General features: G+C 49.7%; 1 protein-coding gene across 1 annotated transcript; it reads left to right on the forward strand.

Annotated features, from left to right (window-relative positions):
* Positions 1-4,725: 4,725 nt before the first annotated feature.
* Positions 4,726-88,834, forward strand: LOC147701056 (interferon-inducible GTPase 5-like). Its single transcript, XM_086929852.1, has 2 exons — positions 4,726-4,913; positions 85,973-88,834. Exon 2 carries the CDS (start codon positions 86,045-86,047, stop codon positions 87,269-87,271), a length of 1,227 nt encoding a protein of 408 aa, XP_086785978.1. The 5' UTR covers positions 4,726-4,913; positions 85,973-86,044; the 3' UTR covers positions 87,272-88,834.
* Positions 88,835-144,179: the final 55,345 nt, after the last annotated feature.

Raw genomic sequence — 144,179 nt, forward strand, 5'->3', positions numbered from 1 at the left:
GAAGGCCTGAGCGAAGAGGACGTCGTGCCAGGAAGGAAAGTGCAATTATTTTTTTTTACTTTTATTTTTGCCCTCCTCCAGGCCTCACCACCCTCCTTGCATGCCAGCTGCCACTGAATAGATACACTACCTTAGGCCTCTGACCACTAACAAGTAGAGAGGGAAAAGGAGCAATAATGTGGAGCAGCAGTGTGCAGGTATATGTGTGCGAGGGGGTAGATTTAGAGCTTAGTGCACTGTGAACCAGGGCAGGCAGTGACAGCCTGGAGACTGACCATCTTCTCCAGAGTGTCAACAGAGACCTTCCATGATCCTACCTAGGACATTTTGCTGTGACCACTAGGGGAAGAAGGGGGGGGACGGTGTGGCGAAATGGCCAGAGCTGTCGACTTTGATGCTGGAGAACCAGGTTTAAGTCTCGGCCTTGGCTCAACATCCTGTGATTCTGTGTAAATCACTTAATCTCCCTGTGCGTACCAAATATGAATGTGTCCTTGTGTAATGCAACTGGTGCTCGTGTAAAGTGCTCTAATACCGCTGGATCGAATTCGCACCACATAAAACTGCAAATAAATCAAAAGAAATAAAGAGGGACAGCTAGAGAGGATGGGACAGGTCACTCCCCATGCCGCTCGAGTCATCCGGGACCTGAGTTCCGCCGAGGGTTCGGCGCTGGTGTGCCCCGGGTTTGCTTTCCCCTTACCCATTGTAGTAGTGTTGTTGCTCTCCTGTTTTTTATTGTACCTTTGTCTTTTGTGAAGTCTTAGGCGCTCCTCGTGTGCCCCTGCCCTCTGTGCTACCCCTGCTCCCCGCCGCTGCTCCCCCGTGGCCCCGCCCCCTTTTCCTTTCTGTTCCCCTGCCCGCCCGCCCGCCCGCCCATTGGCCGCCCCGCTCCCGCCTCCCGGCTGCTCCTCCCTCCCACTTGGCCTCTTAAGGAGGTTGCGCGGCACAGGTGAGCGTGACCTGACCCCAGGTCACTCCGCACGCCGCTCGACTCCTCCGGAAACCGAATGCCGCCGAGGGTTCGCCGCTGGTGTGCCCCGGGTTTGCTTGCCTCTTCCTCACTGTAGTATTGTTGTTGCTCTACTGTTTTTTATTGTACCTTTATCTTTTCTGGAGTCTTAGGCACTCCTCGTGTGCCCCTGCCCTCTGTGCCCCCCGCTCCCCGCTTCCCACTGCTGCTCCCCCGCGGCCCCGCCCCCTTTTTCTTCCTGTTCCCATACCCGCCCATTGGCCACCCCGCTCCCGCCTCCCAACTGCCCCTCCCTCCCACTTCGCCTCTTATGAAGGTCACGCGGCGGCCGCGCAGCGGGTGCGCCAAAGGCAAGCCTGTCTGCGTACGTCCGTGCCTGGGCCGTGCCCAGCGCCATGACCCCTGGACCCCGCGCCCCCCGCAACGCCAGACTTCACTACACCTCCAGCACCCTCCACGCACTCAACACCGAACGAGACCACCCCTGCTACCGGGCCAACCCGAAGCGCACCCAAGGGCCCTTCACCTGCTGGAACTGCAGATTCACCAGCATCCAGCCCACCAGACCACCAACCAGAGAACCCAACTACCTCCGCTGCATCCTCCTCAACACTTGCTCCGCTCGCAAACACGCCATCAAACTAAGGGACCTCTTAGACTCTACCGCCCCCGACGTCGCCTTCCTGACAGAGACCTGCCTGACCGCCACCTCAGCACCGGACATCGCCATAGCCATCCCACAGGGCTACAAAATCTCCTGCAGAGACACACCAATGGGATAGGAGGGGGAATCGCCATCAACCACAAAGACACCATCAGAATCTCGACCAACATCGGCGACACCCTCACCTCCACCGAGCACATGCACTTCCAGATCCACACCAACCCCAACACCACCCTCAGAGGAACACTCGTCTACAGACCTCCCGGACCTCGACCACAGTTCAGCGACACCATCGCCAACCTCGTCAGCACCCACGCCCTCGCCTCCACGGACTACATCCTCCTCGGGGACCTGAACTTCCATCTCGAGAACAACAACGACGCCAACTCCACCGCCCTGATCGGCAACCTCGACAACCTCGGACCCAAACAGCTTGTGGCGGCACCCACTCACGCCGCAGGACACACGCTGGACCCCATCTTCTCCACCAGCCCCCACGTCTCCTTCAACCACACCACCGAACCTCACTGGACCGACCACAGATGCGTCCACTTCACCTTCAGGAAACCCGCCACACACCACCGCACCCAACAGCTGCCACGCCGCTGCTGGGGCAAGGTCATCAAGGACCAACTGACCACCACCCTCGTCCTGAGACCTCCCACCGACCCCACCGACCCAGACACCACCGCGACCAACCTCAAACAGTGGATCAACGACTGCGCCGACACCCTCGCCCCCCTCAAGACCTCCACAACCAACTACACCAACAAAAAAGCCGCCTGGTTCACCAAAGACCTCCGGATCTCCAAGCACACCTGTCGGAAGCTGGAGAAGAAATGGCTCCAAGACCGAACACCAGACAGCCACACAGCCCACAAGAGCGCCGCCCACAGACACCACCAACTCATCAGGACCGCCTTCAAGGACCGCCTTCAAGGACCGTTTAGACAACAACGCACACAACACCAAAGAGCTCTTCAGCATCGTGAAAGAACTCTCCAACCCCAGCTCCAACACCAACGACATCCCTGGCCGCCTTCTTCCACCGCAAGATCCTCGACATCCACGACAGCTTCAACACTGACACCCCCGCACCCACCATAGTGCCCCCCACCCCTGCGACCACCACCAGCCGCCTGACCGCCTGGTCCAACGCCAGCGACGAAGACAACATCAAAATCATGAACTCCATCCACTCCGGATCCCCATCTGACCCCTGCCCCCATCAAGTCTTCAACAAAGCCAGCACAACCATCGCCCCCCACCTCCATAAAACAATCAACAGTTCCTTTGAGACAGCAACTTTTCCCGGAAAGCTGGAAGCACGCCGAGATCAACGCCTTCCTGAAGAAGCCCAAGGCGGACCCCAACGACCTCAAGAACTTCCGGCACATCTCCCTGCTCCCATTCCCAGCAAAAATGATGGAGAAGATTGTCAACAAACAGCTAACCCGCTACCCCGAAGACAACAACATCCTGGACCCCTCCCAATCCGGTTTTCGCAGCAACCACAGCACCGAGACCGCCCTCATCGCCGCCACCGACGACATCAGGATCCTGATGGACAAAGGAGAAACAGCCGCCCTCATCCTCCTGGACCTAACAGCTTTTGACACAGTCTGCCACCGCACCCTATCGGCACGCCTCCATGACGCCGGAATTCAAGAGAAGGCCCTGGCCTGGACCACATCCTTCCTCTCCAGCAGAACTCAGAGCGTCCGTCTCCCACCCTTCCGCTCAAAATCCACTGAGATCATCTGCGGCGTCCCACAGGGATCCTCCCTCAGCCCAACGCTGTTCAATATCTACATGGCACCGCTCGCCCACATCGCACGACAACATAACCTCAACATTATCTCCTACACCAACGACACCCAGCTAATCATATCCCTCACCGAAGACCCCCACACCGCCAAAGCCAACCTCCACAGAGGAATGAAGGCCGTTGCCGACTGGATGAAGGACAGCAGGCTGAAGCTGAATTCAGACCAGACGGAGGTCCTCATTCTCGGACCCACCCCATCGGCCTGGGACGACTCTTGGTGGCCCACATCGCTAGGCACAGACCCGGAACCCACAGACCACGCACGCAACCTGGGGGTCATCCTCGACTCCACCCTCTCCATGACCAGGCAAGTCAACGCTGTCTCCGCGTCCTGCTTCAACACCCTCCGCAGGATCTTCAAATGGATCCCTCCCGACACGAGAAAACCGTCACCCAGGCCCTCGTCACCAGCAGACTCAATTACGGGAACGCCCTCTACTTAGGAACAACAACCAAGCTTCTGAGACGACTTCAACGAATCCAGAATGCCTCGGCGCAACTGATCCTCGACGTCCCCCGACACAGCCACATCACACCCCACCTGAGAGGCCTGCACTGGCTCCCCGTCAACAAGAGGATTACCTTCAAACTCCTCATCCACGCACACAAAGCCCTACACAACACCGGACCTACATACCTCAACAACCGACTCAGCTTCCACACCCACACCCGAAACCGCCGCTCAGCCAACCTCGCCCTCGCCACAGTTTCTCGTATCCGGAAAGCACCGCCGGCCGCAGATCCTTCTCCTACCTCGCCGCCAAGACCTGGAACGCTCTCCCCACCAGCCTACGACAGACCCAGGACCTGCTGACCTTCAGAAGACTCCTCAAGACCTGGCTCTTCGTTGAGTAGCAGTGTTACATTGCTGTCTCCAATGAGTAATTTTTAATGGGCTTTGAAGATAACCCTCCCCCCCCCCAATTCAAAATATTGCATATAATATATTCTTCTAGAGTAAAACGCGTCCACGTGTTAAAGAAGTGCGCGTTTTCATATGTGAGGGTTTCCTATCTCACATGTACATAACATTACGTTTTCTTTTTCTTTTCCATGCCAACGCTTTCGATGGCTCGAGTCGTGCCTCGTGCCTGGGCACTCGGCGCCAAGCAGACCCGTGGCTCGGCTCTCGCTGTTCATTTCCTGGCTCGCCGCCTCGAGGTGGAAGGGGGAATCCTCGCAGTGCACGGACCCGCCCTCCGGGGCAGGAAAGGCCGCACCCCAGGCGGAAGCCGCCCGCATTCGAAAAGTCACTCCGTTTACAGAAAGGCGCTGCTCGCGCTCGGAGGAAACGAAACTTAAAAAGTGAGATTTACGGTACTTGGTTTCGAGCGGGTTTTCCGTCCGTAACGTCAGCAGTCACACATTTAAGTGCCCTCCGAGTGTGTCTGCTCCCCAGAGTGCGCCTCCAGCTGCTGCCTACCTCCGGAGAGACACCCCCAGACCAGGTGAGTGAGGGGGATCTGGGGTGATGAGGCGAGCCAACAAGTGAACCGCGAGAGCCCTTGGCTCGGCTCGGAGCGCCCGTGCACGAGCCGAGCCTTGACAACGTGTTTGTGTAAATCATGCAGCGATCGCCGCGTAAAACTGGGATAAAGTCTCTTCAGCGTTTACGAAATGCATTTCTTTAACATGTGAGGGGTCATTTAACCCGAGGTCACCCGTTTCCATCGCCCTGTATCGAGGGCCATGTAATATAAGCGATAGACATTCAACATGAAATTAGAAACATTCATGCCCGTCCCCGCCCTGACAATGCCACTAGTGAACAAAAGTGCAAGAGAAGTAGGAGCCCCTCTTTTGCCACCAGTTACTATATATTTAAGAGAAATACTCCAGGATTACAGTCTGCGTCTACAGCGTCTCAGTATATGCCAACTCGCAGTACAGATGTAACGGAGTCATAGTGTATTAATCAATACTAGAGGGTTTTTGTTGAGCACGTGTCCCGAACTCACTTATTTGAAAGCGCTCTTTTTTGATTAAGAAAGCGGACTCAGTGATAACACATTTGCTTAGGATCACACAATTTGGTGAAGCCAGGACTGACTGGGGTTTTCTAGTTTCAGATTGTGTAATTCAAGCACTAGATGATGCCGACCACATCTTCCTATTATATATCGCATTCTAATAGCACAATAACTCTTTGTCTTCCTTTCTTGGCATCATACGTTACAGCAGGCGTGTGTCGTTTTGGGCGCAGGGGTTCATGAGGGCTCGCGATCAGCTAGAGCCAGGCATCTGCCTCGAGACACCAGTGGCTCGGCTCGAGATGAGCCGGAGCCAAGCATCTGCCTCGAGCCACCAGTGGCTCGGCTCGAGATGAGCCGGAGCCAAGCATCTGCCTCGAGCCACCAGTGAGTCGCCCACCTATACTTCGGGGTCTCACACCACGAGGCGGGCAGCGCTTGCTTCAACAGTACCCCAAGCATGGCGACCCATGTTACTGGGACACTACTTTCCCACTCCTGTTCTTATACAGATCAGTGCATTATGGGAGTTGTGGTATTGCATTATTGAACCAACACAGCTCATAACAATGATATGTGAAAGCAAAGTTCAGGAATGGAAAGGAGGCGTGTCATACACAAATGTACTTCCTTCCGTCATACCTGTTTTCGTAGTTGCGATGGTTTCTCATCTGCAGGTGAGGTCGGACGGAAAGACAACACCTCAGCGCCTCTGCTGGGTGGGAGGTGTTTACCTGAAATGTGTCTTAGGGTGACCCAGGAGGGCAGGCGCAAGCCTGCCCCGATCTACCCCAACACGCAGGTGTTCCGTCGTTTTGATCTCCTCTTCGGTATGATCTCCACCTCCGCATCTGCGCCTGCGGATGCACATTTGAAACAGTAGCCAAACAGTAACCCTTTTGCATGTATTTTTGATCTCCCCCCAGCACAGCCGCAAAATACCAAATCTATTTCTCTTCCTCTGTGCTACCCTCCCACCCCTCTCTAAAGTTTTCAATACAGCATTCACACCCTTAGAACACCGGCCACCCCATGCATCCTTAATCCCCACACTAGGTCGGGGTTGCACTTTGACCTTTGTTTACAACATCGTGTGTTACACCGAGCGTAACTCTGCTGTTAGACAATAAACCTGCTACATCTGTCTGTGTGACCTTGGGCACAGCGCTGCTGTTCAATCAACACCAGTGCTATGAGGCGGAGCCTGACCCGAGAGATAGCTGTGCTTTCCAAACCATGGCGTCACGTGCCTCGCGGCTCAGCTCTGCGGTTTCAACTCTACATTTACGACATCTATAGTTGGTTGTCTGGGGTGATTCGACGTCTGATTAGTCAGTATGCATGTCAATCACTTGATGCTTATTGTGTAGGGAGGGATGGTGCACTACAGACGGGCATAACCATCAGCGGCTCGAGCCAGTACAAACGCATCCAACTCATCGTCACTGTCCTATAAATGTACCAGTTTGTGAAATTCTATGCCACCCGAAGCCGGAAGAATGTCCTAGATAGACGCTTTAGAAATATTTTTCAAAAGTGCATTTCAGTGTTCAACTGCTGTAATCTGCACAAACATGGACAGACAGCGCCACCATGTGCCCTAAACGTGAGTTCTGGGGAGCCCAATCCGGCTCCAATTAAGCACTGGCTTTCGGGGCAGAACACCATGGGGCATATTATCAAGGTGTCACGATAAAATTATCGCCGATTTAGCGTCCGTTTGTGGGCGAAAAGCAGCGATAATTTTATTGCATTATCATCAAGGACACTCTAGCGCGTGATTCCATGCCTCAGCGCCCGTGTTCTAAACGCCCACCATCGCAACGCTAATGATATGCAAAGGAAGCATGCCTGACAAAAGTACACAGGAGAATATTGCTAAACGGGCTTCGCGATATTTACAACAATGCCCCGGCCGCCGTTGCGATACACAAAATCGCACTAACTGCCCATTAACGCTCGATTTTAACGTCTGCTAAATTTCAGGGGGCATATTATCATGGGGCGCGATAAAATCTTCGCTGCTTTTAGCATCTGTTTTCGGGTGAAAAGCGTGATAATTTTATTGCATTATCATCAAGGACATGGTAGCGTGTGATTCCATGCCCCAGCGCCCGTTTTCTAAAGGTCCAGCATCGCAACGCTAATGATATGCAAAGGAGCCGTACCTGACAAAACTACACGGGAGAAAATTGCTAACTGGGCTTTGCAATATTTACAACAATGCCCCGGCCGCCATAGCAATACACAAAATCGTGTTAACTGCCTATTAACGCTGGATTTTAACATCTGCTAAAATCCAGACTTGGGCATACTTTGCATGGGAGGTGGATTCTTGGGTTACGACCACATGGTCGAATCAGCAAGGTTTTTGCCGTTCTAAGGTGAACATCTCTGGATTTCCAGCGATGTTCGCCCTTTTTCCCGCCATCGCTGGAATTCTTATCGCCAAATCGCTGAGCGTTGTTAATACAGTGCTAGGTAAGCGATACGTTCCAGCTAACAGGCGGCTATAAAAATGAAAACGCGCTAAGCGCGGTCAGCGATAATTATTGCTGCCTCTTGCTAATATGCCCCCATGTTGGTTACTGGTCTGCCGAGCATTGTACTTTGAATCGAAATCATTTCGTTGAAATGAAGGTTTGGCATTAAGACATCAATGCAATTATAATGATCTGATGCATTTTTTCCCTCCTTACTTCATTTTATTTTTTGAGTTTTATATAGCGCAAACTTGACCCGAAAGCATCAGAGCGCTGTACAGGGACTCCAAATGGAGGCGGAAAAACAAAGTGTGAGGGAGAGAGTCCTATAATAAAGAGTTTTACAAGGGTTACGTATCATTTACATGAGGTATAGGCGAGGTGGGAAGGAAGGAGTCAAACATAGTTTACATTTGTTACATAAGTATAATGTACAAGAGGTATATGCATCATTTACATGAGGTATAGGAGCAGGGAAGGAAGGAGTCAAACATAGGTTACATGTGTTACATAAGTATCATTTAGAAGAGGTATATGCTATATTTACATGAGGTATAGGAGAAGGGAAGGAAGGAGCCAAACATAGTTTACATGTGTTACATAAGTATCATTTACAAGAGGTATATGCATCATTTACATGAGGTATAGGCGAAGGGAGGGAAGGAAGGGGTGAAATATAGTTTACATGTGTTACATAAGTATCATTTACAAGAGGTATATGCATCATTTACATGAGGTATAGGCGAAGGGAAGGAAGGAGTCATAGTTTACATGTGTTACATAAGTATCATTTACAAGAGGTATATGCATCATTTACATGAGGTATAGGCGAAGGGAGGGAAGGAAGGGGTGAAATATAGTTTACATGTGTTACATAAGTATCATTTACAAGAGGTATATGCATCATTTACATGAGGTATAGGAGAAGGGAAGGAAGGGGCCAAACATAAGTATAATTTACAAGAGATATATGCATCATTTACGTGAGGTATAGGAGAGGTGGGCGATTCTTTTCCCGCTTTATTGAAAATTCTACCTCTACCTGACATCCTCCCTGGTCCATTCCCGTACTCCTACTCCCCTTCCTTACTTCGCACCACCCGATCCTCCCCACACTTCTCCCTCACCCCCTCTTTTCTAACACAGCTGACAATCATGCCTCCCCTCATTTATACTCCCTTGATGCCAGAATCACCCATCTCTAGACATGGCCCTAATTCGTGGTCTATCATCTACCCCTCCCACCTTTCCAAAAAATGGTAAGAAAATTAAAAAAAACAACTTCTTATACTCCACCAAGAAACACTATTTGTAGACAACTACAGTAGCCTAACCACCACCATAAGAAACCAACTACATCTTCTTCATCAAACTCCCTTCTAAATGGAAAAGCATCTTTCTACGAAACCTCCCAATCACACATTCTCGCAAAATTCCCTATTGTCTGAAACTCTCCACCATTCCTTCACCTTCCTTTTCTGGTGAAATTGACATCTCTATATTCAAATCAGGAAATATACTTATTCAAGCGTCTGAAAAACACCTCAACACATTTGAACAGTACTTCAGATCACTTACCCAAAACCTTATACCTACACTGATCTCTAACCCCCCTGCCTTCCAACTGCAAAATTCCTTCACATCCCCACAATCCTCGACCCCCCCCCTGCATCCATTCCCTGACTCATTAACCTTAACTGATAGACCTGACTCCCATACCCTCTCACCCGACCTCACTTGATCTTAAATCTATAGTCATTAATGAAAGCCTCACTCCCCAAACCCATCTCCTGACTACCTGGCCAACATACCCACCTCTATAGATTCTCCCACAACTCCCTCAACCTCCCAAACCCACCCACCTCACCTACTCCTCCCTTCGATTTGCTATCTCCCCTCCCCCTGTACACTTACTAAAAAGCTCCCATCCACATAAAACCTACACCCTCCTCCTTGAACACCTCTACGTACTCCCCCCAATGGCTCCTCCCATCTCCCCCACTCCCCCTCCTACAATCCGCCCTCCCCAGTATCTAATCAATTCACCCAAATCCAACCCCCAGTATCTAACCAATTCTCCCAGACCATCCGTACTTTCCCAGACCCCCTCACAAAAATACAATGCTCCTTATGTCCAAGCATTCCTTTCCCCGGGGGCGCTAGAGGGCGCACTGCGGAATGGCCGCACTGTCGTGAGGCTCCCGCTGCCCGGAGCTATTATCCGCCTAGGGATCCTGATTACCATCGCTGCGCCCTGATCTGACCCCACGGATCTACTGGGGTATCGACTGCCTACCCACGATCCAAATCCTGGGCCATTCGGAGGTTGCTGACCGAAGTTACGAGGATCCCAAGTTTCCCCGACCTGCGCTCTGGAAGTCTGATGCCCCCTGGCCCGGCGTCATTGTTCATGCCAGTCCGGGGCTCTGCACGTGGGGTGTAGGCCTTGCTCCGCCCCTCTCCACCGGGCCCGCTCGCTGGCCGGGCAAGCCGTTTGGCTCTTCCTTGCTGTCGGACTTGTCTCTTGGCTCCTACATCTGCCTGCCCAGATACCATTGCTCACGGAGGCGCGACGGATCTTCTTCTTGATTTCTGGGGGCTTGCCCCCTTGAACTGTAAGCGGTGACGGCCATTTCTCGTCGTTGGGAGTGGCGGGGCGCGCTGGCCTGCTCGTGCCCCCACGATTCGAGTTTTTTTTTCTGGCCGTCCCTTTGTCCGACTGTATCCTTACTCCTCTTTGCTTTGGTCCCCCACTGCATCACTAGCGCACCATTATGGGGAAGCCGGACACTAAACAATCCAAATTGTCCTTTGACTCTGGAGGGGCTCGGCGGGGGACGCGTTTGCTCCAGGAGGCCGGGACTTCGCGGTCCCCCCCCCCCCCGAATGTCGCCGATAGTGCCCCGCAACCACCACCACCGGACTTTACCCAAATGATGCAGGAGATGAGGCAGGGGTTTGCCACTATAGTGGACAAAGTGGACAAGATATCGTCGCGCATGGACGCGGTCGTCCAAAAGCTGGACGTGCATGAGGAGCGATTGACGGCGGCGGAACAGCGCATTTTCGGACCATGATGACACGGCGGCCACCCATACCACCCAACTGGCGAGAATGGATAACATCTTGCGTGTCATTGCCGCTAAGAATGAGGAGTTGGAGGCGAGGAGTAGGCGCAACAACGTGCGCATTGTAGGTGTGCCGGAGTCCACAAATGTGGGCAAAATGGAGACTTATGTGGAGAGGCTACTGGTGGGCGCCATTGGGGCGGAAGTGTTCTCATCCCAGTTCATCGTTGAGAGAGCACATCGGACACTGGGACCTCGGCCGGCCTCTGGAGCTGCACCGCGCCCCATCATTGCGCGCCTTTTGAACTATCGTGACCGGGACGCCGCCCTCCAGGCTGCCCGCACTAATAGGGCCCTTTCCTTCGAAGGGGTGTCTTTCACCATGTACCCCGACTTCACGCCGATGGTGCAGGACCAGCGTCGTAAGTTCCTGGGGGTGAAGAGGAAGCTTCGGGATCTACAAGTGGACTACGCCTTGCTTTACCCTGCTAAACTTAGAGTGACGCACCAGGCTAAACAACATTTTTCCACCAACCCACAGCATGCTGAGGATTTTGCGAAGCGCCTCCAGCGCGAGCGAGCAGCTGCGGATCGGGGAGGCGATCGAGACCCTGAGGGTGACCATTCGGCGGCTGAGGAGGAGGTCGCCTGATTGTGGTGACTTTGGACTTTGTCTCTTTTTTTGCTGTTTTTGGAGTATTCTGGACGTGTATCTTTTATATTGAGTTCTACTGTCTTCCTTCTCCGCATTTGTGGCCTAACTATTGCCCGCTTTTATCTTTGCTGATGTGGGGGTCATGTCTTTATTGGGATGAGTGAGTGAGTTTTGTTTCTTGGGGTCGGTATGGCACCGCAGGATGGTGCTCTCTGATGTCGCGCTCTGGGCACCCACCCACCCGCGCTGCGCCTGGAGCCGTCTGACACTTGTTGGCGCGGACACTGGCGTGGCGTGAGGGAGTGGCATCGTGCACCTCTGGAAGGTTCCCCGGAGGGTATGCCCCATGTGTACCTTTGGTTTGGATTCTAGTCCTTTGTTGTTTGACTGGATGTGAGTTGGGGAACGGGGGGGGGAGGGGATGCGTATGGCCTGATAGTTGGGGTGGTATCAGGTGGGTGGATGGGGCGGGAATGAAGCTGTCCATGTCTGTTTGCCCAGGACTCCTGGATCGATATGAGAGGTGCTGCTGTTGTTTGTGTGCACGGGTGTGGTGTCGCGCCCGCTATCTCGGCTGGTCCACTTTTCTATCTGGCGGAACTGATCCTGGGGTCTTTGCTCCCGTCCATCTTGGGCCCGAGGGCACCGGCCGCCATTTTAGGCTGCCACGTGACGGGGAGCGCTATGCAAGAGAAACACGTGTGCGAGTTGTGGGTCGCGTAAGATGGATTGGCGGCGTGCGGCGTGCAGTATGTTCTGAGTGCTTGTTGCATGGATGGTTTGGTTGGGGGGGGAGTTGTTGTGGTTCTGGTTGACTGGTTCGGAGATGGCTGGGGAATGTGTGGAGTGTATGTGGGGTGTTGTCCGCGCCCTAGGGTGTGGACCTGTCGCTGGCTGTTGCTGGAAGTTGGATGCCCTGTATTTGCTTATTGGGTCCCATGGGGCCCTGAAACTGGGTAATGTCGACTGCTGTTATAGATCAGATATCGATTCTGTCCTGGAATGTACGGGGACTTAACGATGCCAGGAAATGTCGTAGTGTGATCCAGTACTTGGACAGGCATGCTATTCATGTTGCTCTCCTCCAGGAGACGCATCTGCGCCCCGCTCCTTCCCCCAACTGTGGCGGGAGGTGGGCTGCAGCCAGGGGGTTTGCTTCCTATTCTTCTTATGCTCGAGGGGTTGTCATCCTTGTTAAAAGATCGCTCGCATTTCAGGAACTGGGATTTGTGGGGGACCCTGAGGGGCACTATGTGCTACTGTGGGGGCGGCTTGGGCAGAACACTGTACTGTTTGTTAATTGCTATGCTCCTAATGTCGATACGCCAATCTTTTTCGTCACTTTGTGGGGTCATGTCCTTGCTGTGGATGCCACTTACATTGTGTGGGGGGGGTGATTTCAACTTTGCATTTCATGCCCAGTCGGACAGATCGGAGGGGAGCCCTCAGTACAATGTACAGGCTAGAGAAGGGTTGCGTGGGATTGTGGAGGAGGCTGGGTTGGTCGACAGCTGGAGGTACGCCCACCCTGCCACCAAGGAGGGCACTCATTACACCACACACGCTCGTTCATGGGTGAGACTGGATTACGTGTTTCTCTCTAGAGGGTTGGTAGCTGGTCTACGGGAGGCTACACATCTGGCTCGGACGTATTCTGATCACTGTCCGGTGAAGGTTGTTCTATCCGTCCCCGGGCTGCATAGGCCACGCCCACCTTGGCGTCTATTTCCGACTGCTTTGCTTGACCCGGTGTTCAAGGAGGAGCTTGGTGTGGAGGTGGAGGCGTTCTTCCCTAGAAACAAGGGTTCTGTGGACAGCGTCGAGGTCATCTGGGAGGCGTTCAAGGTTACGATCAGGGGTGTCACTATTTCTAAAAGTTGTGGAGTACTTCGACTGATTGTTCGGACCCTCGAGAGCTTGGAAGCTGACTTGCGAGACTTAGAACGCAGGATGCAAGTTGACTCTGATCCCGATCTTCTGGCGCAGTTCCGTACTAAACTCTCCGAGTACGAGGAGGAGGCTGCTAGAGAGGCTAAGCATAGGGGGAAATACTGGACGTCGAGGCGATACTGTGAAGGGGAGCGTCCCGGTAAGGTCCTCGCTGCCCTTACTAGACATCCAAGGCATGGGTCGGACGTGTTGGAATTGGTTTCACCGGATGGCACTCGCTGTCGGGACACTTCGGAGATTCAGCGTACTTTTATTGATCATTATGCACACCTTTACACGACACAGCAGACGGGTGAGACTCGATACGGCGGGTTTCTTGATGAGCTAGCACTTTGTTGGTTATCGGATGGTCATAGGGAGTACTTAGGCAGGCCCCTTGAGGTGGAGGAGGTCAGGAATGCCATCATGTCTCTTTCTAATGGGAAGGCCGCCGGTCTGGATGGCCTTCCTGCTGAATTTTATAAGTGTTATGTGGACACCATGGCCCCTGTTCTCCGTGAGGTGTTTGAGGAGTCCCTCGAGGAGGGACGTCTGCCGGGCTCCATGCGGGAGGTAGCCATTACGTCGCTGCTTAAGCCGGGTAAGGATCCGCTGGATGTGGGCTCCTATAGGCCCCTCTCATTGCTTAACTGCGATGTCAAAATTCTCGCGAAAGTCTTGGCAGTGAGACTGGCCGAGCTCATGCCCGTTATTGTATTGCCTGACCAGTCGGGATTTGTGCCCGGCCGTGCTACCTCCCACAATCTTCGCACCTTGTTTTCGCTTGTATCGACCATTGCTCCCACTGTCCCGGTTGCCGCTATCTTTCTTGATGCCACTAAGGCGTTTGACTCTGTTGAGTGGGGCTATCTTATTGATGTTCTTTGTCGGATGGGTTTCCCCAGGATCTTCATCTCATGGGTTAAGCTCTTATATACTGATCCGATGGCGAGGGTAGTGGTGAATGGGGTGCTATCCCCCTCGTTCCCTCTTACGAGAGGGACCCGACAGGGATGCCCCCTCTCGCCCCTCTTGTTTGCTATAGCCATTGAGCCGCTGGCTTGTAGGATTCGTCAGTTTCACCAGCAGAGCGCCTTTAATTGTCTTCAGCGGCAGGTCGGTATTTCTTTATATGCCGATGATGTTACACTCTACGTCAAGGACCCTGAGAACAACCTTAATTCACTCTTACGAGAGCTGGTCGCTTTTGGAGGTGTCTCCGGTGTCCATATCAACTGGCGGAAGTCTCAGTTTTTCTCCCTCACTGCTGCTGTAGCTAGATTTCCCCTTGACTACCCTCTGGAATGGTGTGATTCGGAGTTGCGATATCTCGGCATTGTCGTGTCCCTGGACAGAGAAGAATCGGTTCGGCTTAATTACGGTGTGGCTATTACTAAACTTGCAGACGATGTCACCAGGTGGATGTCCTTGCCTCTCTCCATGGCCGGTAGGGCGTCCCTTATCAAGATGGTAGTTTTGCCCCGCTTTCTTTATCTCTTTCAAAACCTTCCGTATCATCCTGGTGCCTATTTCTTTCGCAGACTTCGTTCCGAGCTCCTGCGGTTGTTCTGGGGGGGCAAGCAGCCACGGGTGGCTTGGGCTACCCTTACGTTGCCCTATGCTGATGGCGGCTTTGACGTCCCTGACTTTGAGCTGTATTATCTCAGCGCTCAGGCGCATTACGCTTATCACTGGATGCGCCCCACGCCGTTTATGCCCCAGCTTGCTGCTGAACATTGGGTCGCCCACCCGCTCCCGTTGGAGGGGATGGTTTTGGGCAGGGTGTCAGATGTGGAAACGCCTTGCACGACGGTGACGTGCACGGTGGATGCTTGGAAACGGGTGGCTCAATTGCTGGGCGTCTCCTTTCTTTATTCGCCGGCCTTGCCTCTGTCTTATCATCCTGCCTTGTCGCTGTTGTTGGAAACGGGGTTTCAACGAATGTGTAGGCGGCTGGGCATCCTTACGTGGGGCGACTTGTTTCATGAAGGTGCCTTCTGTATGCAGGCTCATTTCTACGGAGCGGCTGCTTGTTCCCCTCTGGAACTGTTCTACTTTATCCGTTTGCGGCAGGGCATGCGTGCCCTGCTACCAGATTTCCCTTCGGAGCCTGGGGTTACCCTCCCCCTCCACGTGCTGTTGGTTTCAGATGGGCGGCACCTGGTGTCGAAATTATACGGGGCTATTCGCAGACAGCGTTTGGTCCCGGCCAATCGGGTGCGCGAGCAGTGGGTTGCCGAGTTGGGTGCTCCTATTACCGACGAGCAATGGAAGTACTGCTGTGGGCTCACGGCCAATGTTTCCTCTAGTTGTCGCCTTAAAATTATCCACTACAAGTTTGTTCAGAGGTACTATTATACCCCGGCGAGGAAACTACGGTTTCATTTAGCGGAGGATGACAGGTGTGCTAGGTGTCGGGTGGAAGGCGCTGACTTCCTGCACTTGGCTTGGAGCTGTGCGGGGGTGTTAGGATATTGGACCCAGGTTCATGAAGCCCTGCAGATTATGGCAGAGGATGGGGTGGCGTTTGACCCCTTAGTGATGTTGCTGGGCTACTCTAAGGACGTGCCTGCCTCTCACTGTAGATTTGTTGATGTGGCCCTGCTGCTAGCTAAGCGTAGGGTTGCTTGCTGCTGGGGTCGTGGCAGGGTGCCGCGCTTTCAGGATTGGGTGACTGACCTCATCTACTGTCAGGATCAATACAACATCTATTCTGACCTGATGCCTGTCAGGTGCAGACCCAAGGACTTTTGGAGCCCGCTCCAGGTGTACCTCCTAGCCAGAGCTGTGCAGGACTCTGATTCTGAACCTGGGGACCGTGAAGGGATAGGTTGATGGCAACATGGTGGGCTGGGATTTTACATTACACCTGCTGATCTTCCAGTATCGGGGGTGAGGCTGAGCTGTCTCCTTTACCTGCGAGCTATTGGGGGCTGTGGTTCCCCTTACGACATGTGTATGGCTGGGAATTGAGATCGTTCCCTGTAAGACACCTTTATTTTATGTGTCCCTTTTATCTGAGTCTCCTTTGTTTTCTTTGCTGTACGCTAACGGAATCTGTCCATGCTGTATTGTCTTATTAGCTTGCCTGGACATGCTGGATCATTGCTCTCTAATTTGCACTGTACATTTCGCTGTTGTTCCTTGTATTGACTGGCATCCTACCTTGTGCTTGCTTGTATCTCCTTTTTTGGTTCTGACATACCATTGTAATGGCCATATGTGACTGTATGTATTGTGTATGCACTTCCCTTGACCCTGCTTTTCTCCAAATAAAGGTTTAAAAAAAAAAAAAAAAAAAAAAGCATTCCTTTCCCCCTCTTCGACTAAAACAACTGACGGTCATAGCTCACTCAGCACACCCCTCCGCCTGAGCCGTCTCCCCCCCCCCCCTTGACCTCTTTGAACATAATAAAGCTCTCCCCCCTCCTCACCTTAACTTCAAAATCCTCTCCTGCCCTCCGCCCATACTGATGGACACTAGTATTAACTCACACAGCCCTCCCCCATCACTAGCCACCTTCCCACCCACGACCTCAACGACCTTAACCAAATCTACCCTCTCCCCACCCCCACTGCGATCTCCCCTTTACCTCAGTCAGTTATCTAAGTGATCGTGGGAATTAGTAGGAAGCCTTCCTCCCCAGCCTCACTCCCTCAACAACTCACTTCCATCCAGACCAGCTCCTCCCCAAATTCCAATGACTCTAAACCCCTAAACTACATGCACCCTCTCTTCACCTCCTCTGCGATCTCCCCACTACCTCACTCAGCTATCCTAGTGATCGTGGGACTTAGTAGGAACCCTTTCTCCCCAGCATCACCCAGACTCCCTCAACAACTCACTTCTATCTTCACCTGCTCCTCCTCACAATCCAATGACTCTAAACCCCTCAACTGCATGCTGCTTAACTGCCGTTCAGCCTCTTTTCATGCTACGGAAAAAGCTGAAACCATCCTCAGCGAAAGCATTGACATCGCCTTTTTGACTGAAACCCGGCTCAACTTCCACTCCTCATCAATCCTTGACATGCTTTCCCCGCCGGGGTACTCCATCCTTAGAAAAGACAGAATTGATCAAATTGGAGGGGGCATCGCTGTAATTTATAAAGATGAACTCAAACTTTTTCCTATCCATCTCCAAGACGCATCCACTTTTGAATACCTTGGTGCTGAACTTACAACTCGGGGTTCCCCCCATCTGCCTGCATATTATCTACCATCCCCCTGGAAACCCTCTTTCCTTTACTGAAGAGTTGTCTGATCTCCTTATTCAATCAGCGCTCTCCAAATCCAGAAACCTCTTCCTAGGGGATTTTAATATCCACTGGAACAAGAATGACGAACCCGCCGTTAACCTCATCAAGGATTTTCTTGAGATCAGTGACTTGACACAACTCTGCAATTCTCCAACTCACTCCAAAGGGGCCACCCTAGATGCTATAATCACGAGTAAGGAACTGGCTTCTCTCTCCCACATTATCCCCATTGACTGGTCAGATCACCGCCTCATCCTCTTCACCATTAACAACTACATTCCACCCCCTCCCTCTCTCTCCAACAATCAAAAGACATTACTAGCTACTGTTGAGAGATGCGAAGAAATTGCTAACTTCTTCTCTGATAAAGTCACTAAGATTGATAAATCCTTCACACCAACCCCACCAACTCTTAGCCAACACCCCCCCATTAACACTCCCCCTGCGCCACCCTCCACTTCCTCCACCCCAGGATCCCTCTCAATCCCCGTCCCTACAACCCACCAAGAACTTTACCCTACCGACCCCCAGCTAAACAAGCATTGGAAATGCAATAGGGCTCGCATTAGGAAAGTTTGAGCTATTGGTCTTATAAATGAATTTTTTTTATTTGTTTTTTTTTTTAAATAGCTAAATTAATAGCTTTGTCATTTACAATGCCAATAGTTATAACTTTCACAAATGTGACACCTATAGCATTTGTAATGCAACATGTTTTGTATTTACGTGACTTAGATGTATTGATATTAAAAATAACAATGGCTTTTAATTTTTAAAAATAATTAATACTTAAATAATGTATTTAATTTGTAATGGCAATAGCTTAAACTTTTGTAAATAACTTTTGTGAAGATTATGTTCAGTGTTTTTTATTGTGACGAAAATCCAAGAACAGAAGTGAAATATTAACATCTTTTTGTGATTTGTAATAAAGCGTGAAAGCTTGAAAACAGCTTGAAACATTGAAAGAACATATTTGAACCAGTGATACTGTGGTTGCGCTGAGTGATACTGTGGTTGCGCTGAGTGATGCTGTGGTTGCGCTGAGTGATGCTGCGGTTGCGCTGAGTGATGCTGCGGTTGCGCTGAGTGATGCTGTGGTTGCGCTGAGTGATGCTGTGGTTGCGCTGAGTGATGCTGTGGTTGCGCTGAGTGATGCTGTGGTTGCGCTGAGTGATGCTGTGGTTGCGCTGAGTGATGCTGTGGTTGCGCTGAGTGATGCTGTGGTTGCGCTGAGTGATGCTGTGGTTGCGCTGAGTGATGCTGTGGTTACGCTGAGTGGTGTGTGCATCGGTGGTGCTGTTTGGTGGGTGCATCGGTGGAGCTTAGTTGGAGCATCGGTGGAGCTGTGTGGTGGGTGCATTTGGTGGAGCTGTGTGGTGGGTGCCTCGGCGGAGCTGTGTGGTGGGTGCATTTGGTGGAGCTGTGTGGTGGGTGCCTCGGCGGAGCTGTGTGGTGGGTGCATAGGTGGAGCTGTGTGGTGGGTGCATCGGTGGAGCTGTGTGGTTGGTGCATCGGTGGAGCTGTGTGGTGGGTGCCTCGGTGGAGCTATGTGGTGGGTGCCTCGGTGGAGCTGGGTGGTGGGTGCCTCGGTGGAGCTGGGTGGTGGGTGCCTCAGTGGAGCTGGGTGGTGGGTGCATCAGTGGAGCTGTGTGGTGGGTGCATCGGTGGAGCTGTGTGGTGGGTGCATCGGTGGAGCTGTGTGGTGGGTGCATCAGTGGAGCTTAGTGGGTGCATTGGTGGAGCTTAGTGGGTGCATTGGTGGAGCTTAGTGGGTGCATTGGTGGAGCTGTGTGGTGGGTGCCTCGGCGGAGCTGTGTGGTGGGTGCCTATGCGGAGCTGTGTGGTGGGTGCCTCGGCGGAGCTGTGTGGTTGGTGCCTCGGCGGAGCTGTGTGGTGGGTGCCTCGGCGGAGCTGTGTGGTGGGTGCCTCGGCGGAGCTGTGTAATGGGTGCTTCTGTGGAGCTGTGTGGTGGGTACATCTGTGGAGCTGTGTGGTGGGTGCATCTGTGGAGCTGTGTGGTGGGTGTATCTGTGGAGCTGTGTGGTGGGTGTATCTGTGGAGCTGTGTGGTGGGTGCCTCGTGGAGCTGTGTGGTGGGTGCTTTGGTGGAGCTGTGTGGTGGGTGCCTCGGTGGAGCTGTGTGGTGGGTGCCTCGGTGGAGCTGTGTGGTGGGTGCCTCGGTGGAGCTGTGTGGTGGGTGCCTCAGTGGAGCTGTGTGGTGGGTGCATCAGTGGAGCTGTGTGGTGGGTGCCTCGGTGGAGCTGTGTGGTGGGTGCATCGGTGGAGCTGTGTGGTGGGTGCATCGGTGGAGCTGTGTAGGTGGAGCTGTGTGGTGGGTGCATCGGTGGAGCTGTGTCCATGGAGCTGCGTCGGTGGAGCTGTGTGGTGGGTGCATCGGTGGAGCTGTGTGGTGGGTGCATCGGTGGAGCTGTGTGGTGGGTGCCTTGTGGAGCTGTGTGGTGGGTGCATTGTTGGAGCTGTGTGGTGGGTGCATCGGTGGAGCTGTGTAGGTGGAGCTGTGTGGTGGGTGCATCGGTGGAGCTGTGTCGATAGAGCTGTGTGGTGGGTGCATCGGTGGAGCTAGGTGGTGGGTGCATCGGTGGAGCTGTGTGGTGGGTGCATCGGTGGAGCTGTGTGGTGGGTGCTTCCATGGAGCTGTGTGGTGGGTGCATCGGTGGAGCTGTGTGGTGGGTGCTTCGGTGGAGCTGTGTGGTGGGTGCTTCGGTGGAGCTGTGTGGTGGGTGTATCGGTGGAGCTGTGTGGTGGGTGTATCGGTGGAGCTGTGTGGTGGGTGCATCAGTGGAGCTGTGTGGTGGGTGCATCGGTGGAGCTGTGTAGGTGGAGCTATGTGGTGGGTGCATCGGTGGAGCTGTGTGGTGGGTGCATTGGTGGAGCTGTGTGGTGGGTGCATTGGTGGAGCTGTGTGGTGGGTGCATTGGTGGAGCTGTGTGGTGGGTGCATTGGTGGAGCTGTGTGGTGGGTGCATCGATGGAGCTGTGTGGTGGGTGCATCGGTGGAGCTGTGTGGTGGGTGCATTGGTGGAGCTGTGTGGTGGGTGCATTGGTGGAGCTGTGTGGTGGGTGCATTGGTGGAGCTGTGTGGTGGGTGCATTGGTGGAGCTGTGTGGTGGGTGCATTGGTGGAGCTGTGTGGTGGGTGCATTGGTGGAGCTGTGTGGTGGGTGCATCGATGGAGCTGTGTGGTGGGTGAATCGATGGAGCTGTGTGGTGGGTGCATCAGTGGAGCTGTGTGGTGGGTGCATCGGTGGAGCTGTGTAGGTGGAGCTGTGTGGTGGGTGCATTGGTGCAGCTGTGTGGTGGGTGCATTGGTGGAGCTGTGTGGTGGGTGCATTGGTGGAGCTGTGTGGTGGGTGCATCGATGGAGCTGTGTGGTGGGTGCATCGGTGGAGCTGTGTGGTGGGTGCATTGGTGGAGCTGTGTGGTGGGTGCATTGGTGGAGCTGTGTGGTGGGTGCATTGGTGGAGCTGTGTGGTGGGTGCATTGGTGGAGCTGTGTGGTGGGTGCATTGGTGGAGCTGTGTGGTGGGTGCATTGGTGGAGCTGTGTGGTGGGTGCATCGGTGGAGCTGTGTGGTGGGTGAATCGATGGAGCTGTGTGGTGGGTGCATCAGTGGAGCTGTGTGGTGGGTGCATCGGTGGAGCTGTGTAGGTGGAGCTGTGTGGTGGGTGCATTGGTGCAGCTGTGTGGTGGGTGCATTGGTGGAGCTGTGTGGTGGGTGCATTGGCGGAGCTGTGTGGTGGGTGCATTGGTGGAGCTGTGTGGTGGGTGCATCGATGGAGCTGTGTGGTGGGTGCCTCGGTGGAGCTCTGTGGTGGGTGCATTGGTGAAACTGTGTGGTAGGTGCATCGGTGGAGCTTAGTGGGTGCATTGGTGGAGCTGTGTGGTGGGTGCATTGGTGGAGCTTAGTTGGAGCATCGGTGGAGCTGTGCGGTGGGTGCATCAGTGGAGCTGGGTGGTGGGTGCATCTGTGGAGCTGGGTGGTGGGTGCATCTGTGGAGCTGTGTGGTGGGTGCATCTGTAGAGCTGTGTGGTGGGTGCATCTGTGGAGCTGTGTGGTGGGTGCATCTGTGGAGCTGGGTGGTGGGTGCATCTGTGGAGCTGGGTGCATCTGTGGAGCTGTGTGGTGGGTGCATCTGTGGAGCTGTCTGGAGGGTGCATAGGTGGAGCTGTGTCGGTGGAGCTGTGTGGTGGCTGCATCGCTGGGGCTGTGTGATGGGTGCATCGGTAGAGCTGTGTGGTGGGTGCCTCGGTGGAGCTGTGTGGTGGGTCCCTCCGTGGAGCTGTGTGAGGGGTGCCTCGATGGAGCTGTGTGGTGGGTGCCTCGGTGGAGCTGTGTGGTGGGTGCCTCGGTGGAGCTGTGTGGTGGGTGCCTCGGTGGAGCTGTGTGGTGGGTGCATCGGTGGAGCTGTGTGGTGGGTGCATCGGTGGAGCTGTGTGGTGGGTTCCTCGTGGAGCTGTGTGGTGGGTGCCTCGTGGAGCTGTGTGGTGGGTGCCTCGTGGAGCTGTGTGGTGGGTGCATCGGTGGAGCTGTGTGGTGGGTGCATCGGTGGAGCTGTGTAGGTGGAGCTGTGTGGTGGGTGCATTGGTGGAGCTGTGTGGTGGGTGCATTGGTAGAGCTGTGTAGGTGGAGCTGTGTGGTGGGTGCATCGGTGGAGCTAGGTGATAGGTGCATCGGTGGAGCTGTGTCGGTGGAGCTGTTTGGTGGGTGCATCGGTGGAGCTGTGTGGTGGGTGCTTCGGTGGAGCTGTGTGGTGGGTGCTTCGGTGGAGCTGTGTGGTGGGTGCATCGGTGGAGCTGTGTGGTGGGTGCTTCGGTGGAGCTGTGTGGTGGGTGCTTCGGTGGAGCTATGTGGTGGGTGCTTCGGTGGAGCTGTGTGGTGGGTGCTTCGGTGGAGCTGTGTGGTGGGTGCATCTGTGGAGCTGTGTGGTGGGTGTATCGGTGGAGCTGTGTGGTGGGTGTATCGGTTTAGCTGTGTGGTGGGTGCATCGGTGGAGCTGTGTGGTGGGTGCATCGGTGGAGCTGTGTGGTGGGTGCATCGGTGGAGCTGTGTGGTGGGTGCATCGGTGGAGCTGTGTGGTGGGTGCATCGGTGGAGCTGTGTGGTGGGTGCATTGGTGGAGCTGTGTGGTGGGTGCATTGGTGGAGCTGTGTGGTGGGTGCATGGGTGCATTGGTGGAGCTGTGTGGTGGGTGCATTGGTGGAGCTGTGTGGTGGGTGCATTGGTGGAGCTGTGTGGTGGGTGCATTGGTAGAGCTGTGTGGTGGGTGCCTCGGTGGAGCTGTGTGGTGGGTGCATCGATGGAGCTGTGTGGTGGGTGCCTCGGTGGAGCTCTGTGGTGGGTGCATTGGTGAAACTGTGTGGTAGGTGCATCGGTGGAGCTTAGTGGGTGCATTGGTGGAGCTGTGTGGTGGGTGCCTCGGTGGAGCTTAGTTGGAGCATCGGTGGAGCTGTGTGGTTGGTGCATCAGTGGAACTGTGTGGTGGGTGCATCTGTGGAGCTGTGTGGTGGGTGCATCTGTGGAGCTGTGTGGTGGGTGCATCTGTGGAGCTGTGTAGTGGGTGCTTCTGTGGAGCTGGGTGGTGGGTGCATCTGTGGAGCTGGGTGCATTTGTGGAGCTGTGTGGTGGGTGCATCTGTGGAGCTGTGTGGTGGGTGCATCTGTGGAGCTGTGTGGTGGGTGCATCTGTGGAGCTGTGTGGTGGGTGCATCGGTGGAGCTGTGTGGTGGGTGCATCGGTGGAGCTGTCTGGTGGGTGCATCGGGGGAGCTGTGTCGGTTGAGCTGTGTGGTGGCTGCATCGCTGGAGCTGTGTGATGGGTGCATTGGTAGAGCTGTGTGGTGGGTGCCTCGGTGGAGCTGTGTGGTGGGTGCCTCGGTGAAGCTGTGTGGTGGGTGCCTCGGTGGAGCTGTGCGGTGGGTGCCTCGGTGGAGCTGTGTGGTGGGTGCATCGGTGGAGCTGTGTGTTGGGTGCATCGGTGGAGCTGTGTGGTGGGTGCTTCGGTGGAGCTGTGCGGTGGGTGCATCAGTGGAGCTGGGTGCCTCTGTGGAGCTGTGTGGTGGGTGCATCTGTTGAGCTGTGTGGTGGGTGCCTCGGTGGAGCTTAGTGGGTGCATTGGTGGAGCTGTGTGGTGGGTGCATTGGTGGAGCTTAGTTGGAGCATCGGTGGAGCTGTGCGGTGGGTGCATCAGTGGAGCTGGGTGGTGGGTGCATCTGTGGAGCTGGGTGGTGGGTGCATCTGTGGAGCTGGGTGGTGGGTGCATCTGTGGAGCTGTGTGGTGGGTGCATCTGTGGAGCTGTGTGGTGGGTGCATCTGTGGAGCTGTGTGGTGGGTGCATCTGTGGAGCTGTGTGGTGGGTGCATCTGTGGAGCTGTGTGGTGGGTGCATCTGTGGAGCTGGGTGCATCTGTGGAACTGTGTGGCGGGTGCATCTGTGGAGCTGTCTGGTGGAGCTGTGTCGGTGGAGCTGTGTGGTGGCTGCATCGCTGGAGCTGTGTGGTGGCTGCATCGCTGGAGCTGTGTGGTGGGTGCCTCTGTGGGGCTGTGTGGTGGGTCCCTCCGTGGAGCTGTGTGGTGGGTGCCTCGGTGGAGCTCTGTGGTGGGTGCCTCGGTGGAGCTGTGTGGTGGGTGCCTCGGTGGAGCTGTGTGGTGGGTGCATCGGTGGAGCTGTGTGGTGGGTGCATCGGTGGAGCTGTGTGGTGGGTGCATCCGTGGAGCTGTGTTGTGGGTGCATCGTTGGAGCTGTGTAGGTGGAGCTGTGTCAGTGGAGCTGTGTCGGTGGAGCTGTGTCAGTGGAGCTGTGTGGTGGGTGCATCGGTGGAGCTGTGTGGTGGGTGCATCGGTGGAGCTGTGTGGTGGGTGCCTCGTGGAGCTGTGTAGTGGGTGCCTCGTGGAGCTGTGTGGTGGGTGCATTGGTGGAGCTGTGTGGTGGGTGCATCGGTGGAGCTGTGTGGTGAGTGCATTGGTGGAGCTGTGTCGATAGAGCTGTGTGGTGGGTGCATCGGTGGAGCTAGGTGATAGGTGCATTGGTGGAGCTGTGTCGGTGGAGCTGTGTGGTGGGTGCATTGGTGGAGCTGTGTCGATAGAGCTGTGTGGTGGGTGCTTCGGTGGAGCTGTGTGGTGGGTGCATCGGTGGAGCTGTGTGGTGGGTGCATCGGTTTAGCTGTGTGGTGGGTGCTTCGGTGGAGCTGTGTGGTGGGTGCATCTGTGGAGCTGTGTGGTGGGTGCATCGGTGGAGCTGTGTGGTGGGTGCATCGGTGGAGCTGTGTGGTGGGTGCATTGGTGGAGCTATGTGGTGGGTGCATTGGTGGAGCTGTGTGGTGGGTGCATCGGTGGAGCTGTGTGGTGGGTGCATCGATGGAGCTGTGTGGTGGGTGCCTCGGTGGAGCTCTGTGGTGGGTGCATTGGTGAAACTGTGTGGTAGGTGCATCGGTGGAGCTTAGTGGGTGCATTGGTGGAGCTGTGTGGTGGGTGCCTCGGTGGAGCTTAGTTGGAGCATCGGTGGAGCTGTGTGGTTGGTGCATCAGTGGAACTGTGTGGTGGGTGCATCTGTGGAGCTGTGTGGTGGGTGCATCTGTGGAGCTTTGTGGTGGGTGCATCTGTGGAGCTGTGTAGTGGGTGCATCTTTGGAGCTGGGTGGTGGGTGCTTCTGTGGAGTTGGGTGGTGGGTGCATCTGTGGAGCTGGGTGCATTTGTGGAGCTGTGTGGTGGGTGTATCTGTGGAGCTGTGTGGTGGGTGCATCTGTGGAGCTGTGTGGTGGGTGCATCTGTGGAGCTGTGTGGTGGGTGCATCTGTGGAGCTGTGTGGTGGGTGCATCTGTGGAGCTGTGTGGTGGGTGCATCTGTGGAGCTGTGTGGTGGGTGCATCTGTGGAGCTGTGTGGTGGGTGCATCGGTGGAGCTGTGTGGTGGGTGCATCGGTGGAGCTGTGTGGTGGGTGCATCGGTGGAGCTGTGTGGTGGGTGCATCGGTGGAGCTGTCTGGTGGGTGCATCGGGGGAGCTGTGTCGGTTGAGCTGTGTGGTGGCTGCATCGCTGGAGCTGTGTGATGGGTGCATTGGTAGAGCTGTGTGGTGGGTGCCTCGGTGGAGCTGTGTGGTGGGTGCCTCGGTGAAGCTGTGTGGTGGGTGCCTCGGTGGAGCTGTGCGGTGGGTGCCTCGGTGGAGCTGTGTGGTGGGTGCATCGGTGGAGCTGTGTGGTGGGTGCATCGGTGGAGCTGTGTGGTGGGTGCATCGGTGGAGCTGTGTGGTGGGTGCATCGGTGGAGCTGTGTGTTGGGTGCATCGGTGGAGCTGTGTGGTGGGTGCTTCGGTGGAGCTGTGCGGTGGGTGCATCAGTGGAGCTGGGTGCCTCTGTGTGGTGGGTGCATCTGTTGAGCTGTGTGGTGGGTGCCTCGGTGGAGCTTAGTGGGTGCATTGGTGGAGCTGTGTGGTGGGTGCATTGGTGGAGCTTAGTTGGAGCATCGGTGGAGCTGTGCGGTGGGTGCATCAGTGGAGCTGGGTGGTGGGTGCATCTGTGGAGCTGGGTGGTGGGTGCATCTGTGGAGCTGGGTGGTGGGTGCATCTGTGGAGCTGTGTGGTGGGTGCATCTGTGGAGCTGTGTGGTGGGTGCATCTGTGGAGCTGTGTGGTGGGTGCATCTGTGGAGCTGTGTGGTGGGTGCATCTGTGGAGCTGGGTGGTGGGTGCATCTGTGGAACTGGGTGCATCGGTGGAGCTGTGTGGTGGGTGCATCGGTGGAGCTGTGTAGGTGGAGCTGTGTGGTGGGTGCATTGGTGGAGCTGTGTCAATAGAGCTGTGTGGTGGGTGCATCGGTGGAGCTAGGTGATAGGTGCATCGGTGGAGCTGTGTCGGTGGAGCTGTTTGGTGGGTGCATCGGTGGAGCTCTGTGGTGGGTGCCTCGGTGGAGCTCTGTGGTGGGTGCCTCGGTGGAGCTGTGTGGTGGGTGCCTCGGTGGAGCTGTGTGGTGGGTGCCTCGGTGGAACTGTGTGGTGGGTGCATCGGTGGAGCTGTGTGGTGGGTGCATCGGTGGAGCTGTGTTGTGGGTGCATCAGTGGAGCTGTGTAGGTGGAGCTGTGTAGGTGGAGCTGTGTCAGTGGAGCTGTGTCGGTGGAGCTGTGTCGGTGGAGCTGTGTGGTGGGTGCATCGGTGGAGCTGTGTGGTGGGTGCCTCGTGGAGCTGTGTGGTGGGTGCCTCGTGGAGCTGTGTGGTGGGTGCCTCGTGGAGCTGTGTGGTGGGTGCCTCGTGGAGCTGTGTGGTGGGTGCCTCGTGGAGCTGTGTGGTGGGTGCATCGGTGGAGCTGTGTGGTGGGTGCATCGGTGGAGCTGTGTGGTGGGTGCATCGGTGGAGCTGTGTGGTGGGTGCATTGGTGGAGCTGTGTCGATAGAGCTGTGTGGTGGGTGCATCGGTGGAGCTAGGTGATAGGTGCATCGGTGGAGCTGTGTCGGTGGAGCTGTGTGGTGGGTGCATTGGTGGAGCTGTGTCGATAGAGCTGTGTGGTGGGTGCTTCGGTGGAGCTGTGTGGTGGGTGCATCGGTGGAGCTGTGTGGTGGGTGCATCGGTGGAGCTGTGTGGTGGGTGCTTCGGTGGAGCTGTGTGGTGGGTGCTTCGGTGGAGCTGTGTGGTGCGTGTATCGGTGGAGCTGTGTGGTGGGTGTATCGGTGGAGCTGTGTGGTGGGTGTATCGGTGGAGCTGTGTGGTGGGTGCATCGGTGGAGCTATGTGGTGGGTGCATCGGTGGAGCTGTGTGGTGGGTGCATTGGTGGAGCTGTGTGGTGGGTGCATTGGTGGAGCTGTGTGGTGGGTGCATTGGTGGAGCTGTGTGGTGGGTGCATTGGTGGAGCTGTGTGGTGGGTGCATCGATGGAGCTGTGTGGTGGGTGCCTCGGTGGAGCTCTGTGGTGGGTGCATTGGTGGAGCTTAGTTGGAGCATCGGTGGAGCTGTGTGGTTGGTGCATCAGTGGAGCTGTGTGGTGGGTGCATCTGTGGAGCTGTGTGGTGGGTGCATCTGTGGAGCTGTGTGGTGGGTGCATCTGTGGAGCTGAGTAGTGGGTGCATCTTTGGAGCTGGGTGGTGGGTGCTTCTGTGGAGCTGGGTGGTGGGTGCATCTGTGGAGCTGGGTGCATTTGTGAAGCTGTGTGGTGGGTGCATCTGTGGAGCTGTGTGGTGGGTGCATCTGTGGAGCTGTGTGGTGGGTGCATCTGTGGAGCTGTGTGGTGGGTGCATCTGTGGAGCTGTGTGGTTGGTGCATCGGTGGAGCTGTGTGGTGGGTGCATCGGTGGAGCTGTGTGGTGGGTGCATCGGTGGAGCTGTCTGGTGGGTGCATCGGGGGAGCTGTGTCGGTTGAGCTGTGTGGTGGCTGCATCGCTGGAGCTGTGTGATGGGTGCATCGGTAGAGCTGTGTGGTGGGTGCCTCGCTTGAGCTGTGTGGTGGGTGCCTCGGTGAAGCTGTGTGGTGGGTGCCTCCGTTGAGCTGTGTGGTGGGTGCCTCGGTGGAGCTGTGTGGTGGGTGCCTCGGTGGAGCTGTGTGGTGGGTGCATCGGTGGAGCTGTGTGTTGGGTGCATCGGTGGAGCTGTGTGGTGGGTGCTTTGGTGGAGCTGTGCGGTGGGTGCATCAGTGGAGCTGGGTGCCTCTGTGGAGCTGTGTGGTGGGTGCATCTGTTGAGCTGTGTGGTGGGTGCCTCGGTGGAGCTGTGTGGTGGGTGCATAGGTGGAGCTGTGTGGTGGGTGCCTCGGTGGAGCTGTGTGGTAGGTGCCTCGGTGGAGCTTTGTGGTGGGTGCCTCGATGGAGCTGTGTGGTGGATGCCTCGATGGAGCTGTGTGGTGGGTGCCTCCATGGAGCTGTGTGGTGGGTGCCTTGATGGAGCTGTGTGGTGGGTGCATCAGTGGAGCTGTGTGGTGGGGGCATCTGTGGAGCTCTGTGGTGGGTGCATCGGTGAAGCTGTGTCGGTGGAGCTGTGTGGTGGTTGCATCAGTGGAGCTGTGTGGTGGGTGTATCGGTGGAGCTGTGTCGGTGGAGCTGTGTGGTGGTTCCATCAGTGGAGCTGTGTGGTGTGTGCATCGGTGGAGCTGTGTCGGTGGAGCTGTGTGATCGGTGGAGCTGTGTGGTGGGGGCATCTGTGGAGCTGTGTGGTGGGTGCATCGGTGGAGCTGTGTGGTGGGTGCATCGGTGGAGCTGTGTGGTGGGTGCATCGGTGGAGCTGTGTGGTGGGTGCCTCGGTGGAGCTGTATGGAGGGTGCCTCGGTGGAGCTGTGTGGTGGGTGCCTCGGTGGAGCTGTGTGGTGGGTGCCTCGGTGGAGCTGTGTGGTGGGTGCCTCGGTGGAGCTGTGTGGTGGGTGCCTCGGTGGAGCTGTGTGGTGGGTGCATCGGTGGAGCTTTGTGGTGGGTGCATCGGTGGAGCTGTGTCGGTGGAGCTTTGTGATGGCTGCATCGCTGGAGCTGTGTGGTGGGTGCATCAGTGGAGCTGTGTGGTGGGTGCCTCGGTGGAGCTGTGTGGTGGGTGCCTCGGTGGAGCTGTGTGGTGGGTGCTTTGCTGGAGCTGTGTGGTGGGTGCTTTGGTGGAGCTGTACGGTGGGTGCATCTGTGGAGCTGTGTGGCGGGTGCCTCTGTGGAGCTGTGTGGCGGGTGCATCTGTTGAGCTGTGTGGTGGGTGCCTCGGTGGAGCTGTGTGGGTGGGGCATCGGTGGAGCTGTGTGGTGGGTGCATCGGTGGAGCTGTGTGGTGGGTGCATCAGTGGAGCTGTGTGGTGGGTGCATCAGTGGAGCTGTGTGGTGGGTGCATCAGTGGAGCTGTGTGGTGGGTGCATCAGTGGAGCTGTGTGGTGGGTGCATCAGTAGAGCTGTGTGGTGGGGTCATCTGTGGAGGTCTGTGGTGGGTGCATCGGTGGAGCTTTGTGGTGGGTGCATCGGTGGAGCTGTGTGGTGGGTGCATCGGTGGAGCTGTGTGGTGGGTGCATCGGTGGAGCTGTGTGGTGGGTGCCTCGGTGGAGCTGTGTGGTGGGTGCCTCGGTGGAGCTGTGTGGTGGGTGCCTCGGTGAAGCTGTGTGGTGGGTGCCTCGGTGAAGCTGTGTGGTGGGTGCCTCGGTGGAGCTGTGTGGTGGGTGCATTGGTGGAGCTGTGTCGGTGGAGCTGTGTGGTGGCTGCATCGCTGGAGCTGTGTGGTGGGTGCATCGGTGGAGCTGTGTGGTGGGTGCATCGGTGGAGCTGTGTGGTGGGTGCCTCTGTGGAGCTGTGTGGTGGGTGCCTCTGTGGAGCTGTGTGGTGGGTGCCTCTGTGGAGCTGTGTGGTGGGTGCCTCTGTGGAGCTGTGTGGTGGCTGCATCCGTGGAGCTGTGTGGTGGGTGTGTAGGTGGAGCTGTGTGGCGGGTGGCACTTTTTATAAATCCTTAGTAAAAGAGATCAATGAAATTCAACCCATATATAGCAGAAGAGGAGAAAGCTCTAGTTACGGGATTCAGGATGAATGTATTCCTTTGAAGCAAATCGCCAGCATGTGAAAGGTGTAAAATAGCAATCAGCATAAAACGAAAATGCCAGCAAAAGACTTTATAAAATTCTGTGTGGCCCTGATTAAATAATTAGAGCGTTTAATTATATCATGACCAACAACGGTTATTGTTTCAAAAGCAGCGTGTGAGATAGTTACGCTGCAATATAAACAATCCCTCGGCATTGCTGTGGTGGGAATGGGGGGCGGGGAGAGGCAAGAAGGGAAGAATAGGGGCCCGGGAGCAGCAGCCTTTGATGTGCCGGTCGGCCGGCTTTGCAGTGAATAATTAGGGGAGGAGAAATACCCACTGGGGGAGCTTGAGATGCCTGAGGAGGCTGGTGGCTTTGATGTGCACGCACTTCGGGCACTGCAACAAATCGCCGAGTTGGGTAAACTCTGTTGAAGCTGCAATATAGCTCGCCAGCTATGCGCAAGTGCATCAGCAGGCGAGCCCTAAAAACAATGCATCTTGGAGTGATTTTTGTCCAGTACCTGAAAAGGATGTTCTCAACATCATCACCAAGCTTTAACCATCCTTGCATACCAGATATCCTCTTCCTGCTCATTTGGTACAAGCACTTAAACACATCATCGCCCCACTATGGACCAATATTATCAACTCTTCCTTTACCACTGGTATTGTTCCAGCTTCCCTCCAACTAGACCAAATTACCCCCATCATCAAAAATACAACAGTAGATCCCAACGACTTAAACAATCTGCGCCCTATCTCCAACCTTCCCTTCCTATCCAAAGCCCTCAAAAAATGCGTCCTGAAACAGTAACATAAACACATCGACACATTCAACTTCTTAGACGTTTTCCAATCTGGTTTTAGAAAGGGATGCAGCACGGAAACAGCTATGCTCAACATTATTGATGACTTACATCGGTCCGTGGACAAAGGCGAATCCTCCCTCCTCATTCTTCTTGACCTCTCAGCTGCCTTTGATACTGTTAACCATGTCACCTTACTCCACATTCTCAGATACCGTTTCGGCTTCGACAGTATTGTTCTGAAGTGGTTCGCCTCCTATTTCCAAAATAGAACCCAACAAATTAAAGTTGGTGGCTGCCTTTCCAAACCTCAACCTGTCTCGTTGGGCGTTCCACAGGGCTCTATCCTTTCTCCAACTCTTTTCAACCTCTTCATGGAACCCCTCACCCTTATTCTTAAAAAAGCAAAAATAAGTTATCACCTCTACGCTGATGACACCCAATTAAACTTCAAGATCAAATCCCATGATGACATTGTACACCTTAATGATGCCTTGACCAAGATTCAATCATGGTTCCATCAAAACCACCTCAAACTAAACCCCAAAAAAACAGAAATCATCCTATTCTCTCCCAAGAACAATTCACTCCCTATTCAAAACTGGATCACGGACATTAAAGCTTTAAACTGCTCTCTCACAATCTCAAACTCGGCTAAATCGCTAGGCATTAGCGTTGATCAGAACCTTAATTTGACTCTCCAAATAAAAAACTTGGCAAAAGGTGCTCTCTTCACACTGCATCACCTTAAAAAAATTAAACCGTTCATCCCAGCTGAGGACTTCAAATCAGTTGTACACTCACTGGTCCTATCTCGAATAGACTATGGCAATGCCACGCTCGCTGGCACCCCTAAAGTCCACCTAGGCCCTATCAAATCCATTCTCAACCATGCTGCCAGACTCATCTCTGACTGTAAGCGATACAATCGCATCTCCCCTGCTCTCAAAAACCTCAAATGGCTTCCAATCGAAGGCAGATCTACCTATAAGATAGGGACTAGAAGAAGGAGCACAGAGGGAAACACAAGAACTAGGACACCCTCCACTCATTAAGTCACAACAATAATGATGTCCTAGTGCTCAAGGCAGAAACAATATTCTCAAAAGATCTGCGGCATCACAAGTTGCACCAAAATTACAACATACCTCCCCTCTTGCAATGAATTTGGGGTAGGGGATGCCTCAGTCTGCTGCCACTACTAAAATAGCCCAACTCTGATAGACTTAACAAACATTTACAAAGCCCACATTCACCTAGTGTAACATAGAAAAAAGGTGAGAAAGCGATTTGGCACCTCACGGGCGCAACACCATGTTGCGCCCGTGAGGTGCCATCTCCATCCTCCATCATCATATGGTCGAATAAGGATGTTCCAGGCAACCCTGGGCTGTTTCCCAGCCCACACTAAACGCAGTACAAATGTATGGAGCTGTCGAAAAAATGCGGTTGACAGTACTATAGGAATGTTACTAAACAAGAATAAAAATCGAGGTAGCACAACCATTTTCAGCAACGAAATACGACCCATGAGAGACGGGGGCAGTGCCACCCATTTTTCAATATCTTCCTCCAGTTTGGAGATTGCTACCCCATAGTTTTCCCTAAGGACTATTTTCGAGTTCGTGTGCAATTGAATGCCCAGGTAACGGACCGGGTCAGTAGTCCACTGTATCGGGTACTCCGCCTCCACTCTCTTTGTCGCGAGGGTGAGGGGGAACATAATAGTTTTGCCCCAGTTCACGTGAATCCCTGACAAGCTGAATAGGACTACCTCCCTAAGTACAGCCGCCAAATTATCCTCAGGATGTCTCACATACAGTAAGGTGTCATCTGCATATGTGGACACAATCAATTTGTACTTAGAAAACCCAAAGCCGCGTCGACCATGGTACTCCCTCAGCGCACACGCCAAGGGCTCCACCATGACCATGGTACTCCCTCAGCGCACACGCCAAGGGCTCCGCCACTTTTGAATATACTTAGTTCCTTCCCTTACCTGGGATTGGACTTTGATGAGGGCTGTACTTGGTCTACCTGTACTAAAAATAGGATAATGCGCTTTACCTAAGCTGTTGGTTCTGCTTCCTCGCTTATCATGTCCATTGGCCTAAAACTCATTGCGCTGATATTAGAGATCTATAAACAGAAAAGCTTGCCAATTTTGACATATAGAATGTGTATTTGGGGATATAGGGATGCCCTTGCAATGCAGACGGAAGAGAATAGATTCTGTCTCTAAGCATGAACCTATGCATGAATGGAACACGAATTGCATATAATTTTGGATTACTCAAACTGACTCGCAGGAATTCCCCTATGTAGAAGTCAAACACAGGGGTCAGGAAGGATAAAAGTCGTAAGGAATTATACTGTTGAGATAAGGTACCACCAAAGTGCGGTACCCCTCAGTATGTTCTGATGATGGCCGATTACCGTGGGTCTGTTGAAATAATAATGTACCCAGTGTGAAATACAATCTTGTCAGGAGGAATAAAGGATACACCAATTGCGTCTTGCTTGATGAACTGTTCCAAAGAAGCACCCGATAGTGGAATGCAGATTTGAAGGCAGGGAAATAGACACGTGAAGAAAATGTTACTGCAGCTGTTTCTTTGAAATGGACGTGGAGGCTGAGGGAGAATTACGGGAGCACACTGGAGCCTGAACTTAAGAACTGACACGCTGAAAATTATATGTCCGTTGACACGCTGAAAATTATATTTCCGTTGACACCGCTGACAGAAACTCGAGGAGAGAAGTTCAAATGGCAGCTCTGAGGAAACTGAAGAGGAGAGCTCGATGATGGCTCTGAGGGGACTGGTGCGCCGGGAGGATCTCTCTGAAATGTCCGTAAAAGCGGCTGGGGCGCTGAGCACGAAGAAATCTCTGTCAGGGCAAAAGGAAACAACCAACAGGCTGGCGGATATCCGATGACACAGCCGATGGTAACGGAATGCCGCTGGCCGGGTAAACAGGTCTGAAACAACTCACACCAAACCCGACACATACGCAGAACACCCGTACCTCGACAAGCTCAGGGGAGGTTCAGCGCTCCGTAACTCCCCGGCAATTACTTCATGACACCAGACAGCTGGTCGCACCAGCTGCACGACCGGGGCAGACGACTATTGAGGGAATCCACCGAGAGCCGTCGTCCTCTCGCTTCCACAGACTATTAGTCCGATGTCAGTCACCCTAACTTCTCCACTTGAAAACACCACACAGCAGCTTCATAGCATATCCCTCACAACAGTACCTTGGACTACGGCCTGGACCACTGCAAACCCACTCCTCCAGACGCTTCACACCTCTTAGGACTCCAAGGCCACTGATTTGAGGAACCGAGCTCTCGCTGGGAATCACGCTTGCGCAGCTCCTTAATTACTTCACCAAAGTACATGGCACAGAGGACTGTGGAACTGTACATCACCTCTAATCATGAGGGAATTCATCAAGCAAAGCACAACCAAACAATGTTGAACTTCAGAAGATGGAGAGAGCACTGAGAAGGGATGTGACAGCTTGGCCCCCTGCGCCAGGTTCTTCACCTCGTCGCCAGTGTTGTAAAGAAGGCTCCAATCGTAGTAGAAGGTAAGAACTTGTCTTTATTCTGTCATCCAACTCTCCAGACTGCCTGGAGTATCTCAACATTCTTAGGTGGACTCCAGTGGAACATACCAACAGGTAGGAGTCCGGGAGGGTGGGCAGAATGTTCCATTATTCATTTCACAACAGATAAGCAGATTGCAACAATTTTTTTCTATAACTGGATATTTATTCAGTCTGCACAACATTGTCACATTTACTATGGAGACTCTATGATCAGCAAATGTATTTCACATGCTGAAAAATACACTTAAAGGCTTAAAGGCTCTTTAAAAATACGACAGGGACCACAGTTTTGCTAATTTTCTTTTCAAATAATTTTTGGGGAATCTTTGAAATCCGCAATGATCATGTTGTGAAATCGCAAAACAAAAGCAGACATTCAACGACCACCGCATCAAAAAATTGTAAGTTATAAAATGATTTCTATTACAATACACACATTACTAACTACATCACTGCTTTAAAAACATATTTGTACACATATATTTATATTTGTAGTACCTTTTTTAAACACTGTGTTTGGCCCCAAAGTATCATTTTCGCTGAGTACTGTAACAACAAAGATCGTGCCTTTTTTAGGGGGTTCAAAACACACACACATATATATAATCTCCTATATACACACATTTATGGTATTTCAAACTTTAGGGTTTTAATACTGCACTGTTTATGGTTTAAATTTCTTTATTGAATTTACTATAGGAATGTGCACGCTAGAACTGCAGATGCATCCCTGTGTGCGAGGCACTCCTTTGGGTTCATAAGAATAAATCCAAAGTTTTCAAAGTTTCATTTGAGATTCGTTGTTTATTTTTCTTTTCAAAATACGTTTTTTTTAGTTTGATGATATTCACTGCATATCATAAGACTTCATATTTTAAATCAATACGTATAGTAGCTTGAAAGAGGTACAACTCCAATGCATTTCGGGCTATCCACGCCCTTTATCAAGGAGTACTGAAAATGAGGAAAGATACTGCGTGCTGTCAGTAAATGAGGTAAACACGGTAAATTACAGAATTTACAACACAAAATTACGACCATGTATGTTTAGCTGTCAACCCACTGTTACTGTAGAACATACAACTTAATAGGGCAATTCAAGAGCGCAAGAATACCAGCAGGCACGTATCAGGCTAATGCCCCATACATAAAATAAAAATTTAACACAGGGAAAGGGACCATGGGCACCCATCCAACCCCACCCCCTTCACCCATCTAACCCCACCCCCTCCCTGTGTTCCATGTCCACTACCTAAGATATGCAAAACCATAGGTGGCCTCCCTCGTCAGTCCGCCCGCTGTGTATCTGTTTAAAGGCATATGTTTGTAGGGAGTTTGCATAAAAACAACAATTAACCCCTTCGATGCTGATGACGAGCTCAGCTCGTCATCAGCCATGGGGGGCGTGTGCGGATGACGAGCTGAGCTCGTCATCTAACGCGGCTTTTTGTAAATTGCCACACAGCGGAAAAATACCCGCCGCAGCGATGCGGTTAAACCAATTTTTCTTTTTTTGCCGTGGAGCTGGGCATCGGAATGATATCGGTAGCCGTCATCACCACGAATACGTCGCAGAATGACAAAACAAATGCAGATATTCAATAGCCACCATCACATTCAAAACTTAGAACTGCAAAATGAATTATAACAAAACACTAAACACATTATTATCTAAACAACTGTATAATAGCATGTGCAACTCTCTTTATATCTCTATAACACAGTGCATAACTTTTTCAGTGTATTCTATAACTGCATGCATCACTGTATCACTAAGTCTCTCATACAATGTATAAGTATTTCAGTGAATCTGTAAGATGGTGCATCAGTATATCAATACTTCTGTAACGAAATGCGTGACAGCCTGAATACTTCTATGTGTGGGTGCATCAGTGTCACAATTGATCTGTAATTGGTTACGTAAGTCTCTCACTCAATCAATCTGTGAGTAGGTGCATGAGTGCCTTTGTGCATTTGTAATTAAGTACATGACTGTCTGACTGGATGTGTGATTGGATACAAGAGTGTCTAAGTGGGTGTATGAATGGGTGAGTGAGTGAGTGGGTGCATGATGGTCTGAGACTTGCAGCATGAGTGTCTGAGTGGTTCTGTCAGTGGGGTGTGAGTCTGTGAGTGTGACTGTGCATAGATATATAAGTCTCTAATTTTATAACTAACTTGGTGCATAAGTCTCTGAGTGGGTCTATGAGTGGCTGTGTGAATGACTGTAGGAGTGAGTGATTGTCTGAGTGGGCCCGTGAGTGGATGTATGAGTGTCTCAGTGGGGCTGCCAGTGAGAGCATAAGTGTCTGAGTGGATGAGTGAATGGGTGCATGCATGAATGGGTCTGTGACTGGAAGGGCGAGTGTCTCGGTGAATCTTTGAGTGGATGCATGAGCCTCAACTGGGTGAGTGAGTGGGTGTGTGTATATCTGAGTGAGTATGTGAGTGGCTGTGTGAGTTTCTGAGTGTGTGAGTGTCTCGGTGTATCTGTGAGTGGGTGTATGAGTGTCAGTGGGTCAGCGAGGACATATGTAAGTGGGTCTGTAAGTGACGTCATGAGTCTCTGAGTGGGTCTGTGCATGGGTGCGTGACTTTCTGAGTGAGTCTGTACGTGGGTGTATGAGTATCTTAGTGGATCTGTGAGTGGATGAATGAGTGCCCAGGTGGGTTTGTGAGTGGATGGTAGAGTTTAAGTGGGTATCAAACTGTATGCATGAGTCTATGAGTGGGTCTCTAAGTAGGGGCATGAGTACCTTAATGGGTATGCGAGTGGGTGCATGAGTAGCTGAGTGCATATGTGATTGAATGTATGTGTTTTGTGGGCATGTGAATGGGTATATAAGTGTCTGAGTGATTTTGTGAGAGCATACATGACTATATGACAGAGACCGTAGAGTGTGTACAAATATATATATTTTTTAGATATTTTTTAGATATTTTCACTAATGTTCGCAATAACTTATTTGCAAAGTCCCCGCAATGGTACATAAGGGGCAGCGTTGGTGGCTGCGGTCTCGTCGCAAATATCACACCCAATTCAAACAATCTATTTTGGACACATAACTTGTATCACTAACACACCCATTTCGCAAACATGGGGTCAGAGTATCTCCACCTAACCACTTATGTGGGCTTTTACACAGATTTTTAGCCTCGCTAACCGTTCCTGGAAGATAAAATTTCAGCCGCAACTTTCTATTCAGGTTGCGTTCAGCCAATCAGAGCATTTCTGTTGGCGTGTGGATCCGCGATTTATTTGAAAAACCACAGCAAAATATCCGCAGCCAGAGATGTATCCATAATTTTCGGCCTAAATTTCCCAATAACTACTGTACGGATTCGCACTAAATAACAAAAAGCACAATCTGCATAACATCTACCTTTCTGCCTAATTTGATGTAATTCCGTCTTGCTTTTCTGGCAGTAGTTTCGACAACGCATTTCTATGGAAGTAACATTACAAATGCACCCTTTTTTGCGCCCTGATTCATTGGTCCCCACTGCATGGATCAGCCCCAAACCTTCCATGACAACCAGAACCTTCTTTGATACTTTTTGAGGAAAAATTCATGAAGATTGGTCAAATGACGCCAAAGTTATAGACAAGCCAAAAAATGCTTTTCCTAAGAAAACTAGGTCCTATTTATAACTACCTACTGGCGACTGCCAGTAGGTAATGTGTGTGTGTGTGTGTGATTTGGTACTTTAATAATAGCGCTAGAACAAATCAACACACACACATAGTCCACACATATTGAAAGGGTATTTTCTTGACTTATACAAGGTGTTCCCTTTGTCTAGACATAGCTATACCTTGCTGATGAGCTCTAATTTGAGCGAAACATGTGCCTAGGGTTGCTTTTATGCATTCCAGGGAGGCTTGGGTGGTATTTTGCCTATCCAAAGCTGTTATACTGTGCCTTTAGGGTGCTTTATATTAAGAAGCTGCTTTTCACCTAAACTTGGGATCTACCCAGAGTTCCCTGCTTCATTTCTTGCATAATTTATCTGGCATTCTAAAGCTTGAAAGGGTGTTGTCTTGATTTATATTTATATGTGTATTGGTACCTTAATAACTGTGCTAGAACAAATCCTCTCACTTTAGATCATTTGTTTGTGTTACCGCGCGGATCATACCCTTTGCTTCTCATCAGCAAATTTTCTAAGTGTTCCTAAATTGACAAAATCCAGATACAAATCTCCGCAATTGAAAGACACTGTCCCCTTGAGTACAAACCTGAGGTCGAACAAACAAGTGATTTGATTTGTTCTAGCCTGGTTATTAAAGAGACATAGTTTAACAACCGGATGTATCTGATTGGTGGGCTGAAAACTAAACAGGATTTGAATCCCATTTTCACAATTTAGGTAATCTCCAATTAGAGCTCTTACCCAAAATGTGCCATCTTGAGGCACATCTTAAATTCTAGCTATCAAACAGAGGTAATGCAGACATTGCAAGGGCCTAAAAGCAGAGATGGGAGCCTCAATGGATTTCTGCCAACAGAGTAACGGGGTGCCCTGGAGTGGCACAACTCGGTCAGGAACCTGTAGATTTCTTGTTGCCCCCAGGCCTAAATCATTTTCCAGCAGCTCAACGGGGCCTAGTTATGATCTGATGCATGGGGCTGGTGATTGGGTAGTGCTAGGCCATTTTCAAGGAGTTTACTAGACTGGTGTCTCCTGAATATAGGAAGCACCGAGGCGGGTGCAACCCTCGACCGACCAGTCTCTTACGTCCTCCACTTCAAGCTTCTTTAAGCTAAGCACATGGCAGCACATCTCTTTCATGTCCACTGCAGCAGGGGTTATTATGTTAGCACTGCTCATGAGCTGTGAGATAGTTTGAGGTTATTGGAGTGCTTTGAGTGGGTCTGAGAAGACCAATTTAAGGTGCGCCTAAGGTAGAGATGTCCCTTTTGGTTGAAAATGCTAAGGTCAGGACCTAGAACTGGATCCTTCTGTTAATCTGAAGCCAGTGCAAATTACTTGATCTCGAGAACCAAGGAGGGATTTTGAAGATCAGATGGGCAGCAGTGTTTTGAATAAATTGGAGACTCTGAATGAGAAGGTCAGAAGTCCAAAAAGCAAACTGTTAGAATAGTCTACTTTATAAGTGATCAAAGCATGAACAATTGCTTTTAGGAATGAGGTGCAGCATATGTGTCAAGATCTCAGTGTCGGGAAACAAGAGACAGACAATGCTTTCATTCATTCATTCAAAAACTTTTATTCGATTAACGTTCTGTTGAATCATAAAAAGTACATTTACAAGTTCAAATGCTTTAATCGGAGGCTTTAAGTGAGTCTAGATCAAATTTGACCCCAAGGTGCAGTGATGGTCACCAGAGATTGGAATCCAGGGTAGATTTAGCACCCAAAAAAAAGAATTTCATTTTTTGAGTTTGAGTTTGAGTTTAGCTTTAGAAAACGATTATTCATCCAGTCCATAACAGACTTGAGGCAAGTTTTGAAGAACTCAATCAGAAAGGAACATTTTCGTGTAAAACCAAGAAAAGTAGAGTGTCATCCGCATAGGATACTACTTTGGCTCACTAGGACTCAACAATATTGGTTAATGGTGACCGATAAATATTAACAAGCATTTACAATGCAATGGTTTTGACTTTGTTAAAGTTAGAGCTATTGGCATTGCTCTTGACATTATTTTTATTTATGTTTTTTTTAACATAAATAAATGGCATTGTCATTTACAATGCCGCTAGCTTTATCTCTCGCAAATGACACACACAAACACACACAGAGCCCCCCCACACACACCCCCACACAGAGCCCCCCACACACAGCCACACAGAGCCCCCCACACACACAGCCACACAGAGCCCCCCACACACACAGCCACACAAAGCTTCCTACACACACAGCCACACAGAGCCCTCCACACACACCCACACAGCACCTGCGCCTGACCCAAGACCACCTCGCCTTCAGGAAGAAGCTCAAGACCTGGCTGTTCGAGCAGTAGCAGCACCCCCCCCCCCCCTAGCGCCTTGAGACCCTCCGGGTAAGTAGATCGCTCTATAAATGTCTATGATTGATTGATTGATTGAACTTAATACCGTTCCTCATATTTATTTCTGGTCGAGGTAGGAAACCTTAAGGTGATCGGAGTATGGAGAGGAATATAGTGGTCATGGTGGACTCTTAATCGGATTTCTGCTTTATTACCAGCTATGCTGCAGCATTGACCTTTCCCATGAGCACCTGGGAAAAGGTCAACATGTAACAACCAATCAAGAGTCCAGTATGTGTACAAAGCCAGTCGACTCTTGGACCACTCCCTCTTTCTTTCCTGCTCCAGCAGTTAAGTGCACCATTTTTCCTACACTCCTCTTATGGCTTTCCCCCACCTGCCTGGGAAACTCACAGTGAAGCATTGCAAAAGAATACAGAAATCTACGAGAAACTAGATTTGTGTTGGGAAAACCCTCCCTCAAAGGTCCTGCTGAGTTCCCAGGGACCTGTAAAGTGCAATTCTCGCCTTTGGAATTCATTGGCTTTGCCAAAGGTTTTAGCTATGCTGCACAGCAGCCCCGATGCTGGGCTGCATGGCTAGAGAAGGTACATTTTGTAGGCTCTCGCACCATGTATGCGTGCGCCTATAATGTGACATGGTGCTTTTTTTTTTCTTTTTAGTTACCAATCCAAGTTGGATCAGTAACTAAAAAGGAAATAAATAAATCCAAAGCATTTTTTTAAGTGGGTGGGTAGAAGCAATACAGGAGTGTGGGTTGGAGGTGAAACAAAACTGGGCACGTGTGGGGTGTTAAATGGGTAAAGCCAATGTCAGTGGCGGGTGCAAAGCCCAGGAGCGAGAAAGCAGTGTGGGTTTAAAGAAGGTGAATCTCATGGGTGAGCGAGAGGAACAGTGAATGTGGCGGAGAGGAGGAGAAGCACCTGAGGGGACTGCTGGTAAACACATGCACTCTTGTACAGTGCTTCAAAACAAAAAAGTAGCACCTGAGAAGCAAGTAGTGGAAGGAAATAGTAATTTGTCCATTCTCCGGGGACTGGAAAAATACAAGATGAGGAAGGAAAGAAAGTGTGCACAGCTAACCAATAAGAATCATGCAAATAAGAGACACCTTCAAGCCAACACGTGGAAAGCATTTTTCGGGCTCTACGCCCATTCTAAGATGACAATATGTCTCGCAACAGACAGCGCATGAACTATTTTAGACAAGACCTTAAAAGAAGGAGCACTATAGTGATTGAACTTTACCAAGGTGTGTCCTGCATTATTTTTCCGTTGATACCACGAAAGTGCCACTCTATGAATTCTTTAGCTAGACCTCCAAATTCCCATTGATACCCCGTTCTTTCTGGTGTCCAGTATGGTGAGTTACACTCATGGTAGAGGTGATAATCTTGCTGAATTGGTTTTGTTTGGTCTTTCAATGTGTTATTTGCTAATCCAACAGCCACGTTGTCGCACGTAGAGTCCATTGAAATTGGGTCTGGCCAGGCCAGGGAGGTGCAAATAACCTCTGTTGTCTCCTGACGCAAGTGATATGGTCTAGGGAATAGCATATCTACAAGACCTTTAATGGAATCCGAGGGCAGCCAGTGGTTACTGGGAATATACCTCTGTATCCTTTTCCACTGGTAGCCAGAGACGCACTATTGCTGTATTTCACTGAGATAACCAGGTTGCTGGTGTTCAAGACTATCCTAGTTATCATGGGGAGGAATTGAGACACTCTTGGAGGTGGTAGGGGATTTGAAGAGTTGAAAAGACATCTTCTTGACGGCTTAAGAAATGTTTTCCAAATCGCCTAATCTTGTGGTGCTAGGAGTTTCTGCTGTGGTGGCCGGTATTGGAGATTTTTGGCTGGATCTGCAAGCCCAAATGAAAGTACTTTATTTAGCGAATTGTAAATTTGTATTTGAAGTAGCTGGAGGCAAAATTTCTTAACCAGCTGTTTGTGCTAAGAATGCCTTTTATGTTCACTCGACCCATGGATAGTGGCATTGTTGCTGGTGGCAAGCTTGCCTACCAGCCTGGATCCGCTGACGACGATGAGAAATTAAGCCTGGCCCATTCCACTTGTTATCCCTTCTTTCTCTGTGCGCACGGCTGTTGTTTGTGGGATCCAGTACTCCAGCTGAGTTAGCATTACTTCTCGGGCTGGCCAGTGAGTTCCCGGGCAGCTGCCTCGCGGGACTGTGTCCCTCAGATTGGGATCATTGCCTGGCCTGTGGAGCTGTCACACCAGCGAAGGAGCATACGAGCCTTGTGTGCAGGTAAAGGTGATGTGAGTTCTAAGCCTCTTGCCTGAAGGTAGTGCAAGACTCCCTTTGGGAGTGGAGATGTTTGTTTACCTTGTTTTGTCGCCCCGCTTCTTAACCAAGCGCTATTTTCTTTCAGTCCATCATTGGAGTGTATGTGTTTTCCGTCTTTCTCTCTGTCGTGCAACTTCCTCCGAAATTTCTGTCCGCACCCATTGTGCGCCATATTACCCCCTCGGCTTACCCATTACTTCCCCAAATCTGGCTTCTAAGGTTTTTTTCCATTGCACCTCACGACCCCCGCTGTGCTTCCCCAACCCTCCTGTGCTTCCCCAACCCTTCTGTCACTGCCCATTTACAAGAAACATGTTTTCATATTTTTGATGACTTGTTAGCTGCCATTTGCTTCTCAGCTGCGCCGTTCTCACAAAGTGCATTTGTGCGCCTTGTTCAATGTGTTTTTGTTTACATTTTTAAGCGACGTGTACCTTCTTGAAACAGTATATATTTTTTTAATGACCGCTTTTTCGTGCTGCATGCGAGCACGTTATCGCGCCTTGCCACGATAGAATCATAACATGGGCGCATTGTTTTCCCATTTTTTTGTCACTTCCTCTCTAAAATGCCTTTAATTTTTTTGATGATGCTGAGCGCCGGTAAAAGGCATTGGCAAAGTTAAAATGTGGAAAGGGCGAGACCAGTTGGCTTTTCCAGTTCTTGTTCCGTCATAGCGCTTTGAGCTGCTTTCTAACCGCTCCCACTTTGGGCATATCATTGAACCTGTCTAGAGGTTCATAAGGCGGTTTCTGCAGCAGGCCACGCGTTGGATATTGGCGCCACGCTTTGAACTCAGCGCCTTGATGCCTCTGTAGCAGCTTCTTGGTGTTTCATTTGAGCCCAGTTACGGCCGAGAGCTTGGAGGCGGCCTCGGTGGCGGAATGTCGCCTTTGCCAAGACACTTTGTTGTTGATTCGCTCTTGTAAAGGGCGCTTTGTGCTTTTGCCACTTTGCATGTGAGAGGTTTTTGTGTCGTCTTCAGAGGACGTCCTTGTGAGTGGTTACAGGCCGCGCGGCCTGCCAGAGTCCGGGGCGGCCCTGCGGGAAGGAAGGCTCTCGCGCCTCGTGTGTTCTGGACATTTCTGAGGCGGCATGGCTGCCCCCGGCGGACCACGCATTGAGCTGCAGAGTCCACAGGGGCGGCGGGCTTTGTCTCCCCGCCGCCGCCAGACAAAAGGAAGGCTGCCCGTGTGACGGGCTGAGGGGCGGGGGCGCAGCACGTTTAGGGAAACCCACCCCTCTCTGGCGCTAATGAGCTCCGGAGCCGGCGGATGTTTCCAGAAGGATCTGACACATGGCGGGGACTGGGGAAGCCGCCGCTCCCTGCCCGCCTGGAACACAATCTACGCCATGCCGGGGGTTTCCGCCGAATGCACGGTGCAGAGACAGTGGTGGCTTCTTATAACAGAGGGCTTTGGAATTAGGCGGCAGTGGACACAAGAAGATCGGGGAAGAATTGATAACAAGGCGGCAGCGACCTCGCTTAAGCGGCGGCCCGTAGCGACGAGTGAAGGTAGGAGACAGGGGGAGAGAGGTTGGGGCAGGAAGGCAGGGGAAGAGAGGAGGGGAAAAAAAAAAAACAAATCGACTCACCTGCACCTTGCGACGGCGGCACTTCTCCGGTCTCCCTCTTCGGCATGGGAGACCGGCAACGTCCTCCGCATCTCCCGGGGTTCCCTCCAGGCCACGGGAGCCCCGCGGGCGCCGCCATACTTCTTGCCGTCTTCCTTCTTCCCCCGGGCTGCGGGGGGCGGGCACTTCCGGCCAACCGCGCTAGGATTGGCCGGCCGGCCAGTCACGGGGCGGGAAACGGGGGAGGAGAGACGCAGAAGTGCCGGCAATGCCGGACCAGACTCGGGGGCGTTCCCGGCGTCGCGTGACGTCGGCAAAAGCCAAAGAATGTCGGGAACGCCCCCGTGTCTGGTCCGGCATTGACGGACAGGCCCCTCGTCCAATGGCAAGGCTCCATTTACGGAGCCAGCCAATGAATTACGAGGGCCGACCCAAAGCACACTACAATTCTCATCAGGTTTTCGCCTGCGCGAAAAAGCTGCGCAGAGCGCAGCTTTCGCCAGGCAAAACCTAAAAAGGGTAGGGCTGAGAGCCGAACCCCACGGTAATCCGGAATCCAGAGGTTTTGCTGTAGAGGTGTAAAGGAGGAAGAAAAACAGCCTGGGTACGGTTGCTAATGAAAGGTTTGAACCATAACAGGGCATGTTTGCCAAGAGAATGGCGAACATGCACTCTAAAATATTTGCTCGCACTCCGGTCCACTGCGGTTTAATTCTGATTGAGTGGAAAGTGCGAGCAGTCTAGTTAATGTCCCCCTCGCCCCCCCCCCCCCATTTCTGGTCATGTTACTTCTGGCTATGGCGCTCCAGGGCAGGATAATTTTCCTCAGCCTGTCACTTAATGGACAGGATCCTGCGGACGCGCACAGCAGGTGCGCCGCTGGCACACCAAAGGCAAGCCTGTCTGCACCAGGCCGTCGCCAGAAGCCAGGACCCCTGCCCCTGGTAACAGCCATTCTCTACCAAGTTACACCTAATCTAGAGCAGAGCTTAATGACATACCCCAGTTGTCAAACTTGGCTGTCACCTTATGGGGGTGTCCTGCAAATGCTCTCTTATCCAACCTGGTAGGGCCTATTCCTGTGAATTCTGCCACTACCAGAGTCTTATAATAAGTTCTGAGAGGGGTGTACAATACCCCCTCTAAGATTCTGCAGTTGACTTGAAGCCAGTAACAAGCACTTCTGTGACTTTAGGCAGAAAGGCCTCTCTTTGTCCTACCAATAGTTGGAGTGCCTACCTAATAAACATTATATCTCTGCCCAAACATTGTACTGAAATGTGGGATTTACTAAATTCCCAGGCCCGACGTAGAATTTCTAACAGAAACTTGGCTCAAACCATTCTCCATTCCGCCCATTACATTAGCCCTCCCAGACCAGTATCCCATGTTGCATCTGAATAGGGACTGTAATACAGGTGGAGGTGTAGCTATCGTCTTCAAATCAACCCTGAACATCACGGTAACGGATACTTCCTTAGACGATTCAATAGAGATATGTTTTTTTTAAGTTTGAACGTTCGCCACAGGGTTGTTGGAAAGGCGCTTTAGTGTACCGACCCCCAGGGCCTCCTAAGGGCTTCTCTTTAAAATTATTGGAAAGGATCGCCCCCCCACGTAAACTCTTCTAAACAATTTCTCCTACTAGGGGACTTTAACATACATAGTGAAAATAACAAGAACACTGACTCCTCTCTCTTCCTGTCAGACATGGCCTCCCTAGGGCTGGAAATAGTTAACTCTGGGCTGACCCACGTAGAAGGGCATATGTTAGATCTTATTCTTACCAATTCTCCACACATACACGCCCACTCCCAGGTGCAAGTTACTTGGTCAGACTACTCTCTAATCAGCTTCAAGATTAATCGCACTCATCATATTGAGGCCAACGCCCCTCCCATCGACAAAATAAAACGAAAGTGGCATAAAATCTCATAAGACGCTTTCTCGTAGGAGTTCAGACCCCCTACCTTTGTCAAGCCCGGGGATATAAATATTAAACTCCATGAACTCCATTATGCTATTGGGGCAGCCTTAGACATTTTGGCACCACTTGAGGTATAGCAGCCCAAATCTCGCAGAAAGCATGCAGTCAGGTTCACTCCAGAACTAAGTAGGGAAAAATCTAAATGTAAAAAGCTGGAGAAAATCTGGCGCAAAACCCATTCACAGACAGAAAAAGAAATATTTAAATTGGCAGCTACCACTTGTTATAAACATTAAGTTAATTCGGAAAGGACATTTCCGGCGCAACTAAACAAAGCATGGAATTCCGCAAAGGAACTTTACACGATCCTTAAATCTTTTATCTCACCCAATGCATGCGCTAATCCTATCCCTGTTTCTCAGATTCTATGTGATAACATCTCCAGTTTTTTTCATGAAAAAATTGATAAAATCTACGAGGGGGACAAATCCTTTGTTTACTGCCAGACCTGCACCTTGCCAAAGACGCTCTTGGGGCCACGGAAAACCAGCAGCTCCAGTGCCTGCACGGCCGCCCGCAATCCCGCTCACGGTCTCCTCCCGCCGCCGCAGCTCTCCAACAGCCGAGCGCGGCCGCAGTGGGGGGGAGACCAAAGGAGGACTACACTACCCAGGGGCCTCAGCGGCCGGAAGCCGCGAATACCTGCGCCAGGAGGCGCATAAATTACAGGTCAGCCCCGGCGGAGCGGGGGACAAATCCTTTGTTTACTGCCAGACCTGCACCTTGCCAAAGACGCTCTTGGGGCCAGGGAAAACCAGCAGCTCCAGTGCCTGCACGGCCGCCCGCAATCCCGCTCACGGTCTCCTCCCGCCGCCGCAGCTCTCCAACAGCCGAGCGCGGCCGCAGTGGGGGGGAGACCAAAGGAGGACTACACTACCCAGGGGCCTCAGCGGCCGGAAGCCGCGGATACCTGCGCCAGGAGGCGCATAAATTACAGGTCAGCCCCGGCGGAGCGGGGGACAAATCCTTTGTTTACTGCCAGACCTGTACCTTGCCAAAGACGCTCTTGGGGCCAGGGAAAACCAGCAGCTCCAGTGCCTGCACGGCCGCCTGCAATCCGGCTCACGGTCTCCTCCCGCCGCCGCAGCTCTCCAACAGCCGAGCGCGGCCGCAGTGGGGGGGGAGACCAAAGGAGGACTACACTACCCAGGGGCCTCAGCGGCCGGAAGCCGCGGATACCTGCGCCAGGAGGCGCATAAATTACAGGTCAGCCCCGGCGGAGCGGGGGACAAATCCTTTGTTTACTGCCAGACCTGCACCTTGCCAAAGACGCTCTTGGGGCCAGGGAAAACCAGCAGCTCCAGTGCCTGCACGGCCGCCCGCAATCCCGCTCACGGTCTCCTCCCGCCGCCGCAGCTCTCCAACAGCCGAGCGCGGCCGTAGTGTGGGGGAGACCAAAGGAGGACTACACTACCCAGGGGCCTCAGCGGCCGGAAGCCGCGAATACCTGCGCCAGGAGGCGCATAAATTACAGGTCAGCCCCCGCGTCGCGGGACCGCGCGCGGGCGTGCGCCGGGCTAAGCCCGGGCAAAGGGCGGGCCCTCTGTGGCCCTCCGGGGACCGAGGAGCCGGGCCGGGGCTATACCCTTTCCATCACCATTCCCTGCCTGATACCAGTAAAATAAACATGTGAGTGAGAAACTACTGCTCGTAATTTACTTTTGTTCCCCACTTGAGTCTGGAACTAGCCCCCATTATGCCCTCCAAACTGGTAACTATGGACAATTATTTAATTAAAAAGGTTGCGCAAATTAACAGTAACAGAAGGGCGTCCTTGGGGTTGGAGCATTCTCCTACAATTACACCGGAGCTTCCATTTACTGTCACAGATACACCTTTGTCAGATGAGCCCCCTGCCCCTGCAGGCAAAGTAACTACCGTAGTTGCCATGGTCCATGCGGGTCAGCATGATAAGGATTCCCACGATCAAGCCCCCATAGGAACAGGCATAGGTTTTTCTGAAATATATGAGCCTGCAGCAAAAGAATCCCCTAGAAGATTTAAGAAAGCCCGAGTGAGACGCAGGGGGAAGCAAAGGAAAATCAGCCATAAAATTACACAAGGGGGGGGGGGGGGTGAGTTTGGAACTTTACCACTATTTACAGAAATGAGATCATCTATTTTAGGAGAAATAGGGGATGCCTTCTCGCCCAAACGCCCTAGAGATTCTTTGTTGCTCATCGATTTATCACACTCAGGGGTCACAGATAACATTGAAAGTCCTTCTGCTGACCCCACCATGATAAGCAAACGTCTCTTGTCTAGTACACCTGCTAGTTTATCCTTATTGGACTTAGCCTAACGCTATCATTCCCAGTAGCTATCGGGCTCCCCAAAACTCCCTATTGAGCCATCGCCCAAGTCTCCTACATCTCCGCCCAAGTCTCCTACATCTCCCCTCATTACGAGAAACAGCAAAAAAAGGGGGGGCGAGCCACTGGGTAATCGAGCACATAAAATAAGGAAAGGGGTAGTTCACTCTCCTCAGTCACAAACTGGCCAAACCCTAGTATGTGAGGCGGCCATGATGGCCAAAATTGTTGAACTTATCAGGGGTGTGACGCAACCACTTCTGGATAAGACTATTATGATGTGTACACATCTAGATCAAATAGAGAAGAAGGTCGAACAGAATTCCCTCCTCTTAGTTGACCTGGTAAAGGGGCTAGAAAAAGCTAAGACGAACTCTTCATTAAGAGCCAACCCACCTGTAAAATCCATAGTAACAGCTCCCCCTCCAATATTAGCACCTATAATACCAGCACCTATAACACCAGCACTTGTGCAAAAAAAGAAATCTGTGCAAGAGGGGGTAAGATCGGGTAGCCCTGCGATTACGTTATTAACTCCAACTCCACAATTGGCCACACCTCAACTGGCGGCTCCAGTAATCAAGGAACAAACACCTAAACCAGGGGGAATTCTAAATCAAGGTGGTAGCAAGGACTTATTAACGACTAAGTCAAGTAAAAGGAATGTTTTGGCCACCGCTCCCGAAAAAACTAGTCGTGTCATAGACTTAACCCCTGATTCTGCCCCTTATGTTATTGTAATGGCAGGGGTCCCAGAACTGCCTGCAGGTAAATGGGAAGATCATGGAGCACTACGGAACAAGGTTGCCTTTTGGCTCCGTGATAACAGACCGTTACCTGCATTAATAAATGGTGAAATTATAAGTGTAAGGCGTGCCAACTGGGTGGGAGCCAGGCCAAAGGATAGAAATGGTGATGTTATAATCATCAATTTTAAGGATCATAGGGCCGTAAGGCATATTGGGGATTGGTTCGATGCCAGAAGCAGTGATTCCATCTCTACACATCTTCTATCCTATTTCTATCCCTACGCACCGCCAAAAAGTTTTAATAACTGGGGCAGGGACAGGCAGCTTATCAAGAAGCCAGCCTACCAACGTCGGGGGGTTGGAAATGAAAGACCATGGGATAGGGTTGGACCTCGGGGGGTACCACCTGTGCTGGGTAGTTCTGTTTATACAAGTGGCCAAGGCCCCTCTTTTTACACTTTGAGGCCGGAGGACTTTTATCCCAGAAATCAGCATCAAGTCTATCAATACCCCCTTTCAGTAATCAATACCCACCATACTTGGGACCCAACCTTACTCAAGGTAGACCATGGAACAATAGAGGATTGCTTCCATATATGCATAACCTACCAATCCAAAACCGCTTCCAGATCTTCTCCGGTCTGGATGGGGTAGATTGACAGCAACAAGAAATTGTGGCTGGGAAAAACCCCTCTCTCCCAGTTTTTCAAGTTCCTACTAGGGGTGGAGTTTTCTCTAATAGCACTGAGCCCCCCATTGAGTCCTCTCAAGAATCTCCCACATTAAACAAGACCGTCTCTCTCGATAGGTTGACACCTTGTGACAGTGATATTCTGGAGCAGATGCAATCTATTGCAGGTGATAACAATGGGAGCAGGGAAAAGACAGGAAATGGCCCGATACAGGTGAAAAGTGACCTTTGTGCACTGCTTTTTTGGAACGTAGCAGGGTTGAGGCAAAAAATTACTAACCCAGCCTGGGAGCCTGTAATAAGCGGCCAGGATATAGTGGCCCTGCAAGAAACATGGACTCAGGATCCAATCCATGTAAATGGTTATAGAACCTTCTTTACCCCAGCAGTTGGAGGCCATTTTGGAAGGGCAAAAGGTGGTTTGACTACGTTTGTTTCAAATCAACTTAAAATTAAACAGGTTCATTGTCATTTATATTCTAATTACTTTCATCTCATAATTCTAAGAGATTTTAAAGGAGCGAAGGTGATTATTATTAATTTCTACAACAATATCCCGAGGGAAGAAATTGTGGTTGCGATGAAGCAGCTCAAGGAGGAAGTCCAGTTAGAGGTAGATAAAAATGACAGAGAACTAGTAATTTTATGGGGGGGGGGGGGGATTTTAACTGCTCACTCTGTACCAAAGGGAGCCAGGGCCTATGTGGCCTAATGACAGAGAGAGATACGTATCTGACTCACTTTGATCACACTTTGATGGGGGACTTGTTGAATGAATTACTATTCATGTTTGACTTGGGGTTTGCTAATGAAACAGCGCAAAAACCCACACCTTTCGCCCCGACCTTTGTTGGTAGAGGTTTGATGTCAACCATTGACTTTATTATCTCCTCCAGTAATCTTAATCATAGAGTGGTAGGGGTTACAAATATCCAATTGCCCATAAGTGACCATCTCCCCCAATGCCTCAAGGTAGCAGATTTGTTCCCAGACCCATCTACGGCCGCGCCTCTTGTTGAGGCAGCGGTTGATGTGGTTCTCGGGAGACAAAATGGGTACACACTCAATTGGAGCAAAGTAATCCCCACAACATTCTTCAAGGAACTCTGGGAGGCGTGCTCTACTAGCTTTATGACATGTTTGGGAGATAATTCTAGTAATGATCAAATAATTGAGCACTTTGGTATAATAGCTACAAACATAAAAAGTAACTTAAGGGTGGAGGCAAAACGTAGAGGTAAGGGATCCAAGAGTTGGTTCGACAACGCATGTACCAGGGTGCTGAAAAATTTAAAACATGCAGTACACAGAAGCCCCAGGGACACAGGTGAAATAAGAACATGCAGGTCCGCATATAACCAGGCCCTCAAAGTAAGGAAAACTGTGCTAAATAAGGAGGCAATAGATTCACTCTGCGAGGCTTCAAAAACTAAAAATTCCGCCGCATTTTGGAAAGTAATTAACACCCCTTTCCCTTACGAAACTCATACGGCGCGTATTGAGATCGCAATAAACGAGGATAATTGGGTGGATCATTTTTCCAATCTTTACAAGGCACAGGATGATATTCGTAGCGGAGGTCCTCATATTAGCTTGGACTTACAACCAGGCCCTAATTTGGTTGTTACACTTGATGAGGTATTGCTTGCCCTGAGAGCTACCAAAGGAGGCAAGGCAGCTGGGCCTGACGGGATCCCTGCGAACCTATTTAAAGTAAACACTGAAATCTGGGGCCCAATGTTGGTACAACTTTTTAATGCGGCTTTATCGAGGGGCTTGAAAGATTCCTGGTTTACCTCTGTCATCGTCCCAATTTATAAGAAGGGGGATAGAAACAGCTGTGCCTGCTACAGGCCAATCTCCCTTCTCGATTCTTCAATAAAAATCCTGGGACGAATAGTGTTGGCAAGACTCCAAAGCTGGGCGGAGAAAAATGAAGTCATGAGCGACTTGCAATTTGGATTCCAAAAAGGGATTGGCACAATCGAGCAAGGCCTAAATTTAATGTTATTGCAACACAAATATACAAGGATAAAGTCGGAACGCTTGTATTTTACCTTTGTGGACCTTTCATCAGCGTTCGACTGCGTGTCACACACTAAATTGTGGTCAATAATGAAAAGTTTGGGAGTGGACAACAACATCATCTGTTTCCTGAGGGAACTTTATAGTGGAGCCACAGCTTCTGTTCGCTACGGTAGGGGGGGCGAATGCTCCAGACAATTCAGTGTGGGCCGTGGAGTGCGTCAAGGTTGTGTATTAGCACCTTTTCTTTTCCTCCTCTACATTAATGGGCTTGAGCATCATCTGCTGCAGGAGTGCAGAGATATGCCCAGGGTGGGGAGGAGGGCAATCCCTGCGCTCATGTATGCGGATGATGCCGTGCTTATGGCACGTACCCCTCAGGCTCTGCAAAAACTAGTAGTAAGTTTTGAGAACTTTATGTTGAATCTAGACCTACTAGTAAATTGTAGTAAAACTTTCACAATGAACTGTGGTCCAAAATCAGGTAAACCGATGAAACGGATGTTTTTAAATAATGTTCCATTAGGTAACACCCCAACCTTTTCCTATTTGGGTATTTTATTCCATGAGTCAGGTTCTTGGACAAGCGCAATTAAGACCAGAACTCTTTTATTTATGAAAACGATCATGGCTTTAAAGAATTTTGTTAGAAAACTGGGCAGGAAGCCGATAAAAGAAATGTTAACTATATATAAAGCAAGATGCTTATCTGTGGCTATGTATGGCTCAGGGTTGTGGGGGTACGCAAATGTTGATCCAATCCAGGTGGTGGAAAACAAATTTATGAGGGAAATCCTTGCAGTTCCACAGTGTGTTGCCACATTTAACTGTCACGCTGAACTTGCTCAACCTTACATAACAGACATTATTAAAATTCAACCTATCCTTTTGTGGCACAGGGTATGGACCACAAATGAATGCGTAATGAATCGGGCTCTATCACAGGATACCCTCAGCCTGGATCACGTGGACAGAGCAGAATGGCTGGGATACGTAAAGAGTTTCCTGACTGAGATGGGGTGCTATTCTTATTACTCGGATCCATCTTCAATGGATAGCATCTCAAGGAGTACACTGAAAACCCTCTGCCTGGACCATCTTGAGGATAAGAGGAGGAGAGCTGAAACTCTGAAACATTCAGTACATTCCCACCTCCTTATTCTATGTGAGACTAAGTCTGTACAGCCATACCTATCCCTGCCCATGACAAACTATGATCGCTTTCTTTTAACTCGTTTTAGATTTTGTATATTTTTTTAGATTGGTGTCTTTTCCTAGTATGAACTCATGGACACGTATATTGCCCACTTGCTCGTGTGATGGCATGTCACATCAATCGGATATTCATATCCTTTTCTTCTGCAGACTTTATAGTGCCTCTCGTAGAAAAATTATCGTCCCTTTTTTAAAAGAAATGAATTTAACCAGATGCCGCCCAGCTTTTTTAGAAGTCCAGACAATGGATACGGTTTTAACTGTAACTGTGGTTTTAAATTTTTTTAAAAGTGTTTTTAAATTACGGAAACGAATGGTAACTGAAATGGTTCAAAACATTTTTCTTACTGAATAACTGTCTATTGATCTCCCTCACTGAACTCACATTATGAGCTGTAATCATTGTAATCTGCCGCCAGTATCTCTGATACTCTCATTACCTCTTCTACAGTTCACAGAAAGAAGGATGGGGTCCTAGCTAGCTTCCCCCCTGCAGGATTCTAAAGTAGAAGAAATGTTAAAAAAAGCAAAATCTGGCTCTCTCACACACATCATTCTAGCTAGACAATTTGCCTTGCTAGCTTAGCATCTTGCCTCTCCAAAATGCACTTTATTTAACTACTCCCTGGGTGAGGGGACAGTGCCTCTGGCTTGGAAATCTGCCCAAATCTTTCTCATTTGTAAAAAGTCGAATGTGCCTCCCACAGAGCTATCCAACTACCGCCCTATTTCGCTCCTTCCGCTCATGAGCCAACTCTTCGAGGGATATATCATCTCACAACTTATGGAATATATTGAAGCCCAATTATGTCTAGACCCCTCACATCTAGTTTTAGACCATGACACTTTACCCAATCCACCCTCATAGGAGAGACAGACTTTATTACAATCTCTCTACAATAAGGCAGAATCACTAGTGCTGCTAGACCTGTCCCGAACTTTTAATACTGTAGCTCGTCATAGGCTATTGCAAAGGCTGACAGAAATTGTGGTGGTAGTGCCGGCTCTTCAGTGACTTTCCAGCTTTTTAGAGCAGAGCACCCAAACCGTCAATCTGAGTCCCTTTCGATCTGGTGCCAAATCTCTTATGAAGGGGGTTCCTCAGGGCTCTTGCCTTAGTCCTACTCTTTTTTAAATATGTATGTGCCCCCCCCCCTTGCAAATATCAACAGAGACCTTGGCTTTGTTCCTTTCTCGTATGCGGACGACATGTAACTTCTTGACTATAACACGGTGGAAACAAAACAGCTCTTTGCAGACAGTATGCGAGCTATCTCTCACAGGATGACGAAGAATTTTCTCCTGTTGAATGCCGATAAAATGGAAGTTCTTCTGTTTGGCAAAGTACTAATCCTATGGTCCCCCGATTTGTGGCCATCATAACTAGGCCCTGCCCTCACCCCTACAACCAAGGCAAAAAGTCTGGGATTGTATCTAGACCTCTCTTTATCTATGAAAGACCAAGTGGCTGCCGTTTCAAGCACTTTTTGTCTCACGCTGAAGCTCCTTCGAAGAGTGTTCCACCTTCTCCCTTTATCTGTCTGCAAGACCCTGCTCCAAGCTTTAGTGGTCAGTCGACTTGACTATTGCAATGCACTCCTGGGAGCAGCAAATGAGGTAGTGTTAAACAGGTTGCAAGTAGTTCAGAATACAGCAGCTCGGTTGCCTCCCAGAACAGCCTCCCTGCTGTTATTGACATCACTTCACTGGCTCCCCATTAGTGACAGAATCAAGTTTAAAATCGGTTGCCTGGTCCATAAAACTATCAATGATAGGGGGACCAGATATCTGGCTGATAAACTCGTCCACTACCGTCCCAGCAGATCTCGGCGCTCTGGAGAGAAGGCTCTGCTAGCAGTCCCTCAATTTAATAAACTTCGAACCGGGGGCAAAACGTTTGCCTACCTAGCCCCACGTCCGTGGAACTCACTCCCCAATGCCTTACGCAAGGGGCTTATCTTCTTAAATTCAAAAAACTATTGAAAACTGAACGTTTTAATAACTGAGTGTTCGCAGCCGTTTTTTGGGGACTGAGATACTTGGAACTCTTGCCTTTACCACGGAGACTGCATTCGGGAGGTGAAACCCGACCCAGGGACCTACACCAGAACGCCTACAGGGGCCGGGACTGCGAGACCCAGGAACCAACGCGCATTCACAACGCAGCGCACCTGGTGTCTCTTCCCGCCCCCCTGCTCTCAGCTATTTACGTCTCGCGGCCCCCGCTTCCCGGGAGCCGCTCGCAGACGTTTTTGGGGACTGAGATACTTGGAACTCTTCCCTTTACCACGGAGACTGCATTCGGGAGGTGAAACCCGACCCAGGGACCTACACCAGAACGCCTACAGGGGCCGGGACTGCAAGACCCAGGAACCAACGCGCATTCACAACGCAGCGCACCTGGTGTCTCTTCCCGCCCCCTCTCGCCACTATAACAGCAAGCCAGATTACGCGCACGAGGGACGCGCGCGGGCGTGCACTGGGCTAAGCCCGGGCCTGTTTGTGCCCGTTAGAGACCGTTATAGGCTGGGCGGGGCCACCCCCCTAACGTGTTGTTTTGCACATTCATACCCTAAAATCTTCAATACTGTTATATATCAAAGTCGAGGTTCTGCTGGTATACATACACCTCAATTCCCCCTTTCTGTAAGTAAGATCGTATTGTAATATCTATTATGTCTACACGAGGTAGTAGAAGTAAAACTTCCGCAAAGGAGGGACAAATAACAGGTCCAATAGACAATTTTATCACCAGAGCAAACACCTTTATAGATCAAAGTATCTCCTTGATAGAACGCAGTGTCCCAAGATTTAGTTAACTCAAAAAGGTCCTCCATGGGACATCTGGCGGATGCACGAACGCCGGAGCAATGTAGTGACCCTGGACCAAGTGAAGCCTGTGGCCAAAGGCTTAGCCTTCCAACCACAGTGGATCTATCGGTTTCACAGCTCTCCGACTCACAACTATCATTAGACCTAGAAAAAACTCCAGATCTAGTGATTGAAACTACCCCAGAGGAAACTAGACAGTCAAGAGGGAGGGTGCAATAAGCAAAAAAAAAACCTATAGCCCCGAACAATCAAAAGTCTAAAAAAACGCATAAGACAGGAGAGACTCAAACCACCATACCACCGAGAAGAGATCAGGAAATTCCCAATCTGATTGTTCATCAGGCACTACCTGATACCCCGATCCCTATTACCGGGGAAATTATAACTGGCCTCCCATTAGATAAGGAGGCAGACGCTAACACCGATCCCAATGACCACCTACTAACCAAAATTGGAGACCTTCTCAAACATTTACTTAAACCATTAGAATTGAGACTGGGACAAATAGAAAAAGCATTAGCTAACCTGACAACTCCTGCAAAAACCAAAGTGAACCAACTGGGACAAAAACCAGGGGGTGTCAAGCACCCCTCTAATTTCAAATGCTCAAAATAAACAACCTATTCCACCAGTAGCCAAACCAGTTCAACCGCTAGTGACCAAAAAAAAAGACACTAGATAACACCCTAAGTAATACTCCGACCAATGTCACTAACACTAACTTGGCACATAATAACATAGAGTCAAAAACTCCAGCTACACAGTCGAATAAAGGGTGGAATAGAGGACCCCACAATGGAAGATTCTCCGTCAACCTCCCACCGGAGGCCAGTCCTTTCACAGTTGTAATGACTGGCGTACCAGAATTGGGAGACCAAACTAATGAAGCAACCTGGTCGTTAAAGAACAAGGTCCAACATTGGTTAAATGCAAATCGCCCACCTCCTCCTTACTGTTCACTTAAGATCCTAATGGTAAGAAGAGCCCCCTGGGTAGGACATGGCAAAAAAAGATACAAGGTGATTGTGTCCTTATCACCTTTGACGATCCCAGATTAGTTGATTACATCTGTTCATGGGATTATCAGAGCTCAACTGGGGCTATAGGAACAAAGCGTCTTTCCTTTTTCTACCCCTCGAGAAATCGAAATGGTATCATCATGAAGGATCCTGGCGTACAGTAGGCCCTCGACATCGGGGCAGAGAAAGGGACGACTGGGGAGGACCTTACCACAGGGATCTCTATAGAGAAGCACTACCCTGGGATGGCTGGAACGGTATCCCAATGTCGGACAGATATAGTGGCCTTGAGCTAGTTGACTGACCATCACAGGATAACAAACATCTCAGCCCCAAAAAAAGAGAATTAGAGGGTAACAGCGGATCACAAATAACTAAGACTCCAACTAGAGATCCCCAAACCCTAAGTGTCGTGTCTTGGAACATTGCCGGTCTCCGCCCCAAGATTGAGGACGGTACCGCCATAAGTTTCCTAGACAGGCACCAAATTGTATGTCTCCAGGAGACTTGGTCATCAACGGAACTGCATCTTCTGGGTTTTAGGACGTTCTTCTCTCCAGATTTGGTTGGAAACATGGGCAGAGCAAAGGGGGGGGTTAACTATTTATATAGCAAACACTGTCCAAATAAAAATAACCACTCTTAAATTGGACACAAATTTTCAGCTTCTTTCCCTCTCCCTACCAAAGAATGAGACTATTGTACTCATTAACATCTACAATAACTTGGAGGAAGAAGAATTCATGAGACTAATATTAAACCTAAACGAAAAACTCTCCTATCTTAGACAGACGATAGGAGGGAAAGGTGCTGTCTCCTTCTTATGGGGAGGGGACTTTAATCTGCACCCCTGCCTTAACAAAAATTGCTTTGAAATGATTAAGGATCAGGACATTCCCCTTATTCATTTCTGTCATACTAAATCAGGCATAGCCATGAATGACCTTATGTCTGACTTGGGACTTATAATAGTTAATAACTTAAACCCCAAAACAAGAAACCCAGAGCCGACATACATAGGGAGAGGTTACCAGTCCACTGTTGACTATTTTCTCACATCAGATGGGCTGTCAAACAAGATTAAACATATTGAGACTCTATCAAATATATTAAGTGACCACCTTGCCATAAGGATAGAACTCAATTTATTACACCAAAAATCCTTTGAGACGACAATAGCCCAAGCTCTGAATCAGAATAATTTACAATTGGCACAGGTAAATGGGTATAGCCTAAAATGGGGGAAAATAGACCCTGGGCAAATCACCGAGGAAGTGATGAAAGCAGCATACCCTCATATTATAAAATGCCTTGACATAACTGTGACAGAGGACGAAGTTATAATCAACTTCTGTAAAATCCAAACTGTCATCAAGGGCCTCTTGACAAAAACATCAAAGGTAGAAACTTTAAATGAAAGAGGTTGGTTTAACCACAGCTGCACCTCGGCACATACTAAGCTTAAACTGGCCCTGAATAACGAAAATAGAGACCCACGGACAATTGCCAGACTCAGAAAGGAATATCTTTCCGCTCGAAAGCTGAGAAAAGCAGAATTAAAGCAGACCCTCTGGGATGAACTATATAAAAGTGCCCTACAGAAAAACAGTGAGGCTTTTTGGCGCGTAGTGAAATCCCCTTTTCTAGCTGACGATAACCTCCCAAAAATAGAAGTAGCCATAGAAGAAGGAGCCTGGATTTCTCACTTCTCGAATTTTTTTAAGAAACAGACACTTGTTGAGAGTGAAGAAATAACTCAACCAGCTGTTGACTACCCTATATAGAATTTGACATTTCTGAAGTCCTAACGGCCATAAATTAAAGTAAAAATCGAAAAGCTCCGGGCCCTGACGGAGTCCCGGTGGACATTTTTAAATACAATACAGACCTATGGGCCCCTATATTGACCAGGGTGTGTACGGCAGCTGCAAAAAAAGGGCTCCTAGAATCTTGGACCAAGTCTGTAATGGTCCCGATTTTCAAAAAAGGAGACCGCCAGGACCCTGCCTGCTACCGTCCAATCTCACTGTTGGATTCGGTGGGTAGGGTAGCCGGCAGGGTCATACTCGAGCGCCTCCAACAATGGGCAGAGGATAGGGGGGTACTGTCAGACTTATAATTTGGTTTCTGGGAGGGTTTTGGTACAGTGGAGCAGGCTTTAAATCTATCAATAATTGTAGGAAAGTATGTCCATGCAAAAAAAGATAAACTCTACATGGTGTACTTGGACCTATCCGCAGCCGTTGACTGCGTGTCCCATACCAAAATTTGGCTAGTCCTATCACAAATGGGTGTGGACCCCCCACTTTTAGACTTTTTAAGGGAATTATATTCCAAGGCCTCAGCAAGAGTACGTTATGGTGCCAGGGGCGAGTTGACCGCGTCTTTTCGAGTAGAGCGTGGAGTAAGGCAGGGTTGTGTCTTGGCCCCCTTCCTGTTCTCCTTATATACAAACAGCCTGGAGATGGAACTTTTGAGGGGGGCTCAAGCCCTCCCCCAAGTAAAGTCATGCCCTATTCCCGCTCTGCTCTACGCGGACGACGCTGTCATCTTGGCCCGTACCCCACGCGAGCTGCAAAAAGCGCTAACTAGGTATGCAGATTTCATGGGTAGCCTTGATCTCCACATTAACATCAAGAAGACCTTCGTAATGGTGGCAGGTAAAGGGAAAAAAAGGTTTAGAAATATCCCTTAACAACCAAAACATCGAACTGACGGCCCAGTACCCCTACTTAGGGATAACAATAGATGACAAACTAAATTGGAAAGCGGCAGTTGAGGCTAGAAAACACTCCCTCAAGCGGGCAATAGCTGCACTGATCTCCTTCTCACAAAAACTAGGCAAACAATTGCCTGTGGAAATGCTGAACATCTATAATGCAAAATGCCGAGCTGTAGCTCTGTATGGGGCTGGGGTCTGGGGGCACGTCGATGTCAGCGCCCTACAGGTGGCAGAAAACTCCTTCTTAAGATTTCTTCTGGTTGCACCAAGGCGAATTTCCATATATGCATCCCATATTGAACTAGGCATACCCCATATTGAAGACCTAGCTAAAATCCAACCTCTCCTAATATGGAGGCGCATCTGGACCTCAGAAGAAAATATGTTAACTAGAGGAATTATGATGGATTCTTTGACACTAGATTATTCGGGAGACATAAAATGGCTCGCCTACATTAGAAACTTTCTTACAGATTTAGGCCTAGAGGATTACTATATAACACCGGAAAAGATCACTGCGATATCCAAGGAGCTAAAAGAAATGGCCCTCAATCAATTAGATGGAATAAGACTCGCAAGTGAAATAGGGAAACCCTCAGTTCACCTCGCACTTATGGTCCATCTTGTCCCTACAATCCAGCCTTACCTAACGCTTGAAATCTGCATTTTTGATTGTTTTCTACTAACCAGATTTAGACTAAATCTTTTCCATCGGTTAGTAGCCTTCCCAATGAGAAACACCTGGGAACAAACGTTAGACCACTGTCCTTGCGATGATACATCTGTACAGACCACCATACATACAGTACTGTTTTGTAAATATTACCATGCTCATCGCAAAATTTGGCTGGTACCACTATTGAAATCATGGGACTTAAGACAGTGTCGCCCTGCTATGCTGGGCCTTCAACTTCTGGATTCTGAAATTACTTGCTATCATATGGTTAACTTTTTAAAATGCATTTTTAAACATAGGAATAATCTGTGAGAAAACTTGCTTTAATTATAATGATCTGAACACAATGAAAAAAGATTTGATCTTTTTTCAAAGCAACCTTTCTCAAATTTGCACTGAAAAATGCTTTTATTGTAAATACTGTTGTATTTTTGACTTTTATGATATATTGTGTACAAAAATGCTCTTATGGATTTCTATCACGAAATGCCGAATAAAGAAATTTACTACTACAACTGAGTGTTCCTCTATCCTTTATTTCCTCCACTGTAAGCATGGAGATACCGTTTTAGGGGTGATTCCAGTGCTCTACAAATTCCTCATTCATTCAGAGACCATATCAAATGCCTGAGAAAGATCCAAAAGCATTACCATCACTGGGAACTTTAAATCGAGATTTACTTTCATATGTTCAGAGACTTCAAGGAGAGCGGGTGTCCGTACTATACCAGGAGCGAAAACCTGCGTGCGAATCGACGAGAAGATGATTTTCCTCCAAAAATTGTGTGAGCTGTCATTAAAAATTTTTTCCACATGCTTTGCCATCATGTGTAGAAGTGAGATGGGCCATAAATTGCTAAGAATCCTGGGATTGGCTGAGTCCTTCTCAAGTAGGGGGAGTAAGAGTGCCTGCTTCCAACCGGAGGCTACGATCGCCCAAGCAAGGGATTCTTTAAGTAAACTGCTCACGTGGGACTCACCAGTGAAACAACCATTTTGAGAATGGAGGGGGTCGAGGGGAGATCTTGACTTTTTGAAGGATTGCTCAAGGGATATGTATTGAAACGCAGTTTTTTAGTTTTTGCAGTTTTATGTAGCGCAACCTCGACCTGAAGGTATCAGAGCGCTTTACATAAGCACCCGTTGCATTACAGACGGACGCATTCATTTTTAGGCACAGAGAGATTAAGTGATTTTCCCAGAATCACAGGATGTTTGAGCGTTCCTATCGAGACTTGAACACGGTTCTCCAGCTTCAAGATCAGCTGCTCTAGCCCGTAATGCACATCCTCAAAACAGGACAGTAAGGGAACAGAAGAGGAGAAGGAATACATACTCTGAGGAGTGGAAAAAGGCATCAGAAACTGATCATACAAAGCTTGAATTTTGTCATGAAAAAAATCTGAGAGGCATTTGTAGAGCTTCTTCATTAAAGGATTAAGAATATTTTTGATAGCAGAGAGGGAAAGAGAGGTACTAACCACCGTAAACAACTCCCTAGGAGAATTATAAGCGTCAGAAATAGACATGGCAATAAATGCTTTTTGAGCCATATGAATTGCTGCATGATATTTCTAAAGGGCAACTGATAAATCACTTTATCATCCATTATCATATTTGGTTCTCCTTTGCCTTTGTAGCTTTTTACATTGAGATTTCTCTCATTTGAAAGCCTCAGAGAACCAGGGGGCCTAAGGCTTCAGTCTCTTATGTGAATAGGATCTCATTGGGGCAATGACAACAATGAACTTCTCAACCCAGTCGTTGAAAGGCACAGTGTCTTTTTCTAATACTCCAGTCGGATCCAAGTGACTTACTCAAGCTCATCCATCGGAAGCAAAACATCTACTTTATGCCAATGTTTTTTCTAAATTCACTGCCGCTAGAGCCCCCTACCCCAACACCGATTTGCACACTCCTCCACCCCACCAGCACCAAAAATAAAGATGTTGTTGTTGCAGTCGAAGTCTTGGGGAAGTTTCCCACTTCTTAAGTGACATCCATTGAGCAGAACCTCTAAACAATTAGCTGTAAACCTGCTCTGCACGGGATTTCAGCTAATTGTGTGCACACCGTGTGATATCGGCCTCTTTGCAGGTGACCATGTGATGGGAGCTGATATCACGTGACATAGGGTGGCACTGTGTGAGTTGGAAGGTCTGCATAACACGATAACCGCACTCGCTGGTCAACACACATGAAATGGAAACACTTCCAACATAAGGGCAAAACAAAAAACATCACCTTCCCAATCTCACACCCTACACAGTGTTGCTTGCTATGTGTGTGGGTAAACTCTTCAGTGCTCCACATATGGGTAGTAAGCAATCAATCAGTCAATCAATCGGAGGTTTTAAGCATGCTACTCAACCCTTTAGGGTCTCAAGGTGCTGGTAGGGGTGGGGGCAACTCCGGTCAGTCGAAGAGCCAGGTCTTGAGGGTGTTCCTCAAAATGTGTAGGGTGGGGGTGCGTGTGAAGTCTATTGCAAACTTTTTTGCCAGGTATTGGCTGCGGTGTAGTAGAAGGTTCTTCCACCCATTCTTACTCTGCAGATGTGCAGGGTTTTGGCGAGTGCGAGGTAGGCGGATTGGAGGTTCCTCTTGTGTACTTTGAAGGAGATTCTGTCGTTGACATATTGGGCTCTGGTGTTGTGTAGGCATTTGTAGGCATTGGTGAGTATCTTGAAAGTTACTCTCTTTTTGACAGGGAGCCAGTGGAGGTTACGCAGGTTTTGGGAGATGTGTTTGTGTCGAGGGATGCCGAGGATGAGTCTGGCTGCAGTGTTCTGTATGGTCTGGAGTTTGTGGAGCAGAAACTTGATCCTGGCATAGAGGGAGTTTCCGTAGCCCTGTCTTCTGGTTATGAATGCATGGGTGAAGGTCTTTTTTGATTCAGGGTAGATCCATTTGAAATTCTTTCAGAGGATGGGGAGGGTGAAGTGGAGGCAATGGCTTTGACCTGTCGGGTCATGGAGAGGGAGGAGTCTAGTATGATGCTGAGGTTTCGGCATGATCCTTGGAGGTGGAGGAGCTGCCGATACTATACAAATAATACAATGTAATGCTATAATACACTGGACAGTAAGAAATGACATCTGTACAGGGCTGTGAAGGAGTGCATCTCAGATAATGCGACTCCGGTGCTGTGCGCTTTACCTGGTGCTATAATCAACTTTTGTTGTCTAATGTTAAAACTATTTATAGAGCGCTGGTACATTGCCTTGGTTATTGGAGGTAAATTAGTTTAAATTGTATACTTGATCGACTAGTATATGCTCGCCTGAACATATGCGTTTTAACTGAATATGTAGAAGAAAGGCGGTTGGTCTGTCTGTGAACTGAAGCTGAAGAGAATTCCAGAGCTTGGGGGCACAAACAGAGAAGCTGAGACCAACCCCTGCCTCTGGAATTTGCCAGTTTTGGAACCTTTAGAAAGTTGATAGACGAGGAGCAAAGAATACAATTCAGGGGCGTAAAACAAGCCCCTGCAGCCCCTATGATGCAGGGGGGGGGGGCAACCAGCCCACTCAGGGGGACTCCATTCCTCCCAAAAACAATGTGGGGCAAGACAGACTCAGGAGGTCCTCATCACATTCTGCAGGGACGGCCTTTATTTTGCGTTGCACCACAGGTACGATTCAGTACATACCGTACTATTCGTTTCCATATAAGGGTAGACGCCTGCCCATGTAGTGCTTTAAGAGTCACACACAGGGACTTAAACTGAAGGAGTTATTCAAATGGGAGCCTATGTCGTTTTTTTAAGCGAGGCTGAGAGTGATTTCTAGGGGCATTCAAGAGTTAATGGGCTGCCACATTTTGTACCATCTGAAGCCTGTTCAGTAAGACGTTGGGGAGTCCAGGATATAATGAACTGGCATGGTCCACTCTGAAACCGATAGTGTTGTAACCACTGCTCTTTTTCCTACATTTGTCAGACATGGTAAAACATTTTTTTGACTTTCAAGATATTGTAGTTAAAGACTAAAAATGGCAGGTGATTAGTTAGTGTCAACTGGTTGTTGATTTTAACTCCTAAATCTCTTCCCTGAAGGTGAACGGGTAGGTGAAGGGCCCATTTCTGTAGGACACTAGATGTCAAGTTATAGATCTAACTTTTCATGAACTATCAGGACCTTGTTCTTATCTGCATTCAGCTTTGTATATATGTGGTATTTCTACAGTGTGAACCTAGCCAAAGGCAGCGGAGCACTGTACAGGATGAAAGGCAATTGCTGTCCATCCAGTTCCAGACCAATGTCATAAATTCCGTAAATGTTCCCTGAGGCAACATCAGCACTCACAAAAAACTTCTACTTCCCCTTTTCAAATCCATTCCTGTCATTCTATCTTTGCTCCAAACTCTATTGAACACAGTACAAATCAAGAGCAATAGCCTAAGAAAACTAATGCACAAGAAAAAAAGAAGTTGTACTAATCTACTACCCTTCGGTTCCACGATAACATGCTACTTATGGGAAAAAACGCTCCAATGCCTCGGTAGGAGTAGTAAACACTATACAATTTTCAATTCATGCATAATTGACACTGGGATAGAAGGGTCTGTTATTAATGTCGTCTCATATTAATGACATCTTATCTAAAAAGTATGCACTCAGTTGATCACAAAAATGTTGTGGAGGAGCCAAACCTACGGGACTTCTCGTCATATTTGTCAGATCCCTTCCAATAACAAAAATGTATTTTTATTTATTAACCCAGTTGTTAATCTTATTGTTGTAATGTTCTTGAATGGCGTCTAATATCAGAGGTTTGTAGGAAGCCAGACCTTTTTAGGTCGAGCCTACAGTCAGCGCTCATGCGCTTATCTGCAAGACTTGTTGTACTGGAGTATGGAAGAAAAGCCCCGCCCACTCCCCGTCCACACTTTTATGGCTTGTTAGTCACTCCTTAGTACTGCCTTTTTTTTTCTTTTTTAATCCTCATCTGCCCGACACACATCCCTTAGATGCGGAAGGAACCAACCAACAATCAATCTCACTGCCTCTGGGAGCAAGGCCCTGAAGATTGAGCCGCTTCACAACTTGGCAGAGAATTTTATGAGTTGATAGGAACAACCATACATCTTACGACGATGTCTCAAAGCAACTTCGTGCCTAAAAATTCAGTATATATATGTCGGAACCTGGGCAGACCACAATACTGAACTATTGAGTGGGTGGGCTTCATCATCGGATATTGGGGGGGGGGGGGGGGGGGAACCCAAAAGGACCTCACTTCCACTCTGTTAAAAGTTTCCAAAATGTGAGGTTCTGGGCTCTACATGATCTTCTCAGATCTACCTTGGAGGTTTCATATAATGAATTTAACCATGCTGAGTGGGTGGGAGGGGTGGTGTCCACCCAGTGCATGCATATCTGCCGTCTTGCCAGCAGAATAGCGTAAAACAGAAAAGATCGTGCTGTCCCAGTTATGTTCTGGTCTACACCAAGAATGACAAGTGGTAAAGATAAGGGGATGTCAGTTTTGATAATTGAGTCCAAAGTAACTTTGATCTCTGTCCAGAAAGTAGCTAAATGGGGGCAATCCCAAAACATATGAATGTCAGATGCTGAGGGCAGTTGGCATTTGTTACAGCATTTCCCCTCTTGAAATTTGGATAGACGTAAGGGAGTGAGATATGCCCGATGCAGGGTGAACAGATGGTTTCGTCTAAGCCAAGCGGGTTTTACCAATTTATATAAAAGCGTAAAAGATTCTGTCCAACTGTCCTCTTCTATTGCCGCAATTTCTCTCCCCCATAGCTGTTCTGGCATGTGAAAATCTCTATCTATCTCCTCATGTATAGACCAATACCAACAGGCCACCTCTTTGCCTCCCATCTGTTTTTCGGTTAACTGTTGTTCTAGTGGGCTAATTCTCCCAATGTTAGGGACTTTCCTAATTAATTCTCTGGCCCAACTACCAATTTGTAGGTATTTAAATCTTGATAATGTCAACCCTACTTTTTCCCTAAGGGCTTCCCACAATATCAGGATACCTCCACCAAGTAGATCACCCCATCTTGAAAGCCCAGCTGTTATTAGGGGGGTAGCCAGAGAGTCCTGCATACATGGTGGAAGACCGGGAGAGTCCCAAATTGGAGCATGATTAGAATAATACGCCAACCCCACTCTACGCTTAATTTGTACCCATGTCTTCAATTGCGTTAATAGAGTCTTCAACCTGACCTTCTTGAAAAACTTTTGTTCTCCGAACTTAAAGAGAAACCCATCCAATGGGAGGTTTGCCCCTACCAACATAGCTTTAAATAGCTTCCCATTTGAGGTGATGTCTGGTGTCTTCAGTAGCATTCTTGAATGGGAAAGCTGAAACGCCCAGGAATAATACTGTAGATCTGGGAGGGCCAGTCCACCTTTTTCCCTCCTCCTCCTCAATTTTTTCCAAGCCAACCTTGTGGCTTTGTAGCCCCATATGAAAGAGTTTATTTCTTGTTGGCACTTAAGAAGCTGTTTAGGGTCAAATGCGATGGGAATTGTATTAAAAATAAAGGTCAATTTCGGAAGGATGGACATCTTTACAATGTTGACCCTCCCATAAATTGACAGTCCAAGACCTACCCAGGATCTTAAAAGGGCCCTACACTCTTTGGCAACCAGGTCTAGATTTGATTTTGCCAATGCATCAATATCTTGTGTAATTTTGACTCCAAGATAACGTATTGAGTGAGTTGAAGGTGTCACCCCCACACCCGGATTGGCAATATTCCATGTCATCAACTCGGTCTTATCGGCGTTAATATCGTAGCCGGAAATAATTGACCAAACCTCACATCCAAGTCTGTTTGCCAGCACTGCCGCAAAGATCTTATAGTCGCTGTTTAGAAGTGAAATTGGCCTATATGAGCCACATTTAGCTGGGTCTTTCCCTGGTTTCGGAATCAAGACAATAATCGCCTCTCCCCAAGATTTGGGAGGATCCACACCATTTATTAGGATGTCATTAAAAAGTCTTGTCAGCACCGAAACTATTTCCGGAGCTACTACCCGCAATAGTTCGCCGGGAAGGCCATCCGGGCCAGTTGCCTTGCCCCTCTTCACCTTTTTGATGCATTCCCTCACTTCTTCCTCTGATATGGGCCTATCCAGACGATCTCATTGTTCAGAGCTGAAAGTGGGAAGGGTAATCTTCTCCAACCATCTAGAATTTGAGATGGGGTCCTCTAAGATTTCTTCCTTGTATATTTTTTGAAAAAACTCAAAAAATGCTTCCCCAATATCTTTAACAGATGATCTTTCACTTGCCTCGCCATCTACCATAATATGTTTTATATATTTTTTTGCCTGGTCCGATTTGATTTTTGAAGCGAGGACCTTACCTGCGGACTCACCATATTCAAAATTGGAGAGTTTACTTACTTCCCATTTTAGGGCGACCCTTTCCTGAAGAATATTTTCTAGTTTCTCTTTTAAACCCTTACGCTGTTCTTGTTCATATTAGTTCCGGTTCCTGAGCCGATATGTTGATCCAATAATGCAATGTCCCTTTCAATACTATTGATCTGAGCTCTGTAGATTTTCCCTCGATAAGAGGCCCTATTAGTTATATAGCCTCTTAAATAGGCTTTATAGGCCTCCCATACTATGTTTAGCTGGGTGGAATTAATATTTGTGTCCATGAAAAGTTTTGTTTCATGGATGAGAAGGTCTATTTCTTCTTCTTCTAAAAGAATAGTGCGGTCAAATGACCACAAGGCCTGAGAGGGTCGCTGGACCGATTGCAAACAAAAGAATATAGCGGAATGGTCCGATAAGTGTGAGGGCAAATACGTTATGTTCTTAAGGTGGTTTCTTAATGATAAAACTAACAAGCATTGGAAATGCAATAGGTCTCGCACCATTAGAGTTAGTGCTTTTAGAATTGTTTATGGGTTTTTTTTGTAAATGTTTAGCATTTTTGTTTCCTGTAGCCAATGCTAAAGTATTACAAATAAAAAAAGCCATAAACATTTCTAAAAGCTCTAACTGAAATGGTCTGAGAACTATTGCACTGTGTGAGGGTGAGGGTGAGTGTGAGTGAGTGTGAGTGAGTGTGAGTGAGGGTGAGGGTGAGGGTGAGTGAGGGTGAGGGGTTGAGGGTGAGGGTGAGTGAGGGTGAGTGAGGGTGAGTGAGGGTGAGGGGTTGAGGGTGAGGTGTTGAGGGTGAGGGTGAGTGAGGGTGAGTGAGGTGTTGAGGGTGAGTGAGGGTGAGGGTGAGTGAGGGTGAGGGGTTTTGGGTGAGTGAGGGGGAGTAGTTGAGGCTGAGTGAGAGTGAGGGTGAGTGAGAGTGAGGGTGAGTGAGGGGTTGAGGGTGAGGGGTTGAGGGTGAGGGGTTGAGGGTGAGGGTTTGAGGGTGAGTGAGGGTGAGGGTGAGTGAGGGTGAGGGGTTGAGGGTGAGTGAGGATGAGGGTGAGTGAGGGTGAGGGGTTGAGGGTGAGTGAGGATGAGTGAGGGTGAGTGAGGGGTTGAGGGTGAGGGGTTGAGGGTGAGGGGTTGAAGAATCATTTCAGACAAGATGGCTGGCTACTTAGTTATACCAGGATGAACATTTTTTAATTGCTGTTTGTTCAGGAGCCCAAGTGTCCATAAGGCAAGGTAAGTCAGCAAGTTTCACGCAATACCACTATTTTTTGTGAAGGTAAATATATAAAAAAATATAGGGACAAAATTCCTGTCATGCTGGTGCAAAGTTGCTATTGTTGGACAATATTTTTAAAAGCTTGCCCAAGTTACACCCGATTTGCAGCAATAAACAGATGCGTGCATTAGAAAGTATTATCATCAATTAAATGCAAGTAAACAAATAATGTTTTTGTTGATTTGAACGTGCAAAGCAATCTTGCGCATACCAAGCATTTGCCAAATTTGCAAGGTGCAGAACAGAGCATGAGGCTCACTCCAAGAGGGCACCATGGCAATGTGAATTTACCTTCAGATAATGCGTCATTGAAAACCACCCCCCTTGGCGCCGTAGCCAATAACATGCGGGCTAAACCTGAGTACAGCAAGAACATTGTTAAGGCCGTAGCAGCAGATGGATGCAGAGAAGCATTTCAATGGATCGCCCAAGCTCACACAAGCCGCTGGCGTTGTTTTACTTGCGTCCATTTACTGGCCTTTAGCAGCTTTTAAAACTGTGTCACGAGATTAACACAAAAATACTTTGGTTTTTTTCCTGGTCTCTCACTATCCGTTCAGCAAATGTATCACATTTTAGTTTTCAGAGAGGGCTGGCTGATAGTAGGAGATATGTTTTCATGTTTTCGAGTTTAGATCTACAAATCAGGCTCTAGCAGAAATCAATTTAGTTTAAACAGATGATACTGTGAGTAAAAGTTACATTTAAACCATTCACTGTATCATTGTCTGTGTTTTCGTGCGTGAAATTAATTAAATTGTTCGGTCCGTCGGTCAATTTAAAATTGCAGTCTATTTTTGAAGCATTTCTCAGCTTGGAGTTTTTAAAATATGGTCACCCTAGTTCAGGCTCCTACCCTACGCTAGTTTAAAGCACTCCGACTAACCCTCAATAGCCCTCCTTATACAGGCCCCTTCCGTTGCAATCTTTGAAAAGCCCCCATCTCCCTGCTGTGGGAGCCGGAGGATAAAGACTGGAAAGGCAGCTCCTCCCAGAGCTCTGAGATTGCTGACATGGCCGGGCTGCACGCTCTGTTCCTGCTGTTGGTGAGTGTTTATTTCACCAGTGTTAAAAGGCTGCCTCAATTCCGGTGTACTCTCTTCCCTGGTTAGAGGTTGGTGTCTTGTTTCAAGAGAGGAGTTTTCGGACGTGGAATAAAAACATTTTTTTCCTGCACTAGTTGGAAGCGCTAAAGCAGATCCCTCCATCAGGAAAAGAGGCGTGCCACAGGCTGCTAAAGGCCAGTAAATGGAGGGAGAGCGGGCTTTAGCACGGCGTCAGTGTTGGCATTGATGGGGGGTAGGGGGGAAGTGGGGATTTAAAAAAAAATGCGACACGGCGGGCAGGGGAGGGGGCGGAGCGGGTAAAATAAACAAACGAGACGGAGGGAAGAGAGCGGAGGGGGGAGGAGAAATGCGACACGGCGGGAAGGGGAGGGGGCGGAGCGGGTTAAATTAAACAAACAAGACGGACGGAGGAGAGGGGAGGGGGGAGGAGAAATGCGACACGGCGGGAAGGGGAGGGGGCGGAGCGGGTTAAATTAAACAAACAAGACGGACGGAGGAGAGGGGAGGGGGGAGGAGAAATGCGACACAGCGGGAAGGGGAGGGGCGGAGCGGGTAAAACAAGACGGACGTGCACGCGCTTTTAAGCTCAATGCGCATGCGCATTGAGCTTAAAAGTCACGGGCACTGCAAGGAATCGCCACGATTCCTTGCAGTGGATAAAGAGTGGATAAGCCCCTATAGTCTCGCTTGCTCGATGCGCATGCGCATCGACAGGCGAGACCTAAAAAGGGCGTAATCAATCCTTGATTTATGATTATATTTGTACTCCTTAGTACTGCCTTGTCTTCATTTGTAACCTCCTATGGCTACTGGCCCTTTTACTTCTGTTGTTACACAGAACCTGGTATTTAGTCTGTAAAGACTACTTTCTTTAATGAGTTTTGCCTACTGTTGGCACCATTCATCGTGCAATGGCACGCTTTCACTTCCCAAGCAGCCCATCACTTCTGTCACTTGTTTTTGTAACAAACTCATTTTATCTTTCTCCCACCCCTTCAGAGATGCCATTTATTTATTTTTAATTTAAGGTGCAAGACCCGGATTTGCTAATAATTACAGATGCAGAGCCCATGCCAAGGTTCGAACGCTGGTCATCCAGCTCCAGAGTCGGAAGCTCTAACCGCTGAACTACAACTTCTCCTTCTGAGAGCAGCATACAGTTCTCTCTCCATGCTTGTTCTTTTTAACTTCAGCTGGGAGCACTTCACTTCCCATGCTCGCTAAGAGTCGTGCTGTGCCATCCTTACTATGTTGTGCCTTTGTAATGACGAGTGTGGAGGAGTCCCAGGCTCCTAACAGTTCAATGAGCCATGCCTTTAGCCTTCCTATGCCTCGTTATACTCCTCCCCCCGCTTTCCATATTTGTTTATTTTGCCTACTGGTGTAATGTTCCCTGAACCCCCAAGGAAAACGCTGCAGCTACTGTGTAGTTACTTCTTGTTTATTAACTATTTATCCCTAAAGAGCGCCGAGCCTCTGCTGTTCGTACCAGCTCTTCGCGCCAATGCCTAGCGCGATGCGCGCGCAGCCCAACATGGCCGCCGGCACGTCACGTCGCCGACGTGACGTGCAAACACTAAACTGCTTCTCTACATATCTCCCCTTTTTCCAATGCAGAACAATTTAACTTACAGTCCGCCGTTCATGTCATAGTCTCTGAACCTTGCTGGCTTGACCACCGCTCTACCCCTCCGAGTCAGTCTTACCGGGGTAGTGGGGGCCTCTCCTTCACTGCTTCCTCCACTCCATGGCGCAGCCGCGCTTCCCTCTTCTCCACTAAGGTTCTCTCCGCTCGTCTGCTCCTGGTCACCGTCACCAGTCTTTTCTCTTTGATGTTCTCCTCCTCTCACTTCAGGTTCTGCCTCCAGATGTTCTTGTTGAACAGTTCCATGTCCCTCGTCTCTTAAGTCTGCACCGTTTTGGTCCCAACTTATAATCTTGTTGCATCTCGCCATGCGGTCTTGCGACCATACGTTTCCGTCACATAGCAAGGCCGCTCTGCCCAGTACTTCCTTCACCTGCATGGGCTTGCTGTATTTACTCTTGCCTTTTCTTTGTAGCGTGGCCAACTTTACTCGTACCCATTCTCCTTTTTCCAGTCCAGTGTCCTTCACGTTTCTCCGTTTATCGTAGTGTTTGGTGTAAGTAGCTTGGGCTTTCTCCAGGTTTGCTCGTACCACTGCTGGGGACCATTCACTCATTACTGTTTTCTCTTTCCACACCCGATTGTCTTGGGTGAACGGTTCGCAGCCTCTCAATATCTGGAAGGGGCTATAGCCGGTCCCTGTGGGGGTGATCCTGTACGCCCACACCATGTGACATATCTCCAGTCCTTGTTGTCAGAGATGGCGGCTTGGACCGACCCCATCACCACTCTGTTAAAACGCTCTACTAGTCCGTTCCCAGCAGGGTGGTAGATGGATGTGTGCTTTGCTAGGATGCCATTTCTTTGTATGAAATTGTTCCATTTTTCCGATCTGAATTGGGGACCATTGTCACTGAGGGTGGACTTTGGGATATCTTCCCTCACAAAAGTGTCTGCTAGAAATTTTTTGATGGTCTCAGTGTCCATAGCCTCGTCTATTTTCAATTCCGGCCACTTCGAGTACCTGTCCACAAGGACACATACGTACTTTTGGACTCCATGTACGTCTAAGATCGGGCCAAGGATATCTACCGACAGCTCCTCCCATGGATTTCTCGGGGGTCAAATTTGCCCAGAGCTGGGCGCAGAGGTTTAAGAGTCTTGTCTGCACCCTGGCATCGTGAACATTCTCTGACATGTATCTCGGCCTTTACATCCATTCCTGGCCACCAATAGTTTTGCTTGGCCCTCAATTTCAGTTTGCCAATTCCCAGGTGTCTCTCGTGGAGCATGTCCAGTAGTCTGGGGATGATGTTTGCTGGGGGGATGACTTTTTCTCCCCTGTACACAAATACTCCGCGGTCGTCCATCGACATCTCTTCCCTGACTTCAAAGTATGGGTTGAGTTCCCCGCGGGTCTGTCTCTTGTCAGGCCATCCCTGGGTGATATATGACTTCACTTCTTGTAGGATCTGGTCTTCCTTGTACGCCTGTTCCCATTCTTGAAGGCTGATGGTGTTTTCTTGGTCTTCCGTGAGTGCTACCCATTCTTCCGTTCCCGCTTTGTCTTCCTCACTCAGTTCCATGGCTGCTGCTATGCTCAAATAGTCGGCCACTCTGTTCTTGCTGCCTGGGAGATACTCCACATCGTACCTGAATTCTAGCACTTTCAGCGTCATTTTGGAGATTCTGGGCGTGGCGTCGGCGTGCCCACTTGATGTCAGCACTTTCAGTAGGGGTTTATGGTCCGTCCTCAATTGGAACCGTGTGCCCCATAGGAACTGCCTGAATCTGGTCGTAGCCCACACCACAGCTAACATTTCTTTTTCTATTACACTGTACTTCTTTTCTGTCTCACTCAGCGTGCGGGATGCAAAGCTGAGCGTCTCCATCCTTCCTTGCCATCGGTCTTGCATGAGGACAGCTCCCAGTCCTTTATCGCTGGCGTCTGTGGGTAAAACTGTCCTCCCTTGGGGGTCATACCCTTGGAGTGGTATCGCTCCTGCTACTTCTTTCTTGACTACGTCAAATTTCTTTTGTGCTTCTTCTGACCAGCGAAATTCCGTATTGTCTCTTGTCAGCTGCCTCATGTGATGGGTCTTGGAGGCGAAGTGTTGCACAAACTTGCTATAATACTCCGCCATTCCAATAAATGACCTAACCTCTTCCTTGCTGGTGGGTGGAGGTGCTTCACAGATCGCTTTCACGTTCTCTGCTTTCGGAGTCACTCCTCGTACTCCTATTTCGTGTCCTAGGTAGGTCACCGACTCCATTCCAATCCGGCATTTGGTCCATTCCGCTGTGAGGCCCTTTCTCTTTAGTATTTTCAGAACGTTTCCCAGTTTCACGTCATGGTCGGGTTTCTCTCCCCCCATCACCAGGATGTTGTCCTATAAGTATTGGACGCCGGCTGTGTCTTTGAACAATTGGTGCATCAGCTTCTGGAATACTGCTGCCGCCGAGGCTAGCCCGAACTGCATGCGGCGGAACTGATAACACTCAAAGGGGGTGATGAACGAAGTGAGTCTGCGGCTCTCTGGGTTAAGTGCGATCTGGTGGTAGGCTGAGGTCAAGTCTATAGTGGAGTACCACTTGATTCCCCTGGTGCTGGCCAGCATCTCCTCTATTCTGGGTAAGGGGAACCTCTCCACCACGATGTTCTTATTTAGTTCGCGCAGGTCGACGCACAGCCTGACATTGCCGCTGGGTTTCTTAACTACCACCAGAGGCGCCAGCCACTCAGCACACATGATGGGCTCAATGATCCCCTTTCTTTCTAGGTCCTGAAGTTCTTCTCGTACTGCTTCCCTCACAGCCAAAGGGACATTTCTCGCTTTGTGGGCCACCGGCACGGCGTCCTCTTTCAGAATGATTTTGTTTGAGAACTTCTCCAACCTTCCCACCGTGCCACCAAACACCTTGGGGTATTCACTCCTCCATCTGTCGAGGTCTGGCCATACTTCCGGTTCCGTAAGCAGTATTTGCTCCTTGCCTCCCGGATCTAGCTTGATGCCTAGGTCGCCTTGGTCTAACCCTCCGAGGACCGAGGGGCCCTTCTCCGACACATAGAGCTTGCAGTAAGCGGACCGGCCTCTAAATTCAAAGTCTAATGGTCTGAATCCTGCCATTGGTATGCGGTCCCCATTGTACGTGACTGGGCGGATGTCCAGCTTCTCTAGTTCTGTGCCTAGGTGCGGAGCGAATTTGTCCTCCCATACCGCTCTCTGGACAATGGTGTAGGGTGAGCCTGTGTCAGCCACCACACTTATTGTAACGCCTCCTATCGACATCTCCAGGACCGGTTTCATCGTCCTTCTGCCATCGACGCCCAGAACTTGGCCATCCATGCTCAACACCTGATCGTATATGCAGAGTACTGTTACGACATCCTCCTCGGTCCCGTCCTCTTGGTCGTCGCTTCCCTGTCTGACGTATCTCACTGTGCCTTTGGAGGCCTTCTTCCGACATACCTTCTCGTAATGGCCGATTATTCCGCAATACATGCATTTGGTACGAAATGCTGGGCACTTCCTGTCGTGCGCCTCGTGTGACCAGCTCCCACGCCTGTAGCATGACTTCCTGACGTTTCCCGCCTGTTTTCCCAGGGGACCTGCGTTGCCTTGCCATTTACTGGGTCCCTTCTCTGACGACTTCTTGCCCTGGTGGTCTCTGCGGGGCCCTTCGTCATCCACTTTGTTCACCATGACACTGGGCGTTGTCTCTTTCTTCGTTGCATCCGCACACCTGCGTGCCAATTCAGCTCTTTTGACGATGACCATCACTTCCTTTAGGGTGGCGTCCCCACTGGCCCATAATTTGTCCTGTACTGACGTGCACGTGGTGTGCATCACCACTTGATCTTTAATGAACTCCTCCTCCCAGTTGTCGTATCTGCAAGTGGACGCCAGCTGCTTCAGTGCCGCCACGTATTCTTCCACCGTCTCTCCCGGGCGTTGTTTTCTCTGCTGGAAGTTAAATCTATCCACTGACACACACACTGCCAGCCTGAAGTGTTCATTCAGGTCATCAATTGAGTGGGCGTAAACGTCATCATCCGTACTTGCTCTCTGTTTTGGTACTAGGCTTTTGTAGATTCTCAGACCTTCCGGGCCTAGGTTAAGCAGCAAGATGCGTTTTTTTTCTCGTTGGTTTAAATTGTTCTTCATTTTCGTATTCCAAGACTCCAATGAAATTATCAATATATTCTCTCCAGACCTCCCACTTCATGAGTGGTTCGCCGGGTCTGGGTAGAAACTGCACCGGCGCCATTGCATAACCAGCTTGCGCGCTCATCTTCTCGCTCTTGACCGTGGGTTGCGCACTTCCTTGGCTTCCTTGGCTTCTAGGGCTTCCCGGCATGTTGTCTAGCTCTACCTTGCTTGTATGGGCTTGGGGACTACATGCGTCAGCCCCCTCGCTCTTTTTTGAGCTATCCAGCGCGGTTCCCCTTGTATGTGGGTCGTGGCGTAGTCTGGCGCGCTTGATTTGCTTTACTGGGGTCTGTCCACCCTCTGTGGTTTCTCTGTCCTACCCCTCTGGGCACTCTTGGGCTCTGCCACACTCTTTAGGGTACCTGTGTGGTAGCCGTTGGTCTTCGTTGCCCTCTGTTCCTCAGGGTACCTGGCTCCGTGTCCTGCTTGATGCTGGTGTTCCTGGTCACCGGTGTACTTGCTGTCTCCCTCGGTGCTGTTTCCTTGTGGTGGGGGGAGGCGGGGGGACTTAGCATCCCACCCTCGTCGCCATTGTAATGTTCCCTGAACCCCCAAGGAAAACGCTGCAGCCACTGTGTAGTTACTTCTTGTTTATTAACTATTTATCCCTAAAGAGTGCCGAGCCTCTGCTGCTCGTACCAGCTCTTCACGCCAATGCCTAGCGCGATGCGCGCGCCGCCCAACATGGCCGCTGGCACGTCACGTCGCCGACGTGACGTGCAAACACTAGACTGCTTCTCTACAACAGGGTGCTCCCACTGTGCCGCAGTGTGCATGCATACAATACTTAATACACATTAAAAATAGGTTGTGGGGTGCTATACTGAGTCGCCCCCTCATCAGATATGCTCTGGGCAGTTCAATTGTTGAAAGCTTCTAGCAGACGGGCAACTCCAGGACTTCCACTGTAAAATGCGGCTCTGCTTGAATTACTTGTTTATATTTCTTTACTTTTCAGAGCTTTTTAAATTAAATATCGCCGGAAGGAAAAGAAGTTGGCATTGGCCCCTTTCTTATATTAAAGATGCTGCAGGCCGCCTGTTTCGGGTCCCTTGGCTGAGCTGGAAGGGGAGGCGCTGCAGATCTCCTACCCAAGTGTGCTATGAAGTGCGGGCTCAGAGCTGCTGGGCGCCAGGAACACGATGACCGAGCGAGGATGTGGCCTGATGGAAAATAAAGTGCTTGGTCAGCAGATTTCAAGGAACTTAGGGGCACATGCATCAAGCGATTTTGGAATCGCAAACGGTGCGAATTGCAAAATTCGGCCGTTTGCGATTCCAAAATCACTTTTTGTGATGCATCATTTATTTTTCATGTTTCGCAATTTAAGAAATCACAATTTTTTGCTATTTCTCAAATTGCGATAGCATTTAAGAAATCGCAAATATAGCGATTTCTTAAATGCTATGCATGATTAATTTTATTTTGCGAATTCGCAATTTTGAAGGAAAAATTACCATGAAGTAAACCTTCATGGTAATTTGCGAAAAGTTTCAAAAATACAAAAAAATGCATTTTTGAAACTTACATGTTACACACACACATGCCCTTGGGACGTGTGTGAGTAAAATGTACTTGCATGACACTCCAGGGGTGCAGGGTGGGGTCCTTTGGACCCCCCCTGCACCCTTGAAATTGCATTTTCATTTTGCGATTCCTTAATTGCGAATTCGCAAAATGAGAATGCCTTCCCATTGATTCCTATGGGCCTCTAGGCCCATACAAATCGATGTAAAGCGATTCCTTATTTGCGATTCGCAATTAAGGAATCGCAAATAAGGAAAATTAGGAAATCGCAAAAAAAATTGCAATTTTTTGATGCACAGGAATTTGCGATTCCTAAATTGAGATTCCTTAATTTTCGCAATTTAGGAATCGCAAATTCCTACAATGATGCATGTGGCTGTCAAAGACGAGAAAGGGCAAACTTTCTGTACTTTCTAATAGGCTCACAAGAAGCTGCATGAGAGCCGGTTAAAGATTGTCCAGAATGCTAAGGGTCCCGGAAGTGACACTGTACAGTCTTTGATCTCTTACATCACAGGTCTAACGCACCAAACCCCCCAATTTGCACCCACAGCCTCCCAAGAGCCACCTGTTTGTTGCAAAATGGCTGGGAGCAGGGCCAGAGAGTACAAATGGTAGTTGGCTCTCTGAGCTGTGCTGACATCTGTTCTTTCAAGACCCTTGACCTAGTGGTGTGAGAGGCGGTGGCAGCCACCACAGAAATGCCTTCCACTGGGTATACTGGTTAGTTCCAACATCAGCAACACTCCCATCCCACATACAGCAATATCATCAGTAAATAAACCACACAACACATTGTGGAGAAAATTGCTGCAGGTTTTTTTGCATAACAATATGCCAAACATGGTGGGTTATCTTACGGGCAATCCAAGGACAGGCAGCCCCTCTGCCACTTGCCCGCCTGATTAGCCAAATTGCACTGTGGCCTTAGCCAATTGGTGCTTACCAATTTTAGGGGAGGGGTAAACCCTCTCACCGGTGGACCGCCAGTCCACCCCCTTACTCACGCTCCGAGGGGGCGGAGCATTCTAAGGCAACCCCCGGTTGCTCAGGCTTACAACCGCCCATAGGACTAGCGGGGCGCACTCGCTCCTCCAAGGTTCAGTGCGAGGACTTACTGAGGATATTCGGCATTTGCACCCTGGTGTGCTCCTGCCGAGGGTACCCTTCTGTACCTTACAGCCTCTGGATCGCCTGCAACACAAAATAACATGTTAGTATACATCTCCCACCCCAAACCCTGCACATATGCAGGGTAAGCGTTAGGGAGGGAAACAGCATAAGGGGCAGCCACAAAGAGGCCGCCAGATCGGCGGGGAGAAGCACTTATACTACATACCCCCCCCCACCCCTCACCGGAAGTGACGAGGCACGCGGTTTCTAGTGGCTCCCTAACAACTGGACTGACTTGTGTGCCCTCATGTGGCACTAAGGCGACCGCCCTCTTATAGGGTCCCCTTTGTGGACCACGGGCAGCCAACATAACCTCCGTGCCAGGACCTAACCTTTATTTTTGCATGTCTCCTTTCCAAACATGCTGGGAGGTTTCTAGATGGTGTGGTGTCCAGGGGCAAATTTCGCAGGGCGGTTCACACCTCTCATTTCGCCTTGGGTGCTCTGGAGACAGGAAACCTCAGGTAAGTGCTGACCACCCTCATCTGGGCATCCTGAGACGGCTGACATTGCCAGCATCGCCCAGTCACTGCTAAGCACCCAGCAGCTACTTGCGCAATTATTACTTTCAATTCCTGACCTCGGCTCAACATTGTGTGATTTTCGGAAACTCACTCAATCTTCTTGCCTCCAGTACTATAAAGCGCTTTATTGCCAGTGTGAGCTGTAAGAATGGTTCCAACATTTGTTTTGCCGTTTTATTTAGGGTAAAATCGACCCTAGGAGGTGGACCACTTTGCATGAGCACAGGTTACATTGCACAATCATTTTTGGTAGGAACCGGGTGATTGAGTGATTTACCCAGAATCCCAGAATGTTCAGCCAAGGCAGAGACTCAAGACTGGTTTTCCAGCTCCGAAGTCGGCAGCTCTGGCCATCACACCACATTCATGGTTCCATTTTAGGCGGCCGCTAACAGGAGATATGGTCTCTTGCAAGCTGCTTCTTGATGAGAGCCCCAGCACTTATTTTTTTACAAATTAACCACTGAGTAGTAGGAGAGGAGGCCACACCAAACGGTGAGTAACTGGTCATATGGAACAAGTCACGTGTCATGAAATGTCAAGCTACATAAATGTTATGTGTGCCTTATACACTTCCTGCTCGTTAACTTTCATTAACACCTTGAATGCTACAGCAATTCATCCCGGATGCTGACCTCCCTTGAATCCCATTGTTCATGAGCACACGAGCAGTGTAGCATGGATGGGGTTAAGTGTGTTTCTAATACGAGAACACACTATATGCTTGTTATTACTAACAGGAGGTCATTAAAGTGCACCATGTGCCCTCCTTATTCCACATTTAACTGTTCCCTGCCCTGCAGTTAGTGCCACCCTCAACGTGTGACAGATAGCGCACCTCTCGGCACATCAATGAATGACTGCCCCTGTAGCCAACAGATTTGTAGTGCACGCGCCCCCTTCATGTAGTGAGTGTCTTGTCGCAAAGTGCACACATTGTCACATAATACAATGCACGTTACCCCCTATTAATGTCCCTCTGCAGCACCCGTTCTTCCGAACTAGTGAGTGGGTGACTTCACTGCTGCTTCTGTTTTTGGTTTTCTAAACCAAATACCTGTGCAATACCCATTAATAAGAACAAAAAATGTAATTTACATAAAGCACAAGATGGTTAATCCTAAAACTGAAAATGAGTTCATCCATTCCTAAGTCAGCTGCTTTGTCTGTTACGCTACTCCACTACAAACAAAAAAAATGAGTAAAAACATTATCACTTACAATGCCAATAGCTCTAACATTCACAAATGCGACACCAATTGCATTGCAAATGCTTGTTTAAATTTAGCTTTGGCAGATTCATTATAGTTCCTTTCCCAGTTTCACTTTAATTGGCGTCACTTCATTTTAGCTGTTTTACTCCTTAGAGGAACAAGTCATATAGTCGTTTAGAGGTGAGGGCGAGTGCATAGTGCTGTATTTTAAGCTTCTACTTAGTTTAAAGTATGTAACTAGATTTTCGAAGGGTATCATTAAATCCTTCTTTGTTAACTATGTTCCACTGGCAGAGTGATACCGACGGCCTCATTTATGAGGATTTGGCGTACGGCAGCGCAGCATGTCATTTGCTGCACTGCCTTACGTCAAAGTGAAAAGGCAGGAATATACCATATTTAACCAATTCAGCGCATTCCTGGCCTTCTCCCAGTGGAGGCGCCATTTTGGCAGCCTAATGCTAACACCGGCATCCTTGCACCATGGAGTGGAAAGTGCACCTCTGCGCTCTGGCTTATTCCACTCTTGTCCACATAAATCCAAAGAAGTATATGTAAGCGGAGGTAAAACAGAGCAGTTTAATCACGCTTAAGCGGGTCCAAACCAACAAAGAAAACCCTGTTCCGTGAAGGGAATGAACAACTGAAAAAATTATTCTTTCATATTTATACTATATTTCAAACAAATCTGTGTGCAGACTCCCCTCCCCACCGCTCCCCTAATCCATTGGAAATTTCCTTCCGATTCTTCATACAAAAAGAATAGCTAACCACACTAAGTTTTCAAGTTGATTGCCAGTTGGATGGAAAAACAAGTAGCTTTACATCTCAGAGAAGCGCCATTCGGTACTTATCCAAGGGCATGGAGAGTAAAAGAATGCACAATGTCAGCACGTTATGGAAACATTTCTCAGAGAACGTTGTACAAAGTCAGGTAGATTTAGAAAATATGTCTGCACTCGTGTTAAGATCATATAAATGTTTCCTCAATGGTGCAAGGGTGTCTGTGTTGTTGGCTGGATTGTTTTTATGCAGGATGGGGTACCTTCCTGCACTAACAATCCATATATACCTTTTCCTTTTTAGGTGTTGCCTAGCGTTGCTGCGCACATGCGCAGCTCGCTTTGCGAGATTTATTGCTAATGAAGAGTTTTAGAAAAGGGCTTGAAGCCCTGCCCCTTATTTCCATTGGCTGGCATCACCGTTTATGTTAAACGGTGGCCTGCCATCTGAAATTAGCTTTCTGGGGTGCCTCCTTTTCGCTTTTTTGTCTGGCCCATTGGCTCGCCTGCTTCACTGCTGTTGTGAAGGCTTTTATCTTTTTGTTTATTTAACAAGCAGATAAGAAAAGTCTTCACGACAACTGTGACGCACGCAAGTCAGTGCTCCGGGATTCCTGCAACCACGCTGCCTTCGCTCCTGGAGCATGCACCAGTCTGCTCTGTGATTTGTTGGTGGCAGGCAAGCACAGAGCTCAGAAGCGGAAGGGGTCACGGGGAGCACAGGGGTATTCCGGCAGACTGTGGGGCTAGTATCTCTGAATAAAGGAATGTCTTTACCCTTGAGCATGTGTTATTGTTTCTAGTTAATCTCCCCATGCCTAACAAAATCAATGTTCCTTCTATAAAGCCACTGGTGCTCATGTAAAGCGCTCGGATACTTTCAGTCGAGTCCGCGCTATATAAAAAACTCCTATTTTATTTTTAATAAACATCAGTGACATTAATACTTATTTGCATCGTCCCAAGTCTCATTTGGAAATTTTAATGTAGCATTCACTGGCAAAGTCACACAGAATCAAGCACATGCTCTCCGCACACTCCTTCTGCATTGGGAGCTCGGAGAGCGAAGCTCGTGCAACTGTGAGAATCACCAAGAGGGCAGCCTTTTGGCGCAAACACGCGCCACCATTTTAAAATCTCCTGTCCTGGCTTTTACTTGTTTTTCAATTGCAGGCTGCTAGTGCCTGTTTTTACACTACAGCCTCTCAATATAACGTTCTGTGCACAGCGATGCTCCTCTGATTCGTGTCCGGGTGTTATTTGTTCTCTGGGTGCACGTGAAGCACATGCTCTCCGCACCCTGTAGACACCCTCAACATCCTGTAATCCTGGGCAAATAGTTAATCTCCCTGTGACTAACAAAATCAATGTTCCGTCTGTAACGCCACTGGTGGTCATGTAAAGCGCTCAGATACTTTTGGTCAAATCCGCGCTATATTAAAAAAAACTCCGAAAAAATAATTAATAAACACCAGTGACATTATTACTTAGTTGCAGCGTCCCCAGTCTCATTTGGAAATTTCAATGTAGAATTCACTGGTAAAGTCACACGGAATCAAGCACACGCTTTTCGCACCCTCTCTCTGCATTGGGAGCTCGGAGATCGAAGCTCATGCGACTTTAAGAATCTCCAAGAGGGCAACCTTTGGGCGCTTTGCTGACTGCACACCAAGCGGGGAAGAATGGGGCAGGTTTTTAACACGGTGTTTCTTACTGAGGATTCTACTGGAATTTTTTTTTGAGATCTTGTAAAAACACCAGATACCCTGCACAGCTTTGTAATGCTATAGTTTATACATTACAAAGATCTTTTTGTGGTTTAGGATGGATATATACAGCATGAGCTCTTGTGATTAACGTGTCCTGCTGGGCCTACCCACAGCAATAGGATATGGCCTAATGGCTAGAACAGTGGACCTTGAAGTTGGGGGACCGGGTTCTAGTCTCAGTAAAAACCCTCAACATCTTGTGGTCCTGAATGGCGTGTTTTTATAACTTTAAAACTAAAACTATAACAGCCCTAATTTTGAGGCATTATGATTTACTATGTACAAATCTCTTCACTCTTATGAAAGTTTACTTTTTCAATGTACGCCCAGTAAGTGCTGCTTCTAGGCGCTACCGTATACTTTATCTGTGACAGGGCAGGGTGTCTCTTCTCCTGCTCCTAATCTCCCGTTCCACTCTGCCTCGGGCTGCAGTGCATTGTGGGTTTATCTACCCCCACTGAACCCTCCAAACTGCCTATTTAAAATTAAAATGCCACAACAATGGGCAGTGACCACACCTCGCTGAACAAATGCATTCAGCAGCAGTAAAAGAAAGGGTCTGATGCCAGCAGCGCCGAGGTGGAGGCATGGTGGCTCGCAGGAGGGGACGCGGGGATTTGAAGTCTGGAGCTAAAGGGATAGGAAAGAAAGGATGACTACGCATTTGTTTAGTGTACACAGTAAATGAATTGCGTCTCAGAAGCTACAGAGGCGAAGCGGCCAAGGCTGAAGATTGAAGTTTAGGATAAAGGTGCATTGAGAGAGATCTGGTGCCCATCAAGCCATAGTTTAATGGACAACGTTGGGTGCAAGGGCAGCGCTCAGTGTGGTCTCAGTATTGGAACATGGGAAGCTGCTTCTGAGCACTACTGAGGCTCCATGGCACAGCTGTTTGGGGGTCTCTGTACTGGAAGAGCAGGAGGCACACACTTCGGGACTGAGGAGCATTACAGCTTTACTTTGTCAAACTTTAACAACAGAATAGCAAGCTTTGCAGGTCCGGTTTGCCGCAATTCAAACCTCGCTCAATCAATGTGAGACACATACCATTGTGTAGGTTGAACCAACCTGCTGGAAGAACCAATCCAAAGCGGAATTCTAATGATGACTGCTAACCTTTAACCAGCATTTCCAATGCAATAGGTCTCGCATTTATGCGAGTCTGAGCTATTGACCTTGCAAATAACAATGCGTTATATATTTCTTTTCATTTTTAAAACATAAATGAAAGGCATTCTCATTTACAATGGCAACAGCTTAAACTTGTTTTAAGGCATTGCCATTTAAAATGCCAATAGCCCCAAAACTCGCAGTTGCGAGACCTATTGCATTGTAAATGCTTGTTCTATTTGTGCTTCATAATGCAGCACACATGAAAAGAGGAATAAACGAGGAGCTATTAAATTATTTCTCCTCTTTACACCTCACCTCGAGAGGCGTACATTTTTGGCGCATCCCCAGGTTTACAGGGTCTTGCAAATCTGGGGAAGCATCAAAATCCATGGGCGGTATGTGGCAATAGCCTCTGCAAAGCCCTTGGCATGTGTCCAGAGTAAGTCCCTGCAGCGATCTGCTCTGCCTCGCCTTGCTCCATATTTTTGGAGACCATTCAAAACCATGTAAAGTAGCTTTGCATGGCTTGCGATCTATGGGATTTCATAAAAAGTGATGATCCGGCGACGCAAGGGGCTCGTAAATGTGCACCCAAGTGTCTGAGAGAGTTTTGTTCTCCTTTTAAGGGGACGTTATGTATGTGTCTTCGTAAAGCGCACCATCACTAGCGAGGGTATCCTGGCACTGAGCTAGTGTGTGTGCGCCTATCCTTTGCCTATGGTAGGTTGGTTGATTGAAATGCCTGGTCTTCAGCTTGAGAGGTCATTCCATGGTCTGGAAGCGATGTAAGAGAATGCCTGTCCTCCTGATCTGGTTCTGTGTGTGCATCGAATGTAAGAGACCCGCGGAACAGAGGCGCCTGGTTAGTTGGTGTAAGGGGATGCAACTGTTCAAGTTGGTGGGGACTGAATTGTGTAGTGCCTTCAATGTATGTATGAGCAGTTTGAATTGAGCATGTTTAGGTATAACTTCCCTGACATGTGGTGTGATGGGATTCATGCATCATTTAACAATGTAATGTAGTGATCTGAACGGATACGTTTAGTGTGGTGCTGTTCGGCAGAACAGTAAGGTGGGCAGATGGCAGGCAATGATGGGACCCGGAACATGTAGTAGTAAAAGGGCTCCATGAGGGGGATAAATGAAAGCGAACTACTTGTTAAATAGTCCTCATCGACCAAATGCTGTTGGCTGATACAAACACTAATGGAAAGCCCCTAAAACAAGTGCTTAAAGCTAACAAAACCACAGCTTCCAACGGCTGTACGGTATCTTTAGGTTCAAGTATGTGTATATTATATGTTGTGTATATGTGTGCTGCACGTATTGGGTGACAGCACTAGCTCTCACCAAACACGTAAAAATATTGTGTATGTGAGACCTAAAAATGGAAGAGTCTTACAGTCCCTCAAGGTGATACTGTAAAAGAGGTGATAGATGTTTGTAGATTGTAATTGAGTGGAGAAATCCATGCACCTGACAACATGCTTTCAGGATTATATTGTGCAAATTGTTCTGACCTCTGCGCCATCTCATTTTCTTCCTAGGAACACTGCCCACCTTTGGAAACTGAAGGTACTTCCATTTTCGAGAATCTGAAACTCCCTTCCGTTTCCGACATGAATATTCTTGAAGATACCGATGGGCCGGAAAGCTTTGAGTGCATCACAGATGATGAAGTGGCAGATGTTCAGGCTGCACTAGAAATAGGAGACCTGACTGAAGCTGCTTCGATGCTGAAGAAATCTCTGGAATCACTGGAGAAGGCCAAGTTGGATATTGCCATCACAGGCGAATCGGGGTCCGGCAAGTCTACCTTTGTCAATGCTATCCGGGGAATCGAAGATGAAGTTGACGGAGCAGCCCAGACAGGAGTGGTAGAAACCACCATGGACCCAACACCTTATCAGTACCAAAACCATTCCAATGTGACCATCTGGGACCTGCCGGGCATTGGAACCCCCAAGTTCAAAGCTGACGCTTATCTGGAGAGAGTGAGTTTTAGCCGCTATGACTTCTTTATTCTCATTGCCTCTGAGCGTTTCAAGGAAAACCACATCCTGCTTGCCCTCGAGATCCAAAAAATGGGCAAAAAATTCTACTTTGTGCGTTCAAAAGTGGACTCTGACTTGTATGCGTGCAAAAGACGTCGCAAGTCTACCTACAATGAGGAAAGGATCCTGAATGAAATTAGAGACAACTGCACCAACTGCTTGAAAGAAGGGGGCATAGAATCCCCAAAGGTGTTTCTCTTGTCTTGCTGTGAGCTGGGCCTCTACGACTTCCAGAAGATGCAGGACACTCTGGAAAGAGAACTGCCTGGACACAAAAAGCATGCCTTCTTGCTCTCACTGCCCAATATTTCAGTAGCAGTTTTACAGAAGAAAAAGGAGGTCCTGAGGCAGCAGATCTGGAAGCTGGCTGTACTTTCAGGTGCCATTGCTACTGCCCCTGTCCCTGGTCTCTCCGTCGCGTGTGACCTCACCATCCTGGTGAAGACCATGAAAGGTTACCTCAAGGAATTTGGTCTGGATGAAGAATCACTCAGTAAACTTGCTAAAAAATTTGACAAGTCTGAAGATGAGCTGAGGGCAGTGATCAAGTCTCCAATGGTTGTGAATGAGATAACGACGGAAATTGTCGTTAAGTTAATGACCAAGGCTGCTGGAGGTGGGATAATGTTCATTGAATATGCTCTGAGTACCATACCTATTTTCGGCTCTGCAGTTGCTGGGGGACTTTCCTATGCCACCACATACTACATGCTGGAAAGCTTCTTAAAAGAAATTGCAGAAGATGCTGAAAGGGTTCTGACCAGGGCCCTGGACTCGAGTGTAGATTCTTAATATCTAGACCGTGTTAGCACCTGAGATTGAGGACATAATGGGACAGGGTGCACATTAGCTGCAACCCAAGATATCATCGAATCAAATAGAAGAGCAAAGGATGTGGCCTTTACCAATGGGGAGGCCATCTCTTACTTTGATTGATCCAGATGATGGGCGCTTATAGTATTACTTGATATCATTGGCTAACTGAATGACCTTACCCATTCAACAGAGTAAGTAGCTGTTTAGCTACTTGTTGGGTACTGCATTTAGTACTTAAAAAAACAAAAACAAGCATGGATTTCAAGAACAGCTGAAGGGAAGGGGGTTTCAAGTTTGTTAATACCCTTGTGGTAGGGTTGTAGCTGTTCGCATAGGGCAATAACTACCAGAAAAGACCTCATACCAGCACACTTTTGATGTTGTTTACTAGAACTTGATTGGGCGCACTGAGTAGAATTTGGCCAATAAGCTGCCAAGCGTCCTTCCTAAAGTTCTATTTAGGCCACTATATGTTCAATGATCTCATCGCACCTCGCCCGCGAAGGACCCATCAACATCTGCTGTTTATGCTGCTCCTCAACACCACGCCGCACAGTCAGAAACTTTGCAGAAGAGACATTTTTCAGGTTTATGATGTTGGTCATGTCCCTTCTCTCCTTTGGAAATATGGCTGCAGGAGTGGGAGAAGTTATAACCACACAATATGCTTAAATGTTTTCCTTCGCTTACTGCTACACCACAACTTATACTGTGACGGAGTCCGCAGCTATGGATGTGTGCATCTGGCCCGGCCTTCAGTGCCAACTGGGCATCTGTCGCATGGAATCTAAACGTGGACCATCTGTCCAAGGAGTCACTCTTGGAAGCTGTTACGACAGCAAAGAAAATGGTCTATGCAGCATCTTTTTATACATTTCCATGTGACTGGGGGTGCCGCCTTCCTTGGAGATGTGGCCTGTTTAATTCACTTTTGTGAGACGAGACGTTTCTTTATGAATTCCAAGGAGCTTTGGGTTTATCAACCAGATGTATATGTTATGCTTTCTTGTGAGTTGCGACATTGCTAATCCACTTCAGAGAGACTTGGGGCCGTTCATCCTACCCTGGGATTGTCTGGGACAGTTTATGATGCATTGTAGTGAGATCTATGCTGATTTTTAAAGCATCTGTGTGAGGTGGGCTTTGATTTTTCAATGAACTACAGGGCTATTTGAAGCCACTCAGGGAAATTTGGGTAACATTTATCCAATTTTTGGTGAATCTGGATCATTTGCGTCCCATCACTGGAAGATGGCTGTATCTTTCAAGAAAAGTCTGTCAGGGGAATTTCTGAGCTAGCTGCATCAGTCTGCTTCTGTTTAAATCTGCTATTCACCATCTGTGGGGGAAGGGGGCAGGGGTAGGTAGTGATCAAGTGGGCCCAGGCTTTCCATGGGGGTCCAGGGTACTTAGACATTTTATAAATGACTTGATCAATGAAACATCTTTTTAAGTTTTTCAGTTTACTGTGCTGGTAACGTTCTGAAAAGTGAAAAGGCCCTGTCACAGTTTTGTGACATGAAATAAACTGTATCATGCGAAGCATGGTGTGTCGTCATTGAACTCTCAAGACCTATCCATACCAATCCCTTTTTCTAAGAGCCCACTAACCTTCAGCAACACTGACGTCAGACCCACGTCCACCAGCAGGATCTCCGATTCCATGAAGTCCATGTGCTTTGGTGGGACAGAGGAAGTGGGGGCTGACAATACAGACTGAATGAAACCCTGCACCCGGTCACTAAGCTCTCTGCAGGAACACTGCCTTGGGGTGCTGGAGCCTAGATCTGTTCAGGGTAAAGAAAAGAGCACTATTGAACTCCAGGCAACATTCACATGCACAATGATTGATTGATTGATTTGTCAACTTGTAGAGCACACGAATGCCCGTGGGCGTCTTGGCACTATGATAGATCCTCCTATCTCCTGAACGTTATCTAAAGTTATGCAGAGAACAGCCATGTTTTTACTTCCTTTCTAAAGGATTCCAAAGATGGGCAGGTTTTATGGCAAGAGGCAGCTGATTCCAGGTTCGTGCCGCATGTACAAGGAAGCTTCTACCGCCCCAGCTAGCTCGTCAAAATCTGGGGACAGTAATTAGTTTCAATTGACCGGATCTCAGAGGTCTCGTTGGTTCATATAGTTTTAGATGAGACCTCAAAAATTGTGATCCTTGTCCCTGAAATGCCTTGTAGGCCAAGCAGAGTGATTTAAATTTCACCTTTTTGCAATTGGCAGCCAATGCAGAGTTTTTAGTTTGTGACTGATTGGCTCAAACTTAGGTATGTCTAGAACCAGTCTGGCTGCTGCGTTTTGCAGACGTAATTTATCTATGACTTTTGCCCTAGCTCCGTCATATAGACCGTTCCCGTAATCCAGTCTCGACAAGTCATGCATGAGTCCAAAATGGTACCTAGGCATGTTTCTGCCTTTGACCTAACTGCATGCCTTAGTATGATTTGATATGGAAGGCTAGGGGCCCCTATTCACTAACCATCATGTGTTTTTTAAATTAAATAATTCACTAATGGGTACACGAAAAAAAACAGAATAATTGATCTGAATATATTAATAACAAGCATTTACAATGCAATAGGTCTCGCATTTGTAAAAGCTACTGGTATTATACATTATAATGTTTTTATTTATATTTTTAAGTTTGCAATGGAGTAATTATGTCAGGACTAGTGCATGCAATACTACATTCTGAGCTTTTATATCTCATTCTGCAGTTGGCATCCAACCTTCTGTGTGATCCCATCACAAGTCCTCCGCTGCTCCAACATTGTTGAGCCTAGTGACGTTTATCACTATGGACTGCACCTTGAATACACGGTACTGTATACATGAATGCCACTGCAGGCCATGTTGTGATCATAGGAGTAAGATGCTGTAATGCCAAGGTGTGCACAGTTCTTACAAAGTTAAAATGTGTGTAGCCCATTGTTCAACTAAGTAGCGCATAACCATGTTTTCTCGAGTGTTGCAGAGTGTCATCACCATCAAAATCACAAGGGCCTGTGTTACCAGTGTGATGCACCATAATATGTGCATTTTGGGATGTTCAGTCATTAGTAATGACGTCAGGGTTACATTGATTAAAGCGATGAGTGTGAGTGTAGTATAACTTTCAAAAAATAGAAATGTATCTTAAAATTCGGGGAACAATTTCCTTAATAATTAATCAATTTGAGAACGTTTAGCACATCCGACAAAAAATGATGAAATGTTCAAAATCTACAAACGGGGGACCAAGCTGCTGGTAGCTCCGCACACCGGCAGAAGAGGCTGGGAGGAGGCGGCCTGGAGGAGGGGCCGCAGCATGCACTGCGGAGCTGGGAGGAGGAAGGCGTAAAGCATGTCGGTGCTGGGGAACTGCTGCCATGGCCGTCTATGAGCAGCTGGAGTCGCAAAGAGTACCGGGGAAACCATAGTCACTGCACATGCAGAGTGAGCACGTGGGAGGCAAAAGACAACAAGCAATTGCAACTTGTATTTGCAAAGGGGCAGGTGGTGGTGAGGGGGTTGTATGTTCTTACTTCGCATTCCGTTGCAACGCATGCCTTTACCACGCATGCGTTACAACGGAATGGTATTTCTACGCATTTGCTTTTCCTCGAACTCTTCCGTTGTGACATCATACGTCGTTAAGAGGAAGCGGAAGTTTTTTTTCCGTTTTCTCTTAAACGACGTTGATTGCCTGCATATCCCGACGTGACTTCTGGTGAATTTTATTTATGGGGGGGGGGGAGACCCCCCAAGCTCCCTTTTTTTACTTTTAACCTTTACCACATATCCCTTTACTACATACCTCGTAGTAAAGGTATGCGTGGTAAAGGCTTTTGTGGTAACCACGCATGCGTTGTCCTGCATGCGTGGTTAGGGTATTCTTGGAAACGGCCTCGTTGTAGTGGCCGTTTCCCGGTGAGGGCTGACAACACCGAGGAAAGCGACTGTGCATATTAAACGTATGTGCGTCCCAGGCGTCATGGCAAAAAAACAACAAAGTAGTCCCTAAATTAAAATATACAGCCCTGCAGCGTCACTTAATTGTAGTTGGTCGGTGCTGCCTCCTCCAAAAACGAAAGTGACTTTTCACATCCACAGCCAACCATAAGCCTGCTAGCAAAAGTTATGCCACAGTTAACCAATGGCAAGCGGCAGGCGAAATTACCCTGGATATTGTATTTACTATTGGTCTTACGACAGCGCATGCACTGTCTAGGCTCGACCTAAACATGATGATGCTAAAAGGACCGAGCCCATAAGTTCTAGATCTATTCTAGAGTCACACCGATGGTACTTTTTTGCAGCATTAAAGTGTAAAGGGGAGGAAAGTAATTAGGAATCAATCAAATAGCCAATAACTTCCTTGCATACATTTTATCCCACAAACTACTTAAGATTAGTTGATTTATTACAAAGCCAAAAATAACTGGACATAAAGACACCTTAACATGAGGGTATAGAAATACAAAGGTATTGGCATGAAGCCAAATCTACGCATCCAATTTAGATGGTGCAGCATGAACAGCACAATTAATTCAAAAAGTAGGATACAGAAAATCAAGAAGCATGAGTCCAAGTTTACCTGCATCGAGAGTAGGTGAGTGAAAAGCATTAACACCCCTACTTAAGCATTTCAGAAAGGATTAAGGTGTCGGCCCTTGGAGCCTTCCTAAGAAGTCTCTCTACAATCAATGAGTCGAGTAGCCTAAAGCTACCAAGATGGAGCTTGTTCTAAAATGCTCTCCATCTGAAGGCAATTAAGAAGTGGGCCCCTATCCCTAATTCCAACAACCAGTTATCCACAGGTAGCACTCCCATGGTGTATTTCGGATCACGCCATCCACTCTGGATACAGTCCTAAAGGTATTTGTGCACAATGTCATCCGTGTACCTTTCTCTTTAAAATTTGTCCTTGTACCCAGACCTTCTCCTGTGCGAAACAATCCTTTATCGACTCTGGCCGCATGATTGCAACTTCTTCTCTCCTTGCCTAGCTATTAAAACAAAGACAGACATTATTCTATCTAACGAGTGCTTCTTTACCTGCAATACAAAATGTGAGAAATAACAGATTCTACAGTGCACATCAAACTTAACTTTTATTCTGAAGAGTTTTCCAGGGACTTACATTTCAGGCCTACAACTTAGAGCTAACAGAAGAACGCACCATGTAAGCTTTACAAATCGAAATAGCATTAATGCAATTTCAACTAATACATTTAACTATGTAGAAAATTACATAATTATTAAGCACATGTAATACATTATTATCAGCTTCACAACACAAGTTTTTCATGTTGACGTGTCTGCTTGTTACATTCATTTTTTATGTCACTTCTCCATCCTACTTGTCAATGACCTAAAATACGTCACTTGCTCATGTTAATACATTTCACAGTTCTAACCATTCATGTCAATACTGTAGATTACTATATGCAGGTGTGCTCTACACGTGATTATGATAACCCCCTTGAAATGAAATTAGATTTCCACTCTATCCGTTTCTACCTCGGATGATGTTGAGTCATCATAAAAAAACTCCAAAACATCCCTGCAGAGTAGACTGATCTAAACAGATGTTGTAGCTAATCCCCTCTGCCTGAACTCCTTCAATCGTTTCAAATCCTCATAATGACTGTCTTGCAGCATTCCATCTTCTTTCCCTTAAGGAGTTCTCCCCTTGTCTTGCCATATGCCATTCATGTGCCCTTATCATTCCTACCAAGATTATATATATATATATATATATATAGATATATATATATATATCTATATATATATATATATATATACTTATCCTGGCCCTAAAGTTCGGCAACCGCGTGTGAGGAGGAGGCGGTGCTGATTGCAGAAACCCCCCTATTCCCGACGACACTGGAAACCGGAGCTACAGGACCCGCAAGATTAGGCCTTCCCACTGTATGGAGCCGGGGACTAAAGTGAATTACTTGCCGCCACGAAGAGGAGCGACCTCGGTGGTCTGGACCGGAAGTCGTCGGTCATGCCAGTATCGCCGCCTATCCTCTCATCCGGCCCGTGGCGGCACATAACTCGTGGCTGGAGTGAAGAGAGGCGCCCCGCGGCCTTTGCACCCTCTGACTGACTCCCGTTCCCCCCCACGAACACAGTGCGGGAAGGTGCGGTTGTGGCCAAGATCGGAACCCTCCTTTCCTGCGGCGCCATATCTGCCTTCTGGCGGCCATTATACCGCCCCGGACAAGGCTGTAGGCTGGCAGTAGTGACTGGGAGCGGCTGTGGCCCCTCAGGGTCGAACATAGCTGTGAGGGGAACCATTGACCTCACGCGGGCTGAGGGACAGCGGCTACTGGCCTGGTGCAGGGGAGTGAGCCTTGTTGTCCCTGCTGGAGTGCCCAACCTGTGCCAGCATTGACACCCCCCCTAATTGGCTTTCCACCGAGGCAGGAGCAATACTTTGAGGGCCGGTGTGGGTTCGACTGCTGCTGGTACTTTGGGCTCTGTTGGGGGGCTCAGGGTGATCAGGGGCGCCCCCAACCTATGCTGCCACTGGCATTTGCCTAGTGCCCCTCGAGGACTATTGGACTGACCACTCCCACTGGGCTGATAACCACGCGGAAGGGCACCAGCGTTCTTGCGGGCATCAGCCCTTAGCAAGTCTCTCTGGCAGTCATCACTGGTGCACCTTCTGAACCAATGGGAAAAATGGGGAACAAACCCGAAGCAGAGAAGAACCAGCCCAGGATGACCAAGGGAATGAGACCGATCCAGTCTAACCAATTGGATCGCAATACCCTGACCAAGGGCTCACTGACGGATCCACGTCATGCCTCTAAAGTGGGGAGGGATTCCTTGAGCCCCACTTCGGAACTGACATTGCATGATGTTATGGCGGTCATAGATGGGGTAAAGTCATCTTTAGGGCACAGAATGGAATCCCTGGAACATAAACTGGACACTGTCTCCATTGAGGTGAATCTCATATGAGCGGATCTTACCAAGGTCAATGAAAAAGTCAAAAACATAGACCTAAAGACGGTCAGTCTGACGGATGATGGGTCACAGCTTCAGCAAGAAGTACGCGACCTCAAATCTTTTTGTGAAACGGCCGAATGTAAGCTAGATGACTACGATGGGAGATCTAGATGCAATAACATCTGTATCCTGGGAGTGCCCAAAAAATCTGAAGATCCGGCCCCTGACTTGTTAGTGGAGGAGCTTATTTTATCGCACCTTAAGCCAAAGAGACTGGGTAAATTCTTCACCATCGAACGTGCACACAGGGTCCTGGTGGGCGGCCAAAGCCCGGGGCACCCCCGATGATAGCACGGGTCCTGAACTTTAGAGACAGGGACGCTATCCTGCATGCTGCCCGAGCAGGACCTCCCTTGCGCTATGAGAATGCTACCCTCTCTTTCTTCCCCGATTTTACGCAGTTGGTACAGAGATAATGCAGGAACTTCCTCGCTGTCAAGAAGAAACTTAGGAACAAGGGACTTAAATACACGCCATGCTGTTCCCGTCTCAGCTGCGGGTGGAGGTGGAGGGGAGAGCGTGGTTTTTCGACAATCCTGAAGTGGCATCCGACTGGCTGGACAGTCGTCCCCCCGGAGGCTTTGGAACACGTGACCGGGGCGGAGATCAGGCGACACAGGAACAAGAGTGAGATTCGGCAAATGTGCTTACAGACTGACTGAACGTTGCCAGGTACAGCGGTCATAGACTTCACAGTCAGACAAAGCTCTCACCATACTATTGTACTTCGGCAATGCATTCTATTATCTTCAAGGGACAATTTGTGTGTGTAGTAACGGGTTTGGGGATTGAAGGATGGAGAGCTGGCCTTCCTCCTCTGTACTACCTTTAGTTATTCATTAGTGTGTAGGGGGCGACAGGCCCTCTGCCAGTTTGTGATGTGCGGGAACCACGAGCAGGGTTGCAGGGAGGCGGGGAGTTGGGAGGGGTGTGTAATGTTTTTTAATTTTGAATTTGAATTGTTTATAGTTTTGCATTTTTCGACCCCATCAAAGAGGAAAGCAGTGCTAGAGCGACTTCCACAGAGATATAGTGATGAGCGGTAAACAGGGATCAGGGGTCAGAGTCCTCAGTTGGAATGTGAATGGGCTGGGGGATAAAATAAACTGTAGCATGGTCAACTAATTTATCAGAAGACATGCCCCTGATGTGATCCTTTTACAGGAAACTCACCTAGTTGGAAACAAATGCATGGGCTTGCACAGGGGAGGGCACAAGTTGGTGGCACATGTGGGATTTACATCTGGGTCAAGTGGGGTGGGCATATTAATCAAAAATGTGTTCCCTTCACAATACAGGCCACATGGTCAGACAAACGGGGTAGGTATATAGGGGTTTCGGGCCAGTGGGAAGGGAAGACAGCGACATTCGTCTCGGTTTATGTACTGCCCGGCCTACAGATGGAAACATTCAAAGACCTGGGCTCGATTTTCCTGACATTTCCACTGGGAATTCTCGGTGATGGCCGGGAACCTAGACCGACATCCCCCTCGTACGATCAGACCCACTGAGAGGTGGCAGCCTGAATTCTTAGATACAGTGGGACTGGTGGATGGCTGGCGAGCACACAACCCTGACAGAACACATTTCACTCACATATCAGGGGTGCATCACAGTCTGTCACGCATAGACTATATCCTAGTCCCGGCGGCGCAGGCTCATACTATCCGGGAAGTACGTCATCTGGGGCGGGGCATTTCCATTCTCATTCACCTGTGTGGCTGAGAATGGAATTAGACTACGTAAGCGTTGGCAGAGTAGATCCCATTAATTCGGGGTATTTGAAGGATCCGGCTACCCGTAAGAACGTTGGCAAAGCCACAGATAAATACTTTTAAGAAAACAAGGGTACAGTTGACTCCGCACTTACCCTTTGGGAGGCGTACAAAACAGTTATCCGGGGAGAGACACTCTCCCTGATAGTGGGGAAAAAGAGGGAAAGACAAGCTGATCTTGAAAGAGCAGAGGAGGATGTGTGAACGTCAGAAGAGGAGTTAGCTCCAGCAGTGACCCCGGAGACCCTCCACCTCTTGAGGTAAAGGCAAGATGAGTTCAACAGCATTGCCAGGGACAGAGCTAGGGCACAGAGTAGAGCGGTACAGGGCAGAGTATATGAACATAGAGACAAGGCAGGAAAGCTGTTAGCCTGGCTAGACAGATGAGAGTGGGCATCGAGACTGGTGCCTGAGTTGCAGGAAAAGACTCCAATTCTATAGCAGACCCGCAGACCATAGCAGATACGTTTGCAGGCTATTACTGTATGGTGTATAGCACGACTGGCAGGTTCTCTGAAGCCGAAAAGAGTAAGATGATTAGGAATATAAAACTTTCCATGCTCTCTGACGAAAACAGGGACTACCTGGAATCCCCGCTTACAGATGATGAGGTGGCGCAGGCTATCAGGGGTGTGAATTCAGGGAAAGCTACAGGGCCCAATGGTATCCCCATTGAACTATATAAACTGAAGCAAATAAGCTCGCCCCGTATATCCGTTCTATGTTAACAGAGAGTAGAAAAGAGGGAATGCTCCCATATGACCAACATGTAGCTAACATAGTGGTCATACACAAAGAAGGCAGACCCAGAACCAGCTGCACATCCTTTAGTTTAGTTAGTTTAGTTTAGTTTATGACATTTGTTAAGCGCTTGGTTGCACAGAGAACAGTGCGTCCCCGCGCTGACAACCCTACCTACATCTCTTCAGCTTAGCTCACAGAGGGTTAGCCAATATCACTTCTAAATGTGGAACCCAAAATCCCTGCAAAATTGCTGGTGACACGTCTGATTAAATTCATTACCACCCTGGTCCACCCAGATCAGTCGGGCTTCATGCCTCATCGAAATACGGCCCTTAACTTACGTCAACTACAAGGAGTACTGAGTAGAACATCTACCATACTGAAGCCGGCAGCACTAGTATCATTAGACGCCACCATGGCGTTTGACATAGTTGAGTGGATCTATCTGTTTGCGGTTCTAGATAAATTGGGATTCTGCCCAGAATTCACAGGCTGGGTTCGCCTCCTGTACTCCTACCTGATGGCCCGGGTGGTTGTAAATAACTGTAAATCCTCAGACTTCCAGCTGAGCAGGGGCACTCGACAGGCCTGCCCCCTGTCTCCGCTTCTCTTTGTGTTGGCGTTGGAGCCACTGGCGGCCTGGATCACGTAGGACCGATCCATCCGCGGAATGAGGTGGTCACTGGATTTGGAGGACAAGATATCCCTATATGCAGATGACATTCTTCTTTACTTCACTAATCCAAAAGCATCATTGATCTGCCTCCTAGATGTGCTGGCAATATTTGGCAGGTATTCTGGATTCACTGTAAACTGGTCCAAAACAGTGGTTTACGTCCTTCAGGGTGACTCCCATATAATACCCCAAAATTGCCCAATCCAAACTGCTCCTGAGGGATTCCGATATCTCGGAATCTATGTGACTCTGGATTCGAGACACTGCTTTGCCCGAAATTTAGACCCACCCATGCAGAGACTTAAATAGGATGTTGCACATTCGAGGTCCCTTCCTCGTTGAATGCTAGGCAGAGCTGTACTATTTAAAATGAGGGCTTTGCCTTGTTTTTTATATGCACTCCAAAATACGATGGATCCGGACGCGACGTCCTACTTCAAAGAAATTGAGTCACCAGAGGCAACTCCTCTAGGATGGCAGGCCCCGTATAGCTTTTTCCAAGTTAAGTTTTAACTGGTACGATGGGGGAATTAGTCTTCCCGATTTAAAGAAGTACTATTGTGCATCTCAGCTTGCGGCTATCAATCATGGGGTTTATGGCCGCCCAGATGATCCCGGGTATGCCATGGATAGGTGGCTGCTGCCAGGGGGAGACTATACAAGAGCCTCATACGCCAAACCCCGTAGATTCCCGCTGGCTGGACCTACAGCCCACACTGTTTATATATGGCACACAGTCAATAAACACCTGAAGTGGGAGAACAAACTTACACTAACCACACCACTGTGGAGTTCGGAGAAACTGGGGAACCTCTGGAGATCCAAGAGTTTTGATAAGTGGGACCTTATAGGGATTTCGCGAATCAAAGGCCTCTCAGGGGAGGGAACGGTTCAGCCATTTGCATCACTTAAAACACAGTATAGCTTGACAGACACTGAGTATTACCGTTACCTCCAAGTCCGCCATGTGTTACTCTCTCAGATCCCTATGGCACAACACTCCCGGAAGTCTCCCTCTTGGAGGACAGGGTACTGGATGGGCATCTCCCTGAGAAGACCATTTCCCTCATACATAGGAAACTGATCCACAACATGGAAGGTCCATTGCTGACCCTCAAAGGAAAATGGATCGGTGACGGCTTAGAGCTTGATGACAAAGACTGGCAAGGGGGTCATCTCTTCCCCACGCGTAGTTGCAATCCAGGCCAGGCTGAGATTAGTGCAGCTTAAAATATTGCATAGGACCTATGTAACAGGACCTGACCTGGTTTGAATGGGACGGACAGAAAGCGGAGAATGCAGAAGGGGCTGTGGGGAATTGGGAACATTCATCCACATACTGTGGAACTGTCCACAGATACAATTGTATTAGAGGGACATCCACCGCACACTGCGGGCGGTATTGGGAGTTGATATGCAGCCAGAGGCCCGGAGGTGCATACTGAATGTCTAGAAGCCCACGGATCTCAACACATAAACTACGCAATGGGCAATGTTAGCTTATATGATAGCAAAATGAAACATCGCACAGCTGTGGGGCGCTAGTCAACCGCCACAAGTGAGAAGGTGGAAGGAGGATCTAGACTGGTGCATGTACAGGGAAGAGTCAGTCTTCATAGCGAGAGGATGCCTGGGAAATGGAATAAGGTTTGGGGAGCATGGAATCGGTACAGAGGCAACATCTTTCTCCCACCTGATCAGCAGATTGACACTGACACTCTTGATACCCCGTGATCGAATCAATATGATAACTGTAATGTATCGTGTATTGTATATAATGTCACTGGTAAATGATGAAGTCGCCTGCTTGTAATCATGTGATGTGCTTTGGTCGAACTGTTTAATAAAAAGAAAGATTAAAAATATATATATATATATTATTGGTTTCAAGGTTTATCCAAATATACCACTTCTTAGATTTGCAAGCCAATTCCCCACTGGATCAAATCACTTTCCAATCTTGTCCCAAACTCCTTCAACTGCCAGATCTTGTATCTCATGATGTATATCAGTGATGATGTTGATATATCCCCTTAGATATTAACTTCTATCAGGGACATAAATACAACAATATTGGACTTTCAGCATCCAACAGATTCCGCCTTCTTTCGCCAACAACACATCTAATGCATGACGGCTCTGCATCACTATCGGCCTTATCAAGACCATCTCCCCATCTATGAGTAGCAAAGATTGAGCTGTGTTAACTGATAACTTATCCACTCTGGTACAGCCTTATAATTCTGATGTCATTCTATATAACTCCCAGGCTAAGTATCATTGCTCCAAATATATCTCCCACAACCTCACCAGCACTCAATCCAAGTCTTTCCCTGCTGTTTGGTTTCCCTTCTAAATCCTCCACATGATATATCTTCTAAATGAAAAGTGCCATACCATTTGCTAGGCAGTCGAACATAGGCATTCTTTCCAAACACAAAATATGCACCATTCGAAATGACTTGCAAAAACATTTTCCAAGGGCCATTTATTTGAAAGATATGGTCACACACACACTCTGTCCCCCAAATACCATATCATACCGACTTGCAACTTGACACATGCAAAGCTTGTCTTGTAGTTCCCAATCTAAAGCTGTATGACCGAGGCGTGGCCAAGATGGCGGTGTGAGCAGACGTGCTCTGTCAAGCTCCCGCCGCCGGCCGCCGTTTACTGGCATATTTATAGCATCCATCCCGGCCCGAGCGCTTTCCTGGCAGGCCCGACACCGGCACTACTGCAGAGAGGTGCGGGGGAGCAGCATTGCCGGTTCCCGGCGCGTGATTCCCGCCGACCCTGCCCCGACTCGTGGCGGCCGCGGCGGCCTAAGGAGAGCAGTGCGGCGAAAGTGAGGCCGTGGTGGGCGGAGCCCGGACGCCGCCTCGAGTGCACCTAGACCGGGCAGCGGCAGCGGCGGCGAGCCCGACCCGCGCTGCGGAGCGCGAGGCCCCCCCGTGGTCACAGGTCGGGGGCTTCTGCGGGCTTGCCGCACCATCGCATCGCCTTGGCTGATCGGCTCTGAGAGCCGCGGACTGCACTGACACCTGCTGGGGGACGTGTGGAGGAGCCCGGCGGGTGCCCCGAGAACGGAGGTGAGGAGCGGGGGTGGACGGGCGGCCCCCCAGTGCCCGGCAGGCCTACCTCTGTGGAGCAGCAACCGCCGGGGGGGGGAGGTGTTCACGCGGACCCCCTTGCAAGTGGGGGTTGGAGGCCCCCGCTGCGAGCGCCGGAGGCGCGGTGGGACTGTCGGCGGGCGCTGCACTGAGACGCTACGCGCCCTGACTGGGCCTAGCCGCGTGTCATTCCTTCACCGCTGGTGCCCGACTGCAGCGCTTCCCCTGCCGCACAGAGCTCCCTATGTGCTGCTGCAACATCGGGGCTGCGCACCCGGAGGGGGCCCGTCGGCCTGAGCGACGATTGTGACCAGAGGGACACGTGGAGACGCTCCCGCGTGCTGTGGGCCTGGCGAGGCCTCCTGCTCTGACAGACTCATTGGAAAGCGCACCCAGCGCCGACGGCCGCAGCACCGACAGGCCCGACCCGCGCTGCGATGTGCGAGGCCCCCTAAGATCACTGGACGGGGCTTCTGCGGGCCTGCCGCACCTCCTCGCCCCCTTGGCAGCACAGCCCTGAAGGCCGCGGGCGCCATTTTGGACCACAACGAGCCCTGCCCGGGACTGGCCTCGTGCCCCCCACCATTCCTGGCTCCAGCAGCTCTACCCCCACCGCGCTACGCCCGCCTAGTGCAGCCGCGACCTCGGGAAGCACCGATCATCCCAGCCCGGAGGTTCTTCCCCGGGACCCAAGGGCCTACCCGCGGCCAGCGGAGGAGGTGGTCAACGGCCGCGGCTGGGGGCCCCGGGAGGCCATGTCTGGCGGAAGGACCAAGAAGGACCGCACCATTAAGGACCTCTTCACCCCCACCACCATGGGGAAGCGGAATGGACAAGTGGGGCCCAATTCCCGAGGCGACGCGGAGAAGAAGGTGGAGGTCGTGTCGCCTTCCAGCGGGACGGACCCCGAGGGCCCGGTCACGCGGTCCTTCCTGGAATCCCTGTTCTCCAGCTTGCGGGAAGACATCCATGCCCTGAAGAAGGAGCTTCAGGACGAGATCAAGGAGGTCCGCCGCGATACCGACGCCATAGGGGAGAGGGTGGCAGACCTGGAGGCGAAAAGTGACACGCGGGACACCGAAATCGAGGCCCTAAGGCAGGAGCTGGCCCGCATACATGACCAACAGGTAGATCTCCAAACGCATGCCGAGGATCTGGAAAACCGCTCCAGGCGGCATAACATCAGGATCAGAGGAGTGCAACTAACCCCAGACACGGAGGACCTCTTTCAGTTCACGCGGAGCCTCTTCAATCACATCCTGGGCCGACAGGCGGATGCCCCCTTGCGACTAGACAGAGCCCACCGGTCGGGTCCGCCGAGAGCCGGCGCTGCTCACCCGGTGGACATCCTGGTGTGTGTGCAGGACTACAGAACAAAGGAGGAGATCCTGAGCAAGGCCCGCCAATTGGACAAGATTACCTTTGGCGACCACACGCCGACGTTATACCAGGATCTGGCCGCACTCACACTGGAGAAGCGACGCACCTTTCGGCCAGTGACGGCGGAACTGAGAAAACGCAACATCTCCTACAGCTGGGGGCACCCTTTCCGCTTGGTGTTTCGGCTAGGTAATGTGCTTCATCAGCCGCGTTCCCTCAGGGACGCTTGCCGTGTACTGGGACTTGACGAGCCACCGGTCGACGACGGCCCGCTGGGCGACGGGGCCCCCAACGAGGCAACCCCGGGACGCTGGCAACAGCAACGCCGCAGACGCAGGCCGAGGCGCCCCGCAGCAGCGGAGATAGAGGAAGGGCAGCGGGCGGCGGTGGAAACCGTGGCGCAGGGCCTGGCGCCAGCGCACAGTGACTGACCGCTGAGAGGGGACCGCACTAGCTCCACAGGTCTCGGCCGGGTTGGATCAGTCCGGTCCGGCGGCGGGGGCGAAGGCAGAGTGCTTGTTGGCCTTCCCAGACGGAGAATCTGACTCAGCGCTTTCGGCGGAGAGCTAGGGGAGGACCGACCTGCTCGCACTGCTGCCACTGCTTCCATTCTACGGACGTACTCTACCACGGGTCCAGTGGCTTTGAGGCTGGACCTGGGACAATATTGGACCTCATTTCTTTACCAGTTGGGGGTGAGAGTTGGGGGGTGATGCAGGGAAGAGGGGAGGGGCGGGGGGGAGTTGCTCCGAGGGAGAGGGGGACCCGGGAGAAAGGGGTCACTCCGGTTGAGCTGAGAGTGGGGGGGGCGGTTGGGGCTGACCAGTTGCTCCGGTTGAGTGGGGACTTGGGGGGGCAGTTTGGGTTGGGGGGCCTTGGGGAGAGAGGGGGGAGGGGCGGGGGGGTTCTCCTTGTCCAGAGGGTTTGGTCGCCAAGAGGTGCTCTGACGCGGCCCCGAGCGCAGTGTCTTTCGCGACCCGCGGGCCCACAGTCACGGCCGCCGGGCAGGCTTGGCTTTTCTCGTACGATCCCAGATATGACACGACACCTCATAGTGCTTACGCTTAATGTGCGGGGTCTCAACAGCCCGAACAAACGCAGGGCGATATTATCCTACCTCGAGCGCTCCAAGGCGGATATCTGCCTTCTCCAGGAAACACACCTTGTGCGCAGCGACCAGCATAGACTCAAATCCCGCGCGTTCCCGTGGCAGTTCTTTTCCTCTTCCCCGAAGAAGTCTGCAGGGGTGGCGATCCTAGTGGCTAAGTCCTTTGAGGGGAAAGTCCTCCAAAAAGAGGCCGAAGTTAGAGGGCGGCTCCTACTCTATAGCTTCCAAATCGCGGGCCACACCTTGCTTGTGGGCCCTGTTTATGGCCCGAACGAGGGTCAGGAAAAATTCCTGCATACAGCTCTAGAGACCGTTACAGCCACCACACACACTCACTTGCTGCTGGGGGGGGACCTCAACATAGTCTTTCATAACACGGCGGATCGCTCGGGTCAGAGATCCGGTCAAGTAGGGGCACTCACGGCGGCGGGTCACGCGCACCTGACGGACCTGGGCCTCATCGACCTTTGGCGGCACACGCACCCCCAAACTACCGCCTACACGTATTATTCGGCTGCGCATAAGACGTACGCGAGGCTCGACTATTTTCTGGGCTCCTCGCAGCTGGCGCTACAAGTGGAGAGCGTGGAGATACTGCCAGCCTCGCTCTCGGACCACTCCCCGGTGGCAGCGACGCTTCGGGTGGGAGCAATGCCAGCTCCACAACGGCACTGGAGGCTGCGGGACGGTCTCTTACAGCTGCCTGACACACAGGCCCGACTCACGACGGCGATTACCCGTTTTCTGGAGCACAACGCCAATGGTGACACCACCAAAGCGACCCAGTGGGCGGCCCTCAAAGCGGTCCTGCACGGGGAAATCATCTCCATCGCCACGGCCAACAACAAAGAGAGGGAGCTGAAACGTGCCGAGCTCTCCCAGCGCGTGGCGGAATTGGAACAGATGCACCAACGCACAGGGGCAGCCAGAGCATGGCGTCAACTATGCGCCGAGCGGAAAATGCTAGCGGCCTTGGACCAAGATGTGGCGGAATACGCCGCGATGCGCCTCAAACACGTCTACTATACCGGTGGCGACCGCTGCGGGAGTCTGCTGGCGAGTAGACTTCGGGCGCAAACCCAGAGGCAACAAGTGCGCTCTCTCCGGTTGCCCAATGGCGACCTGGTCACAGAAAACGCAGCGATTGCGACGGCTTTTGCCAATTTCTATGCGGCGCTCTACGACGCGGATCACCTAGACCCTGACGCCGGCCCAGCCTATCTGCGGGGCGCGGAACTCCCCACCCTTACCCAAGCCCAAGCGGACTTTCTGGAGCGGCCCATAGGCCTGGAAGAGGTCATCTCGGCCATTGCCCGCCTCAAGGTCGGGAAATCCCCGGGACCCGACGGCTATACTGCGGCATTTTACAAGACCTTTTGCCAGCAGCTTGCCCCCCTCTTGCGCGACCTGTTTAACACGTTTGACACGCCCGGCGCCATACATCCGGACCTGCTGGAGGCGTCTATCTCTGTTATTCCCAAACCCGGTCGTGATCCGGCAGTCTGCGGCTCCTACAGACCCATATCGCTACTGAACGTAGACCTGAAGCTCTACACTGGCATACTAGCGAGCCGCATCGCCCCATATATGCAACAACTGATAGACCCCGACCAAGCGGGCTTCATCCCCCAACGGCAGACCAGCGACAACACCAAGCGGGTGCTGCACCTCATTGAGGCCGGATCGCGCACTAAACCCGGCTGCATGCTGCTCACCATTGACGCGGAGAAGGCCTTCGACAGAGTACACTGGCCATACCTCGACCAGGCCCTCCGTCACTTCGGCTTTGGAGAGAAACTCTGCCACCGCATCTTCAACTGCTACCGCCGGCCCAACGCCGCGGTACGAGTGAACGGTCATACCTCCCCGAGGTTCGACATTGGTAGAGGCACGCGCCAAGGTTGCCCGCTGTCGCCGCTCCTATTCGCATTGTACATGGAGCCGATGGCCCAGAGGGTGCGGCAACATGCGCTCATTTCAGGTATTAAATTTGGGGCCGACACGCATAAGATCAGCCTGTACGCCGACGACGTCTTGCTGTCCCTCACTGACCCGATGCGATCCCTGCGCGCTCTCTTTGTGGAGCTACACACCTTCGCCCTGGCCTCGGGCTTCAAGATCAACGAAGCCAAATCTGAGGCTTTGAATATCTCGCTGAGCCCGGATGTGGTGGCCGAGATTAAATCGGAATTCCGAATCCAATGGTCGGACGCAACCGTCCCGTACCTGGGCGTTCGCCTGGCTCCTACTGTCCGAAAACGACACTGCGCGGGCCAATTACGAGGCCCTCACCCGCAAACTCCGGGAGCAGCTCCGGCGCTGGAAACCACTTACGCTGTCGTGGTTAGGAAGAATTGCCGCAGTCAAAATGACACTGCTGCCGCAGATTCTGTACCTGTTCCAGACGCTCCCCCTGAACCCCCCGGCGGGTTGGCTCCAACAAACCCAATCGGAATTGTCACGGTTCATCTGGAATGGCCGGCGACCCAGGTTCAAGCATACGCTCGCCACCCTACCCCCAGCGAACGGAGGGGTCGGCGTGCCAGACCTCACACTGTACTTCCAGGCGGCACAGCTACGCACCTTTGTGGAATGGTTCCAGCTGGAGTCCGGTAAGCACTGGCTCTTCTTTCCTTCCGCGTCGACACCGTCCCCCTAACCTGTACGCCTCTGAAATCACCAGCACCGCCCTGCGAGTGTGGGATAGAGTAGCCGTGGCCAAGGGGCTGACCACCTTCCCCTCACCCATGACTCCCATCTTTGAGAATCCAGACTTCACACCGGGCTTGGACACCGGCACGTTCACGACGTGGCGGACGACACCCTGTCGCGCGGCAGGACACATGTTTGATATCAAGGGCATTCTGCCATTCCAGCAGGTCAAGGCGGATTACGGCGTGGCCGAATCAGAACGCTTGCAGTACCTGCAGGTGCGCCACTGGGTGCTCCATCCCTCGATCCAGCCCGGAGCCCAACGGCACCTCACGCCTTACGAACGATGGCTGCTGACACGCACCTCGGATAAGAAGTTGATATCGGACCTCTATCAGCAGCTGCTACTCACGCAGGCACACACATACAATGCGGGCCAAGTCCGGTGGGAGAGGGATTTGGGGAGGCAGCTCACCAGGAAGGAATGGGAGGGGGTGTACCATAGAGCCAGACACTCGGCGCACCACACTGGCCTTACCGAGACATTGACTAAGGTAGCAACATACTGGTACCACACCCCTGAGAGACTACACCACTGGGATGCCCGAATCAGTGACAGATGCTGGAGGGGATGTGGGGAGCTAGGGACACTGGAACACCTGCTGTGGAGCTGTAAGGCGCTGCGCCCCTATTGGGACCCTATCCTGGACCTTATAGATGCACATCTAGACACACAACTGCCGCGCTTCCCAGCGTACATCCTACTAGGCCTCCCAAATGCACTCATGTATCCTCTGAAATCCTGGCGCGGGCGCCTGATCGCGCTTGCGCTTGGGGCTGCGGTCCAAAACATTGTGGCACACTGGAGGGCGACCCAGGCTCCGCTACAACTGGGGTGGCTCCACCGACTGTGGGCAATCCTGGGAATGGAGAAACTATCGCTGGCTGCATCAGGGAGGGGGGCGGACTTTGCGGAACTCTGGCGGCCATTCCTCGCCTTGCTTACCGGGGAGTTTCGGGAGGTGAGCTGCCCACGCTACCTGCGTCTGCTACGCCTGGCGGAAACACCTCTCCCGGACCCCAAAACACATACCCGTAAGCGCACAGGCCCCACGCGCGTGGCGTCCACTGACTGTTGAGGGTGGTTCACGACCTATAGCCGGATTCCGGACATGGACAAGGAGGAGGGAGGGCTGGGGTGGGGTGGGTGGCGGGGTTGTTTACAGTTCTTTGTTTCTCGTGTTTTCTTACAATGCACTAGCACTGACCAGCTTGCACCGTTGTAGCACCTCTTAAGACGCGGCCGGCCCATTGGGTTGTAGGCGGCTTGCTGTGTTAATAAGATGATGTACCCGCTGGCCCTATGTGGGGTATTCGCGGGGTCGCTGATCTCGGCCTCCCCAGAGTGGTGGCGGCCCTTACAGAAATCGCTGAGGTGCATTTTTTGCTTATGCTCAATAAAATATTTAATACATAAAGCTGTATGACCAAAACGTCCCTTAGCCTTGTGAGCTAACTCCTCCTTGGTCCACTCTGAATTGTTGTCCTTGTTATCAGACTCCATGCCTAATCCCTGTAGGAAGCTAGCTCTGCATACACTTTACCAAAGTAAGTTATAATTGGCACAGAGTCCAGGGAGTCCCCAGAGGTATAACAGAGGCTAAACTAGGTAAAAACTAACTGCTCTCTTTATGGTAGTGTGAGCGGAGCAGTTTGGCTTATCCAGAGGGTGTGTTAAACATGTATTGTATTCACTTGATCAAGATTGATGGCACACTTGGAGACAGAATCCAGACCAATTGGGTAAGTATAAAAAAGCTATACTTTATTTTTTATTTTTAGAACCAAGTATGACTTTATAGAGGTAGGTAAAATGTATCAATTGTAAACCTTTACACAGAAATGCAATTGGGAATGGATTTGCAATTGTTACAGGTTGGTATGTTTTCAAAAAGCAGTTTAAAAAACACAGTAATTACATTTTGGATACTTTTTGATTACTTTGAGATTACATCAATAACTTGACGTGGTATGCCTAGGTACCACACCGAGGGATCGCACAAAACAATGTAAGTAAGACTTTTAAAGCTTTGCAGTTTAGTTACTCTTTCTCCTTTCTCCATACAAACATCAAGTTACACCACCAGTGGCACTGGGGTGGCCGGGTACAGAGTGCAGGGGCACAATGTTAGCCAAAGGGCTTCAAGGGGCCTTTGGTTAGGGGATGCTTACGAGCAGGCAACTCAGGTGTGGGAGCAAATCTCCTGGGGTTAAGGTCAGCATTGCAGGGTCCAACGATCCCCACAAGAGCTGCTCCAGCAGCAGCACAGGGGCGGCCGGGTGCATGGTGCCAAGAAGACATTGGGGGCCCTTTGGTTTCCAATGGAGACCTTCGGTTTGGTAAAGTTGCTGCAGGTTCGAGCAGGGAGACTTTATGAAGGCAGCTACCAGGTGGAGAGGTAAATGGGTGGACGTACCATTTGCCTGGAGTATATAATAATCATTAGGGAGGGCTGCTAGAATGTCTAGGGCTGAGTTCTGTGACAGCCAAGTTTCCAATAGGAACAGGATGTCAGGGTGGCTTGAGTCGAAAAGGCTGAATTTATCAAGCTGATATTTCACCAAGGAACGGGTGTTGAGATAAAAGATGGTTGGTTTAAGGACAGTGTCTCTGGTCTGTCTTTGGGGGGTGATTGTAGCATTGGGGGGAATGATCATTTCTGGGAAGGAGGCCCTTGCTTCCATGATTCCTTGTTTAATTAATCTAATATTAGTAAGGGGATTGAGAAAATATTTACCAGAGTGCAGGAGCTTTAATTCTTGTGAGGAGTAAGACATTTTGGGCATGATGGCTGTCCACTGGTCCTATTCGGGCACGGACGGGCGCACATAGGCTTGCGCACCATTGGGCGATTTAAAGTTAATTCCGGTGGACTACTAGACCAAGTCCCAGCCGGATTTGAATTTCAGACAGAAGTGAGGCAAAGAATGTTGGTAATGTCTCCGCCCTCCGTTCAATTGGCACAACAGCCGTGACGGACCGGGGTCGGCACTCTCTAAAGACTGATATCTGTGCAGCTGGTATACAAGACTAACAGTAGGAGCAAGGTCTTTTAAAAAAAATTAGCAACAAAATTTGAACAGAGCAATATTTAAAATGACATTCTAAAACATTACACAGTAAATAATCAGTTTAAGAAAAGTGTGAAAGACAAGCTAAGCATAGCGAGGTGCCAGCAGGGCCTACTTATGTACACTGTAGGGGTACAGGGCTCATGCCACTGCACCCTGACCTGAGTGCTAGAGCAACCTGCTAGAGGGGTGTCTTGCATAGGCCTAGGGCAGTGGGTTGCAGGCATGGCACACAGGGATGTGTGTTGACGTTCCGCTTTTTTCTGCACCAAAACATGCAGCCAACAAGAGCAGTGTGTGGGTTTTCAGGTACAGGGTCTTTAAGGGTAGCACAATAGGTGCTGCTACCCTTAGAGGCCTTCCCTGATCATGTGCCCTTGGTACTCATGGTATCTTTTACAAGAGGCTTACCTGTGGCCAAGATGTTCCAGTGGTGGGTACATAGTACAGTTTTGGGAAAGAACACTGGCTCTTGGAACCTGATTGGCAGGGAGGCAGGGCACATCAAGTCAGGTTGCATCAAATATCAGGCAAAAGGTAGGGGGTAACCATGCAAAAAGGGGCACTTTCCTACACAATCTCCCCTCACGAAAGAGGATGAGACTAACATTTCCCAAGATAGTCTTCATTGCCTAAGTGGAAAAATTGAGAAAGGCCATCTGCATTGGCATGGGCAGTCCCAGGTCTATGTTCCACTGTAAAGTCCATTCCCTGTAGTGACAGGGATCACCTCAAACGTTTGGGGTTTTCTTTCATCTGCATCAGCCATCTGAGAGGTTTGTGGTCAGTTTGAACTAGGACGTGAGTACCAAACAGGTATGGCCTCAGCTTCTTCAGGGAGCAAACCACAGCAAAGGCCTCCCTCTCAATGGCACTCCAATACTGCTCCCTGGGAAGAAGCCATCTGCTTATGAAATCAACAGGCTGGTCTTGTCAATCATCATTTGTCTCGGATAGGACCACTTGTATCCCTAGCGCAGAAGCATCTGTCTGCACAATGAGTCTTGAGAATAGGTGCTGATCACATTGCCTCTTAAAGGGTGTCAAAAGCCTATTGGAAGCCAACTGTCCAGTTCCATTTTTGGGCATCTTGTTGGAGGTGAGTGCTGTGAGGGGAGTCAAAATGGACTCTATCCCTTCATAAACCTACTATATTACCCAGTCAAGCCAATGAATGCCCTGACTTGGGTTTGGTTTTTTGGAGCTTCCTAAACTGGAATGATCTGGATTTTGGGCTGGAGGGGTTGGACTTGGCCTCCACCTACTACGTGGGCCAAGTACACAACCGTTCCCTTTCCTTGGATGCCTTGATAGTTAGGCCTGCAGGTTGGAGGGGCTGTGAAACCTTTCCCAGGGCACCAGGTGATCCTGCCAGGAAGAGCTAAATACAGCAATATCCTAAAGATAAACTGCACTGTAGCCTTCCAAACCAACAAGGGTTTAGAAGGTGGCAGGGGCATTCTTTAGACCAAAGGGCATCACAGTGAACTGGAAGTGCCCATCAGGTGTGGGGCTGCTGTCTAAGGCACGTTGGAAGCCAGCAACTTATCTATCAATTCATCCGCTCTGGGGTGGAGGTGTGCATCTCTTTTGGTGACAGCATCAAGGCCTCTGTAGTCCCACAAAATCTAATTTCTGTCTTTCCACCCTGTGGATGAGGTTTGGGGACTAGGACCACTGGGCTAGCCCAGAGACTCTCCGAAGGCTTAATGACCCCGAACTCCAGCATCTTTCGGACTTCATCCTTCATCTATCCTGGACTTGGCCAGACTGGTGATGGATTTTGGTTTTGACAGGAAAGCTGTCTCCAGTGTCGACATCATGGGTACACCAGGGAGTCTGACCAGGGGGTAGAGCCACTCCATTTGTCCCGGAGAGCCCTTGGCCTCACTGGCTCTAAAACACTAACCTGTTGCCCTGGTTGAAATTCTACCAGTGCAGCTTTTTGGTCATACCAGAGCTTCTGGAGCCCCTAGCTGGCCTCAAAGTGTTTAGATGCTTTCTGCATATACTCTGCTATCCTAGAAAGAAGGCCCAGTAAATAGTCCAGCACATCTTGCTTAGGTTCCTGATGGGGTTCCTCCCATCCTTCCCTCACAAGAGAGTGTGGTGCCATTACAGGGTGGGCAAACAGAAGTTCAAAGGGTGAACATCTCTCTCCCTTCTGAGGTATCTCTCTGTAGGCAAGAAACAGGCAGGGCAACAGAATATCCCATTTACTTTTGAGTTTTGCAGGAAGTCCCATTATCATACCTTTCAATATCGTGTTAAATCTCTCAACAAGGCCATTGGTGGGTGGTAAGGAGTTGTGAACTTATAGATCACTCCACACTCATCCCTCGTGTGTTTTGAAGTATGCAGACATGAAGTTGGAATCTCTGTCTGATCTACCTCCTAGGGAAACCATACTCTAGTGAAGACACCATTGAGGACCTTGGCGACCACAGGGGATGCAGTAGCGCTAAGGGGAATGGCTTCAGAAACCTGGTCCACTACCACCAGTATGAATTTGTTTCCTGAGGCTGTGTGAGGCTCAAGTGGACCCACCATATCCAAACCTACCCTTTCAAAGGGAACCCTAACCACTGGTAGTGGAATTAAGGGGGCCTTGGGTGTCCTCCTGCCTTGCCACTGGCTTGAAAGTTGACACAGAAGCTCACAAACTCCTTCACATTCTGAGATATCGGAGGCTGATGGACGTGGGTGACCAGTCTTTTCAAAGCTTTTGGTCTGGCCCAGATGTCCAGGCAGGGGGATGTCATGACTAGAGTGAGTGAAAACTCCCTATACAGTTGACCCACTACCACTCCCCTAGAGGTATCAGGTTTGGGGTCTCTGGCCTCAGTGTACAGGAATCCCTCCTCCCAATAGGCATTGTGGGAACCACTGACATCTCCCTGCTCCGGTGCAGCAGCTTGCTGCCTCAGGCGTTCAAGAGTGGGGGAGACCTGCTGCCCAAGGCACAGCTGTTCCGTAGAGGATCCCCTGGTCCTGAGAGCTCTGTGGCTGACAAGTCCTCTCCCTGATGAGAGGGGTCCTAATCTTTTTGCTGTGTAGGAGCCATTCACCATTCTTCCTACCTTTTCTCCTGCGGGGTTGGGTTATCATTTCCGCTCCAACTCTGCTTTTTCAACCTGGGCTAGGCATCATGCTACCGGCTTGTCTAGGCCCTCTTTGTTCAGTTGTGAGAGCATTGCACCCACACCATGCTCTGAAGAGTCGGTCTGCATGACGAATTCCTTGGAGAAGTGGGTGCCTTAAGCACAGGTGCCATGCACATGGCAGCCTTCAGGACATCAAAAGCTTTCTGGCAGAACTCGGTCCAGATCACCTTCTTGGGCTGCTTCCTGGAAGTCAGCTCTGTTAAGGGGCAACAATGGTGGGGTAGCCCTTAACAAACCTCCTGTAGTAACCGGTGATACCTAAAAAGACTCTCGCCTCTGTCTGGGTCTTGGGGGATTCCAAAGCTAGAATGGTGTCAATCTTGGGCTGTAGGGACGCCACTTGGATGCTTCCTACCTGGTGTCCCAAGTACCCCACAGAAGCCTGCCTGATCTGGCACTTACTGGCCTTCATCGTGAGGCCTGCCCTCTGCAGAGTCCTCAACACTTCACTGAGGTGCTGCAAGTGTTCTTGCCAGCTGGAACTGAACACTGTGAGGTCATCCTGGTAGGCAACACTGAAATCCTCTAGTCCAGCCAGCCGCTGGTTGACCAGCCTCTGAAAGGTGGCAGGGGCATACTTCAACCCAAAGGGCATCACCCGGAACTGGTAATGTCCTTCTGGGGCTGAGAATGCTGACCTCTCCTTGGCCCCATCGGTCAAGGCAATCCTCCAGTACCCAGACGTTAACTCAAACGTGCTGAGAAACCTGGCAGCTCCCAACCGATTAATGAACTCATCTGCTCTGGGGATGGGGTGAGCGTCAGTCCTGGTGATGGCATTGAGCCCACGGTAGTCCACACAAAACCGCAGTTCTGGATTGGCACCGGGTGCAGCAGCCGTTGGGACCAATCAATCAATCATGGTATTTATAAAGCGCACTACATACCTGTGAGGGTCTCAAAGCGCTGGAGGGGGGGGGAACACTGCTACTGTTAGAAGAGCCAGGTCTTGAGAAGTCTCCTGAAGGTTAGGAGGTCTTCAGTCAGCCGCAGGCAGACGGGGAGGGTGTTCCATGTCTTGGCGGTGAGGTGGGAGAATGATCTGCCACCGGTGGTCACTCTTCGGATGCGGGGGACGGTGGCGAGGGCACGGTCAGTGGAGCAGAGCTGGCGGGTGGGGGTGTAGAGACTGAGTCGGCTGTTGAGGTATGCTGGTCCGGTGTTGTGGAATACCTTGTGTGCGTTGGTGAGGAGTTTGAAGATTATCCTCTTGTTGATGGGGAGCCAGTGCAGTTCTCAGGTGGGGTGTGAAGTGGCTGCCGCGAGGGATGTCGAGGATTAGGCGGTTGGAGGCGTTCTGGATGCGTTGGTGCCGTTTCAGGAGTTTGGCCGGTGCTCCTGCGTAGAGTGCGTTGCCGTAGGCCAGCCTACTGCTGACGAGGGCCAGAGTGACCGTCGTCCTCGTTTCTGTGGGGATCCACTTGAAGATCCTGCACAGTATGCGGAGGGTGTTGAAGCAGGAGGAAGAGGAGACGGCGTTGACCTGCTTCATCATGGAGAGGGTGGAGTCGAGGATGACCCCTAGGTTGCGTGCATGGTCGGTGGGTGTAAGGGGTGCTCTTAGTGCAGTCGGCCACCAGGAGTCGTCCCAGGCCAAGGGGGTGGGTCCGAGGATGAGTACCTCCATCTTGTCCGAGTTCAGCTTCAGTTGGCTGTGTCTCATACAGTCGGCTATGGCCAGCATTCCTTCCTGGAGGTTGGTTTTGGCGGTGTGGGGGTCTTTGGGGAGGAAGAGGATCATCTGAGTGTCGTCAGCGTTGGAGATGATGTTGAGGTTGTGTTGTCGTGCTACGTGGGTGAGCAGTGCTATGTAGATGTTGAACAGCGTTGGGCTGAGGGATGAGCCTTGGGGGACCCCGCAGATGATCTCGGTGGCTTCGGAGCGGAAGGAGGGGGGGAGGCGGTTCTGCCGGAGAGGAAGGAGGTGGTCCAGTCCAAGGCCTTCTCTTGGATTTGGCGTCGTGGAGGTGTGTTCTTAGTGTGCCGGTGGCAGACCAAGTTGAAGGCGGCTGCCAGATCCAGGAGGATGCGGGCCGCGGTTTCTCCGTTGTCAAGCAGGGTCCTGATGTCGTCGGTGGCGTCAATGAGGGCAGTTTCGGTGCTGTGGTTGCTGCGGGACTGGGACGGGTCCAGGATGTTATTTTCTTCGAGGAAGCTGGTTGGTTGTTTGTTGACAGCCTTTTCGATGACCTTCGCCGGGAACAGGAGCAGGGAGATGGGTCGGAAGTTCTTGAGGACCTTTAGGTCCGCCTTGGGTTTCCTGAGTAAGGTGTTGATCTCTGCGTGCTTCCAGCTCTCCCGGAAAGTCGCTGTCTTGAAGGAGATGTTGATGGTTTTCCAGAGGTGGGGTGCGATGATGCTGCTGGCTTTGTTGTAGATGTGGTGTGGGCAGGGGTCTTCCGGGGATCCGGAGTGGACGGTGAACATGAACTTGATGGTGTCGTCATCGTTGATGTTGGCTACTGGGCTAGCCCAAGGACTGTTGGAGGGCTCGATCACCCCTAACGCCAACATCTCAGAAACCTTCTTTTCGATACTGGCCCTGATCTGGTCAGTCAACCTGTAAATCTTGTGTTTTACAGGAGGGCTGTCACCAGTGTCCACGTCATGGGTACACTAGTGAGGAACACCTGGTGTCAGAGAGAACAGTGGGGAAAACTGTCTTAACGACTGGTGACAGTCATGGAGAATAGAGTTTTCAGTAATGGGAGGTCTTCCTTCAGATAATAGAGAGGGTGTGAATTACTTTTGGAGGTGTCTTTGGAAGAGGAGAACTTTGAGGTCCGTTTTGAAGACCTGGGAGGAGGTGGTGGTCCGGAGCTGAGGCGGAAGTGAGGTCCAGATTCTCACTGCGTTGCCTGAAAAGGATTGAGCCATCGATCATTCCTTCTTGAAAGTGGGAGGTTCAAACAGTAGATTTTCTGCATTACGTGATGGTCTAGAGCCTCCTGAGAGTTTCAGTTTATTTCGCCAGGTAGCGAGGAGAGGAGCAGTGCAAGGCTTTGTGGGTGATACAGGCAGTCTTGTAGATGGCTCTAGCCTCGATGGGAAGCCATATGTGATGTGGTTGCTTCTTTTGGCCCCATAAATGAAACGAGCTGCTGAATGGAGAACAGATCTAAGGGGGACAAGTGGGATTTGGGGAAGCCAGTAAGAAGAGAATTGCAGTAGTCCAGTCTGGAGAGGACCAGCGATTGCACCAGGGTTTTAAGGTCCTGCTCCGGGAAAAAGCGACGAATTCCCCAAAGAAGGCGCAGTTGGTATCGACCAGACTTTGCAATGGAATTGATGTGGGAGTTTAGATTGAGTTTTTTGTCGAGTATGATGCCAAGGGGTTTTGTGCTGTCGACAAGGATGGGTTTATTGTTTAGTAGATTCATCTGATCCATCCATGATTGAACCGGGGGAGGAGAGAGTGAGGAGGAGAGGAGGAGGAATTCAGTTGTGGAGGGATTCAGAATCAGTTGATGAGTTGACATCCAGTTTTGAATGGAGTCGAGAGTAGAGCTTAAGATGGAGAGATCGTGAGTGGAGGCAACCTTGAGGTAGATTTGAGTGTTGTCTGCATAGAGATGATAGTGGATCCCAGATTTACTTAGGAGATTTCCCAGTGGTTCTAAATAGAGATTGAACAATGTGGGTGCAAGTATGGAGCCTTGAGGAACACCTTGACCTACCGCCACAGGAGATGAAAGACTGTTCGCTATTTTGATCATTTGGGATCTATCTGAGAGGAAGGAGGCAAACCATTTAAGCACAGTGCCCTCCATGCCCATTCTCTGTTGAAGAGTGTTGAGGAGAGTGTTGAGATTGACAGTGTCAAAGGCTGCAGAAGGGTCTAGGAGAATTAGAAGACAGGACCCCCCCAAATCGAGGATCCTCAGCGCGTCATCAACCACTTGCAGTAGGGCTGTTTCAGTGCTGCAGTTTTGGATGAAGCCGGACTGACAATTGTCAAGAAGATCATTGTCCATGATATGACGAGAGAGTTGTTTCGCTACACATCTTTCTGTGATCTTCGTAAAAAAAGGGTAGATTAGTGATGGGGCGGAAGTTGTTGAGGTCATTCGCATCAGTAGTGGGTTTTTTAAGCAGAGGGGTGACCTGCCCAGTTTTGAAGGAGACAGGAAGGGAGCCTCGACAGAGGGAGCGGTTAACCAGAGTGGTCCAATAGGAAAGGGAATGGGTATAGAAGTCAATGGCAATGGCACTGGGGATGGGGTCCAGAGAATGGTTGGAGGGCTTTGTTTCGCGGATGCACTTGAGGAGGGCATCTTCAGATATGGGGTAAAGGTTCTGCCAAATGCCTGAGGATTTGCGCTCCTCTGGAGGGGTAGGATGAGCGACCTGATCCACAAGTGATTTCACTTTTTCATCGAAGAATATAGCGAAATTCGCTGCTTTCTTTGTAGAATCCTCCAACTTGGAGGTTGGGGGAGAGCAGTTAGGAATCTTGATGAGATCGAATAGTTTTTAGGGTCTATTTTTGGCTGAGTCAAGAAGTGTTTTGAAGTGCGATGCTTTCCCAAGGAAGATGTGCTTGTGGTACTTGGATCTTGCTGAACGAAGCGTGGCCAAATTATGGGTGGAGGGCACTTGCCTCCATTGTTTTTCCAGCAATCTTAGCTGCTTCCTTTCTTCATGGAGGGATTTGTTGAACCAAGGTGCTGAGGGAGTGGGCCATATCTTTTTGCTTTTGAGTGGAGCGACGTTATTGATTTTGGCTGCAAGGACTGTGAGACATTGGGAGGTGAGTTCGTCAACATCTAGGTTCGGGTCTAGCCTTTGAAGTGATAACAAATCTGATTCACAGAGGGGACCGACATCAATATTTTCAGCATCACAGAACCAGGAGGTAGCCCACTTAGGTTGGCCAAGAGTTATAGAGTGTGATAGGTGAAGAGAGAATGGGATGAGGAGGTGGTCGGACCAGTCTACATGAATAGGGTGTCGCAGGGATTCCGTTCTCATACAGAACTGTGCATAGAGACTTGGAACCTCAGTGAATTAGGGTGTGCCAAAACTCACCTTAGTACCCAAAATCCCCTACCAGAATAGCTACAGTGTCTCATTGGTTATTACAAACTCCCAATGTTTAGACAAACCAGAACATGGACTTAGTACACCTCAGGTAACGTGGAACACATGAACACGCTTTCGTTATACAATCATTTCAATCCAGAACTAGGAGTAAATGAGAACTCGTGCACATTTGAAATGTTTATTTTCTAATGCGGTGTTCTCAAGCGCAGTATCTTAGCTAATGCAAGCAAACATATTATGAGAAACAAAGTAATCAGCATAGTTACTAGTCCATAGAATACAAAAGGGGAAAGCATGTTAAAATGCTAGAGTGAAGAAGGCTAAACAACACCTAATTCTCACCCTCCCTTGCTAGTATATTATATTATATCTAAGAAGGTCTCTTTGGGTTTTAGCAGAGCGGCCCCATACCTCAGATCCTAGTGGTAAGGGATCACATCATCTTCCACCAGCTCTCGCGAAGCACCATCAAGTGTGTTTGTATGCTCTGTGCAAAGCAATATAAAACGCGCCTAAAGCCAGAATTTGGCCGCAGCTGCATGTATGTTATGTCTTAGAAGGTGCGAAGATCAGACCTCACAACAACCACTGTGTCGAGATATCATTGAAGGCTTCAGCACTCACTGTACAGACACAGCTCACCAAGCAAAGCTGATATCAGAGTAACAACATATTATTCTCGTGTGAATCAAAACTCTCTACTAGGCTCTAAGCTAAAGTAACAGTTATTTGTTGTGTGCAGAAGCAGCAGAAAGGTAAAATGGCGTTTAAACTCTTAATAAGCTCATGCTACCTTAATACAGCATATAGGTAAAGCATATCTATATGAAACCCTCACATGATCCGAGCACGGATAAGATAAGATAAGACAAGATAAGGGGCTCATTTTTTAAATGCAGAGTTCAAGAACGATAGTCAGTTCAAATTTGAGTAAGTGAGAAGAAAAAAATATTTGTGTCATCCAAAAAAACAAAATCTCACCATCATGACAATTTTATGTTCACTTTAATCAAAGTCAATAGGTCCGGGACTCAAAGTTTTTCATAGCTTCAAAAAAAATGTATGAAAAAGTTCAATGTCAACCAAGGCATGGATAAGTCTCAGCCTAGCACTGAATATGCAAAATAAGCAGCAACAGCTTCCAACAGGAAGTCACTGTTATCATCCGAAAATAATTCAGCCATCCAATTTATTAACGGGAAGGAACATACATGCTTTTCAATTACCGGAGCCTCTAGCACCATCAGAGGACAACTCGGTGGGTTCTCGATGAAGCTGTGTGCCAAGAAATCTTGCGCCGCTGCGAATATATTCCAACGACCCAGTATTCCATGCATCGCTGCAAAGGCCATAATCCCTCCGTCAGAACAAAGCAATTCATCAGCAACTAAGGGGCTCATGAGTTGATTAAAATCCACTTCAGGAGACACCGCATTGCAGAGACACAAATCCAGGGCCCAGTCAAAATCGCAACTCGGGCAATGAAAGACAGGCTGGACACATGTAAAATAGGAAAATCGAAATGATAATCCATAAGCTGCACTTAAGGTGGTGAGCGCAGCGTTCCATAGTATTCAAGCATCCTGTTGCGAAACAGTGCCAGCCACAACAGCTCGTCTTGGAACACAGGATGTGCATCCATTTTGCATGAAACAAAACAGCAAAAGTATGCCTGCAGCCAGCACCAGTAAAACGGGGAAACCACCAAATAAGCTGGAAAAGATAGAATGGAAGAAAGCAGGAATGACCCCAAATATCTTCTGAAAAGAAGTAACAAGGCCAAAGGTAACTACTTTAAAAAAGTGTGCCAGCCCCGTTGTGGAGGATGCGTTAAAGATTGTATGAATCAGCTCACCGAAATGCAATGGTAGGTCAGTATTTAATAAAGCATGCACCTCTGTGCGGGTGTTAGCTACGTGAAGGACAAATGTTTCACAAGCAGATGTCAGGGCAACTTCTTTTTGGGACAATAGAGCTCTTATGCGACTCATCTTATTGAACTCTGCTTTCAAGGTCGGAATCCTCGGTCAGATGGAAACATCTAAGTTAACATGCGTGGGTGGGTACAACACATTTTTACAGCAAACCACACGTTCACTGACTGTAACGACATAAGCAATGCCTTTTATTAACCCATAGCAATCCTCATTATTTAAAAGTACATAACTCCCATTTGCCAGTAATGTGAATGTGGGGACGATAGCGGGCACTGGTGTACCTTTCAAAACAGGCTAAATTAGGCTTGTTTTGATTGCAAGAGCCATGTAATTGGATATGTCTACACATTAATCAGTGATCTGGTGTTTCAGTACATTCTTCACCTTTCAGATAAACTTCCTTGCCCTCCATAAGGCATCTGTATGTAAAAGGAAGCGACCAGGCTTCATGTAGATAGGAGCTACCAAGAGGCTCGTATCTACCAATGACAAAATACTTCATACAATTTTTAAATTCGAAAAGAGCAAACGGTAAAGCTATTAATCCGTGGATAAGCCACGTTGCAGTAGTCTCCTCTGCTACAGAAATAGGTAATGACTCCAATTGTTCAATGTGTAACATGGAAAAAGATGCATCTCTAATTGAAAGCAAACGTTGATTATCAGTCAAATTAAACGGGGCAAAAAGAGAAGAGGTATTCATGTAATCCCACTGCACTTTTCCGGCCTTAAGCGTCTGCAGGGTCCATGCAAACTGCATTACAGAACGCAATTGATTTTGACCATGGTATAATACAGACACTTCATCTTGCACAATATCAACAACAGATGACACAATATTATCCACTGTGTAAATGCGGGAGGAAAGCGTGTTAATGCTATTATCACAACTGCAAGCACTTTTTCTAAATTAGCTTGATCATTAGCCTTAAGGCGGGTAGCAGCCATAATCTGTGATGTTTTCCAGATTTCATTATAAACTGCATACATCCATCTTTTAGATCTACCTTTAGCCGGGCCTTTTATGAAATCATTCAAATCAACATCGTCAGTCAGTTTAGATAAATGCAGTTTAACTTATGCCAAGGTAGAATGTTTAAGCCAATTTTGACATAATTTGCCTACTGAATAAGTGGTTACTGAATGGTCACTATCAAAACGGGGATCGACCCTGACCATCAGCTAAACCCAGAAAATGACTTCTGTGGCCACAGCAACCAATCATTGGGATCCAAACTGAATATGTTAAAGTATGAATTTAGCAATAGAGTTTGCAACTCTCTGATCGAAAATTTTGTTGTATTACCCCAACCTGAATATTCTTCCAAATCAGGGAAGGAAGGAGTATTTAATTTTTTAGAAGTAGCCAATCCAAAGCATGTTGTCTGTGAAATGGTAGAATTCAAAAACAACATATGATTCGGGATGAGACTTGCACGGTGCAAAGCCTCAGTGCCTTGTACCTGCCAACTTTGAGAACCTTAAACAGATTTAAGGTCAACTTTTTCCTTCCATAACTCATAGCCTCCAACAGCTAGTTGGTCTAGAACGGACTTCGAGTACAATAACTTAGTTACGGTAAGTCTAACCTTGGACATGGACTTTTCTGTCATTTTAAAATAAAATGAAGCGGGGTTGGACTGATTAAAGTCAGTAAAATAAGTGTACCTTTTCAAAAAGATACTTGAACTGCCTTACATAGGAGCTGGGCAATGCTCCCATTGTGTATAATTTACAGTGCTCCTCCTGGAATTAGTTCTATGCAGGTGGTGGTTACCAAAATGTTGGAAACAAAACAAATCACCATAATTAGCAGATTATAAATATAAATCTTCAGCATCAAAGGCAGCATAATATTTCAAATCAGAAAACAATGCCTCCACGGCCTGAACATCCCAATCATCAGATCGTATGTTTTGTTTAACTACATCCCCCATGTTAACTCAAAGCACATTAGAGACATTTATAACCTCAGTGAGGCCATGGATTTGAAATTTAACAGCATCCCATACAATCCCATCCAGGATAGGCCAAGCAGTGATGTTATCAAAAGCCAAGTCTCTCTTCAATCTGTGTGCAGTATGCGAAGAGGAATGGGGTGCCAATGTTCCATTGAGATGTCGAATGCATGTTCTCTCTTCGACATAGTGTCCATTGACGATACGGAAAAAATAAAACACAAAACCAATTGACATAAAAAGGTAAATCGAAAAAAGCACCAGCCAAATATATGTCCAAGGGGGAATCAAAAAATGTTTTTAAAATAATCGTGTATAGACTTTAATCCGTGAAGGCTTTCCTGATGTGTGTCAAACAGTGTCAAATCAAAATCCGGATTCTGTGGCCAAACGAGTTTGTGAATCAGGCATCAATAAGTCAGTTGGGTAAGTGTAGTCAGTATCATCAAGTTGAGTACCAGGCAATGTACTCAATAAAGGACTAGAAATTGCAGGCATCTCGAGGGCCACCTCAGGCTCAGGATTCGAAGCAGTGGCCAATACAGAATTTCTTACAATCGAAGGACATGAGACTGCCGATGTCATACTAAGAAGAATCGGCCACTCTGTGTATCTTGACCTTGTCAATGGAAATATACCTGTTTTCTTTACGACCTGGAAGTGGTGGTAAAATGACTGTTCTTGTGCCCTTCATACCAAGCACTGGAACTGGAGCTCGATAAGAGGGACCAAATTCTTTCTTGTTTTCGATCTTCTCCCGAACCAATTCTCCAACTTGGGGTAGCCAGCCAACTACTGTGATCTGCAACGCATCATCCGAAGTAGAGGGCAAATGTTCCTTTGCAAGACTGTCTTTAGTCTCTTGTAGAGTCTGTAAAACATTGCAATATTCATCTACGTCAAAGGAGGCAGCAACAGCCACCGAGTCTAGACCGTCAAGGTCCGGTACATACATCTTGATACCAAAGAGTATTTTGTATGGGGTCCGCCCACCCAGAGACCTTCTAGGGAGATTATTAAGAGCACGCAGCACGCCGCGAGATGGGCCAGCCAGTTCCTGCCAGTGCCTATAACTCGAGCCGTCAATGATTGCTTTAAGTCACGGTTCATTCGTTCCACACCACTATTACCCTCAGGTCTGTATGGAGACGAAAAGTTGACTTGGACCCCCAACGAAGCCATGGCATCCTTATACGCCTTAGAGGCGAAAGCAGGACCCTAATCCGAATGGAAGGTACCACAGGCAAAAATCCCTACAAAGACACGCAAATCCCTTATGACAGTCCGTGAATCAGCGTTGCGGTGAGGCCAGACCCATACAAAGCATGTGCATGAATCAACTGCGACTAAGATGTACTTATATGCAGTATCAGAAGAAAAAGGACCGCAGTGATCTAAATAAACACAACCAAGTGGTTTATTAGAAATGAACCACTGTGTTTGAGGCGGACGCGTAGCAGTTGAAGGCTTAATCTGCTGGCAAATGTCACATTGAAGGACATAATCGCGCATCTGTTTGTACAGTCCCCTCCACCAAAAACGCTGTTGCAATTGAGCCACAGTGGCTGAAACGCCTGCATACGCAGACTCAACTCCTTCATGGGCCGCTGTGATCAATGTATTTCTGCGAACCGAGTTGGGAATCAATCTCTCCCCAACATCAGGTATTTTCACATAAGGAACCTTATCGGGACTTAAGTGGTATGAATACTTCGAAGGGAACCCTTTAGGAAATTTTCTTTCTTCTCAGTGGCAGCAACTGCCGCCAAGATATCATCATCAATCTTACTTCTGGACCTTGTAACGGCTGCAACGAAATATGTCGATACTGCTTATTTTGCTGCCTTATCGGCAAGCGAACTGCCAAGAGCGTGGACTCCAACGTGCTGATGACCAAGAGTATGAATTACAAACACGAGTGGCAACTGCTCTTTAAGCTCAGCCACTCGGACACAGATCATTTTATGTTTTATTGTGCTACCCTTGGAATCACGAAAATCATTCTGAATCCAAAAGAACAAGTTGTCATTGTAAGACTGGACACAGTAGTAAGAATCACTTACAATAAGAGTCGTCACACTAGGATCAGCGTACTCCAATGCAAGCATCAGAGCACGAAGCTCTGCCAATTGTGCAGTGCAGTCCCCTAGAGTCTGCGTGTGCACAACTCTTGACTTGAACTCATCGTTCACCATGGCACCTACCACAATGGCGCAAGCTGAAACATATGCGTGTTTAGACCCATGCTCAACCTGCGCCGAACCATCAGTGTATATGATGCAATGGAAATCCTCCAAAGGCCGCATAGCCAAAGGTGCAGGATGAATGAATTCATACTGCAAAAACTCCTCCATTTGGAGGCATCAAAAATAAATGTAACATCCGGGGACGTCAATGAAGCAGCCGCCCATTGTATCCACCGAGGGTGCAAAGCTTTAGAATTAGGTACACTGGCTTTCGTAACTGCCTCCAAAGCAGGACATGGGATAACAACCAACATGCGTTTTCCCTGTGACAGAGCAAGTTCCTTAAGAATCGCCATCTGTACAGCCGTCAAAACTTTCTCCACAGTGGAAAATCGCATTTCAGCTGAAGTGTACAAGTGTGACTTGTAGGCAATAGGTACTGTGTCTCCTTCGTTAAAAGTAAGGTAAGTGAAACCCACCGCCCCAGGAAAGATTCTTATCACCAGGTTGGTGTGGTTATCACGAGTCAGTAAGTATTTTGATTCAAGCAGATCAGCTTACAAAGATTGCAGAATAGCTGAATGTTCTGGCAGCCAGCATGATTTGGTAAAATTAGGTTGTATCAAAGCATACAGAGGCTTGATACGCTGGGCATATTCCGGAATGTATGTCCTTCCGAAATGTAAAAATCCCAGCAAAGACTAATTTTTCCAGAGTTGTCGGAGCGCGCAGTTGTGCGCATTTCTCCAAGAAGTGAGGAGCCATTCCTCGACCTTCATTGTTGAGCTCGAAGCCCAGGAACAACACTGTGTACTCTGCAATGTGCGACTTTGCAAAGTTGAATTTGTAACCGAAGTCCGCAAAGCTACAAATTATGCGGTCAACGCGATACAGATGATCCCAAAGTTCGTCGTCTGAGATAAATGTCATCCACATACGAGCATGCATCAGGGTCGACTCTCTCTAAGAGAGAGACTATGCGGGCAGCAAATACCCCAGGACTATTTTATAGCCCATAGGTAAACGTCGAAATTGTTTATGTACGCCGCCGCATGTAAAGCTGGTCCATTGGGAACTTAGACCATCCAAATGGTGTGCATAAAAACCGTTGGAAATGTCAAGCGTTGTTTTAAACCGCTTACGCACAAGACTATCCACTAAGGCAGAGCCGTGAGTATTATGTACTGCACAGGTACGGCAATGCGAGTTTAAATGCCGGTGATCCAATACCAAACGATATGAACCGTCAGGCTTGGTCACAGTAAAAAGAGGGTTATTCATTGGTGACACACTTGTTTCAATCACTCCTTGATATTCCAATTGTTCAAGGATTTCCGCAACGGAAGCCTTAGCTTCACGTCTAAAGGGATATTGAGGTTGAGGCTGTGGCTGAGACCGCAAAGGTATTTCGTGGTGTGGGGAAAATTGATCCCAACCATAATGTGTACGGTACAGAACCGGCGCAAGGACTGTAGCCCACTCTTCTGCGAAATTCAGCGTATGCTACTTCGAGACCGTGTGCGCGAAACTAGGGAGGATTACCTCCTCCCCTCTTGGAGCTGTGAGAACAAAAGGTGGGGCCCTATCAGCCTCCGCTAACAAAATGTCATAGGTAGTTGTAAGGTTTTCCCAAAATACCCCTTTTATGGTACATTGTATGTCACCTTCAATGAACAGGACTATTTCATAAAGTCGGTCAGGGGGAGCAACTCTAGTGTCAGCTGTTTCCACAACAACATAACGGTCAGTCGCTGTCACCTTCAGTAGTGGACGAAGGGCCTCTCGCACTATGGTGATCTCCGCCGCGCTGTCCAGCAAGGTCAGAGCCCATGTCTGATTCCGAAGCTCCGTTCTCACTATCTGTGGCATATCTCGCTGTTAAAGTGGCAACTTTCTTTTTCTGAAACTGGGGGCTTTTCGGTGTAGAATCGTCCTGCTTGCCTTTACCGTCTTTCGGACAGGGCTGGTCGCGTCCATGCTGGCCACCCCGAGCCCTGCCGCCTCCTCCTCCACCACCGGTCGATGATGCTGATGAGTCCTGTAAAGAACGAGGAGAGCGTTGATCAGAAACCTGAAAACGATCAGGTGATTTTATCGTCGCGCGATCGTGCAAGTCATAAATACGTTCTGGGGGCGCAGGCACCGGAGACCCAGGACGAGACTCCTGTCTCTGTTGTTGTTGTTTACCCTGTTTTTGTTTTTTCGGCCAATTTTGTTTTTTGGTCTTGGGCTGTTCGTCAGTCTTTGACTTCTGCCCTTCGGGTTGTTTTTTCTCTTTAGTAGAAAATGACTTGAGACCCACACTATTACGGCCCACAGTTTTATAAGCCGCCACAATATATCTTGCTAACTGTTGGGGTTTGTCGACATCTGGAATCGCCTGCAAAGCATTGGACACCTGAAAGTTAACCGCATCCCCCTTGACATTCGCAAGTATGAGATCGGAAAGTACATCAAAGGAGCCACATAGGCGCATACCCAATTCAACAGCAGCCTCAGGTCCGTGCTCTTCCTGAACACGCTTAAGGACCGTTGGCAGGACAGTCATAGACGGAGTGCCATAACACCTCGCATAGACTGCCGCAAATGTTTTCCCCCATGTCTCACAGTCACCAATTTCTGGGGTCAAGTCTTTCGGCATGCTAATTGTTAGAATCCTGTGTTTTTCACCAGGAGTCGTGTTAGGAAATGCTGCTTCCAGCTGGTCAAACTTTTCTGCAAGCCAGAAAGGAAAATCATCCTTATCCTGGGGGCGCTTGCCCATCACAGCGTTGACCATTACAGGACTAAGCTTCATTCCGCCCTGTCCGGCAAGAAGCACCGCACCACCTGGGGCCCCGCCCGGGAGATTACGGGTTATTAACTGAACTAACGACCTAATCACGCTATTTGCGACTACATGTAGTCGTCTTAACTCAACCACGGTACACGCCCCGTGTTGAGGATGAGGTGTAAATCCATCCAAAACAGGCCAATTTGCACCTGGAATGGACAAAGGACCTAACCTCCGAGCTGTCAAAGAGTGGGGTGGGGCGCCATCAAACCATACGCGGTGCTGCCAAGCATCAATAGGAACTTCCTGTGCCCTATATGGAGTATATTCCTATGGCACAGCTGTGGCAGTGTATGTTTCGAACACATTAGAATTTGCGTTCACAGCTGGAAAGGTCAACCACGAATAAAAAAACTCATAATTGGGGCGTGGCCAAGATGGCGACGGAGTGAGACGTGTTTGAGAGTCCCTCCAGCGCCACAAGCCTTTTCAGCATTGTATAGCTTTCCCTGGGGGCCTCAGGAGGTCAGGCCTCCGTGCTGCCTGACCCTCTGAGTCGACCGGGGTACCCAGAGCTTTGATTCTGCCTGCTGCAGCGATCGGGAAAGGAGTTTGCTGCCGCGGCCTGACGGGCGGAGAGCGCACACAGGGCCCATCGGAGCCTGTGAGCGGTGAGGCCCCGGGACCGGAGCTGAGCAGAGTGGGGGTGGCCGGAGCCCCCTTTGGCTCTACCGACAGAGGCGGACTGCCTGGTGCCCGAAGTGCTAGAGGCGGCGCTGCCAGAGAACGCGACGACAGGCCCCTCGGCTGCCGGTGAGGTGCCGTAGCGGAGGGCGGATGCCCGGACGGTGTGGCTGCAGACCAGCCACAGGACCAGGAGAGTGGTGGGGCTTCCGGCCTAGGCGGGCCCCATCTGCAATTACCCGCTGGAGAGAGACCTGGGGGGTGAGGGCCGCCCCTGCACCCAGCGAATCCGGGACCCTGTGGGCGGCGGAGCGGCCAGGGAGCCAGGAGAGAGCCGGTGCTTTGGGGCCCAGATTGGCCTCGACTTCATAGCGCGCCACCGGAGTGTGGCCTACAGACGAGAGAACATCCGCCTACGCCCGGCGCCCGGGGTCCCGACCCCTACTCATCTTTGCCTCTGGAGCGGGCCCAAGGCGAATCTAGACGGCAAACTGCGGCCCTGTGAGTTCTACATGTGGGAGCCCGCGCTGCCTCTCCCTTGCCGCCGATCTGCACAGCTACTGCACAGAGGGGCCTGCGTGGTGGGGGAGAAGCGCTGCATGGTTCCCTGAAGCCCACTGCACTTACTGCTGCACTGCGTGGCGGCGCGCTGCAGTGGAGCCCCAAGAAGGAGCGGCCTGGGGCCTGGTGCCGCCCAGGAGGATTTGTTGGTACCAGAAAGGATTGCAGTCCGACCTGCTCGACCTGCATACTGGTGAGACCCCTTTAAAGATAAGTAAGCCCCTGAAGATTTGAAGAAGTGGCCGGGGCACAGTTCCCTGCCAGACGAGGATACTGCTGTTCGACGGTTAGAGCTGCGCCTGCCCCCCCGACCTACGGATTCCCCCGCTGCCGCGCTGTCTGAGGCCTCCGCCCCTACCTGAGCACTTGGACTGGATCAACTGGCTGCGTTGGCCGCATTCTGATCAGAGGCTGCTTGTACCCTAGTGCCGTAAGTACAGGGCCTAACTCTCTTGATACCCGGGAATGGATTTACCTGAAGGTCCGCCATCACGATATCCGGTTGCAGGAACACGAGGAAGAAATAGTCGCAGAGGGGGGCACCCTCCGGGGCTGACCCCATGACCTCAAGGAGTTCCATTGCAGGGAAGCACGTGGGCTTGCCTCCCCTATCCAGTTCGGTGCCCCGGGGCTAACAGCATAGTGTCCAGAAATTGTAAGGACAAGCCTGGGAAAGATGGAGTCGGGAAAGGCTCGCAGCCGGCGTCACCCCCTATCTCTAGCAAGTCCCCCCCGCAGGGAGACGGCGATGCTCCCGCTACCAAATCCTTCATGCTCGAGCTCTTCTCAGCCATCAAAGAGGACATCTCAGAACCCCGCTCTCAGCTGGCATCAGACTTACGAGACGTGAGGAGAAATGTGGACGGTATTGGAGAACGGGTGCCGACCCTAGAGGAGCATGACCTAGGCCTGGCAGGAGATGTGCACCAACTCCAGCAAGACGTGCTTAGACTTACAGAACAGAATCTGGACCTTCAGGCCCATGCCGAGGATTTGGAGAACAGGTCACGCCGCAACAACATTAGAATCCGGGCGGTGCCCTGGGAGGGAGAAGGAGGAGACCTGCGAAGCTATGTGGAGGTCCTCTTCCTCCAGATCCTGGCAGAGGAAGATCTTAAGGAAATTCGTATGGACAGGGTTCACCGGGTTGGCTTGCCGTGGGGGGCGAGGTCGCCTCCCCCTGACATTCTAGTTTGCATCCACGACTTCCAGCTAAAGGAATGCATACTCAGGAAAGCAAGAGGAATTAACCCCCTGCAATTTCGAGAGCATCACCCTCAGCTGTTTTAGGGCCTGGCGGCCTCCACTTTGCAGAAGCGGCGAGACTTCCGTCCAGTAACCACGTTCTTAAGAGAACAAAATGTGGCCTACTCCTGGGGACACCCTTTACGCCCCATCTTTCGATAGCAAAACAGGCTAGTCCAGATCAGATCGCTGTCGGCTGCCCGGGATCTCCTGGGCCTGGATGACACCTCTATGACCCGCAGGGAAGGAGCCTCCCCTTCAAGGCGTCGATCTCGCTCCCCACCCTGGCAGAGAGTGGGCCGATCTGCGACGTCGGAGGGTCCAGACTCTTTGGCTCGCTTGCAGGAGCGGGGAGCGGCGGTTGCATCAGTTGCATTGGTGACAGAGGCAACATGTACAAATGCCTCGTCAGCGGCATGAGGCCCCTGAGATGCAGCTTCAAGGTGACCGGAGGGACACTCCTTACTCGGGTACCATGAGTGGTTTATGCTTTCTCTGGAGAGACACCCCAGCCCTGGACTCTGGGGGGGCAAGGCCTGGGCTCACAGCCCCCGACCCTTACATTCATATCCCGTTGCCCCCTTCGAGGGCCTTTTCAATGTTGTATTTTCTCTTACCTATCTTACCTTGGATTTTCTAAAGACTGGCGAGGGGAAGGAGAGGGGTGAGGGGAGGGGGGAGGGCAATGGTGGTAGCGTGGGAGTGTGGCTGCACGATTCAATGTGGAGAGCCTGGTTTTGGTACGATGCACTGGGGGTACTGGGGGATAGGTTGGGAATGCTATGTCTCTGTTGCAAGAAATGGTGCCTTCTGGGGAATGTTCTTTCCTATGTAACATTCGCTTACAGAGGGGTGTTGAAGAGGGCCGGGCGGGACGAGTTGGGAGGCGGGGTCCCTGCCAATTTAATGCTGCTGAATGAGCGGGGTGGGGTGCAAAATACCCGATGCCTATCACCTTGGGAACGTGGAATGTGGAATGTGAAGGGACTGAACTCCCCCCAGAAACGCCAGAAAGTGTGGAAATATGTGCTTGATCACCATTTAGATGTGGTGGGTCTTCAGGAAACCCTTTTGGCTCGGAAAGACAAAACCCGCCTCAAAAACAAGCAATTCCCTGTTATTTATAGATCCTCGGCCTCCACGAAACATAGAGGAGTGGCCCTTTTGTTTCACTCGACCCTTCACTTCCAACCTATGGGAGTGCATAGTGATAGGGAGGGCCGATGGCTCATGGTCAAGGGTGGGCTCCTTGGCAGGGCGTGTACATTCTTAGTCCTATATGCCCCCAATGCGGGTCAGAAAAAGTTCCTTCAGGATCTGCTGAGAGAGGTGGAGGACTTTGTTGAGGGTGCCCTGGTTGTTATGGGAGACTTTAACTTAGTGTGGGATAAAGAACTAGATAGCTCACATCACCAGAGATCCGATGCAGGCTTCTTCTCCGAGGACACACAACGCACCATTGAGGACCTAGGACTTATAGATGGGTGGCGCGCTCTTCATCCCCATTCTAAGGACTATTCCCTTTTCTCTCATGTCCATCACTCTTACTCTCGGCTAGATCATATTTTCTTTAAGTCAGTCGCTGAGAGGGGACCTCTGTGAGGGCACAATATTCCCCTTATTTGTCTCAGATCACAGTTTACTTGCGGTTTGCCTAAATTTGACGCCAGGTACGAACGTCCAACGCAAATGGTATTTCCCATCCTCACTGACCCGAGACGAACCATCCTGCAAGGAACTACGTAAGGCCATACGCTACTTCTTTGAATTCAACCTCGAGGATGACACCTCAATCTTTAATGTATGGGACGCCTTTAAGGCAACCATACGGGGCAACTGCATAACTCTCAACTCTGTCCTTAATAGACAAAGACGGGCTGAGAGGGAGGCCCCAGAGAAGGAACTCTCTGAGCTTGAGCTTGAGCTGGCACATAAGCAAAACCCCTCGAGAACAACGTTACGACCACTGGCGGCGGTTAGGGGCAAACTCAGAGCTCATTATAATAACAGAGCGGAATTCACCTTACTGAAACTGAGGCGCCTCTCCTACTCCCAAGGGAATAAGGTGGGGAAACATTTGGCCCGCCAACTCAGGGACAAGAGGGAGAAGTAATATATAGGGGGTACTCGAGATCTGACAGACTCCTTGACACACCAGGACGAAGCCAAAGCTGGCCTCTTCGGTGACTTCTACGCTGCTCTATACTCGGTGGACACTCTTGACCCCGAGGAACAAAAGGCTTACCTGGGGTCGCGCCCGCTTCCCCAGGTTTCTGCAGAGTGGAACGAGCTGCTCACGGCCCCTTTCACCAGAGAGGAGGTGGTGGAGGGAGGCCATTAGAGCGCTGAAGCCCCATAAGGCGCCTGGACCAGACGGCTCCACCGCCCTCTTTTACCAAACCTTCGCCTCGGAGGTGAGTGACTTCTTGGTACGTCTGTTTAATAGCATGGGAGAGAAGGGAGTGACTTCGGGCTCCATGGCGGAAGCAGTGATATCGGTCATCCCTAAATCTGGGAAGGACCCCTCCCGATGCGCATCGTACAGACCTATAGCCCTGCTTAACATAGACGCCAAGTTGTATTCCTCCATTATCGCGAATAGGCTCCAGGACTTGATGCCGGTCCTCATCCACCCGGACCAATCTGGCTTCATTAAAGGACGTCAGACTCATGATAACACCAGGAGAGTGATCCACCTCATTAAGAGGAGCCAACAAGTTGAGGATCTCAGCGGTCCTGGTGGGCCTGGATGCCGAAAAGGCCTTTGAACGAGTCGACTGGTGCTTCCTATTCCAAACCTTAGAGGCATTTGGCTTCTCAGCCAAATTCCTGTCCATGTTGAAAGTGAACTATAGCAGTCCCCGGTCTAGGGTCGTGGTTAATGGTCACTTGTCGGTGTTCTTTCACACTCGTGGGGCACTAGGCAGGGTTGCCCTCTTTCTCCCCTACTTTTCGCCCTGAGCATAGAGCCCTTGGCGCTGGCCGTGATGGAGAATCCAGACATACAGGAATTGCCCTTCACGGGGGAGCAGCATAAGATCTCACTCTTCGCGGACGATGTCCTGCTCTCTCTTTCAGACCCTGCTCACTCTCTTCCCCACGTCCAAGGCGCCCTGTCGTGCTTTGAGAGGGTGGCAGGTTTCAAGGTCAATTACAGCAAGTCCTACATTCTTAACCTCACGCTCCCGTCGACTGAGGTGGACCGCCTCCGGCCGCTTTCGCTTTTACCGTGGTCCTTTTCCTCCATATTGTATTTGGGGGTCCATTTGACCCCCACTATAGGGAAGCTCTATTCCGCTAACTTTCCCCCCTCCTGGCGAGGATCCAGAGTGAGCTGGCCCGATGGAAGCCTATGTTTAATATCCTGGCTGAGGCGAATTCACACGCTCAAAATGTCCCTGCTCCTCAAGCTTCTATATCTCTTCCAAGCATTCCCTATTGCTCTAGAAGGAGACTTTTTCCACAGCATTAAATCTCTGATGCTCCGTTTCATCTGGCAGGGTGGTCGTGCGCGATTCTCCTTTGCTACCCTTCGGCGCCCGAGGAAGGAGGGAGGGGTGGGTCTAACCGACATGCACCTATACTACAAGGCGGCGCAACTACGAGTCCTGGTGGAGTGGTCCCAGCCTATGTCTGAGAAACATTGGCTACATATGGACAGGAGTGTGGCGGGGAGAACGATTTGGGACCTAGTGTGGAAGCCCAGGGGAGATAGACCCAGGAACGCATACATTAGTACGCCCACAGCCACCACCCTGAAGGTCTGGGACTCGATCTCTGGTGATGAGCGTTGGACAACATTCCCATCCCCCTTTACACCTATACACTTTAATCCAGCCTTTCCTCTGCTACACGAGAAGGTCCCTTTGATGCCTGGAGAGCCAGGGGCTGCCACGCACTAACGCATCTGTTTCATGGCTCCGCTCCCCTCACCTTTGACAACTGTATGCGTGACTATGCGGTCCAACGGTCAGAGAAATTCCCCCATGCCCAGTTTCTCCATTGGGCTCTGTCGCCCACGGTTAGAGAAGCGGCCACCAGGCCACTTACTCCCTTTGAAGCATTCCTTTAAAAGACCTCTATCATGCGGGGGGTCTTATCTTTCATTTACGGACTTCTTCTCTCTACCGCTATTTCTCCTAGACCGCGTTACATGGGCCTCTGGGAGGAATACCTAGACCGCAACATCTCGGACGAGGAATGATCCCATCTGTGGCATGACATAACGAAACACAACCATTCGGTAGAGCTTAGAGAGGCCCATCTTAAGACCAGCCGCGGTCCGTGGAGGGAGTTCCGGTGGGGCAGGCAGGCGGGGCGGGGGAGGGGCAGGGTGGTGGGTGATAAACACTGGAATATGGATGATTGCATGTAAGTAACCAATTAAATTAATAAAACGAATTTCGTTCCGTGCCCTGCATCGCATTTTGCGATACAGGTCACAGAACGAAATTCGTTTTATTAATTTAATTGGTTACTTACCTGCAATCATCCATATGCCGGTGTTTATCACCCCCCACCCTGCTCCTCCCCCACCCTGCCTGCCTGCCCCACCGGAACTCCCTCCACGGACCGCCGCTGCTTAAGACGATGATGGACTGGTATCTGTATCCGGCAAAGTTACGAAAGATATTCCCGAATACCTCAGATAGATGCTGGAGTGGCTGCGGCCTACTGGGAGACTTCCACCACATCTGGTGGGACTGCCCTGTCATCCGTCCCTATTGGGAAGAGATGCTATCTCATATCGAGGGGATACTGGGATATCCGGTCTCGGACTCGTTGGCACATGTCCTGTTAGGCCTCCGGGACCCGGATCTTGAGCACCAAACTAAGGCTGACAAAAAGATACTCTGGCTCTGCATAGGAGCGGCCAAATTGACCCTTGCAGTGGCTTGGAAGAAAAAAGAAGCCCCAGCGCTTTCCTTATGGCATGCAAAATTGTGGAAGTTGCTAAGTATGGAGCGCATGGCTGATATCTTCCGGGGCGAATTTAAAAATTTCACTTTTCGATGGGGCCCCCTGGTCCACTTTCTCTCCAAGGGTTTGCTATCTGTGGTATGCCCACCCACAATACGAGCCCTTCACTTATTCCAAGTATGAATGAATCCACTCGGATGAATGTGTGAATTCGATCTGGCTGCCACCACTGGGGAGGGGGGGGTGGGATTAGGGGTGGGTAGGGGATTTTGATTTTCTAGTTTTTTTGACACCCGCTACAGTGAGAAAGCGGAGAAATGGACAACTTGGTGAGAGGGCCGGCCTAAACCAATGCTAATTGGCGCTGCGGCGTCACCCATCTCAGTTATGGGCTCGAATGGAGTTCTGCTCCTGCCTCCGTGGCTTGGTCTACGGCTCGTTTGCTTTCCAGCTGCTTTGGCCTCCCTCGATCCAGAACTCTATGCTTATCTTTGACTCTCGCCATCTCGCCATTTCTCTTGCCTGAATTCATATAAGCCTCCTCCCGCGGTCTATGTGGTGACATTTTCTCACCTTCCAAGTGAGAACCATCGCATTGGTATTCCGTATTTTTGGGGATAATGGTCACTGGCCCTTGGCCCATTGATCCGGTAGTCACACAGAGTGAACACGCTTGTGTTCCTTACAGTCTCACTACCCAAGCTTCCATCTTCCATAGTGTCACGTATTCCCTTCTTGGCGCATGAAATCATACACGTGCAACAGGGGCCACAATCGTTGTTGCCCTTTGGGACTGACACTTCCCGATAGATCGGCAGTACACTGAACTGCTATCTTGTATTATAACTCAATACACTCCTGTAGGCGGTGTCACTTAACTTTACGAGTAGGTTAGTGTTGTGCACTTGCCGGTTCATATGAACACAAGTCACAGTTTTTACAATGAAATACCTAATAACAAGAACTAATTCTTTGTTTGTCTCTCTATGTTTTTCTGTACCTCTTGCTTCCATAGGTGCATTTTATTTTTGAAGTCTCTAACCCAGAGACTAGCAGGGTGTGTGCCTCCTGGGTTTTTGTTCGGTGTGGCCTCCTCCTCATTTGCACTTGCACAGACGACTTTTTACTTTCATGTCCCTTGGTAGGGTGGGCCTTAGCGTGCCCATACCGCCGGGGTTTATTCACCATAGGTCCTGACGAATGCCAGGTTAATTATACCAACATTTGGCAGAAACATGTTGACCATCACCTAATGATATTGGTAACAGACCATTCAATTTAGTTGGCCGTGTTCACCAACACATTTTTTAATATGTCTTTGTTGATCAGTCATTAAATCAATTTTTGATACAATCGAGGCATTTTTAAACTCACCACGACACTCTTATCACGTAACCCTCACTTAGCCTTCACAACTTCACATTACCCGCTCCGCAGTAAAATCTGGCGTTGAAGCACACTGGGGTGACATTCGGTCACACCCAGTGGGGCCCGATGATGAAGCATGTCACCGACCAGGTCGGTGAGTGAGGGCTTTCTAAACAAACCTAATTGGTGTTGTTTTCTCTCTTGTGCTCCATTACTTGTGTATTTCTCAACCAAAGTTACACTCTTTTGTTGTTATTTTTCTAGTCATTGTGGGGACTAAGAGTGTTGCTCCTTCCCTACCTCTCCTTTTGTTGATTTGTATCTTTGACTCTCGCCATCTCTCTTGCCTGAATTCATATAAGCCCCCTGCGTGGGAAGTTGTGCGGGACTGTCACATATTTTCTGGTCTTTTTCTATTTCTTTTCGTTTGGCAAACTATTAATAAAAACAACTTTGCCAAAAAAAATAAAATTGTAATGGTAAGCTACCTCCGAACTCACCACCATTATCACAGCCATGCCATCCACGGGAAAATTATAGGTCTGCAAATGATTGCGCACCGCAATGCGACTATGTTGCGGAATGTTCACCGCGGTCATAGCGACACAGAAAGAAAGAGGTACAAAGTAAACTTTGTAGCACAACTGGGTAGTAATTCAAGGAAACCGTTTAGAAAGATTCAAGCTTGAAAAGACCTATATAAATATAGGTAGGTTTGTCCGACACCACCGTTAACCGGAAACAATAGTGAAGGTGTTAAGGACTGAACATTGCACTACTCAAGTGTCATGTAATAAGACCACCAACGATTGAGCGCCATGTCGCAGGGATTCCGTTCTCATACAGAACTGTGCATAGAGACTTGGAACCTCAATGAATTAGGGTGTGCCAAAACTCACCTTAGTACCCCAAATCCACTACCAGACTAGCTACAGTGTCTCATTGGTTATTACAAACTCCCAATGTTTAGACACACCAGAACATGGACTTAGTACACCTCAGGTAACATGGAACACATGAACACTCTTTCGTTATACAATCATTTCAATCCAGAACTAGGAGTAAATGAGGACGCGTTCACATTTGAAATGTTTATTTTCTAATGCAGTGTTCTCAAGTGCAGTATCTTAGCTAATACAAGCAAACATATTATATGAAACAAAGTAATCAGCATAGTTACTAGTCCATAGAATACAAAAGGTTAAAGCATGTTAAAATGCTAGAGCGAAGAAGGCTAAACAACACCTAATTCTCACCCTCCCTTGCTAGTATATTATATTATATCTAAGAAGGTCTCTTTGGGTTTTAGCAGAGCGTCCCCATACCTCAGATCCTAGTGGTAAGGGATCACATCATCTTCCACCAGCTCTCTGCATGCGAAGCACCATCAAGTGTGTTTGCATGCTCTGTGCAAAGCAATATAAAACACACCTAAATCTAGAATTTGGCCGCAGCTGCATGTATGTTATGTCTAGGAAGGTGCGAAGATCAGACCTCACAACAACCACTGTGTCGAGATATCCTTCAGCACTCACTGTACAGACATAGCTCACCAAGCAAAGCTAATATCAGAGTAACAACATATTATTCTCGTGTGAATCAAAACACTCTACTAGGCTCTAAGCTAAAGTAACAGTTATTTATTGTGTGCAGAAGCAGCAGAAAGGTAAAATGGAGTTTAAACTCCTAATAAGCTCATGCTAACTTTACACAGCATATACGTAAAGCATATCTATATGAGAAGGGGTAGTGATAGAGAGCATGCCTGCTTTAGAAATAACAAGGTCCAGGATTGAGCCCTTAGAGTGTGTTGATTCCGTGCAGTGTTGGATAAGAACGTTTGCAGAGAGGAAGGTGGCCAGGGAGTTCGCAGAAGAGTCATGCGGTACGCCCCAGTGGAGATTGAAGTCACCCACGAAGGTCTGATTGTCACTTCGCGAGTATTGGTTGCTGATGAAGTCAGTGAGTTCCTCCATAAACGAAGGGCCACTACCAGGCAGGCGGTAAATGACATGGAATCTGAGGGGTGAGCGTTGGTGCAATTGAAGCTCAAGAGAAGGCATTCAAAGGTGTGGTAGGAGCTGATAGGAGAAGCCTTAAGTTGAAGGGAGTTTCTAAAGATGACTGGAACACCTCCCCCAATGTTGTCAGTTCTGTCATTCCTTAATATAGAATCGCCTGTGGGTAATAGGAGATCAAACATAAAGTGAGAGGTATCGTTGAACCAGGTCTCTGTGAGGAAGATCATGTCAATATCGTAAAAGGTGATGGTATCGGAGATTTGAAGTTTGTGTTTTACTGCAGATCTGCAGTTGTAGAGCAGACAGCGCAGCTCTGTCAAGACTGTTTTGGTGACGGGGCATTGGGCTCTGAAGGGTGATCTGGATATTGTACTTATGCGGGGGTGCTCGGGAGGGTTTAGGTGGATGCCTGGTTCTGTTATGTTATGTTATGTTATTATATTTTATTGAGCGCGAACAGCTGCCCCAGCAACGAGGCGTCCCGGCGCTGAACCATAACAGAGACCTGAAGGGAGGGGGAGGAAGGAGAAGGACTAGGGAAGATTATGTTGAGGAGAATAGAAGTGTTTTAATCGCCTTGCGAAAGGCCAACAAGTTGGTCATGGAGCGAATGTGAGGAGGCAAGGAATTCCAAAGCTTTGCCCCCAAAACTCTGAAAGAACGGCCACCTATTCTGCTTAGTCTTATGCGGGGGGTTACTACCAGATGCTGACCTGAGGAGCGTAGGGCACGCTGGGGGGTGTAAGGCTCTAGGAGTGGACGTAAGAGTCCGGGACAGTCAGTTTTAAGAATTTTAAAAACAATAGTGAGAGCCTTGAATTGAACTCTGGCTTCAATACGCAGCCAGTGTAGCTTCTGAATGGTATTTCTGGCAGAGCATCTGCGAGGGAGGCTTACGACGGCCCTGGCAGCAGAGTTTTGTATCCGTTGTAGCCGAGCCATCTCTGCTTTGTTGATGCCTAGGAATAGAACATTGGCGTAGTCCAGTCGAGCCAGGATGATAGACTGGACTATCAGTTGGCGCGTATAGTGGTCAAAAAAGCCAAGAATCGGATGAAGGCTCCTCAGCAGGCCAACGCAGGTAGCAGCCAGTTTCTTAGTGTGGGTCTGGAAGTTAAGAGAGGCGTCCACCCAGACACCTAGGTTTTCACCATGTTTTTGGGGGGGGGGGGATGGGGCCCAATACGGACGGCCACCAGTGCTCAGTCCAATAGCCGGGATTTTTTCCTAGGAGCAACACCTCTGTTTTACCAGCGTTCAGCTGTAGGCAGTTGTGTGACATCCAGCGTGCGACTGCCTCTAATCCGTTCTTGAATTTCGCAGCTGAGATCGAGGGGCCTTCAGTTAGAGAGATAACCAGCTGGGTGTCGTCGGCGTACGACACCAGCGTAAGGTCCCATTCTTTTGCTATTTCAGCGAGAGGCTGGAAATAAAGATTGAATAGGGACGCGCTGAGCGCCGATCCCTGCGGGACACCTTGCTCTATGGGGTGAGGCTGGGAGATAAATGGGGGGCTGAGACCCGGAAGGATCTGTCCGTCAGGAAAGACCGGAACCACTCAAGGGCAAGGTCTCTGATACCTATGGCTTCGAGGCGTTTTAGCAGAAGAGAGTGGGAGACCGTATCAAAGGCTGCGCTGAGGTCGAGTAAAATCAGCGCAGCACTTTGACCGGCGTCCAGGATGTTCCATAGGTGTTCAGTAGTGGTCAGCAGGGCGGATTCGGTGCTGAATCCTGGCCTGAAACCATTCTGTGAGGGGTCTAGGATTTGATTTTGCGTCATGTAGTTGGCTAGGACCTTGTTCACGTGGGCTTCTGCCAGTTTTGAAGCCCATGGAAGCAACAAAATTGGTCTGAAATTTTCTGGCTTTGATGGGTCTAGGGTAGGCTTTTTAATAATTGGAGAGACCCAAGCCTGCTTCCAACATGTGGGAACCACCGCCGAGGAGAATGATAGGTTGAGTAGGGTAGTCAAAGCTGGGAGGAAGAACTCAAGGGATTCTAGGAATTTGGCGGGTCTCATGGCGTCAGTAGGAGAACCAGATTTAACCTTAGTGCATAGCTTGGCAAGCTCGTCATGGGTTATGCTTGGGATGAGTGACAAACTGGGATTGTCCGGCAAAGGCTTACGTGGTTTGGAGGTTTCCAGTGGGTCCTGAGGAAAGGTGCTGTAGATTTTCTTTACTTTTTCGGTAAAGAAAGTGGCGAGTTTGTCACATTGTTGTGAGGAGGTAATACATGGAGCTGGATTAGAGCTATCTTTGAGTTTTTGAACAAGTTTAAAAATAGTTTTAGAGGGGTTTGTACTAGAGCTGATTTCTTCCGCATAAAAGGAAGCACGGGTGGTACGAGCCACCTTGTGGTACGACCTCAGTTTTAACAGGTAAGCAGCTTTATCCGTCTCCTTATATTCTTTCCTCCACTGGCGTTCAGCTCTTTTGCAGTCTTTCCGCATGGTTAGTAGATTCTCATTGTACCATGGGTTAGATGGGGTACTACGGGTTTTGGTCCACTTTGCTGGAATTAGGGAATCAAGTCCTGAGTTGATCCATTCTTGAAAGGCCGCATAGGCTGAATTAATGTCTCAGTTTGCAGGGTTGAGGTGGAAGTTGCCTAGTTTGTTAGTAAGATCACTAGGTGCCAGTTTGTGCCAAGGCCTCTTGTAGCGGGAACTGGAGGTGTTTTTCGTAATCGAGTCTCTGACCTTCAGGGAGAATCTAATAAGAGAGTGGTCAGTCCAGCCCATGGGTTTGGGGGAGTCGGCCGTGGCGTCTGAGAGGTTGGAGAAGACAGGGTCCAATAGATTCCCGGCAGAGTGAGTAGAGGTATGGATGAGTGGGTTTAGCTGAAGGGCAGAGAGGTCCGCCTGAAGGTTCTTAATGGTTGGATCGGTCATGGAGTCGAAGTGTAGGTTAAGGTCTCCCAAGATGGTAAAGTTGGGAGAGGATATCACTAGAGTGTGGGCGACGTCTAAGAGTTCTTCAATGAACCTGGCGGTAGGGCCGGGGGGAAGGTAGATATAAAGTCCAGATAGGGTGAACTGGGGACTAGTGGAGATCTTAAACCGTGCGCTTTCGCAACCCCAGATGGCTTCCTTTACAAAGGAGCAGTTGTATGACGATCTGTAGATGACAGCTATCCCCCCACCCCTAGAGTCTCTATTAATGGTTTTTATAGAGAAGCCCTCGGGCAACGAGAGATTTTGGATGCTGGTTTATTCGTCATAGAGCCAGGTTTCGCATATAAACATAATGTCTGGACGTTCATCTGTTATAAGGGTGAACACTTCTGCATGATGTTTCACAAGGGATCTGACATTAAGTTGAAGGACGGTAAGGGAGAAGTGCTTATATGCAGTAGTATTGTGGCTAGCTAGACCAGGTGTGGGTGTCAGAAAACTGCAGGGCTTGCAATGCAGACCTGTTTGGCCAAGACAGCTTTCGAGCTTATCGCATCTTGAGTCCGGCTTAAGTGCGAGAAGGGACTTTCTATCGTACTGTATTTTGTGTTGTACGAAATGAGCAGGGGGACTGGCGAGAGGCGATGGTCTGGCGATGACGGGCGCAGACGGGCTTGCCTTAGGCGCTCCCGCTGCGCTTCCTCCAAATGCACATATTTTGTAGGGGGGCGAGGGTGGGAGGGGGGCGTGGCCTCCGCAGCTGATGTCGTCAGCTGTATCTGATCAAGTGTCTCGTGTCTGCGCTATGCTCCGCAGCGCGCGAGGCTTTCAGGTTAAAAACAGCAGGATTAAGTGACACACAAATGAGTATTTTTAAAAAGCACAACAGCAGTTATACAATAGAAATTGTCAGCGCTCCCGGCTTCCGCCTCAGGAGTTAGGTGTGGGAGGACGCTAGAGTTCAGCGCCTCTATATAGCGTGGGAGGGGGGCGTGGCCTCGAGGGGGCGTGGCCTCTGCAGCTGATGTCGTCAGCTGTATCTGATCAAGTGTCTCGTGTCTGCGCTATGCTCCGCAGCGCGCGAGGCTTTCAGGTTAAAAACAGCAGGATTAAGTGACACACAAGTGAGTATTTTTAAAAAGCACAACAGCAGTTATACAATAGAAATTGTCAGCGCTCCCGGCTTCTGCCTCAGGAGTTACGGTGTGGGAGGACGCTAGAGTTCAGCGCCTCTATATAGCGTGGGAGGGGAGCGTGGCCTCCGCAGCTGATGTCGTCAGCTGTATCTGATCAAGTGTCTCATGTCTGCGCTATGCTCCGCAGCGTGCGAGGCTCTCAGGTTAAAAACACCAGGATTAAGTGACACACAAGTGAGTATTTTTAAAAAGCACAACAGCAGTTATACAATAGAAATTGTCAGCGCTCCCGGCTTCCGCCTCAGGAGTTACGGTGTGGGAGGAAGCTAGAGTTCAGCGCCTCTATATAGCGTGGGAGGGGGTGTGGCCTCGAGGGGGCGTGGCCTCCGCAGCTGATGTCGTCAGCTGTATCTGATCAAGTGTCTCGTGTCTGCGCTATGCTCCGCAGAGCGCGAGGCTTTCAGGTTAAAAACAGCAGGATTAAGTGACACACAAGTGAGTATTTTTAAAAAGCACAACAGCAGTTATACAATAGAAATTGTCAGCGCTCCCGGCTTCCGCCTCAGGAGTTACGGTGTGGGAGGACGCTAGAGTTCAGCGCCTCTATATAGCGTGGGAGGGGGGCGTGGCCTCGAGGGGGCGTGGCCTCCGCAGCTGATGTCGTCAGCTGTATCTGATCAAGTGTCTCGTGTCTGCGCTTCTGACAGAGGAGATTGTCTGAATAGTGTAAATAGTAGGTTACTAGGGGATGCAGGTTGAAGAAGGGTGGCGTTCAATGGCTTGTGTGAGTTAACTGAGTTTGCAGACGATAGGTTGAACTTGGCTGTACTGGGGTGAGTGGGCGAGGTGCATCTCGTGGGAAGTTTGGAAAGAGAAGAGGTGCATGGAAAGGTGAAAATCTTGGAGCTTAGAAGTGAAATGGCAGCTACAAGTTTGGTAAGACCTACAATGTCCATCCGACTGCCTTCACATTTGGGGCAAGAAGAAGTGGGTGACAAGCCTGTCAAAAGTCTTGTCCCACCCCAAATGTCCTGCCAAAAGCACGTCATGAGCCAGACCCAGTAGGAAGGTCCTGAAGCGCTGGGGTACCACCAGCACACAGGCTGACCCAGGCTCAGTGACCTGAGGCTCACTGTACAAGAGACCATTCTCCCAGTAGATCCAATGTGATCCAGACTGATCACTGCCACCAGAGACCCTCCAGAGAAGGGCACTCTATCTGCTCCCTGTAGAATTCTTCCCTGGTGGGACCTCTTTCTTGCTGGCATTGGGTCAGCTCAGAGATGTTCCCCAGTGAAGCGACCTGCTCCCGTGTAGGCACCGGAGTGTCCCCCTTAAGGTCCGCCTCATCCCGGTCTATGGGAACTTCGGGGGCCGGTTTACCGCACCCCCTCACTTTTCTCTGAGCAGGGACCAGGGCCAGTGTTTCAGGCTCCAGGTCCTCCTGATCACCCTTTCTGGCCGCAATTGACCGAGTGGACACGCATGCCCACTCTGGCAACCCAAGCATCTCCAAGTGACACCTGAGCTCAACATCCTTCCACAAGGACTGCTCCAGGTCGTTACCAAGCAAACAATTTACATGCATTGAAGGCTCACAACCACCCTCAAGGGACCTGAGGACACCCCCATTCAAAGGGAACCTGTGCCACTACACACTGGTGCTCTGAGTTGTCCACAGCAACTACTTGGTGGAATGCCCCTGGGACTACCTGCTCTTCATAGACCAGGTGACACCGGACTGAGGTCAGACCGGCTCCCGTATCTCTCAGAGCCTCTACCCTTTTCCCATTGATGGTCACCCAGATTCTGTATTTCTTTGTGTTAGGGGGCACCTGGTTTCCTGGCACCATCTCACTGTCCCCTAGTGAGACGAGGGTCATTTCTGCGGGATCACCACCCTTCTGTGGGAACCCCTCCTTCCCAAGCGCTTCACTAGCCAATACCTTGGTCTGCCCACTGGTGGGTGGCTGTGCCCTTTTGCAACACTTGGGGTTCCCCATCAAGTGACCCACCTGGTCACATGAAAAATGCTTGCAGGGGTCGGTCTCAAAAGGCTTTGCTGAAGAGACCCCTTGTTTCTCATCTCCTGGGGGATGTGAACCTTTACCCTGGGTGTTAGTGAGAGGCCTTTTAGAGAACTCCTGTGCTTTACCCTTGTCCCACCCCCCACTTTTCTGCAGGGGTCTCTGCCCACCTTCGACTGAGTCTCCCCCAAAGGCTTTCTTGTGGACCCGGGTACTCACCCAGTGGTCCGCCTCCATAACAAGCTTCCTTGGGTCAGTCAGCTTACTATCTACCAAGTGCTGGTGCAGATCTGCAAAACATAGATTAGACAAGTGCTCTGATGCAATCAAATTGTAGAGCCCCTGAGAATCTGTTACATTGCTGCCCTTCGCCCAGCCATCCTGCAGAACAAATCTACACATTCCAACCAAGTGTTGGCATCAGCCTTTTTACTGGGCCTAAACTGATCCCTGTACTTTTCAGTAGTGAGCCCATACCTAGTGAGGAGAGCGTCCTTCATGTCAGCGTAGGTGAGGTTCTGCCCCTTGCTCAAAGCTTTCAGGGTATCCCTTGCTTCCTCTGGAAAGAGAGGCCATAAACCTGCCCCCCAATTCCTTTCAGGGGCCCCATTCATGTGAATGGACGACTCGTACCCCGGAAACCACCTCTGTATGTCATCACCCTTCTTGTTCTCTGTGCCTACATTCTTGGGGATGCGCACAATTCTATCTGACAGTACTGAAGAGTTGCTGCCCCCATCCTTGCTGGATTTGCTCCTCAATTCCAGCTCCTTGAGCGCACGCTTGTGGTCAAATACCATCCTTTGTGCCTCTATCTTGAGCCTCTCGGGCTCTATCTAGTGCCTCCAAACTTCCCTTCTGTCCTCCAGCTCCTGTGAGGACAAACCACTGCTACTTGGTCTGGAGGGACCCCCTCCCAACAACACATCTTCAATAGGAGTGGGCTCCTTCAACCCCCTCCCCCCCCACTAAGATATCCAGACTGCGCGCTGGTATGTATGGCTGGTACTCAGGCCCTCAGCTCCTTTTGTAGCCTCTCCTTCCTGGTGAGACCTTTGACTTGGACTTTTAAGTTTTTACAAATATCTTTCAACTCCTTGGCGTTGTAGGCTTCCAACCTATCCTCCTCAAAAGCCACCTCCATGGATGCAAGTGATGATGCTGCTGTGTCAGGATGATACAGTAGGAAGTTAAAGTACCAAAAAGATAGGATCACAAAAATAGACCAAAAAAACATAATGTGGCACGTTATGGTCTGCGATATGGTAGTAGTGCACAAAAATCACTATAAGTCAAGTGCAAATACAAGTCCTATCCTCACCGCTGGCAACCAATGTTAGAAATGGGGGTCTCTGGTTGGTAG

This window comes from Lissotriton vulgaris, chromosome 7 (assembly GCF_964263255.1).
Source record: "Lissotriton vulgaris chromosome 7, aLisVul1.2, whole genome shotgun sequence".
Lineage (NCBI taxonomy): Eukaryota > Metazoa > Chordata > Amphibia > Caudata > Salamandridae > Lissotriton > Lissotriton vulgaris.

What these genes read in the sequence shown, in the direction of transcription:
- LOC147701056 (XM_086929852.1), top strand. Translation starts at nt 86,045, where the DNA reads ATGAATATTCTTGAAGATACCGATGGGCCGGAAAGCTTTGAGTGCATC.